Genomic DNA, 144,179 nt, shown 5'->3' with positions numbered 1-144,179 from the left:
CATTCCATATTTTGTAAAATAAAAAATAAAAATACATTTACGTGTCGGTTATTGACAGGCACAACGAGGTATAAAGAGTTTCCTCTTTCCAAATCGTTAGACTGGCCTAATGTATATTTAACACCGGTAATAGGTTTATTGCGCGGCGCGCGGCTGTGAGCTCGTATCCGGGAGATAGTGGGTTCGAATCCCACTGTCGGCAGCCCTGAAGATGGTTTTCCATGTTCACACCAGGCAAATGCTGGGGCTGTATCTTAATTAAGGCCACGGCCGATTCTTTCCAACTCCTATGCCTTTCCTATCCCATCGTCGCCATAAGACATATCTGTGTCGGTGCGACGTAAAGCCGCTAGCAAAAAAAGTTTTATTGCAGCTAATGTACATTTAGAGTGTATGTATTTCGTACTTTCAGTGATTTCTGTTCTATTATTTTCATTCTCCATGTGTTGTAATGCTTAATGACAGAGTAGGCCTAATCTGATTCCTCTTGTAATTATGGAACCGCACTGGAAATTCGTTGATTTCTCTTCTTATTTAATACGTAATTATGTATGCACTTGCAGAATACATTATGCTCCTTTGAGTACTTTCGCAATGAAGAAAATGTGACGATTATTTTTCGTGCACTTTGTGTTCTCAATCACGAACGAGTTGCAGCCCGATGGCGACGCCCACTTGATTTCATTGTTAATAGTACGGCGGACGCGGCGTTCAAGAAGATTCAAATACAGCGGTCGAATAGCCACTCTACAGTCCTCTTTGTAGCTCGTTGAAAGAAATGTAAGAACGAGTTTAGATTTTTGGTTATATTTATGTTTAGACAACTTCAGTTTATATAGAATGAATAGTTGATTTAATTGATATTACTGATTATATTGGATGCAAGCGATGGGTTATTCGGAGCAGTCCTAGATTATATATTCAAAAGTGATGGACCAGAACATTTGAAAAATAAGAAACTAGAATTTATTAAGTCTGGGGTGAGTATTTCGAACACATTAGGATTTGAGATTATGTAGACTTTTTATAAGATAGCTTTATTATTTATTAATTCTTAATTGATCTTTTCAGACTTTGGCCTAGATCTGACCCCTCATTTCTGCCATCTGTGAAGGAAATCAATCCCAGGAGAAGCCCAAAGAATAGGAAGAGAGAGGAGAAACTGGAGTCAGAAACAACAGTGGATGGTGAAAGTGATGTGTTGAGTAATGACACCTTCAGGTTTAGGAAGAGTGCACAAAGTGTTCACAAATTGCAAAAAAGTGCAGAGCATTGCAAAAAACAGTGTCCAGATATAAGAGATAGAATTGTGTGTTTAAAGCTTGGCTAAGTAGTTTGAATCATTCTAAATTGAGAAGTAAAACGACAGAAAAGGATATTATTAGTAATTGAGAAGGTAATTGTTGTAGTGTTTTAGCTGATAACTTTATAAAACTGCAGGCTATACTTAAGGACAGAAAGATTCAGGGGATGAGAAACTCAGATAAAGATTAAGAGTTTTGCTTTGGCCCTGAATTTCTGTTCTCCAAAATCATACAGGTTCTTGGAACATACTTTTCTATACCTACTACCAGGTCATTGAGAAGTTGGCTACAAAATTCAGAGGTAAAGCCTGGTATGAATGGCATGGTTCTTGATTTGTTACAAATTATGTGTGAAAATATGAAACCCCAAGAAAAAGTCGTACCTGTGGTAATTGACGAAATGTCTCTTAAGTGTCTGTTAACCTATAATGCTCAAAATGACTTGTTCAAAGGGTTTATAGACACAGGTTCAGAAATCTTGTCTGAATTAAATGTCACTGAAAGAAAGTTATGTAATCAGGCTATGGTCATAATGGTTAAATGTCTGTACCTCAATTTCAAGCAAATTATACGAGAGCTTTAAATATACCAGTATGATAAATAATACATTAGTAAAAATTCAGGACACTGGACTAATACCCAAGACTGTAGTTTGTGATCAAGGGGCAAACAATGTTAAAATGTGGAAAATTTTGGGGGTCAGTTCAGAAAAACACTACCGTATATTCAAATGAATGATGAAAAAGTATACTTTTTCTATGATGCCCCTCACTTGATTAAATCACTCAAAAACAATCTAGAGAAGTATGATTTCAATGTAAGGAGGAGAAATTTGTAGCAAGTCTCATGCTGAAGAATTTTATAACAAAGATTCAACCATTGTTACCAAACTAGCCGCAAAATTAACTAAACACTGTATTTCACTTGCCCCCATTTCATCAATGAGAGTGTGTTTAGCTCTTTGGACTGTGAGTCATTCTATTGCTTGTGGCATAAAGGTGCACCCTCTACAGCTATTACAGCTGATGTAATTGAAATATGTGACATACCATTTGAGATCTACAATTCCTCAAAATGTAGTATCCCTAGCCATAAGCAGAATAGAAAACATCTTTGCAGTAATTTTAATCATTTAGAAAATGTATTCAAGGTTGGGTGGATAATATTACTGGTCTTAAGATTTTGTGGTCAGAATTGATGGAGGGGTTTGATTTTCAATTTATCTTCACTAGAACACCGACACAAAATTGTCTGGAAAATGCATTTGTCACTGTCGGGGGTAAAGAGGGCAATAATGTAGCTCTAGGTGCATCTAATATTCACAGTGTTTTAAGAACTGTTAGATAAATAACTTACTATCTCCATCACAAGATAGAAATTGTGAGGCAGATGCTGCAGTATTCCTAAACAAAAACAATTATTTGAAAATGAGTTACACTATGAATGAAAGATTAAATATTAGTGATAAGAGACCTAATTGTAATTAAAAAATGAGATCATCGACAGTAATGTGCAAACTACACAGGCAAAGGCAGACAAGTATGTTATTGGTTGGGCAATCCCAAGACTGCCACACAACGAGTGTAAAAATGTTTTGATATCCCTTGAACTTAATTCCCATGACCCTGAATACTTCCTCATATTAGTGAAGAAATATGAAGCAAGTAACATGAATGTCCCCAATGAATGCTCTCTCATGTTGTGTTATAAAATGTACGGTGTTTTCCAGAATAATCTAAATTAATTCATATGTGAAAGCACTCAGGATGTCAAAGACACATTAGTGAAGATCTTAATGAATGAATATGTTAGTGTAGAAGCTATGTATGACAATTATTATTCCTTGTTGGCCCATACATACTTTGCAGATCTCAATAAAATTTTGTAAATAAAACAAATGTTTTCTTCACATGCGAGTAGAAAAAGAAAATGCCAAATTACAGAAAGTAACGCACATGGAATTTCATGTTCACGTACATTGGGATGTACATAATATAATACATATACGGTATATATATTTATGGTATGTGCATGGTCGTCAGTACATATGGTTGCCTGGCCTGTTATTGTATGCAAATTGTTACGGAAATCTGTCATGACTAAACTAAGCTGCCTAGCTTGGGCATTATTATTTTTCTCCTTAATAGATCAATAAGGCTTCAATGCTGTAGATCGGAGGAAAAAATAAAGACATCTATCTATCTAAAATGGATATTACTTTGCATGCATTATTTCGTGACTAATAAAATGCTATAACCACAGATCAAACATATTGTACTTGAAAAGCAATTCCATAATTCGTTTAAAACTTAGCACAATACATTTTTGTCTACAGGTGAAATTTCTAGATCACTGGTTGAGTTATTATGTCATAGCAGCCACAAGGAGCAGTCGACAGCGAGCCGCTAGATAGTGGTAGTGGCGCTGCCTCGTCGAAAAGCTATGCACCTTCGAGAGTGCTTCTGCTATCAGCTTCATATCCTAACTGATATGGCCATGCAATGCGTAGAGAAGCTTCGTCTATTGTACAGACGGCACTTCACATCACACCATCTGAAAACAGGCCGTGTGGTCGGTCCTAGAAACACTGGCTTGATCGCCTTCAAGAAGACATGAGGGATGTTCATCTTGTTTCAAATGATGCACTTATAGAACAAAGTGAAGACTGGCTTGCGAAAAACAGCAGAATCTGCTCCATTGCGGGACAAGCGCTAGGACGATGGTGATGGAATCCGTAGAACAGGTATCAATACAGTAAACTGTACACTGGTCCGACATCAGTACCGTTAACACGTAGTAATACGAGCTTGTGTCATGAGCACGAATATCTTACTTACAGAGTTGGCAAGTAATTGAATTACTTGTAACGACTACATTCTTAGTAACTTTTACTCGTAATTTACTGCTGAAAATAAAATTGTAATCCATACATTGTAATAATCGATATTCATCGCATCGAGAGCTTGGTAACTTTGGAGCCCCAGCACTGGTTCATTTACTCACAGCTTGTTGATATTTAGGTAATCGTGAGACGGTGGTGGTGATTATTGTTCTAAGAGGACGTATAACTGGGCAACCATCCTCCATTAACACTAATCAGAGGGAAAATGGAGGAGAAGTGAAGGTATCGGCGAAAGAGAGGGAGAACTCCCTAAGACTCGTGCACCTCAAACCGTGGAGGAGCCTAATACCAGACTCAGCTAGCGGAACCGTGGTCACCAAACGACACTCCCAAATTGACAGTTCTTGGTCCCCCTTAAGGTCGCCTCATTCTACAGGCAGGGAATACCGCCCCCACGTCGTGGAGAATAGAGCCGGAATAAAGACGTGACAGTGAACGAGTTAAGGCACTTCCACTCCCCTATTTGAATAAGTTACCCTGAAAACTCGAAGGTGACATTCTAATTTCGCTCGCGAGCTCTCGTTTTGAATGTCTGTTCACTCTAACGCAGCAATGATAGCCACTTAATGTCCTTATACTAAAAGGTACAAAACAGACTAATGCATTTCCCTCTGGCATACCCATGTGAAAAACTCAGTGGTTCTCTGAAGACTCACGTTCTACGATGATTGTAACTTTACTGATTACATTCAGAAAGTAATTTTTTCTGGGGTAACTAATTGAGCCCAATCACTTTTATTTTTCAGTTCTCCCATCACAGCTTAGTTACTGCATGACTAAAATGTTTCCACAGAGCGAGTGACCACATAACTGTCGGGAGAAAATGGGATCAAACCCCACCTCAGCAAACTTGAATATTGATTTCTGTGGTTTCCAAATTCCACACCAGGCAACCTAAAGGCCAGAGTGACTTCCTTCCCTGTCTCATTGTCACCGTAGGACCTGTCCATTTCGGCTTGAGAAAATACTGGGTGAACATCTAATAGTGAACCTGCCACCTGGTGAGTGCCCTAAATGCAGATCAGTGGTGACTGACTGAAGGTTGCACCCTCCTTTTCCCATACCATGGTTATTCCTAAATGCATCAAGGAATCAAATGAGGCATTTCTTGTTGGAAGATTCGCAAAGGATTTGTTGCAAGTAAGAGTTAAAATGTTTGGCTTGAACTACATAATATCGCATAGTGCATCTAGTGACCCACTCAAGTTTCGTATGGGATCAATAGTTTCTTTGTAGCGACAGGCCTCTTATGTCATTGGCCGTTATCCCCCTGTGCATAGCTCAGTGTGACAGCCGTCAGCTCAGTCCGTTCAACCTGTGTTGTGTTCAAACCAATTCTGCCATTTCAATGAAACCACGGCAGAATAATAATTAGCTCGGGTTCCATTCCAGGTATGCGGTTAAAAAGGTACCTATGTGGGCTCCATTGGGGGTGTGCCTGAAATTAGCTGCACTACTTCAGGGTGAGGACGCGAGTTTACTGAGCCAACGGCTTTCAAACCAAATATTCACTGCAAAATGTATTTTATCGTCATAAGTTAATTGACATCATTAATTATTATTTTGATAAATACTATGTAATTAATCTCAGAATATGGTTTCTAATTTCAAGCCTGATTTTATACTCTGGTAAAGTCGCATTTTAAGCACTGGGATAAGTGGAACATTAGTCTGTCTCACTCTTCGCTGACACAGCCACTTGCTTCAACCTTCACTTTCACCACTGTTTAAAAAATAATTCAAATACTTCTGCAGGGATCAATGCTGAAATCATAAATGTAGTGGTGAGGAGGGAAAACATGAAAATTATAAGATGACTGAAGTGCTTGTCATCTGTGTGATGGGAAAATTACGTACACTACTTCAAGTTTGCCATCTCTGCCTCATCTGAAGGCCACCTATCTTTGTGAGATCATGCTACATATTTCGTTGCCAGTGTCTTCAACGGAAACGTTTCTCGAGACCAACTACCTGGATGATCTATGGTGCTGACTACCCACACTGTCCTCAGCCTGTAGAGCGGCTTCAACAACTTAATTGGACGATACTGTGCAAGTATATTACTCTAGTCAACTCCCAATTAGGGAGAGTCATATGGTCTGCACCCCTCGCGAACAAAGGAGGAGGGAGATGCTAATTTAATCACAAGAAAGATGGGGCTGGGGCCAACACTAACTCACATTTAACAGTTGTATTACCTTGAAATAATTTATTTGCATTGGTACAAACCTTAGCACATAATACCATTCGTTTCCAGGCAACGACACAACACAGAATTCTTTGTTACCGGCAGGATCCCTCACTGTTGCAGCACCGAACCTCCTGAGAGAATGAAGGGCTCCTCCTCACCTCCAAGGCGCAGGTAAGGATCGTACTACGGATAGAGGGAGACACACTAGATTACTGTTGTGTGTCCAAATAACTTACCTGTTCAGTGAGCACTGCTCTCGGAAGCGTACCACCTCATGGTGCCTTCCCCCCTCCGCTTGGCAAGGGTCAGGCGTGCGCAACAATTAGTGTTAGCATTGAGACTAGAAGGGTCCAGTGTGGTGAGGTACTTCGCTACTTCAAAGTGACCTCCAAGTGCAGCCCAGTGTAATAGTGTGTAAACACTACTAGTCTTAACATTGAGACTAGTAGGGTCCAGTGTGGTGAGGTACTTCGCTACTTCAAAGTGACCTCCAAGTGCAGCCCAGTGTAATAGTGTGTAAACACTACTAGTCTTAACATTGAGACTAGTGGGGTCTAGTGCGGTGAGGTACTTCATTACTTCAAGGTGACCTCCAAGTGCAGCCCAGTGTAATGGTGTGTAAACATTACTAGTCTTAACATTGAGACTAGTGTGGTCTAGTGCGGTGAGGTACATCATTACTTCAAGGTGACCTTCACATGCAATCACATGTAGTGTAGTGTAACAACTACTAGACTTAACATTGAGACTAGTGGGGTCTAGTGCGGTGAGGTACTTCGTTTCTTCAAGGTTAAATCCCTGAGAAGCCAGGTGTAATGGAGTGCAACCATGAATAATCTTTGCAGCGAAACTAGTGAGGTCTTGTGTGGTGAGGTACTCCACTACTTCAAAGTGACCTTCACATGCAGCCAGGTGCAGTGCCGTGTAACCACCACTAGTGTTAACGCTGAGACTAGTGGGGTCTAGTGTGGTGAGGTACCTCACTATATCGAGGTGACCCCAGTGAGCAGCTTGTACAAGAGTAGTACCCAGCAACTCCCCAGTAACACCTCCCTCCTCCACCAGGTACATCACCACCTCCACTTGGCCCTCTATGGCTGACAAGGTCAGTGCAGGCACTCCTTGTCTGTGGGTACCAATGTCCACATCAATGTCACTCCTTCCAAAGGAGGGACAGTCCTCTAGACCTCGATTTTCTCCTTTCCTACCAGAGCATCCACAACCCGCAGCTGCCCCCTTCTGCAGCACGGTTCAAATCGGTGCGCTTCAAGTCCACACAGGGATTTCTTGCAAGAAGGAAATTCATCAATTCGCCCAATAAGGAATTTGCTGAAGGAATTCGTGATCTGGTTCGTACTTGACGAGCAGTTCCCGCCACCGTGGACCTTCCTCTCTGTTCCGCCAGCCCCTCTCTCTCTGGGGAGGAAGTTTCTCTCTCATCCCGCACGCAAGCTCTCTCTTCTCAACAACCGTCTCTCCGTCCTTAAATGCTCTTTCCATTTCCTCCTATCTCTTTTTACGTGCTCTCTCCACCTCCTCTTCTCTGACCTTACGTGATTTCTCCGCATCCATTGCTTTCTTCTCAAATGCCTTCTCCCTCTGTTCTATTCCCATCTCACTCTTTTTCAGCATTTCTTCCCATAAACTCGGGCTGTTGTCTGTCTCCTTAAGGGTTCTCTCCAATTCTTCCACCACTCTGGTGTCTTCTCTCAGCTGCAATTCCCTCATCCCCACATGTTCCGCCAGTAACCCATAGAGTGCCGCACACAGTCGCACCGAGTCTGGAACACACAATAACACCACAAATTAACAGAGTGTCCTCCTTAGAGCCGGTTTACATGAGATCAATCTTAATAAAACTGGCCACCATGAGAATTACCTGAAGGGAAATTGATTAAGTTACGAAGTGCTGCAGACATGGCAACCCTGTTATAATGTTCTAGAAACATACTTCGTCAGCTGAGTGGCACTGTAGCCAGGTTGCCAACAAAGAAAGAAAGAACAAATTGCACGATAAAAGGATGATTTAAACATTGAATGTATTTTGTAATGTAATGTAGCCCCTTCACCTGTCATTTTGAATGCCACTCGTATTGTATTAAACTACATGTATTTTTCAATTTTGACGGTTGAATGTTTACTTCCAGGGTTGTTACGACCTGTCGATTATCTATGATCTGAATTTTTGGGAATTTGTTTACTGTGAGAGTAATTGATATTCTTCACTCTTTAATTTTAGTTTTAAGTTAATAAATTTTTATTTAAAAATTGAATATGCTGTCTTAGGTTTTTTGACTAGGGAATAGTTCATCCTTTCAAATGTCCGACTCGTTGGCTGAATGGTCAGCGTACTGGCCTTCGGTTCAGAGGGTCCCGGGTTCGATTCCCGGCCGGGTCGGGGATTTTAACCTTAATTGGTTAATTCCAATGGCCCGGGGGCTGGGTGTTTGTGCTGTCCCCAACATCCCTGCAACTCCCACACCACACATAACACTATCCTCCACCACAATAACACGCAGTTACCTACAAATGGCAGATGCCGCCCACCCCCGTCGGAGGGTCTGCCTCACAAGGGCTGCACTCGGCTAGAAATAGCCACACGAAATTATTATTATTATTATTATTATTATTATTATTATTATTATTATTATTATTATTATCCTTTCAAATTAATAGCAACCCTCGATTCCCTATTCAAAGTAAGTTAAACAACTATAATTAATGCCAGACTCAGCTTGAGGTTCTGTAGCCGCTAATACAACACTCGGAAGCTAAGAGCTCAGAACACCCCTTTTTAGTCGTTTCAAACAGCAGTATTCCATCTCCCTCCTACGTATGTTACATCACTCGACCGAGAGTCGCAAGTTAGGAAGGGCATCCGGTTAGGAGAATTCAACCTCGAATTAGGGTAATACGTGAAAGAAGCCCTAGCACAGCCTCCGCCGGGTTAGTGCCATAAGAGCCCATGTATACGTGTGCTTCTACTTACTTGCGTTAGGCCACTCACTTTTATCTATCCTATTCGACCTTCCTCGGTTAACTCTTGTTCTTTTCCGAGCCCCCACGCTATTAGGTTTACGAGGGCTAACGAGTCTTTAATTTTCACGCCTTTCGTAGCGTTTGCCTTCCTTTGGCTGATACCTTGCGCAGATGGTCAACTCTCCAAGACATAAGGTCGCTTTTCAGCGTTACGCCTCAATATATAGAGCATATGTATTAAGTCTTACACCATCTCCCTGGTACCATGTCAAGTCCTGGGAGGTTAACGCGTGGTCAATGCAAGGTTAGGCCTTCAGGGGCATCGAACGTGAAGTGTAGGTAGGGATTTTATTCTGTATTCGGGATTTCTGACAATACGCGAAATCCTGCAGAGCTAAATTCCGTCACTATATTATTTCTTACGCATTATATCGGGTATTCAGTATGAGGATAGGTTGTACCTAAGTTACGAACTTGTAGAGAAAATGAACTTTGCATTCCATGTGTCAGCAAATACATCCAAAGCTAGTCAACTTGCACGTGCAGTTATTTTTTGCTGATATGTGCATGCTAGGCTCTCCGTTTCTAGAACTTCGAAGATGCTTCCCTATATTACACACCCTATGAATAAAGCATTTGTATTACGCTATATCCCTAGTCCTATGTGTAGCCATCAGCTTCCACCAATCTGAGCATCAAAGTCCCTGGATCATGTCTCATCTCGTCTATTGATCGTAGGATCGAATATCAAACTTGAGACTGTAACACCCTTGTAAAGTTAAGCCTGGTGTCAAATGTATGGGTTAACGTAGCACTTTTGACCATAATCACGTCAGCAGTTAGGTCTTGAGAGGTCAACGCGTGGACGAGGCGGGGTGAGGTTCCTGGTCACCCTCCTCAGTTGTATCCCCGACCCCCAGAGTCTGTAGCTCCAGGACACTGCGATTGAGGCGGTAGAGGTAGGATTCCTCGCTAAAGACGATGGAAAAGCCGATCCTGAAGGGTAAACATAAAGAAAAAGGAGAAGAAGGAATTAGGGAATGCTTCCATAAGGCTCTGTGTATGCCTATTTACCTCTGTGTCGTAGCACAGCTCTCCCCTGAGTTAGCCCTCACTTTCAGTCACCCTCACGACTGACAGTACACCATTGATGCAATTCTACTCCTCCCCCTCACCTCATAAAAAATGAGGATCTTAGTGGAATGACGTCATCATAGTAGCAAGAGTTGTACTGACGTCACAGCGAACAAGCTTTGACCTGTAGCTGAAGACTCCGTGTTCTTTCAAGTCAGATGTCTTGCGCCCTAACACACTGTCTCATTCCTTTACAACACCAGATCGGAAATATACAGCTTAGCTCGCAAAGTCATTTTTCTGCTGATATGTACACGTCTCCACATTTACTGAGAAAGTTCACCTTCACCGTACACATATTTCAGTCAGGGTGAGGATATTTGAATTGAACATATGCTCTTTAGTTTTTGAGTTTATGTCAACTCCACGTTCGAATCCTTAGGAGTGGCATTTACTCTGCTCACCTAGGGCTGAAGCGCCCCTTACAAGAGTTAGCCAAGGAGGTTAGATAGACTCAGCTAAATACCCCCGCAATTTCGCCAATGCAGACACAACAACAGCAAATGTTGCTCGGCTCGCACGCAAGGCAAGGGTGCCCCTGGAGGAGCTTTATTCTGCTCGATCTCCACCACACCAGAATAAAGTGTCCTACAAGAGTTGGCTAAGGGAGGTTAGATAGACAACAACTTAGAATACATAATGCCTAGACTCAGCTAAAGCCCCGTAGTTCGCTAACCCATGTTCTCTCAATCAGGTGCCCCCTTATAATAGCCTCCTTCGACAGTATTCCATAAAATAACGGCCTCCTATTGTCTGAAGTTGTCAGAGGACGTAACGCCTGGCTAGAGGTGGATTGCGCGTCGCGGACATCTTGCGCCGTAGCCCCTGGGCCAGCTCCCAGGAGTTAGTCCCATAAGAGCACATGTATAGCCACCATCTTGCGCAGTAGCCCCTGGGCCAGCTCCGCCTATTTTTCCCTACTCAGGGCATTTGTTATTTTATGAGCCCCAGCGGAAAAGGTTTTCATATTTATTTTCTCGCGTTTTTCATACCTTTTAATAATACTTTCCTCTCATCTTTAGACATGGCAGATATAGTTTACACTGTACCCGCGGATACACAACGTAAAATGCCCTCATGTAGGAAAAAGTCGTATTTATTGTTTCTATATCCTTGTTGGATAATTTTTATTTGGATATTCAGTAGTAAGTTTCCCTGCGCAACACGTTCTTTCTTGTTGTCCCCTGTAGGGACGTCTTAACGAAGTTCTTTCTGTCATATATATCATAAAAGCATATTTAAACTACACTATTCATAATTCATAAAATGAACACATCTGTAAGTTCAATAGTAAATTTTAGAAATAGTCCAACCTATTTGATGGCAAATTTTATCCAGTTTTTTAAAGAAATGTGTTATGTTCACTTTGACAGCTGTACTCAACAACAAAATTGAATTTTGCAACAGAACCAAGGATTCTGAATTAGAGGAAAGTAACACAAAGTAACTTATAAGTAACATAAAAGACGTATGTGCTAAAATATCAATTTCTCAAACAATAGATATAATAAGTGATAGGAATCCGTGTGATGACGAGTAGCAAGAGAAAGATGTGCCTCAAATTGTTCAACAGAGTTTGACTCTTGTGCAGGCAGCAAACATGGCACGTAGTCTTCAGGATTTTCTTCTGGCACGAAGTGATGTGCCAAAAATCTGTGTTAAATTCACGTGCAATCGTTGCTGACTGCCTTGAATATTCGTTTGTGTCTGGGAGTGTTCAGAAGAAATTCGCAGACTTTTTCATAATATAAAGCCCAGGAGATAATGTACCGATTCAGGGTAAAATTTGAGATGCTGAAAACTTTTAATTGCAACATTAACACATACTTATTCCTGACAGAAAGCTACACAAACACTGCTTCCTACCGAGAGAGACCGGAATAGATTTATGTTTATACTTCTTATCTGTAACATCCTCTATTGGTTTTTCAACTACATAACGGTTGGTTATGAAAATAATTCTCAGGCCCCTCTACAGATGACAGATGTGTACGTTAAGTGTCCACTGCAGCATCTGCCTCAGTACTGGTAAGTATCACTTCACTGTTCTCTTCTTCTCCTTATTATGCTGCAAACTCCTCCACACTTCTTTCCTCTGCAGTTATCACAGAATCCTCCCCACGAAAGAAGTCCTCAACAGTGCAGTTTGACTGCAGCATACTCTATACATCAGGAAGCAGGCCTCCTTCTTTCACTGGCAGGCAAGAGTTGAAATTGTAGTCTGCTTCACAACTTTCTAAGACTTATGAATAAAGTGAAGCGCACCCAAGATTGAAAATTAAAATGATAAGGAATTAAAGATGCTTCCCATGGTTCTCCCTATATAATTACTTAAATCCCGCTCACTCCCAGGCGGGGAGCGATTTACCCCATCGAAGAAAATATTTATTTACTTGCGTAGAAACAATCTTAGACTAAAGTGAACTATAGAAGTGCCCTAAGACAAATATCTATTTGAATATAGTGTATTTAATAGTTGAAAAATCCTATTTTAATTTTTCAATCCTTTACGCAAGAAGTTCCAAGAGCTTTCACACTGTGATACAGAGCTCGTTTCTCCCTAATAGTTGAGCTCAGGTTTTTGTTTAAACAGTAACTTATACGTAAATATTTTAGGCAGTTTACTAACAATCTACGCATGGAAATAAATTGTATGTACTTGTAAGTTGTAGATTTACAAGGTTTATATGTAGTTGAATTGAATAAATTATAATAGTCACGGCATTTTCTATGTTGGCTAGCGCTTTTGAGCGATCCAGCTTATATAGGCCTACCTACAATTCATAAGTGACATACACGGACTATATTACACTACAGGTAATACTTAAAGTATTCACAGTGTTATGTCTTTTACAGCTGTGCATTATGATACACACACACAAGCAGAACATGTTCATCCCGATATCGCATTATTTTTAAGATTCAGTTCCGAAACACGGTCGTTTGCTTGGTACGTGAACTTTCCACCCTGGCCACCATTACCATAACACGTGGTTCTCATCAACTGATACTCTGCCATCAAGAGTAAAAGCTTCCAAAGATTTTTCTACCAGGTGGTTAATATTAAGAAGGTCAAAGACATAAGGAAACTTATACGGTATACTGGTGATAAGATGTCAGTTTCTACCATGACACTGTCAACAACTGTCCAATTACTGAGCAGGAAGCTCTGCACGAAGAAGAATTCTGATCCTCTTACAGAGAAGCTACTTGCAGTTCTTATTTTCTATTCTTAACCTACGGTCAGGGACTATAATCCATTCATTACAATGTTTACAAGGTCAGTTCTTGATAAGAGAACATGAACCGTATTGAACAATATAATATCCTATAAGACGGAATGAACATGATTGGAGATTTTGTTTGTCAGAACTACAATATGTGCCTTGTTTGTAATCACCTCATAATTCTCTAGTTTCTAAATGTTGATTGAAAAGAGACATTGTAATGATAAAATCGAATTAAAAACAAAATTAAGGGACAGGTATGAAAATTTCCTTTTTCATTTTCTAAGAAAACTCAGTTCACTTGGAAAACTGTACGCATCCAGAAAAAAATGTGTTTCCTTACCTTCAGAGATGGAATCTGAAACCCGTATTATAGGAATAAATGGCCTTTTACTATTTATATGCAATTTCGATAATTTCAAACTTCAATCCATTTTGTGTCTCCCCTGTTAAATGTAATTTTGTGGACGTGTCCCCTTTTCCAGACGACCGACTCAGTTTGTGCCAATTGCTCAGCTTGACTTACGTCAGGAGACTTTGCTGTCCACCACAGAAGCTGACACCAGAGATGAGAGAACTCAGTTCGTTCTGATAACCACTAGCAGTAGAACGAGGAACTCTCAGTAACGTTATCAAGTCTAGCCGTTACTAGAAACGAACAACTTACGGAAGTTCCATGGAAATGTATACATCATCGCGCTAAGGAATGAACAATACCAATTACACTTCGCCAGTGTTGAGTCTCTGCATTTGGGTAATGCGTTGAATCAACTGGACGGTATATTAATTTCAGTCGATACAGTACCTAAGTTCTCTTTGAATGACAATCCAAGTGCTTTTAAAAGTTTCCTGTTCGTGGAGATATGGGTATAAATGTCCTCCATCAACAGTGAGAGAAATTTGGCTACAGGTGAACGAAACGCAGAGTGCATTCCTCAGTACAGCTACGAGGAAGAACGCAGTCACTTTGGCCTGACGAATTAACCGGGTGCTCATTTGTGGAGCTGGCTGAATGTACCTCTGGGCATGTGCCGCTCCAGAAGTTGAAATCTCTTTTCTCACATTTCTCGAACCCACGCCCTTCCAGGAGAATTGAGGGCTTGTTTGCCACCTCGGCTATGCAGCCCTTGTTAAATAGAGATCTCACAGTATTCGTAAGTCTGAGTCTCAATTGTGTGAAGTCATGACTGGCTGATATAAACTCAGGATATTTCTACCTCTCTCGGCCGACCAACGAGATATATTCAAGTGTTAGGCGCTTTAATACGCGTGACTATCGGGCAACACAGTTGTTCATAGACACTAAAACTGCATATTATTCCTTGTAATTTGACACTGAACGAATTTTTAACTTTACTCTGCACGTTTAGCAGTTAAAAGAGCAAACAGGTATTTTAGAGAATATGCTCAGGGTGGTCGTAAGAAAGGCGATGGCAATAAACAGTTCCACACCGCGGGTGTGATTGTACGTCTTAAAATCTCTGACATTACGGTACCAGTAATAACAAAGTACATAAGAAAAGTGTGTGGATCTGTTCTTACCGTGTGAGGAATAACAACTACCAAGTATCTCCAGATATATTCATCTAACAAACGTTGAAGAAACTGCAAATTCTGGTAATATTCCTTCTGTCTTTGATTTGTACATATTCTTCATGAAGCATTCCTCCGAAGATTCGATCTCCGAGGTACACAAAACTCTACAAATTGCACTAACTACGCCAGTTTCAACAACGAAAGCAGAGCGACGTTTCAGCACATTAAGAAGAGTCAATAATTATCTTTGAATATTATGGGTCAAAACGGACTGAATTCATTCACTGTTTATTCAGTTCGTAAGGACGAATCTGGTGAAATGCCCAACTTCAACAATAGAGTCATTGAAATGTTTGCCAGTCAGAAGAACAGGCGTGCTCAACTGTTGGATAAGTAACTTAATGTGACATTTGGTGAGTTCAATTCTATGTCTTCATTATTAACTACTAGCTACTGTAGCCGTGCTTCGATACGGGATTCTCCGAAAGGCTGTCTCTGTGGTTTTCCTTACTACAGTGAATTTAGACCATTAGAAAAACGTCGGTAGGAATGTAGGGATTAAAAACAATGTTATCATATAAAATATTCGCTCAAATGAACAAGCGCACATTTTCTCACTTTTATCAAACAGTACTACGATGCCGATCTAACAGTCCAAAGTTCCAGTACTGGAATGACCAGGCTGCAGACTGCCGTGAATACTCCTCTGCCCTTGTTCCGTTAAATATACACTCTGCTCATTCCAATCAGTGCCTCAGGGCAGGGATTGAACAGCTCGAATGCTATGATGAAACAGTTAGTTACGTACCAGTAGTATAAGAAAATGTATGAACCAGAGGAATTGCATGCTTAAGAAGAAAGTTATCTAACACCCCAGCTACTTCCCGCCAATGTTCAGGCTGGCTGTTATACTCGGTACGACCGGGCGAGATGGCCGTGCGGTTAGGGGCGCGCAGCTGTGAGTTTGCGTCCGGGAGGTAGTGGGTTCGAAAACCACTGTCGTCAGCCCTGAAGATGGATTTCCGTGGTCTCCCATTTTCACACCAGGCAAATGCTGGAACTGTACCGTAATTAACGCTAGGGCCGCTTCCTTTCCACTCCTAGCCATTTCCTATCCCATCGTCGCCATAATACCTGTGCGTGTCGGTGCGACATAAAGCAAATTTATAAAAAATACTCGGTATACAGCAGTAATCCCAACTATCGGACATGACTCGCAACAGACACAAAGCTCATCAAAACAAACAATGGTCAATGTAATGTTATTGTTGTTCAATGTTATGAGCTTTCGGTATTGTAGGCCTTCACATTGAGTTTTCTTTCGACTCTGTGATACTATGGCGCCTTACGAAATTATTTATAGCGTAGACTGTAGTTCCATATTCCCCGAATTTACATAACGATTTTCATTAAATTATATTTACCCATTTTCTCGTGACTTGGCACTGATATGGACTTTGCAACAAAAATCCAAATTCATGAATATCTCTGTTATCATAACCGGTACGGTAAAAATATATGATGTAAATGATCGGAAATGTATTACTATATAACTTCAGTAATGTAGTATTTGTCGATAGGCTCATTAATAACACAAATATTTGAGAATTAAATTTAGGTCTTCCCCTAAACTACCATTCCACTCAGAGTGAATAAGATTATTTACGGTCTAGACTGTAGCGACTCATTTCCTGACTGTGCATGCCAATTTTCATTAAGATAGGACACTAATAACATAAAAATTTGAGAATTTAAATTTAGGCCTTCCCCTAAACTACCATTTCTTTCTGCATGAATAAGATTATTTATGGCCGAGATTGTAGCAATTTCTTTCTCGACTTTGCATACCGATTTTCATTAAGATAAGACCACTAATAACATACATATTTGAGAATTAAATTTTTGGCCTTCCCCTAAACTACCTTTTTCAGCGTGAATAGGATTGTTTTGGCCTAGATTGTAGCGGCTTGTTCCCGGACACTACATAGCCATTTTGATCAAATTCTCTTCAGCCGTTTTCTCGTGAGGTGTGTACATACATACATAAAGACAGACAGACAGACAGACAGACAGACAGACAGACAGACAGACAGACAGACAGACAGACAGACAGGGAGGCAGACAGACAGACAGGGAGGCAGGCAGACAGACAGACAGGTAGACAGACAGACAGACAGACAGGGAGGCAGGTAGACAGACAGACAGAGAGAGAGACAGATAGAGAGAAATTACGGAAAATTAAAAAAGTGCATTTCCTTGCTACTATGGACACGACCGAAACAGAAATGCCATCCTTTTTAAATTCTGAGCAATGTACAGACAAAACTCTTATTTTATATATGTAGATTTAGTGTATATATTTAGGCTGATACTGCACCCTTCGCAATGTGTTGTCTGCGACGACTCGAACTTCCTGGGATCTGCCACAGCTGCTTCTTAAAAAAGAATATACTCACCGCAGATGACTCTCTTCTTCAGGGGCGGTCACGTTCTCTTGACTGTCTAGGTGCTTCGCTACAAAGGGGATACGCTAAGCTATACTACTGAAATAAATAAACGACTGAGGTTAAATATGTATATCATTTATTATAAAAGAAAACTGGTGATTATCATTCTTACGCGCGCGCGTGTCTGTGTGTGAGAGAGAGACCAGTGTAAATGGCGGTGAAATCAACCACGAACATAAACAAAGACGAGTGAATCGGTACTAGATAAATTCAAAGTGGAATAATCACGGCTAAAATGACTTTTCTCACTCAAAATACACTCAAAAGTAATTTAATCAAATACAAATATTTTCAATACAATCACGTCATTGGAAATGAATGACACTCACCAACTCAATGGCTACTCACTCATCTGAATCGTGTATGTAAATTGATCAGAACGCTTTGTTATTCTTCTTCACCTTTAAAATGTTAATAGTGTTGCACATAAGATCCTATAACTCAGAACATTGCATAATTGCCTGGATTCGACGCTCCCCTATAGTAATCTAACCAAACTCAGTTCACATATTTCATTATATAAATTCAAGTAAGCCTAATCTTTAATGGCTGGTTATCTCTATCGGACATTTAGAAGTTTTACTCAGGACATTACTAGCCAACATATTATCATAATACCTTTACAAATTTACTGCTAACATTACTGTCAAAATCAAATGGGAGGATGTCAATTACCTCAAGCTAAATTAATTCACCTAATCATCTGAACAGCTATTTCGTCTGACATCTTTATTGATAAGAAGTTGTTGATCATACTGGGTCCCTCAGGTACCCGTAAATTAGCGTACCTAAACATGACAAACTACCTCTCTTACTTTCACAATTACAGGATCAACACATCTTAATCTAACACAAATACAGTTTCCAATTTATAAGGTGCGCTGTTCAATGATGTTAAAATTTATTATGTTTGCTGTTTGCTATGATTTATCCATGAAGTGAATCTTACATGTAGCTTGGTTTAGTTAACGCGAGCTCTTGTTAACCTAACATTTAAATTTAAGGCTTCCGTCTTAAAGAAAACCTATTTACAATGCGCATCACAGTCGGCCACTGCGTACCCTAAGATAAAATCAAAATAGACAGAAAATATATCTGAAACACAAATACAATAAATATGCTAAAACCCTTTACTAATGTATTTACATCCGATTCACGCACATCGTTGTAAGCCACAAAATATCTATAATCAATTGATATAACTGAACACTGCACGTTGATTTCAATGTCCATGGGTATCTTCATTGAAATCAGCCGCGACCATGTCCAAGATCAAGTTATTCAAGGCTGTCTCCTGCTTCACATAACTCGAGTAACATCTCATGGTAAACCAAAGCCTATTAATCAATCATACTTCACGCAAGAAAGATCATCGGATGACGCTACTCCACATCAAATTATAGTGGATCACGGCGACATCATATACCCAACAAAGATCGCATTGGGAACCATTTGATATTATTTAAAATCAACTGAACTTAGCCATGCTGCACGGCCAGTGTGCTTCACTTACGCCTCACATAAGTAAACATCCGATAATTTCTTGTGTGGTTTGTATTATTCAAATTATGTCTTTATCTAGCACTTTCAACACTACCATATTTTAACATGGATCCTGGCTGTGAACTGGGTCATTTTGCTAATTTTTAACACGTTATTATGGATCAGCGAAACATATTACATGCCTAAATTTTGTACCGTATGAAGGTGTCAACCATCTAAAATGAATGTGTTAATCAACAAGTGAATATCTGAAGTAATTTAATTATACTAGTCATATGAAAAACATGAAAAAATAGTACGAAAAAATTTACATTGAGGTTATACCAATAAGTTTGCTCAAACAATAAAAAATAATCTTTTGATGCGACTACTTAGGCCACAAATAAACACAAATGCAGTGGAATATAATATTTTCCTATTTAGGAATAGTTTGTTTTCGTATGGTAGTCCTGAAAACATTGGACTATACACAGTCCTTGCACCACCATCTACTCTCTTTCCGATGCGCTTACCACTTTCCTTCTTGCCCCTATCTGAGCACACCTCGCAATAACGAGTAGCATTCACTTTATTGTTCGTTGAAGGAACCTTTTCTGGAAACTGGCGAGTAGGTTCCAGCATTGAGATGTCTCGTTCTCCTTTAGCTGCTAACCGCGAACTGATCACTCTCATGTAATCCACCAGTGGTATATTTGAGTTTGAGATTTCTTTATATAGAATAAAACCATTCACAACAGACATAAGGAACAAATGGAAGAAGAGATTTTTCCACCATTTCATTGTCTTCCGTGCAAATGGGTTATAAATGTTCAGTTGATCTGCTCTATCAACACCAGTTTTATTTATATTGTAATCAATGACTACGTCAGGCTTTAGTTTCTGTACTACACCACCCTTCGATCTACCAGAAACAAGTGTAGTGGAAGCCTTATGTTATGTTGAAAGGTATAAAACATCCCGCTTGCTCTTCCACTTCACAGCAAGAAGGTGCCCTTTTCTCAAAAATGTCATCTCGTCCTTCTTCAATTTCTTAGTCTTGAACGTTGGTGGTAAACCATTCCTGTTTATCATGACAGTTCCAACAGCCAGGGTTTTCTTTTGCCACAGCATATTCAGTGGGGAGGGGGCTAGTATAGTACCTGTCCATTTAAATACAGTGTCCCTTACCGAAAAACTGTGAGCATAATCTATCTACAAGAGCCTGAATGCTGTTGTCAACGTTCCCTGCGGATCCCGTATATATTTCACAATTCAGTATGTAGCCTGTTGTCGCATCGCAAAGTACATACATTTATCATACCGTACTTATTGGGCTTATTCTTCATTTAAACCCTAAACCCTACTCCAACACGGAAGGGACATATTGCCTCATCTATTGTTAGGTTCTCATAAGGCTGAAAACTGGCAATGCATTTGTGCACAAAAAAATCAAAGAAAGGCCTGAGTTTATGTAGTGGGTCATGATCAGGTTCCCCCTTCTTGATGAAGGTGGCATTGTCATTTAGGTGCAACATAAATAAAATTCCGGAAAATCTATCACGACTCAACAGTCGACTGGCAAATCCTGTATGATAAAAGGGATCAGTAGCAATAATCACTAAGTTTGGGTAGCTTCACCACACACATTTGTAAAATTGCTGCAAAAAACCAACAAATTTCGTGACGTTTTACTGCAGACCACCGTGCCACATGGAATTTTCCTTCAGTTTGCCCTGACGTTTCATTGCCGCAATTGTCCTACCTGCATATCTGTTAGTTTGTGGTTTTTATATTTTTGATCACATCGTCACTAAAAAGTTACTGAAACAATCCATTTCGTCACTCGCCACGCAAAACTGAGTAGAACCAGATGCCGATTGGAAGACAGGTAGCTGTGGTTGGTCATCTGTTCTGACCATTCATCATCAGGTTCAGATGATCTAGCAGATGTTCCCGGCACAGGTGAATCATCAGCCTGCGTCTCTTCGTCTAAACGAAAAAAATGAACACAAATTTCTGTAGGCGGAGTATTTCTATCGTTTGTATTCGGAGTAAAATAATACAGCTAAACACTTACGATCCAAACTGACGTAATAAATAATAATCTTACCTGAACTATCGCTTGATACGTTATACGGTTCGAAAGCAGGGTCGTCATCACTTTCATCCTTCTCTGAACCCGCTTCTCCCGATAAAACATCCAAAATATCACTAACATGGAGCCGGCGCGGCGTGAAGACATATTTACACAGTAACACAGCTGACAGCGTGACACGGCACTGTAACTGCTGCATTCTAGTGGTCACTAGATGGACTATTATCTCCAAACAAGGGACGGGAACCGTACGTGATACGTTCAGCTGGATATAAACACACGAGAAAATCACGTCCAGATGCAGGAAGGCAGCGCGCCCGTACCCCTTACGGGCACAGTGTTGAAAGTGCTAATTGTAGTGAGCAATCTATTTACTCGTTAACCCTCTGCATATTTTATTTATCCTCATTTATATCGTTATATACCTCAAATTATTCTCATGACCTCGAGTATACCATATTATTGCGCTATTCCGTCATACTCAGAGCTTTGCGCACTTTTTGATTATTTCCTTCTACATTCTCATTATTCATCATATACGTCTCTGCTAAACCCGCTGATATAACAATACCTCTATTCTTTTGCTCAGGATAAATTTTCCAATAAATGCCCGTAATTTTCCTTATGACGGACAAGTCGACGTTAAACCCATTCGCAACCAGTTTATCAGCTTCAATGTAGCAACAATGGCTTCATTACTCATTATTCTAATAAAACGCAATAAAACAATCTCAATGGTAACCATGCGGATATGAATAAAAAATGAAATCTCAACAGGCTGAGTATCATATCACCAAGGAATATTACAACAACAAAAACATCTCCCTGCGCACGACAAATTTTATTATCACCAACTACTCGGTGACTCCATGAGAATAAAAACTCCTACTGAGTGCGGTACACGAATATATTGTCAAATAATAACTTCATCAACGTGAATGTACGTTACTCTGCACATTAAAATCTGATCTAAATGCTGGCATAGAAAAATAAATATCACCAACACATCAAAGAAATAAACACAACCATTGTGCGCGAATGGTAAACAACTCTATTTACACTGGTGGCGACTGCGATGTACACGTTATACGCCTAAACTTGCAAGAAAATTAAACTTACACAGCTATAATTTCTGACAATTCGCGTCGAAAACAAATATATTACATAATTAAGAGAAACAACATGTGAGATTGGTATGATCACTTACATGTTGGAGTTTTGCCGGCTGTTCCTCTGTCGTCCCCTGGCCAGTGGAATTTAAGCCATGGCTCCAGTGATGTAGGACGTGGTTACTAACTTGCTGAATCCGGTCATGATTGATGAGCACCAGTTTTACACACGACACTTGATTCTTCTTATATACTAATTATATCTGAAATTAGCACTATAACTGGCAATATTGGGCTTGGCACACGACTTCATTAATACTCCAATAATGAACTCTACCGCAAACTCCTGCACAGCTGTAACGGTATCTCGACTGCACCATCCCTTAGCACGAGATTTCTGAATGTTTGTGGACATTTGAGGTCGACCACCTTGCCATTCCATGAACTGACTGGTAATTACACACGGGTGGCCCAGATCGGCTGCGCAGTAGATGTTAGTTTTCTCTCGTCCTGCGCGTGACGTCATCCAAGGAGCACCGTGACTGTGTAGCATACAACCGCACGTGTTTCTTATTTCGTTGTTTATCGCTGTCTGCCTTATAAAGAAATGATTTCCAAGTAATATCTATACTTAGTTTCTTTCCGTATATTGCTATTGGTTTATATAGTGGCCTACTGTATTTTCGTGCAGTTATTTTCTTTTCGTCAGTTGCGTGAAGAGTGTAATAGTAGCTGGAATGAAATTTCTGTGTTCATAGTATAATTGTAGTGTATATATTTGCGTGTGTATTTTCTGTGTGTTCATAGTATCATTGTAGTGTATATATTTGCGTGTCAGTTTACGAAATCTTGAGTGTGAATAAAATTTCTTAAATTTGTTAGGCCAAAGCACATGATATCTGTTCGAAATGCCTGGATGTGCAGTGACTGGCTGGCTGTCATACAGCAGAAAGACGAAAGGAACAGATATCGTTTATCATTCATTTCCCAAAGCTTCAGACCTGCAAAAAGTTTGGATACAAAAATGTAAAAGGAAGGATTTCTTCAATGTAGCTACTTCTACCGTGTGCTCGCAGCATTTTACTGACGCCAGTTATGTTTGCGATTTAAGAGCAGAATTACTGCATTTACCTCCCAGGAAGATTTTGAAAAAAAGATGCAGTACCTACAGAGAACCTTCCCGGTAGCATTTACAGTAGTAGCCCAGTAAGTGCACAATTATTCCTGAGAAATTCGTCAGTACCACAGTCTTCGGAGCAAAAAATGGAGAAGAACAGATCGGAGAGGCAGTTAGCCAGAGAAACTAAGAAGAGAGCTATAGAGACTCTTGAGAATGTATCTCCGAAGAAAAGAAAAATCGATCAGTCCACGGCTACTCATGGGCGAAAGGCACGGCAGTGGATTTTATCTTCAAAAGCAACCACTTCATGACATCTGATCTCCCAGGTAGGACTGTGTTCTAATTAAGTGTTTTTCCTGTTCTTTCTTATTCTTTAATTTTAAAAAGTAGGAATATCTATGCAAGGTTTCGAATATGAACTTACTTCTGCTGCTGTTATAATACGTGTTAAGATTTAAACTCGATACCTGCGGAAGTGAGTCATGTATCGTGTGTTAACATGCGGTAGTTCCATTACGGAAGTTCTGCTGTCAACATTTAATATTACAAACATTTCGTATCTCTAAATATTTATGTTGACAGATTTGAGAGCACGTAGCCTTCCTCAAACTAAATAGAGGAACTTGGATTTGTTAATAAATTTCGAGCGTTGGTCAGTGTGCCGTCACGTTACATTTACGTCTTATTCGTAACAGAAATAATGAAACTTACTATGCTGTACTCTCTTTCAATCTTATAACAGCAGTAATCTTTATGTCTGGTCTGCATTTAGTTCTGAGAAACTGTAATGTTTGCTGGTATTATGAGATTCCTACTGAACTGCGCGCTATGGGCTTGGCTGCTTTGCTCCTTCTGTGACGTCATTTCGTTAACCAATAGCAGCTCGTCTCGCGTTGGGCCCAACCTTTAGTAGTGTTTAAGAACCTTGGTAATTACACATTCCCTTCCTGGCCACTACCTAGGCTTAACCAAACAAGTAAGCAAAGTCTGTCCTTCAGTAAATCTCTGCTTTCCCGCCTACTTCGTAATGTATCTGTTTTGTAGTTATTTAAGAAAACTGGCAATGTGAAATGTTGCCGCGTCACACTTTATATGATAAGGCCTGAATTCTATAACATGTAAGTCAGATATAATGTTCATTATCCCACTGGAATTCCTAGCTCTGACTCTCACTGAGCACTGCGTTCTAATAATCTATGTGACTCTGAATGTTTGGAAGTTACTGTCTCCAAAACTGTCTATGCGTTAACACCGCGAAATCAAAGTTATTGTTTCCCATAACATCCAATTCAAAATTTGCAATTGCAAATGAACATTATATCTGACTTACATGTTATTGAATTCAGAATTTTTTTGATGATATGCGTATTTCGTCTGTTCGGAACGAACCATCTCTGTCTGAGGGAGGTCTGTCATCCCTCCAACTCTCTCGCACAAAACATGCCTTTTCCCCTCTATTTCTGTCACCTTTGTTCAGTTACTGGGTGCAGTCATGGTACCCGTGAGAAAGCGCTGACCCAAGCACTTAGCTGTCGGCTTCAAAGTTTTACTTGACGGTAGTTTTGAGTGCAATTATCTTCGCTGCACCCTGGAACGTGCCTTAAGCTTGGTGACAGGACTCGAATTTGTGTCACCAACTTTTATTAGACTTGCCGTGCCGCCTGCCTAAATATCTACCGCAGTGGTTGCCTCATGTGCACAAATGTTGCATAAAATAATTCATTATTTAATGCTAATTCGTCATATGGGTGCAGTACAGTATAGAAAACCAATTTTCAAAAATGCCTGCCTCAGTCCCACATTCATGGCCAAAAACTTGATATCAGGCCCCACTGGCGGAATTGATCACGAGCCGCAACTGTATGCATTCAGGTCTGATAATATTGTACTTGGTCTTGATTCACGCTCGGGGACTGGGTGTTTGTGTTTGTCCCAGCACTCTTCTCTTGATATTTACGCAACACTACCAACACGCAATAGTGATTACATCCCATCACGTAGGCTTGGCGTCGGGAAGAGCATCAGATCATAAAACAGAGTCAAATCCAGCTGTGAGAGATATCTCGCACCCACTGGTGTGGGAAAAGCGGTAGAATATAACAGATCCATGTCATGGTTACAACTGAGAGAATACACAATTACTGTTGGCCACGCGTCGCGCATGCTCCTTAGCAGGTTAACGACGAAGTGATGTGACTGCACGTATGGAACGTGGTCGGGAATTTGAGTACGTGAAATTAAATTGTTTAAATTCCCTTGCATTATATTCAATACCTTAGGCACTTAAATGTACACTGAGACATAACACAAAAATGGAATGAGAGATAACTTATCCTATTACAGGGTACACCTGCAGACAGAGCGACAACTCAAACAGCTTGGAACCGGCTTGTAACCTCCTCAGCCACTAAAAACAGATATTGTCGTACTTCACTCCTCTGAGACACACGTCAGGTTCCATATGTTCCCAGATGACATCTAAGGGGTTCGGATACGGTTTCCTGCCGACCACGCAAGGGGCCATGGACGCCCATTCCTCCTCTGCATATAGTTGTTATCCAGGTGTTGTGAGAAACTGCGGGAAGGACACACCAGTAATGTTCTCAGCATTCACCTCACAGTTTGGGAACTGTTCTTCTCTTACACATCCGCCTTATGGAGACCTCGTTTGTGAACAAGGTACAACCGTAGATGGAGCATAGTCTCTCTCAACAGGCTGCAGTGTCCTGGCATAGGATGTTCGTCGGCAAGTTCTGTTACACCTCCAGTCGGAGCAGATGTCATCCCTCCTCTGGGCCCATCGTGTAGGGCACTTGACACATGTTGTGAGGTGATGGATCTAATATTTCTGTACTTACCTACGAGTAAACACTTTGAATGACAGTAATGCGCCTCGGGATCCGAGCTATGAACAAAGTGGATATCTGCCAACACTTGAGAATAATTTGTACTCCTGCGTGATGTTACAAACTACAGGGATGTATCCACTCTGAATGTTCATAAGCGGAAACAACTCATTTATATATATCACACGAGGCGTCTGTGGATCACCTCACATTTATAACGAACAGTATGCTTCGAAACACAGAGCCGATGCAGTCAGTCGTGTCGTGTTAACAGGAACCCACACTCGTCAGGTACATCGATGCTTGGGAACAGCAAAGCTTTGAAACAGTGACGCAGCTTTGCTTATCCCCTCGCCTCACACAGCGTGAGACTGCCCTGAAGATGAGCCGATGTTCGTTAATAGACTCTTCATATTCCGAATCGTGAGTCAAATTATTAAAAGAACAATGTACTCTACAATGTAGGGCCTTTCATATGGAAAAAGGATTTATTGTTCTCAAACCAGGGTCATATAATAACAGAAAGTCGCTTCCGTTTGTCAAGTGCAAAAGTTTCTAAAATTACGTTTTAAAACTTCAATTTGAAGTAAATTTTTAAACTGGAATAGGTCAAGACTGTTACTGTATACATAATGCCGATCTTGGGCTGTTCTGAGATTTAATTAATCATTTTATAATTAATTATTGAAGTTAATCCACTCACTTAGACTAATAGATACCGCATGATTTTGCAACTGGATTAGGTAAGTTATACATAAAATACATATTTTTAAATGTTCTTAAATTTCGTTAATCATTTTATAATTATTCAAATTAGTTACTGTTTTAGTGTGCATTTAACGGCAAATTTGATTCCTTTTAATACCAATGTAAGCGCTTAGGGAAGAAGGAAACGCTGTTTATTACCGGAACTATATACTGGTACTATTATATTGTGCATCATACATTTATCATACTGTACGTTGTACATTTGCTCATTAAATATTTCACGAACCTCATATTTTATCTGTATCAGGACGTCGAACATTTTAGTCAGTGAATTGGAAGCGTGGTTCAAGTTTCGTCACGCCATCGCGAAGCACTGTTTCTCTTGCATTCCGAGACGGAAGTGCGCCGTGTGTCGACACACTGCTTCCAAAAATGCACTGCACCGTGTGGATGTTTCGAAACATTCAGCAGTGACAGTTAGGCCTTGTCTATTATTAAAACAGTATTTAAGCCACACGAGGCGGAATAATTCAGGCTTATCACATGCTACGTTGGACAGGATTTTTGCCTTGGCGTTGATGCATTGATACTTGCAAAGAGTGTCATTAGATACTCAAGTGTATCAATGTGTTCCAGTAAATTTCCCAATCACTTCACCTGCAACTTTAAAGATGCTCCTTTATTCCTCACGTGAAAAGCATGTGCCTGGGTGTTTGATGGATTTGGTTTGAAATTATTATTCTCTAAAGGTATAAACCACTTCAGTAGCTTATAATTTCGAATGACATGACCAAAGTACTCTACGTTATGATATTGTACATGAATACTGTAGCCCCACGGATATCCTGTTTCCCTTGCAGTGCTTCAGAAAAAAACACCCTTTCACAGCAATTATTGAAGAGGAGCGGAGTTATAGCACAGCCTTGCCTCATCTCCCACTTTATTTCAAAAGCACAGATGTTGGTGTTATCAACGTTAACAGACGCGGACAGATTCTAATATAGGTTGGCAACGGTTCGTTTGTCTTTTCCATCAAGACCAATATCATATAGTATAGTCAGTTTACCATGTAAACCAAAAAGTCTCTAGACAACCGGGAATAAAACAACACCAAGATGAATTAGTCTCTTCTGCAAGGAAACAACCTGCCTTTCATGAACAATGATAACTTGATCATGACCATTGGTTTCTAGTTTAATGTGGAATCCGAACCAAAGGCTGTTTTCTTCATCTCATAACTCACATATTCCGTGGCCGCAACTCCAACCGCAGCCAGCTCAGCGACAATGATTGTAGACTATCATGTCCCCTGATCTTTATCGTCAGATTAGGTCAGCAATACCCTTATGATAGAAACATCGGTCCTGGTCGGAACTGGCCTGTACTTTGTGTCGAACTTGGATGTCATCATCTAAGGCACCATTTGGATGGTCCACTGACAGAACACTAGAGAGGGAGATGTGGAGCTATAGGCAAGAGACCAAGAGAATTTAGAGTTTTGGTAAACGTGTTGTAAGGAAGACATTTTAAGATGTCCTTGTGACGCGGGTGGTCACTTCAGCACAGCCCGCTCCTTAGGCTCGAGAGCTTCCTGAGCTCTTTGAGATTGTCGTTTAGTCTTTCACGGCCGGTATCTTCGCTGTATGCCATGGTCGAATTGCGTTAGTAGCTGCCAATGTTTCGCCCGAAACTGAGCGAGGTATTCTCAGGAATCCACTCTGTATGAAGGTCTGTAGCGTACTGAAGGTGTGGCATCCAGTAAATGGAAGAGCAAGCCGAAGTGCAAGAAATTTCTCTGAAAGGAAACTTAAAACACTTTGTTGGTGTAGCTCTGACGATGTAGCAGAATGAAACTGCCGTGAAAGTGCGAATCTGGCAACGCTTGTGGCCGTCGAGTGGAATGGACGTGTTCCTACAAGCTGTGGCTCAGCTAACCTCGCCCGTCCGTTATATATAACAGAGGAAGGACTGTTCAGAACCGGCCATGTGTAGATATTTCAAACTGCACTCAACGTATAACAGCCACACCCAGAAATCTCCTGAGCTGTATAGTGATTACTTTTCCCATGACTGAACTACAACGTGTGTAACAATCAGCCAAGTTTACTCCAACCATTCGATGTAAAAAGATTTGAAAGTCCAAAAATTCATCCTCTGACCAGAATTCAAATCTTGATTGTGAATAATGAATGGATGAAACGAATGTAAGATAATCAGCGGATCGAAATCACAATATTCAAAATTTAAAAAATCCAAAATCAATCTTCAGACTAGAATTAACAAGCACGACGATGAACAACGATTATGAACATAAAACAATCAGCGGAACCGATACGCAATGGCCCACCTTCCCTGATGCCAACTTATAACAATGGTATGTACTAACCAAGGGGCTGCCTCCAAGGCACAGCCCTGAATCAATGATTCTTTTTGTCTAAAGAGGTAAAATCCAGGTCAACGGCCCCTCATAAATGTACGCATCGATAGTAAAGCAGAACCATGTTATTTCTCACGTAGCGGTACTAATTACAAGTAACGTAGATTCACGGTGTTTTATAAACATAAGGGCGCAAGCCAAAGGCAACGCAGACCAATGGCTTCCCCAGATACGGGTACGAATCTCAGGGACGCGTACTAAAGCGTGGTGTTCCTCACATTATGGGTACTCATCACAGGTACCAGTATCATCCCGCGGTGTTCCTCGCATAAGGGTACAAATCTCAGGGACCGGTAGAATCCCGTGGTGTTTCTCACATAGTGAGTACTAATCACAGTAACCTGTACTATCGAGTAGATGTTCATCACATAGCGGTACTAATCACAGTAACCCATACTATTCCGCGGTGTTCCTCACATTGTCAGTACTATCCACAGTAACCCGTACTATCCCGTGGTGTCCCTCGCATTGTGGGTAATAATCTGTCCCAGAGGGGACACGTTTTAAGCCTTTCCCTTCAACATTATAGACCTGGGCAATTCGCCATTGAAATGTGTATCACTTTGGGATCTTATTCCTACTCTGTTGTAATTTTTTTGGTGCAACTTAGGTCGCTAATTGTAACTGCCATCGTTTATATGCGATGTGTTTCCTTTTTTCTTCCCTGATTTTATGTCTTTTGTTTACTTGTCTGATCTCAGGCCGGGTAGAGAGCGAGTCTGCTCTGTTGGTGTACCTCGCCTTGTTGGCGTGGTTCAGTGCTGTTTGCAAGCTTTGTGCCGTCGCTCTTACAAGAGCATTTGCCTGGGTAACATGTAATGAAGTGCCTTATTCTTTTAATTTACTATTATCTTCTTCAAAGGAGTGGACGTGCATTATTTAACTTGTTTTGAGCTCTTCAAGAAGGTAAGTAAGCTGCTTTTCTATCTGACGTCATGCATTAGCTGGGCTTCAAAGACCAAATGTAAGTTATGTGACTCAAATATATTTTATTTAATTTTCTACTGGAGCTGGACTGAACCGTCTCGAAACCCAAACTTAATTCGTGGACATTACTAGGTTATACGATCCCCTATTCTGGTAATCCTTCGTTTCGAGCCTCTTGGCATAAAGAAACTTTCGGCTTACTGACTGCTCGGTTGAAACCGCATCTGTGTGGGAGCTACACCTTTCGGCTAAGTGTTTATCGGACTAAAAGACTTTTCTGTTTCAACGGTGTTAAATAAGTCTGGAGTTATGAAAATTTTATTTTAAAAAATTATGTAATGCTATCATTTATATAGTATGAGATTGCAAGATTATCTCTGTGGATCGGAATCTGTTTTTGCTTCAATTTTTTTGACCTTATTTTCTCTTGGTGTTAATTTTCCTTATTGCTGGGTAAACGCTCTAACTTGTTTACGTTCCTACGGTTATTGTCGCCCATAGGAACTATTGCTCGAGATAATTGAAAAATGTTTGATTATTATGGCCGTGCGCGTATTTGTGTTGAGAGCTGTGGGCTATTTATTCTTCTTCCTAAGTGATCTGTGATTTAATTACGGGAGCTTTTCCTGGTGGATTGAGCTGCCTGGCGTTTAATGCCAGTGGAATACTGTGTAGAAGGGATACTGACTGGAGGGTGATTGGGGATTTAAATGAGACTATGGAGTGGGTATGTGGGAAACTGGGAGTGAAATTTCTAGATCCTAATGGGTGGGTAGGAGATAGGGATCTGCGCTCAGATGGCCTTCATTTAAACCGCAGTGGTACATATAAGTTAGGAAATTTGTTTGGAAGGGTAATAGGGAGGTACATTCAGGGAAACGGGATGGCTTAGGGAGCGGTGATAAGGGAACAGGGAACTGGAAATCAAGTAGGGATGACATAAAATTGTTAGTGTTGAACTGTAGAAGTACTGTAAGGAATAGAATTAATTAATTTAATAGATATATATTTACCAGATATTGTAATAGGAGTTGAATCATGGCTAAGAAATGATATAATGGATGCAGAAATTATCTCACGGCACTGGAGTGTGTATCGTAGTGATATGATAGGAAGGGTGGGAGGGGGAGTGTTCATTCTGGTGAAAGAATAATTTGTAAGCTACGAAAAAGTTAAAGATGAGACACATGAAATTCTAGGTGTAAGGCTCATTTCTGAAGATAATAGGCAACTTGATATATTTGGAATGTACAGATCGGGAAAAGGTAGCACTGACGCGGATTCGGAATTATTTGATAGGATAGTCAGCTATGTGGGAAACGACATGGAAAGAAAAGTGATTGTAGCGGGAGATCTGAATTTGCCAGATGTCAATTGGGAAGGAAATGCGAACGACAGGAAGCATGACCAACAAATGAAAAATAAGTTAATATGGGAAGGACAGCTGATTCAGAAAGTGATGGAACCAACCAGAAGGAAAAATATCCTGGATGTCATGCTGATAAAAACCAGATGAGCTCTATAGGGAAACTGAAGTAATAGATGGTATTAGTGATCATGAAGCTGTTTTTGTGGTAGTTAAAAATAAATGTGATAGAAAGGAAGGTCTTAAAAGTAGGACTGTTAGGCAGTACCATATGGCTGAGAAGGCAGGCATGAGGCAGTTTCTAAAAAGTAACTATGATCGGTGGAAAACGGTAAATAAAAATGTAAACAGACTCTGGGATGGGTTTAAAGAAATTGTTGAGGAATGCGAAAACAGGTTTGTACCATTAAGGGTGGTAAGGAATGGTAAAGACCCACCTTATTATAATAGAGAAATAAAGAGACTAAGAAGGAGGTGCAGACTGGAAAGAAATAGAGTTAGAAATGGCTGTGGAATTAAGGAGAAATTGAAGGAACTTACTAGAAAATTGAATCTAGCAAAGAAGGCAGCTAAGGATAACATGATGGGAAGCATAATTGGCAGTCATACGAATTTTAGTGAAAAATGGAAGGGTATGTATAGGTATTTTAAGGCAGAAACAGGTTCCAAGAAGGACATTCCAGGAATAATTAATGAACAAGGGGAGTGTGTATGTGAGGATCATCAAAAGGCAGAAGTATTCAGGCAGCAGTATGTAAAGATTGTTGGTTACAAGGATAATGTCGAGATAGAGGAGGAGACTAAGGCCAAAGAAGTAATAAAATTTACATATGATAACAATGACATTTACAATAAGATACAAAAGTTGAAAACTAGAAAAGCGGCTGGAATTGATCAGATTTCTGGGGATATACTAAAGACAATGGGTTCGGATATAGTACCATATCTGAAGTACTTATTTGATTATTGTTTGGTCGGAGGAGCTATACCAGATGAATGGAGAGTTGCTATAGTAGCCCCTGTGTATAAAGGAAAGAGTGATAGACATAAAGCTGAAAATTACAGGCCACTAAGTTTGACATGCATTGTATGTAAGCTTTGGGAAGGCATTCTTTCTGATTATATTAGTCATGTTTGTGAAATAAATAACTGGTTCGATGGAAGGCAATTCGGTTTTAGGAAAGGTTATTCCACTGAAGTTCAACTTGTAGGATTCCAGCAAGATATAGCAGATATCTTGGATTCTGGAGGTCAAATGGACTGTATCGCGATTGACCTGTCTAAAGCATTTGATAGGGTGGATCATGGGAGACTACTGGCAAAAATGAGTGGAATTGGACTAGACAAAAGAGTGACTGAATGGGTTGATATATTTCTAGAAAATAGATCTCAGAAAATTAGAGTAGGTGAAGCTTTATCTGACCCTGTAATAATTAAGAGGGGAATTCCTCAAGGCAGTATTATCGGACCTTTATGTTTTCTTATATATATATATAAATGATATGAGTAAAGGAGTGGAATCGGAGGTAAGGCTTTTTGCGGATGATGTTATTCTCTATAGAGTGATAAATAAGTTACAAAATTCGAGCAACTGCAACGTGACCTCGAAAATGTTGTGAGATGGACAGCAGGCAATGGTATGTTGATAAACGGGGTTAAAATTCAGGTTGTGAGTTTCACAAATATGAAAAGTCCTCTCAGTTTTAATTACTGCGTTGATGGGGTGAAAGTTCCTTTGGGGATCATTGTAAGTATCTAGGTGTTAATATAAGGAAAGATCTTCATTGGGGTAATCACATAAATGGGATTGTAAATAAAAGGTACAGATCTCTGCACATAGTTATGAGGGTGTTTAGGGGTTGTAGTAAGGATGTAAAGTAGAGTGCAAGTCTCTGGTAAGACCCCAACTAGAGTATGGTTCCAGTGTATGGGACCCTCACCAGGATTACCTGATTCAAGAACTGGAAAAATCCAAAGAAAAGCAGCTCGATTTGTTCTGGGTGATTTCCGACAAAAGAGTAGCGTTACAAAAATGTTGCAATGTTTAGGTTGGGAAGAATTGAGAGAAAGAAGAAGAGTTGCTCGACTAAGTGGTATGTTCCGAGCTGTCAGCGGAGAGATGGCGTGGAATGACATTAGTAGACGAATAAGTTTGAATGGCGTTTATAAAAGTAGGAAAGATCACAATACGAAGATAAAGTTGGAATTCAAGAGGACAAACTGGGGCAAATATTCATTTATAGGAAGAGGAGTTAGGGATTGGAATAACTTACCAAGGGAGATGTTCAATAAATTTCCAATTTCTTTGAAATCATTTAGGAAAAGGCCAGGAAAGCAACAGATAGGGAATCTGCCACCTGGGCGACTGCCCTAAATGCAGATCAGTATTGATTGATTGATTGATGACCATTTGATTTAATGTGTGCTCACTCTGTTATGATTTGAGCTGCTCGCCCTGTGAACTGACGTTTGAACTCTGATTTGGTGGGCGCGTTATCCACCTGGGTGACATCTTCTCCTATTTTGAAGTGTGGTGGATTTTTAGAGGTCATTTGGTGCCCTGTTTCGTGGCTATTTGTTTTGAAGTGTGCCTTCCGATTTGGGTATGTCTTCTGGGCGTGTTAATTCTGTTTTCCACTTGTATCCGTTGTGAACCCGTTTAAGAGAAGTATCTCGCGGTCTCACCTTACCATATTTCATCTGATGTACACATAATGCCTGGAGAAAGAGTTTTTTAAAATTAATTTTCAAGTAAATCCTTGTAAGTGCAAGGTACCTTCTTGAGCACTTCTGACGATCAGTAATAGATGTGACCATGGACATTCTTGACTTTTTACTACCTTGTACTTGATTTTCTTTCAAGTTTACCTTTAATTCATTTTGAAATCTAAAGACGTCCCTCTACTGCAGGTACCTATTGATTTTTCAAATCTAATCTATTTTGTTAAAACAATTTATTGTTACATTAATTCAGTTCAAAGTTTATTTTATTAATCTATTGACCCTTAGGCAATTAATTCGATAGTGTTTTAGAGTTATTCAATGTAGGTTTGTTCTATTATCATGTGTTAATGTTTTTAAATCACAGCAATTACATAATCTATTTTTTAAAAGAAATTAAGCAGTGTTTTTCTTTCATTCTTCTATTATTTACCACCGCGAAAACCGCAAGGTTACGATCCGACTTGCCTCTGTTTTGCGGTCCCGTTGCTGCATTTTGGTGAGTATTGACGATTCCTGTTTAAATATTTTTCCTGATTGTGCTATTTCATGGCCTTGTTTACTTGTACCAGTGAGTGCCGGTACGAGCTGGTAAAAACCACATTCACCCGTACTATGCAGTGGTGTTCCTCTCATTGTGGGTATTAATCACAGTCACTCATACTACCCAGTGGTGTTCCTCACATAATGGGTACTAATCAAGGGACCAGTACTATCCCGAGGTGTTGCTCACATAGTGGGAACTAATGACAGGCACTCGGTCCCATGTTGCTCCTCACATACTGGTAATAATCACATGGAGCCGCACTATCCAGTGGTGTTCCTCAGAGAAGGGTACTAATCACAGGGACCTGGTGTTCCTCATAGTGGGTACTAATCACAGGGACCCGTACTATCCCGTGGTGTTCCATGGAACAAAAAACCATGGTGTACCTCACATAGATGCACAAATCTCAGGGATCCGTACTCTACCGTGGAGTTTCTAACATAGTGGGTACTAACGACTGATAATCCCCAGAATTCTTATGTTCCTCGGAACGAAAAACCATGTTGTTCCTCACATAGTGGTATTAATCACAGGGGCACATGCTATACCGTGGTGCTCATCACAGAAGGGTACTAATCAAAGGGGCGTGTACTATCCCGTGGTGTTCATCACATCGTGGTACTGACAGGTAAACCCCGACCCATGGTGTTGCTCGGAACGCAAACCCATGGTGTCCGTCACATAGTTATACACGTCTCAGGGACCCCTGCTATACCGTGGTTTTCTTCACATAGTGGTACTAATCATAGGGACCCGTAATATCCAGTGGTGTTCCTCGAAACGACAATACATGGTGTTCGTCACATAGCTGTACAAATCTCAAGGACTCATACTATCCCGTGGTGTTCCTCACATATGGGTACTAATGACAGGTAAAACGTAGACAAGTAAATTTCCTGGGAACGCAAACCCGTGGTGTTCCTCACATAGTAGTACTAATCACGGGGACCCGTACCCTGGTGTTCCTCATATAGTTGTACATGTCTCAGTGACCCGTTCTGTACCGTGGTGTTGCTCATATAGTGGTACTAATCACAGGGACCCGTACTATCCTGTGGTGTTTCTCACATCGATCTACAACTCGCGGTGACCCGTACTATCCCGTGGTGTTCCTCATATCGTTGTACACGTCTCAGGCACCCGTACTATACTGTAGTGTTCCTCACATAGTGGTACCTATCACAGGGAGCCGTACAATCCCGTGGTGTTCCTCACATAGTGTTACAAATCTCAGCGACGTGTACTATCCCGTTGTGTTCCTCGGAAGGCGGACCCATGGTGTTCCTCACGTAGTTGTAGAAAATTCAGGGACCCGTATTATCCCGTGGTGTTCCTCGGAACGGAGACCCATGACGTTCACAGACGATGCTGAAACACACGAGCGAGATTAGCCAACCTAATGCGGGCAAAGGGATAGCCTCCGTCATTATGGTGCGAACTATACACTGGCACATTAAACAAATAGTCATCCCCCAACAGACCAATGGTATTCGTCTCTTTGTGGTACTAATCACAAGGATGATGGATCAAAACACAGGTAATTCGGTTCAAAATTCAGCATGCCTTGGTGTCTTCTCCCACCCACAGGTGTTTGTGTGTTTGGTCCACGAGAGCTCATGTCGGCCGCAAAACCAGGTGGGACACCCTTCACGTCACCTGGGACGGAGCTCGTGGGAGTCACATCTCTCCCCCTGCTACGACACCCTAGCAGGTTCCCTCATTCTCGTCCTGCCTCGACCCCCCATCTTCTTTGAAACCTTGTACGATTGTACGGTATTAGGTATTTAAAATTTAGACCTGACTTGTAATGAACTTAACTATCGCTTGTTCATTCTCACTGTTGCTTCTTTTGAATTGTGTTACTCATTCAGTTAAATTTATATCACTTGTTAACGATTTGGCATAAGAGTTTCCACGTCTATGCATCTGTATTAACTATATAACGTTTTAAACCCAAACACGAACCATACATTCTCAATATTTGTCCCAGTATCCATCGAATTATATTTGTTATACATTGTACCCGCTGGTCGGTTGTGTACACACACGTATATCTATTCTAGTGAAAGGTTGTTGTTATGATTATTGAAATGATCTTTTCATTTAGTTGTATAGCTTATCACCATCCTGTATGCCCCGGTTCCCTCTAGGCTATATTCCACTGCGCACAAAAGTGTTTAATTATTATTAATATTATCAGCAATGATAAACCTGTACTCTGTCACTGAGCAATAGCTCCTGTATATCATACGGTCACCACATGGTGCCAGAATACCAATATAACCTAGTAACAAATGATAACGTACTAACAGTTTATAAGAACATGAAAAGGAACAACAACTACGAAATGTAACATGGTAGCATGGATTCACTAAATCAAAACTCATTTCTTTGCTTCGCTGTAATTTCCATCGTACTTAACCTCACATTACCTTACGAAATATTTTAAATGAATCACTTTTCCGACGACTTCGTCAATTGTTTGACATTAATAACACTCAACCCCGGCAATTACCTCAAGGTCAATCGTTACCTAACCTCATATTAATCGAACATAATTCCCCTCATGAGTTAAATACTCCCTCCACCTATGACAACGATCGCTAATCTAATTTGCTCTTTCTGATCGCCAGTCATTCGTTCCTATTCTGCGTCTTTTTCCCTCTTTCATATTTTCGACTGTTAAGAGTAAGCTCAACCTTGATAAACTAACACATTTCCTTATACATTTTCCACAGTTACTTACTTTCTATCTATTTGCGCCTCCTTATTTTGTGCTTGTTACCTTTGACTCGAGGTTCTGTGTTTTTTTAACTGGGCAGTGATTGCCGGTTTAGGTTAGGTTCTCGTATATTAAGAGTGATAATGTTGATAATACTGTGCTTTACAAGCGTTTAGTCGTAAGTTCAGTTTTAAGTCCCAACATCCTCAACTTCGAATCAAAGTTTTATAAAATTGTTTAACCCTTTGTTGGCACATAGTAATTTGTTATTTTTTCATCTTGAGCTTTCTCCAACTTCTCGATTTCTCTTTCCATCCACCCAATTTCATCTCCCCTTTCCACCTTTCCCCCGGGAGAACGTCGGCGCTTGTTATTGTCTCTGCTATTATATGTCCTTTTGATGACATGTTTTACTTGTTTCTTATGCCCTCTACTTGTACGGCTCTTCCGGATCCAACCCTCTTGTATGCAATGTTCATTTCCCTAATTTTTTCTCAGCATAGTTTATATTTGTAAAGAAAAAGATCCTCTATCTCCCACCTGTTTCCTTCATGTGTGTGCTCGTGCATCCACTCATCCATGGCCTTCTTTACATTATCACTCCTCTCGTTTTTCTTCAGGTATTTCATTCTCATGTCAAAAACATTTCTCTCTTCTATACTTAATTCTGATGTAACAAAATATCATCTTCTTAAAAGTTTAATTTTCAAGTAAAACACAAAAAAAAAAATTGTACAGTGCATTTCCATCTAACAAAAATGTTTCTTCTTCAAATTTACTCCTTATACCAAAAAATGTAAAATATGTAAGATCTTCTTCAAAGTCCATGCTCAATTCTTATGCCGAATGTAGCTAAAATGTTACATCATGTTTATTATATCCTCCTTCTTCCCACTTTTCTACCATTTGGAGCACTCCACATTCCCTGTCGTCCTTTTCCCCCAAAACACTCCTGACACCCTTGGACTCTTACTGCGTAAATTAATTCTGCTCCCAGTGCAAAATTTTCTTTCTCTACGGACATACGTGCTGCTGTCTCCTTGTTGGCACCACCATTGATTATGCACAATATCTCGTTCAGGAACACCATTCTTCGCCTACCTCTGCAAGCATTTACCATCTCCTACCTACTACGTTGCATCATCGCATAAATCAAGTATTTGGATCCCTGCTTCTGACGCTTGCACAAAGAAAGAGTTTCTGTGGCCTCAACTATTTTTCTACGAGCATGGGGATATCGTGCTGTACCTTGTGTAGCAGCCAAGCACATTACACTACCATCCACCGGACATGTTTTCCACAGAGTGACCGCCATTTTGAACAATCAGCTGACTGTCCTGCTCACCTGACGTCGCTCTAACGTCTCACACATTTTAGAATAAACTGTCGATCATTCCCTTCGACTTCAGGTGAGACGTAGAGATCAATTCATGTACAACATCGTGCATTCATATTTCAAAACAATGACGGACTTGGGAGAGTCATGCAATTGCACGGCACCAAAATTCATTTGTGTTTTTGGCTAGTGAGCCTTAAATTACACGCTTTATCGTATTTTTGAACTACTTCACTCTTAGAGGAAATGTTATCTCCATGTGCCTGCCATTACTCATATTGGAACTCTTTTCGCGTCAATCGTGTCTCTCGGTTCCCTCATTCCCGTCCTGCCTCGACCCCTCATCTTCTTTGAAACCTCGCACGATTGTACGGTATTAGGTATTTGAAATTTAGGCCTGACTTGTAATGAACTTAACTATCGCTTGATCATTTTCACTGTTGATTCTTTTGAATTGTGTTGCACATTCAGTTAAATTTGTATCACTTGTTAACGATTTGGCGTAAGAGTTTCCACATCTATGGATCTGCATTAACTATATAATGTATTTAAACCAAACACGTACAATACACTGTCAATATTTGTCTCAGTATACATCGAATTAGATGGTCGGTTGTGTACACACACGTCTATCTATTCTAGTAAAAGGTTGTTGTTATGATTATTGAAATTATCTTTTCATTCAGTTGTATACCTTGTTACCATCCCTCACGTCCCGGATTCCTCTGGCTATATTCCACTGCGAACAAAGTTTTTAGTTATAATAACAATTATTATTATTATTAAACCTGTACTATTTCACTGAGCAGTAGCTTCTGCCTAGTATATGGTCACCACATGGTGGCAGAACATCCCCGAATGTAATAATGTTGACCATTTTCCACGAGCCGGCGGGCAATCTGTTTAGCTGTTACATACGCCTGACCATCTCTAGCTGTTGGGTAACAACTCAGACGCTTAAGGGACCTGCAGGATTTCTGGATACTGTTCCTCAGATCAGTCTCCTCCATCGCTCCTGTTATTAGATATCGCTTTTAACCCTCCGTTACACGCGCCGCGGAGTGAGAGTCCGCACTTTATTATTCTTTGGTATCATAGGCCGAAAATGCAAGGCAGAACGGGCTACCTTCTTGTAGCTTCCTTCTGCAACAATACAAAGCCCGTGACGGTGTGAGAATGTCTGAGTAATCGCCGAGCTGTCGATTACAGAAGTTTATATTGTCATTGCAGACTTGCGGAGTCTGAGTCCGCAGGCGTGTATTGGTGAGTTGTTAATCTTACTCACTCTTTTGGTAAGTCATTCGTTCTTCCGTTACTATTTATTATAAAATTATATAATTTTACTACTACACATGTAGTAGTGGGCACATTTTGATATATTTCCTACTTGTGATTATTTACAGTGGGATAAACACAATATTACAAAATGAGCTATGAATAATTATTTTGCATCCTATTTCCAAGGAGTTGGTGCGATTTATTCCGAGAGTTACGGATCAAATCGAGCAGTGGTTGGACGACGAAAAGTTGGTGCAAGTGATGATAGTGATCGGGACGTCGTAAACAATAGTGATCGTAATTCTCAGAGCAAACAGTCCACGTGTGAAGAGGACGTGACTGAAAGTGAGCAGCATGAAATGTATGTTGGAAAGGACGGGACCCAGTGGAATCATCGGCCTGTAATGAACCGTAATGGAAGGGTCAGGAGACCTGAACGTAATCTTATAAAACACTTGCCTGAAGTAGTAGGAGTTGCCATAAATACTGAGACGCCAATTGAAGCTCTGCAATTGTTGTTTACTGACGAAATGCTACAAGAAATCGTAACATGCACAAATCGCTATATATACGCTGGTGTCATACAAGTCAAGAAAAGACAAAGTTGTATTGGTTCCATCTACTTTCCATGAAAACCATTCTATTGATGGCGATTAAGATGGATCAAAACCCTCAATGATTACCTTCTATAATGACATGAAGTCGGGCGTTGATAAGGTGGATGAAATGAAATGCACTTACTCCGTGGCAAGAACATCACGACGTCGTGACTTCTTCCGTGCGATAAACATCAATTAATAGGATGTAACGATTACAATTTTATTCCAAGAAGTAAATTAATAACCAATTATTGTTAATTTAAAATTAGTTTTGCTAAGTCCTGTGATTTGCAGTTGATAACTTCTAATTTATCCTAAAGGACTGAAATGTTCTTGTAAATGTAGGCTATATATAAATTTATCAATATAAATAAAATCGAAATAAAGTAATTATGATGTAAGACAGATTGACAGATGAGAGAAATCAGGAATTCTTGGAAAAAGAATTGAAATGAAAAGAATGGAAGCTTACAAACAATCGCGGACTGTCAGTCCGCGCGTGTGTATTGGTGTTACAACAGAGCGCGCGTTTAAAGGAGGGTTAAGAGATCTTCCCCAGCTTGGACGGAATCGGAGCTCAAAGGACCGTTGTCTATGATATCACGTTAGTTTCTCAATATTTCCCTAGTTTACGTATAGGTATATAGTGTGCAGCCTCAGGGAAATGAGATACGAGAACAATGCTTGATGATATTTACAAAATCATTATATGATTCAAGAAGAGACTCTATAATCAGAATTTTATCGTCCAGTGAAATGGTACATTTCTCCCAATCAGCCTTCTTAAAATGATATCTTCTTCGAAAAGGAACTCAGATTTTAATGATTTAGAGGTACGATGTATAGAAGACGATGCCACAGAACTAGCTGCAAATAGAGGATTGTGGTGGCGCTTTGTAAATTCACAGTGCGTCGCAGACTGATCGCTGAAAGGCATAACAGTCTGCAATGAAGATGTCTGTAAAGGAACTGTCTGTGGTCAGATTCCAGCATATATCTGGCATATAAGAGGACTATGCAGGATTGCTTGACCCACTGATATCGCTGATAACTGAGATATGTCCCATATACAGTAAGTTAATATTTGGATGATCTAAGCCTACATCTCGCAATGTTGAATGATGCTGGAAGTTTGTTATGCAGTAGAACTATATCACACGAATCTGCCCATTATGCCCCAGCATCTCCGCTTCTGTCGGTACGTGCGTAGCCCCATGTTGTATTATGACTGTTGAAGTCACCAACAACAAACTTCACATATTGATGCTGGAAGGCTACACAAATCTAAGTACAGTACCTGGTAGCTTATTAATTGAGCTCTACTGTGAGAGTTTCAATGTGATAATGGGAGAGGATTTGGATGTTGGATAGCACTGAGGGTGTTCAACCACTAAATGCATGCCCTTGATTTTTGGATGGCGAAGATTCTCGTTTCGGCGAGTTTCCTGTATGCATATTATTAGCGTGAGGAGAAAACTGCGAGGGTTGTTGAACGACAGATAACGAGTAGAAAGTGGACCAATTTATCCTGTTTTTACTACTTTATTCATTTTTAAACGGCCTGTTATATTGGGTAAATTTTTATCTACATACAAACTTTAAATATTGTATATCTCAACATCACAAATGTAAATAGTAACAACCTCACAAATATTAGTGTACATAAGTAATGTAAATTTTAATTGATGTTCACTAGATCAATGAAGTAATGAAGAGGTATACCTCTCACAACATGTAACTTTTAAAGTTAAAAGGAAAAGATCCATTTTATTCTCATCATTTTAACACTAACTTGTCTTTAATAAGTTGTCAAATTGGGTCAGTTTTTATGCATGTACAACGTTTGTAATGTGATGTTTATGCAAACTAGTTTGATATATGACAGCTGAGGATGACCCCATAGGGGTCGAAACCAGTACTGGATTTACTGTAATTAATAGTAAATAAACATTGTATTGATAAGGTGGAGGCTTCCATAGCATTTTTATGTTGAAATGTATGATATCGTGCATAGTCAGGCGCTTACACTGAAATGCTTGACGTGGCTTCCCAGCATGACTGCAAGTTGGATAAAGCGGCAATGACTTTGCAGAATGTCTGTAACAATAATAAACATGATTGCCAGATGGTGGTTTACATTACAGCTTTGACTCAAAATAGTACTAATGTAGAGTAGAAAATGTCATAGCTAAACATCTAAACATACATACCCTATCCTCTTTTCTCTCTCATGTTTCTGGTTGCTAGGATACGCTTTCCGCTTCCAACACCTCTCCTTGGATCACATGGAGTTATATAACAGAACAATCTTCCATGTTATTAACCACTTTGTTCATAGGGCACGTTCAATTAAATTCAGTGAAGGGTCACTTTGGTCATCAGCTTAAATTCAATGAGACTTCACTTTCATCATCAGGCACGTTTCCTTAACCTTAAACATTAATTTTACCGGGCGAGTTGATCGTGCGATTAGGAGCGCGCAGTTGTAAGCTCGCATCCGGGAGATAGTGGGTTCGAACCCTACTGTCGGCAGCCCTGAAGATGGATTTACATGGTTTCCTTTTTTCACAACAGGCAAATTCTGGGACTGTACCTTAATTAAGGCCACGGCTGCTTCCTTCCCATTCCTAGGCCTTTCCTGCCCCATCATCGCCATAACACCTATCTGTGTTGGTGGGACGTAAAGCAAAATAGCAACAAAATACATTAATTTTATTGGATGACCATGATAGCTGAATGATGTAAATTGGAGGTTACTCAGATTCAATTTTAGGGTCCAGGTAACTCATCCTATGCTGATGGTCAGCTAGTGGACAGCCTCAATCAAAAAGGTGTGGCGATCACTTCCTAATAATTAGATGATTGTGAAACAGGAAGCATACTGAGTAGTATAATAGGCGGATTCGGCGGCCACCACCACCACCACAGGCTCCCAGAGGCCTCCTCCACCACCACCACAGCCAGAGGCCTCCCAGAGGCCTCCTCCACCACCACCACAGCCAGAGGCCTCCCAGAGGTCTCCTCCACCACCCGCGCGAAATTTGAATTTGTAAACAAAGCCACGTGCTTTTTGACAGCTGTCATCGACAACAACGCATCGCTAACCTCACTGCTGCCATCTTGACGGGCCTAAACCTCAGTTGTACCAACTTAACCTAACTAGCGCGAGATTTGAATAGGTAAACAAAGCCACGTGCTTTCTGACAGCCACGTGCTTTTTTGACAGACAACAACGTATCGCTAACCTCAGTGCAGCCATTTTGACGGACCTAAACCTCAGTGGTACCAACTTAACCTAACTAGTGCGAGATTTGAATAGGTAAACAAAGCCACGTGTTTTTTGACAGCCACGTGCTTTTTGACAGACAACGCATCGCTAACCCCAGTACTGCCATCTTGACAGGCCTAAACCTCAGTAGTACCAACTTAACCTTACTAGCGCGAGATTTGAATTTGTAAACAAATCCACGTGTTTTTTGACAGACAACAACGCATCGCTAACCTCAGTACTGGCATCTTGACAGGCCTGAACCTCAGTGGTACCAACTTAACCTAACTAGCGCGAGATAAACAAATCCACGTGTTTTTTGACAGCCACCTGCTTTTTTGACAGCTGTCATCCGCCATCCTTAATCCAGAGAGCACCGTGCTGTCCCCTTTATCGTAGTAGCTGCAAATTCGTCACCTGTCATCGGCAGTGCTGCCATCTTGGCGGGCCTAAACCTTAGTGCTACCAACTTAACCTCACTAGCGCGAGATAAACAAATCGACGTGCTTTTTTGACAGCTGTCATCCGCCATCTTTAATCTATAGAACACAGTGCTGCCCTCTTTAGCTACTTACCTTTGAAATGTGGTGGCGGATAATTTGAAAAATGCTTTTTGACAGCAGCCATCTTTAATCCAGAGAGCACCGTCCTGCCCTCTTCAGCTAGTTACCTGTGGTGGCAGGCAATTCCACGTGACAGCAGCCATCTTTGACAACCGCGCTGCCCTCTTCGTGGCGGTGGCAAATTCCACGTGGTCTTGTTTGGAAACAAACTCACGTGTTTTTTCTGACAGCTGTCATCCGCCATCCTGCATCACAAACCTCAGTGCTGCACTCTTTAGCTAGATACCTTTGAAATGTGGTGGCGGCAATTTGAAAAATTATATGTGCTCTTGTTTGGAAACAATGCCACGTGCTTTTTGAAAGCTATCATCCGCCATCTTTAATCAATAGAGCACTGTGCTGCTATCATGCGGGCAATTTCGTCAGCTGTCATCCGCCATCTTTTATTCACAGAGCACCGTGCTGCTCTCTGTAGTAGCGGGCAATTTGAAAAGTTCTGTTAGCTGTCATCCGCCATCTTTAATCAAGAGAGCACAGTGCTGCACTCTTTAGCTAGATACCTTTGAAATGTGGTGGCGGCAATTTGAAAAATTCTATGTGCTCTTGTTTGGAAACAAAGCCACGTGCTTTTTTGAAAGCAGTCATCCGTCATCTTTAATCAATAGAGCACTGTGCTGCTATCATGCGGGCAATTTCGTCAAATGTCATCCGCCATCTTTAATCCACAGAGCACGGTGCTGCCCTCCTTATGACAAGTAGTAGCGGGCAATTTGAAAAGTTCTGTTAGCTGTCATCCGCAATTTTTAATCAAGAGAGCACAGTGCTGCACTCTTTAGCTAGATACCTTTGAAATGTGGTGGCGGCAATTTGAAAAATTCTATGTGCTCTTGTTTGGAAACAAAGCCACGTGCTTTTTTGACAGCTGTCATCCGCCATCTTTAATCAATAGAGCACTGTGCTGCTATCATGCAGGCAATTTCGTCAGCTGTCATCCGCCATCTTTAATCCACAGAGCATCGTGCTGCCCTCTTTATGACATGTAGTAGCGGGCAATTTGAAAAGTTCTGTTAGCTGTCATCCGCCATCTTTAATCAAGAGAGCACAGTGCTGCACTCTTTAGCTAGATACCTTTCAAATGTGATGGCGGCAATTTGAAAAATTCTATGTGCTCTTGTTTGGAAACAAAGCCACGTGCTTTTTTGACAGCAGTCATCCGTCATCTTTAATCAATAGAGCACTGTGCTGCTATCATGCGGGCAATTTCGTCAGCTGTCATCCGCCATCTTTAATCCACAGAGCACGGTGCTGCCCTCTTTATGACAAGTAGTAGCGGGCAATTTGAAAAGTTCTGTTAGCTGTCATCCGCAATTTTTAATCAAGAGAGCACAGTGCTGCACTCTTTAGCTAGATACCTTTGAAATGTGGTGGCGGCAATTTGAAAAATTCTATGTGCTCTTGTTTGGAAACAAAGCCACGTGCTTTTTTGACAGCTGTCATCCGCCATCTTTAATCAATAGAGTACTGTGCTGCTATCATACGGGCAATTTCGTCAGCTGTCATCCGCCATCTTTAATCCACATAGCATCGTGCTGCCCTCTTTATGACATGTAGTAGCGGGCAATTTGAAAAGTTCTGTTAGCTGTCATCCGCCATCTTTAATCAAGAGAGCACCGTGCTGCCATCTTTAGCTAGATACCTTTGAAATGTGGTGGCGGCAAATTGAAAAATTCTACGTGCTCTTGTTTAGTAAACAAACTCACGCGCTTTTTGTCAGCTGTCATCCACCATCTTACATCGCAAACAGTGCTACACTCTTTAGTTGAAATATGGTGGCGGATAATTTAAAAAGAAAAATTCTACAGCAGCCATCTCTCGACGCTAATTGCACAAGATGGTGGCTATACACGACTCTTTAAAGGTGCTTATGCAAGATGGCCGCAATTCATAGGTTCTTATGAGACTCCCTTGGGATGCTTGCGCAAGATGGCGGTTATACAAGGCTCCTTATGAGACGCCCTAGGAATGCTTGTGCAAGATGGCGGTTGCTCTTACGAGGTGGCTTAAGGGTCCTAGCACAAGATGACTAGAGACGCCCTAAGGATGCTTGCGCAAGATGGCGGACGCAAGATGGCGGCTATACACGACTCCTTATGAGACGCCTTAAGGGTGCTTGCGCAAGATGGCTACTGCTCTTAGCGTAGAGGCTAACGTGTCATGCTAGTTCGATTCATTAAATTTTGGGCTTAAATGCAAAATATCTCGAAAACGGTGCATCGTAGAGCAAAACGGACAAAACATTTTCTGCCCAATACCTCGGTCCGTAGTACGAGGAACATGATAGCATAAGAAAAACATAGTCTAATGATGAGATCAACGGTTCGGTTCCTACTTTGGCCCTTTGGCATTCGCTCTGTTTTAGCTTGTATTGAAGCAAGTCTTCGTAAAATAATCAGGTCTAGCTATGGTAGAGAGTATAACGTGCCGTGCAGGTTCGATTCATTAAATTTGGGGCTTAAATGAAAAATGTTAAATATCTCGAAAACGGATACAAATTTTCTACCTGATACCTAGGTTTGCAGTATCAGGAACAAGAAAAGCATAGTCTAATGATGAGATCGACGGTTCGATCCCTACTTAGACCCTTTGGCATTGGCAGCTATCTATTTCTACAAGACGGCGGCCATACATAGCTTAAGAGCGCTTGCACAAGATGGCTGCTGCTCTTATGAGACGCCCTAGGGGTGCTTGCGCAATGTAGCAGCGACAAGACGATGACTATACACAGCTGCTTATGATACGGCCTAGAGGTGCTCACACAAGATGGTGGCTGCTCTGATGAAGTAAGCTAGCTTTGCATCGTGCAGGTATTTTACAGCACTAAACCTCATACCTTTGAAATGTGGTGGCGGGTAATTTGAAAAATTCTACGTGCTTTTTCTTCATAGCAGCTATCTTTAGACAATAGCGGCTATACATAAGCTGTTAAGGCCTCTTCTTATGTCAAGGCATAGCTCTTTCGAACAAGTTTAAACCTGCATCGGAATAGCTAGAGTAAGCACGTGTTGCAGTGATGACGTCATTATGCATGTTTAGAGTTGCAAATCACTAAGGAAACATAACAAGACTAGAATCGAACACTGCACTCTATGCCGTGAACTTTATCATGTGATCGGAACATTGATTGAAGTGTTTAGAACACTAAATAAGTGATCAAGACTAAAATAGAACACTGTACTCGATACAACATGTGTTTAGAACATGTCAGGGGATACCTTTGTTCTAAGAAGATTAGATTACCGCACATTCCTTGTAGGGCTAATAGGCTAAAGGGCTAGGGTGCCTCTCCTCTCTTTCTCCGGGCTTGAGACCGGCTCTACAACTAGAGGCGTAGTTAACACCCTAAGGATGGGAGAATGTTGGAAAATAATCTATACGAATATAGCTACTCGATCGACTATATACTACAGATGGATGACTTAGGTGAGGGTAGGAGCTTACTTAATAATACACGACGTAATTCATGCCTCTGGGAAGGCCCCTCGGGAGGAGGAGGAGGAGGCCTCTGGGAGCCTGTGGTGGTGGTGGCCGCCGAATCCGCCTATTATACTACTATAGTGCACAGTTGTTTATGGAGCAAAGCAGATAAAATCACATGTTATTTTCTCGTCAATCACAAAGTGGTTTTCTATAAATAGCCCTTCAAGCTTTCTTTGTGTTGGATATTAATTACATCCTGAAATCGTCCAGCCGCAATGTTATATTAATGTCACTGACCGCATACCACTGTTTAGGCCATATTTGTAAATATGCCCGGCATCACATTTCATCGTTTTTGATTGAACATAGTCAGATAATGTAAGTACTTAATTTAAATAAGCAGGCCTTCCTTGGTACCCGACTGTAATGTCTGGAAGTGACGACGAGCCATTAACAATCCCCCATACACAAGAGTTGACAATTCATGCTGAAGGTCTTTAACAGGCAAATATCAGTTTGACATGATGGAAAGTGTTCAGTATTCACTATGTCCCTTCAACACATGCAACTCTGAGATATAAGAGATTTTTAGTGACTTATTTGAGGTTCCAGTAGAGAAAAGCGAGTGGCCAATTCTCCGCCACTCTTTAAAAATGAATAAACTTACGGACGGGTATACTGCAACTCTCACATACGAACCTTTGCTTACACACGCCTCCTCCAGAAGTACGTGATCTTGATTAACGGCTATGGTCACTAAAGTTGAACTTTCGATTTTCACTCAGAACAGGTTGACAAAGTATTGTTGTTCTAGAGTTGCGGGAACAGGTGCAGTTTTGAGCTACAGGTCTACTCATAATTTAAAGAACACACTAGTGACACGTAGGAAGGGGAGCAAAAGGAGTGCTTGATTTTCAGCAACAATTTCTTCAATTGCATACCCTATTATGACTTGACTTGGCACTTATTTATTCCCCTGAAATATTTATTCAAACCTTTGAATATTATTTCGTGCGCTTCTACTATTTTACTACCTGTCTTTGCCATATGATCCTTCCGTGTTCATACGGATTACTTCTTATTCTCGAACCTATACGGCTCTTCAATGAGTGTTAATGAGCACACTTCTACTGAAGTCCGAAAACAGAAAAAGCGTCGTCCATGGTGTCATATATCTGTGATTGATGAGGAGATAACTCATGAAATGTCCTTTGATCCTTCCGCACACGGACCTGGCATTGTCACCACAAGATTCCATCTCAGAGAAAATGGCACAAACGGACGAACCGCTGTCCGGCGTACACCAAGAGTGTGCCTAAAAAGTGCCGTTCTGGCCGAAGAACTTTTTTTCCTCCGCTGTGTGCGATCGCATGTTCCTGGCTGTATCTACAGAATTGGAGAATGTCGTACGGAACATCAAACTCTCTTGCAGTAGTTAGTGGGATGTAAAATAAAATACGAATAAAACTGTTCACATGTGCGGCTTCGGCCCGGCGGGCAGGTTTTAAATGAACGCAACGCCCATGCTCGAAACACTTCTTAGCTCTGCGACGAGAGACCCATGAAAATGATTGTTTCCCCTCTCACTCACCGTGGAGAGAACGATCAAAACAGGAAACAACATCCCTGAACAGTAGATCACTCGGCTCGTGAGTCGATGAAGAACGCAGAAAATTGCGCGTCGATATTTGAACTGAAGGATACATTAATATTGATATTTCGAACGCACATTGCTGTCCATGAATTCCGTTCCACGCCTGGCTGAGGGTCGGTTGCTAAAACTGAACGACCGGGTGAGTTGACCGTGCGCGCTGAGGCGCGCGGCTGTGAGCTTGCATCCGGGAGATAGTAGGTTCGAATCCCAATATCGGCAGCCCTGAAGATGGTTTTCCGTGGTTTCCCATTTTCACACCAGGCAAATGCTGGGGCTGTACCTTAATTAAGGCCACGGCCGCTTCCTTCCAACTCCTAGGCCTTTCCTATCCGATTGTCGCCATAAGACCTATCTGTGTCGGTGCAACATAAAGCCCCTAGCAAAAAAAAATGAACTCGGAGAGTTGCTGCACTGCTCCGTGTTTTGTGACATCGTTCGCACGCAGTTGGTGTACACCGCCGAGACGGCGCACCAGCATAACTTCACGCCGGAATGAAGCTGCACGAGATTAAATAATAATGTTACGAGTACACGATCCTTCGAATTTTTCAACGCAATACCGAACAGTCGTGTGCGAGCTCTATGATAGATTTTTCGGCTGAAAAATATGCCACGGACATTTCACGGTATGGCTTCTCGTCTGTGTGCGGCCACGTGTTGCGAGAGTGCAATTCACCCGGAGACATACTGCACCACTGTGGCTACAAGATCGTGTCAGTCTGCAAATTCCCTACTAGGTTTCCTTTCCGGATGGATTTGCCACAGACATTGCATCAGTCGACTTTACGTCCGTGTGTGTCCGTACATGTAGTGCTACGTAGGATTTACTGCTGAATGATTTGCCACAGATACTGCAACAGTATTGCTTCTCGTGTGTGTGAGTCCGCATATGATATGCCAGGTTGCCTTTCTGCGTGTAGGATTTGCCACAGACATTGCATGAGAACGGCTCGACGCTGGTATGCGTCCGCACATGTAGTGCTACGTAGGATTTACTGTTGAATGACTTGCCACAGATACTGCAGCAGGATGGATTCTCGTGTGTGTGAGTCCGTATATGATATGCTAGTTTGGCTTTCTGCGTGTAGGATTTGCCACAAACATTGCATGAGAATGGCTTGACGCCAGTGTGGGTTCGCACGTGTCGTGCTAGTTGAGGTTTACTGTTGAAAGACTTACCACAGACCTTACACCAATGTGACTTCTCTTCTGTGTGAGTTGCCATGTGATTCGATAATGTACTTTTATGGGTGAAGACTTTTCCGCAGATGCTACAGGAGTATGGCTTTTCGCCTGTATGAATCCGGATATGTCCAGTTAGGTTGCTTTTAGATATGAAGGATTTGCCACAAACATTGCATTTGTTTGGCTTCTCGCCTGTGTGAGTCCATTTATGATCTTTCAGAGTGGTTAAATGACTGAAGAATTTGCCACAGATATTGCACAAATAAGGCTTCACGCCTGCGTGAATCCGCATGTGAACTTCTAGACTGCTCTTCCTGGTGAAGGATTTGCGACAGATATTGCAACAATGTAGCACGTGAGAACGCATGTGGTTCGTCAAGTAACACCAATTCCTGAATCTTTTAAGACATACTGAGCACTCGTTTGCTATCCCACTTGTATGTAACCGCATGTGGTCTGTCAGCATGTTCCTCTCTGTAAAGCATTTATGGCAAAATCCGCACTCTAGGAGCGGGTGGATCCTCAAGTGTTCCGACAAGATGCTTCCGCTATCGAACAGCTTTCCGCAGTGACCGCACTTGAAGGGACGATCTTCATTGTGTCTCTTCAGATGTTGTAAGAGGCCTAAATTCCCGGCCAGGACATCACTGCACACATTACACCAAAAACAAGGTGCTCCACCATCCGGAGGTTGATGATCTGCATAGCTTACCTCAGGTCTCGATCTACAGTGAAAAATTAACACCATGTGACCAATAGTTCAATAGCCACCTATCACATAAAGGAACATTCCACTCACTGATACCCCATGCAGAGACCTTGTTACTCATGAACATCACATTCCTGAGGGTAAACATCATCTTAGGTTAAATTCAGAGTGTAGACATAAATTTCAAAAGCTCTCATTTGTTACGAGGTTGTGTTGCATCTTTTCTCTCGAATCACGATATCACGCGCAAGAAACTTCTGACCATTTTGGAATGAACGAGTTAACAGACCTCATTTAAAGAATGCATGAGAAGTGGTCCAGCCTCAAAGGAAAATTATAAGCCCTTTAATCCGACACACATTTAGCTATTGAAATCTGTATATTCTGTTCTACATAAATGATGGCACATGGTTTGGAGCTTTTATCTTCTTCTTCCACACAGTGCTTTGTGGCATGCAAGTAACATTTTTTGTAAAACCTCTGTTAAGGTTGTGAGATTCGCAGTGATGTAGATATTAGTAAAGTTGAGAAAATTGTTTGCCGACAGTCAGCTAGATCTGCTGAATCATGGCTAATGTTTTATGAATGTTATTTACTGTCATGCAAACACACATATTGTATTTGTACATTGATATCATATCAGTGTATAGCATTCTATTATGTCACAGTGCGGTTATTTCTAATTAGGTAGCTTTGATGTGCAATCAAACAGAGCCAACCTATATATAGGACAGTAGGTTCATACAAGGAAGTTCATACTTACTACCTTCTATTACATCAGCCTAACTCTTAATTGCTGTTTTAACAGAGGCCGCATGCAACATGGAAACCACTAATCCTGATGAAATCCTGGAAAGGCTGAAATAAAACAAGCAGATGACCGCTCGTACCCTAACACTGACACTTTTTTTCTCACCCAGATACTGCTGTCATAGACATTATGAATGCAACAAACAATATGGCTCTCATATTAGTGTTTTATTACAAAGGGCACTAGGAAAGCTTTGCAATGTGAGTGAACGCTTAAGACTTCTTCAAAATAATTTCCACCACACTCAATACACTTGTCGAAACTAGTCACTGAACCAACTCTGTCACGTTTTTCAGTTACATTTTCACACTCTTCATCCAGTGGTGCCAGAAGCTCCAGGTCGGATGCAAAACGCCGCCCTCTCAGCTTTATCTTCACTTCTGGGAAGAGTGTGAGGTCACATGGGCAAGATCAGGACTCTATGGAGGGTGATCAAGCACAGTCAACCCGGATATGGCAAGAAAATCCAGTTACATTAACATGATGTGCTGGAGCATTGTCGTGATGCAAGAGCCAAGTGTTGATGCGTCACCTTGGACAGAGCTGCTTGATAGCCTGGAGGACCTGAGGCAGACAAGTCTCACTGTACCACTTCGCAGTAACTTTCCTTTGTGTTTCTAGCACATCCCGAGTCAAGATGCCCCGTTTAGTGAAGAATACTGCAATCACCCTTTTCTTCACTAACCTTAACTTTCGCACAGTCGCACGAGTGCCCTCATCTTCACACAGCCACACCTTTTTCCGAGATTTTGTTGGGACATCGTAATAATAAAGCCAAGTTTCGTCACCTGTAACGATGCTACTGACGTTACGCGAAGTCCTATTTTCAATCTTTTAGCATTTTTCGGCACCGTTTCACTCGATGTGCCCTTTGTTCCTCTGAAGGTGAATGGGGCACCCAAAGGGAACAAACCCCTCTAACATGGAGATGGTCGTGTAGCATTGAATGAAATGCAGGTGCAGGGATGTGGAGGGACTCTTCTATCTGCCCATAGCAACCGCCTCTCTTGATGCAACATTTTCCTCCCAGCTTCAATGTTTTCCTCGGTCACTGATTCAGACGGTCGCCCAGAACGATGATCGTCTTCAACCCCAGAATTTCCCCTCTGGAACTGTTTGTACCAGCATGAAATTGTTGTCCGATGAGGGAAGTCTTTCCCCAGCACAGGAGTCACCTCCTCCAGGCACTGGTCAACAGTTAATCCATGAGCAAATCTGTAGCGGATAATTGCGTGATATTCACCTTTACAACACACTGACATCTTAACTTGCTTTTAATTCCATTGCTTGGTAATAACTGGTGTGAAGGTCGCACCATGCTCTCCTCTAGAGCGGATTTCACCCCTCTTTTCATCCCTCACCATAACAGGGGTGACCGGCCAACCGTTTTTGCGTATTGCAAAACTTTCCTAGTGCCCTTTGTACAATGTTCTCATATCCTAAATTGAACCCAAATGCAAGCTCTCATGTACTTGAACATTCACACAAGTTTCCCCCTAACACTACGGTAAGAAGGAGCACGAAAAACAAGACTTGAGCCAAATTTCGAGATGACAGAACGATGAGTTGCACCTTAGTGGATATTGTTCCTATGTAAAGGAACGAATGAGAAGCCTTTTATTTCAAAAGTTCACTGACAACCTAATTACTTTTAGTGGATTGATAACACAGTCAGACGGCATCCAAGTCTGTGCCTGTCTCCCCACCGCAAGTGGATCTACATATTCTACGAAAGAAGAGCAAGAAATAATAATTTCTTGCTTATGGGAAATAACAGTCACGCAGAGCAGGATACATCGTAACATGAACTGGTACTCTCTCATTCATATTGTATTCACTGAATTCACATGCCCGAGTCGAATGCATGACTTCTTCTCAAGCAAAGTAATGGGAGGCTCGACCACATGTTCTTACTGCACACTTAGGAGAAAATGAGTGGATAAATAAAAGGGGGACATTTATTCCAGATACGACAGGATAGACATCTTGATCATCACACAACATATTGATGTAGAGAACAGGGGCAGAAAATACGACACTTGATTGTACGTCATACGTTTTGTGGCATATCATGCCAAGCAAAAGGTGCAAAAGTCTGTGGCCATTCTTCTTTACCAGATTATGTGATTTTTGTGACGAGTGATTTATCAGGTTCGCAATTAGTTTTTCAGTAATATGGCATTTCATTTTTTATTGACAAATTTGATGCACGAACCAGCTACATTGCTGTAACACGTGACGCGTCCCAGGTGAAGGATACAGGTTCCGCCCTGGCCTGCCGGTAGAATTGAGCGAAATTGAATATCTCTCGCGGACCAAACACGCACAAGTTTGCAATGACAACTTTGGCAGAGATGGAGACGTTCCGTACGGAGCAGTTGACAGAAGAGGTACTCTATCTTTTGGGAAGTTAATTCAGAAAGGAGCGTAGCGTTTCATCTCCACAGGAGCAGCTGCAAAAAAGGCGTCTGTTCCCATATCCGGAGCGGCGTAACTCCCTGCTGTCATGAGCTCTGAAATGCCTCAAGACAAGCCAGCCATAAAATAACACCACACATATGATTACAGAAATATGTCTCATGGAATCGGAACCAATGCTAGGATGTCCTCTGAAAGGGACGCGCATTGGCAGGGCCCAGTCACCATGAAAAGTATGCAAGGGTTGCCGTCGCACGGGCTTGACGGCTAAGCAAGCGAGTACCCCCATTCTGTATCCCCTCACTGAACTACCTCTGAATGAACTGGCAAATTACCCACAGCACATCAGAGAAGGCATATAGGCATCTGTGAGGTGCAGGAATAAAGATGGAGTGGAGAAAAAACATGCGAAATGCGGAGCAGCTACTAACTTATGTTCAACGGAAGCCGAAGAACCACTAATGGTGTTGGCACTGTTTTATCAGCAAAATTTAACGGTCCAGTCTCCGAGGTGCAAAAGTATGACAATCACTTGATGTAACTCGTCCACATTGGAGAGGGAAGGAAATTCAAATTTTTCAGTGGAATGCTCCACACACTGGCCTGGGCACGGAGAACAAACATGCCTACCAGGCACTGCCTGACGAGAAGACCGCAGACAATCTCATCGTTGCTCGTGATCTGAAAGGAAGTGTCAAACGGAGGAAGAACACACAGTCCATGGCGTTCATGAATATGGACAGAGAAACGACAATGGCAACAAATTCCCGATTATGCAGAAACTGATTATCGCGAACACACGGTTCAAAAAGCGTGATATTCATCTAATCACATACTACAGTGGCTCACATCCAACTTACACTGACTACATCCTTGGTTTTTTTTGCTAGGGGCTTTACGTCGCACCGACACAGATAGGTCTTATGGCGACGATGACTACATCCTTGTGAGACGAAGGAATCTCAAAGATGTTCTAGAGACAACAGTTGTTCCTTACGAAACCGCTGCGATGCAACGTCGACCAGTCATCTGTAAGCTGCGGATAAAGTCATCAGGAGCCCAATACTTCACAGGAAATAGGTCAAAAGGGATCGAATCGTGGCACCTGAAGAAGGAGGCCAACTTTGTTGGAAATGTTACAGTGCCACAAATCACTATAGCTGAAGTGAGTCGGAAGGCGCACGCACTAATCCTGAAACAACTCAGTCAGGGCGACGACAACGAAGGGTTACCTATGACATGTGGCTTCGAAATGACCATGTTAAGTATGCAGTAAGGTTGAAGAAACAGCTGTACCACGAGTTTCATGCTCCTCGGAATGCCTACAAAGCAGCAACTAGTAAACTGAAGGAGGTCGTTGCACTATCACAGGCAAACCGGTAAAGAGGTCTATATGTGAAACATGACACGCGCGGAATATTTACCGGCTACTCAAATCGAAGCATTGCGAAACGGCAGAAGTCCAACGTTTTTACACCATCAATGAGGAAGCAGACGATTTGCTACTGGACTGACGGGAAGCGCGAGTACACTAGCGGAACTGTTTGTTAAGAGTGAAGAGATGTTTTCCAGTGTTGATTTAGTTAAATGTAACAAAGGCTTTTCAGTCTGTCAACAAACTGCAAATACAATGTAAATTATAACACTATGAACATACATGTAAAATACACACAAACATGGAAAGAATGACATGTTTCGTTCTACAAAAACATCCTCAGATTCTATCAAATCACTTAAAGCTTATATATATTATGACCTTCCAATGAAGTGTAATTACATGTCAGGGAGTCATTGAAGGTCATAAGGTCATAAGTATGATAGATGCATATGGACGGTATGGACGTAAGATAAATTGTTGATGCACGGTGAATTTAAATATATTCGTAATATATGAGCCGACACAACTCGCGAACTGATGGTAGATCTTATGGAAGAGAATCGGTAGATCAAGCTCAGAACCCCGTGGTATACATCGGACCGCATGAAAACAGTGTAGTCACAAGCGGGTATCAATAAATATTTGCAGTAACAGCTGAGGAGAAGAAAGGCCAGACATTACATCTAGTATTACAGACGTCAAGGAGGCCATGGATTGAGCCGGAATTATACACAGTTAATCATCTAACAGGCGTGTGGTATGACGTACTTCAAGTGGAGAAGAATAAACAATAGTAGCATGTGTTCCTTTGTGAATCTCCGTGATAACGTTTCCTCAAATGTCAAAATCATATGTAAAGAAGTCCGGATTGTAGTTATGTGGTTCATGGAAAGCAGCCTCATTATTATTATGGTAAATAATGAAGTTAGAATTTGTTTCAATGTTAATTCTTGAGTAGCAGAAAAAAGATCGAGAAGCAAATAGTGAGCACAGCTCTTGTATGCGAGTTAAAGTCTTTAAAATTTAAGAAGTTGAGGCCTAAATAACGTTTGATAAACTAAATATAGCATTGAGCGACACTAATTTATACAGGCCAGTATTAATCTATAACAGTGGACTTGTAAATATGTATGAATTCGCTCTAATTATTTTGTTCGTGTTTCAGATTGAACCCAAGATGTTGCCTATATTTGTGAATAAGAAAGTCCATATACAGGAGATGTCCGAGTAAACCAGTAGGATCCTGGTGGGTCCGCGCTCTGCCGAAATGCATGAGATGGCTGAAAAATAACCTGACTACCAATACCTATGGAGAAGCGAGGAAGTCAGATGAGTAGTCGAACCTTGCCTTTCTTGTTTACTTGTAGATGCTTATAGTATTAGTAGATCTTTTTAAATGTCACACAGGTGATGTAAAGTGAAATAACTTGAATGTTCTAACGTGCTAACGGTGTTGGTTTAACGTCATATAATGCTACTGCGTATATTAGAATATCGTTTCCGTCGGTGAATATTTGGGTTAGGCGATCTTTCCTGCGTTGTTTTCCGTGTTAGTGGAACAGCTATGAAGCGAGTGTGATCTTGAATGCCACAGGTAAGTTTTTAAGTACCGATGTGTGAGATATTTGATGTGGTGATCTTATAATATGAATAATTCCGCGGAGTGTTGTGATGTGTTTAGTGGATCGATTCAGTGATGGTTGTATGAATAATAGTGAAACTCTTCAAATATATTTTAGCTCATTTGTGTAGGGAATGATGATTGTTTTCATTATGTGGTGGACATTGTGTGGCGTAAAATATGTAGGGTCATGTAAAGGTATAGTTGACGGTATAATTAGAGAATGATTTATTGAGTGGTGAATTGCGGTAGTAATTTAATTCTTTGAGATGGCCAATGGTTAGGATAGTGTTATTGAGAGGTATTTCCGCCGCGTATATTTGAGTTTATTAGATGAGCGAGTTTCGTAGCGTTGATTGGATGCTTTTCGAAGAGATTGGTTAGGCATACGAGCTGACTTGAGTTTAATTTGATATCACATGGATAGCGGAATGTAATTTACGAACACGCGAGTAGGATCTTCGACAAGCTACTCGAACGATAATTAGATTGTGAGAGTATTGTCACCTGTACTGTAGATCAATCTGTGGCATTGCTAGATGTAGTAAGTTGGCGCTGTAGAAGTATTTTCCAGCAGGATGGAATGGAGCCGATGCAACGCAGATCGTCTAGCATTTGATCGTTCACTTATTTATGACAGTAGTTAGTACTTTATTTCAGGTCCAGCCATATGATGCCGTTCGTTGGATGGAGACATGCAGTTATTTAATTATGGAGCAATGATATTATTATTATGTATTTGAAGGATTTTCGGTGTTTATCATGCGCCGTTAGAAAATTCAAGTTATTATTAAGTTAGATAGGAGGTTATAATGAAGTAATAGGAAAAGTAGAGCAGGGAGGACAGGTTCGTCTAATAAATGCGTCAGCGAATGAACAAACAAGATGAATGAATAGAAACTGAAATTGCTGATTTTCCATTATATTAATTTATATTTATTTAAGTGAATCAATGTTGTTTAATGATGAGATTTTAATTTAATGACTGACAATTATTTTTCAAGATGGACTTGATTCTTTTAATACAGTGCGATAAGAGATGCACAAGGATAATTTATTTTTATGTTGCATATTCAGTTGTTCAATTGTAGTCAGTTAATTTCACTTTATTAAACTTATTACACTTCCAATTTTTCATTGCAATTTTCATTTATGCCTAATTTAAGTGAACTTATTATTCTGAGACTGATGTTAGATCATTACCAGGTTAATTATTGATAGGATGTGACCGCTTTCTTTCAGAAGGGCCATGCCCTGAGTGGAGGATCATGTAAACACCTGAATTCTAGTCGAGCGCATTATGAAATTAATTATCATCTTCGAACTAGGCGTCCCACGAACGGTCAAAATATATATATATATATTGTACCAGGAAAAGTTCTTGGGTAAAGGGCATGAGTAGGACCTCAAGGAGTGGAACTTGGTTTTGGAGCCGATACAGAGTAGGATAGACTCGCAGAGCGAATAATAGATGGTTATACATTTTTTAAAACAACTTATTGATTCATCACCCTGCAATATGATTATTCGACTCAAATCTGGCATTGAAATTAAAAGTTTAAACGTAATCTTCTCGAATTCTGTTCATGAAAATTAAATAAATATCACTGATTCCAAAGTCTTTCATATGTGAGAATTAGATTTCCACCTAAAGTCTTTCTAAATATGAGCACACACTTGTAACTGCAAATTGACATGAGAAATTAAATTTCTGTTAAAAATTTTCAGTTTTTCAGTTTGTAAACGTTGATGTATAGCACACTAGAAAAGCCTAAAGTCTTTCTATGAGATATGAAAATTAAATTTGAAAATTAAATTAATCACAAAAGAAGAACTTCTGAGAAATCATGACAACTCTGAAATATTTGTTCACATGCGGCACTGAAGTTCCCACTGTTCAAAATTAATGAGAAAATTTTAGTCAGTTTGTTACTACTCACTTAATGAAAGAAATGTTGCTACAAATGTTGAAGGATGGACATCTAGAATGTTCCGTGGAGAATCAGGATCAGCGATGTTCCCTTAACACACCATGTTGACGTCCCCCGATGAGGTGATGATAGCTGGAACTGGATCGTGTAGAATTGCAGCTCGTTAAGGTGATTTTGCGCACACGGAAAATTCACTTGGTGCGAGTAGTTATCACTGACACTGTCATTTACTGTTGAACACAGTTTATGGTGTAATTGAACTTTAAGACGTTAAATGAATAATCACAGTCCTTTCTGTATGAAATACTATTTAAAGTCGTTACTGAAAACGTCCATAATGACACAGTTCACACTTGAAAAAGCACAGTCTATAATCACAGTCTTTGAACACGGTCATTAAGTCACTAAGGATTATTTTCTGATTATCTTGTTATTATAACGTCATATTACCTCAGAAAAAGTTCTTAGTATTCACCCAGTTTACTACTGTAAGTTGTATACTAATATGGCATGAACACTATATGAATAAAGAAACACTGTTCGATGCTCGAAAAGAAATGAGTTCTGGTAATTCTACACATTAGTTACTGTTCATGGTAGAAGGTCAATATCATGTGAGGTAAACTAAGTCTACACGTAATGATATATTCTGTGAACGTCAAATATTTGGGATTTGCACTTCAATAAATTCACTCGTATTATATTCTCAAATGTCTCTAGAATTAGACCGTAGTCGCGACGTGATATACTAAATACAGTGCGACGTCTTTTATAATTTTGTCGGCAATATAACTTCGTATTCCGGAAACGCGACGGCAAGTACTTTCACCGTGGCTGCGCGGACATACTGTACGAGTGTCGGTCGCTCTTCTGTCTCACTCACACACATCTGTGTACTCGTCCTTGTACTGCTCTGCTCTGATTGTTAGCCTTGACATATATACTGGCGCTGGGAGGGGTGGTATCTCTTGGCCATGTGACCGTGAGTGCGTAATTTTCTTAGATTTTAAATTATTATAACTCAACAACCATGGGATGGATTAATTTGAAATTCACAGGGATTAACTTTTATGACGTCCGCTACAATTCAGCGTTTGTCCCGTTGAAATTGGTTCAGGCGTTGAAAAGCTTGCGGAAAGAAAATTATTTTCGAGAAATATCTGTAGGGGAGGTGAACTTCGAACGACAGGTGACGTCACTTGACTCCGCCTAGTGCACTCGTGGAGTCTGGCACATGATGGAACATTCCTTTACTTAGATGTTCGTACGTCGGACGGATATTTTATGCTGGAATGACGTTTCTTTCGATTGGTATGGACCAGGACCTAGGCTTTCCTGGTACATCTTCCCCTTGGTTGGACGAAAAGAAAATACGCAGGATTTTCTTTTCCAGGCTTTACTCTTCCTGTGGTACATATTGTTTTAAATTGGCTCTCTGGAATTGGATATAGCTTCTTCTGATAAGGAGACAAGTCATTTTCATCAAGATGATATTCGTAGCCAGCTATCTCTCCAGGCTTGTCATCGAACACACTTGCAAATTTTTGTAGAACATCATTTTTGGCCTCCTCCAATTTTAATTTAATTTCCGGGTCTTCAACCACGCTGGCTATTGACATTATATAATCCGGACCTATGATGGAGTTCTCATTGAATAGGGACTCTGCATCGTCCTCACTTTGGTCACCCTTTCTACATTCTGCTACGGCTGGCGCAACCTCGCTTACAGCGGGCTTAATTATGTCACCACCGGCTTCTTCAAAACGGGCTCCATTCTCTTGAACTTCCAGGTCGCTTGGTCCTACCAGCTGTAGTCCTACTGAATAATTCTTTAATCTTACGAGGTTGGCATCATAATCAATAGTTCCTTTGTATTTGATCATAAAATCTGATCCACGTATTAAATTGAAGTCAAGACGTGATACTACCAAAAATATGTGTTCGAATGACTGACTGTTAATTTCAAACTCTAAAAATGCCTGGGATTTACACTTAACAACTTTATCAGGAACTATCCCTCTTACTTTGATCTGAGCTGCAGGCAATAACAAAACATTGTTCTGATTTTTAAGTGAGTCTACAAGCCTATCAGAAATTAAAGAAGCTTGCGCTCCAGAATCGATGAGCGTAATCACCTGTAGGTTGCCTGTGCGTACTGTTATGACAGGTAACGAACGTGTAATGATTGCCTTGGTGTTTGTGCGTCGGAATCGTCAATGTGCCAGTAATCGATAACAGCAGTACAATCGTTTGTATTCTCGTCCTCATCGTGTTCTGTAGTCAATCTCCCTATTGTGAGATCGGCGTTTTTTATAGCACCTGTTGATTCAGGATCAGGTGATCTTTGTTCACTTGGTCCGAATTGACGTTGGTATTCCAGGGATGTGGCTCCAAGCTCATCAGGATTACGATTTCTCTCCCTGACGTATTCCCGTGTATCCTTCCATCTATTTTCGAGTTCTCGTCGTCTAGACTCACGATTTCCTTCAGGAGTGCTTTCACGCTGTCTCCATAAATTCCTAGGTTGGTAAGGGTGTCTATCCTGATTCCTCTGACGTCTAAAATTCCGGAATCTGGTTGGGTTGGTAGGGCTTAATCTGCCTTCTTCACGTGTCCTGGGTTCCTCTCTCTCTGGCGGTTTTATTTCCGCAGAGTTCGTATTTATTTCTCGACTCCTGTTAGTTATCGGACTAGATTGGATATTAGCCGTATCTAACCTGCGCAAAGTAGCGTCGAAATGTTCCAATGTTTTAATGTTGGCAGCGACTAGTATCTCTTGAACATGAGGCGGATATTGAAGTGTCAGGATCTGAATTAGTTCGATATCTGTCAAAGGTGGATCTAAAAATTGTAATTTCTTTAATTGCATTAAACAATAATCTGAATATCGGGAAGTATTGACTGAAGTACTGTATTTACTAGAGTAGAGTTGCATCTTGACGAGGTGTTGTATTTCAGAATCCCAAAAGCGTTTCAGAAGTGCCTTTTTAAAGTCGTCATAGTTTTTAAAGTTGCTCTTAAAAGCTATGAACCATGACAAGGCTCGTCCTTCTAGAAGCTTGGATACTACTCTAAGTTTTCTATCGTCATCTACCCTATTCTCTTCCAGGTAATCGTCGACATTTAACAAAAATTCTCGAGCAGTATACTCGTCACGTCCTGAAAATTTGACTGGTTTGTCATTTGGTACTTTAATGAGGGTTGTTATGTTGTGTACTTCCCTCGAAGAACCAGGGATTGTGACGTCAGTCGTATGTTCTTTGAGTTTAATTTGATTCAATTCTTCAGACAAGTTTTAAATTTTGGAATTAATTGAGGCGTCTAAACCTGTTATTTAATTTCTCAAGTCAGTTTTAATGACTTGTACGTCTTTACAGAAAGCAGCTATCTGGGTATTCGTGCTGTCTAGCTGTCCTGTCATACGCTTGTCGAGTTCTCCTTGCGTGCTCTTAATTAATCCTATCTCGTTTCGTAATTGGCCCACGTCGTTCTTTAATGCATCTCGCAAGTTTTCCTGCACCTGAGCTAGCTTTACTTGAGCTTGTGAGATGTTACCATGGGATTCTTGAAATTCAGTCCGTAAATCTTTGAGTTCGGTGGAAAATGCTTGAACGGAAGGAAGAACATTTCTAAGATCTTTGTCTAAAGACTTGACGACCTCTGTCTTTATTTCTTCCTTGATGGACTCTAAGTTTTCAACAAACTGATCCAGCATGTTTTTCAATGTGGCTTCGACTTGTGCACTAGAATCAGTAAGTTTCTTTTCGAGGCGAGTTCCAGCTTCACAGAATCGTTGCTCGATAAGGGCACTGGATTCAGTGAGCCTTTTATTAATGACTTTATCGGCCTCTGCAAACTTAGTGTTCAAGGTCCTGTGAATTTTAGAAGTTAAGTCTTCGACCTTGCTGCTTGACTCATTTAACTGCGTTTGCAGTTGTGTATTACAATTAATTATTTGAGCCTGCAATTGGGAATTAGAGTCAACTATCTATGACTGTAGTGCGGTTATTTGTGTATTCATTTGAGTCTTCAATTGGTTATTAGACTCTACCATTTGCGTATTAACTCGATCTATTTGCGTGTTCATTTTTTGCTATCTGGCTGTTAGACCTACCGATCTTAGCATTCTGATCATTAATGCTAAGCCAAAGAGCTTCGATTGCTGCAAGTAAGTTATCTATGTTTCCGGAATATTCGAATAAGTCAAGTACAACAAGTTCTTCGGGTTCGTAATAGTTGCAGTCGAATCCTGTACTCAAATTGCAATTTATTATGACTTGAATCGAACCCTGAATGTTGCGGTTATATCTATTATTACTGGCGCATCATCTATTATTATGGCACGGCTCCAAATCGAGCCCCACGTTGGGCTCAATCTATTATATATTCTATCCTCTCTGTACCAGGAAAAGGTCTTGGGTAAAGGGCATGAGTAGGACCTCAGGGAGTGGAACTTGGTTTTGGAGCCGATACAGAGCGGGATAGACTCGCAGAGCGAATAATAGATGGTTATACATTTTTTTAAACAATTTATTGATTCTTCACCCTGCAATATGATTATTGGACTCAAATCTGGCATTGGAATTAAAAGTTTAAACGTAATCTTCTCGAATTCTGTTCATGAAAATTAAATAAATATCACTGATTCCAAAGTCTTTCATATGTGAGAATTAGATTTCCACCTAAAGTCTTTCTAAATATGAGCACACACTTGTAACTGCAAATTGACATGAGAAATTAAATTTCTGTTAAAAGTTTTCAGTTTTTCAGTTTGTAAACGTTGATGTATAGCACACTAGAAAAGCCTAAAGTCTTTCTATGAGATATGAAAATTAAATTTGAAAATTAAATTAATCACAAAAGAAGAACTTCTGAGAAATTATGACAACTCTGAAATATTTGTTCACACGCGGCACTGAAGTTTCCACTGTTCAAAATTAATGAGAAAATTTTAGTCAGTTTGTTACTACTCACTTAATGAAAGAAATGTTGCTACAGATGTTGAAGGATGGACATCTAGAATGTTCCGTGGAGAATCAGGATCAGCGATGTTCCCTTAACATACCATGTTGACGTCCCCCGATGAGGTGATGATAGCTGGGACTGGATCGTGTAGAATTGCAGCTCGTTAAGGTAATTTTGAGCACACGGAAAATTCACTTGGTGCGAGTAGTTATCACTGACACTGTCATTTACTGTTGAACACAGTTTATGGTGTAATTGAACTTTAAGACGTTAAATGAATAATCACAGTCCTTTCTGTATGAAATGCTATTAAAAGTCGTTACTGAAAACGTCCATAATGACACAGTTCACACTTGAAAAAGCACAGTCTATAATCACAGTCTTTGAACACGGTCATTAAGTCACTAAGGATTATTTTCTGATTATCTTGTTATTATAACGTCATATTACCTCAGAAAAAGTTCTTAGTATTCACCCAGTTTACTACTGTAAGTTGTATACTAATATGGCATGAACACTATACGAATAAAAAAACACAGTTCGATGCTCGAAAAGAAATGAGTTCTGGTAATTCTACACATTAGTTACTGTTCATGGTAGAAGGTCAATATCATGTGAGGTAAACTAAGTCTACACGTAATGATATATTCTGTGAACGTCAAATATTTGGGATTTGCACTTCAATAAATTCACTCGTATTATATTCTCAAATGTCTCTAGAATTAGACCGTAGTCGCGACGTGATATACTAAATACAGTGCGACGTCTTTTATAATTTTGTCGGCAATATAACTTCGTATTCCGGAAACGCGACGGCAAGTACTTTCACCGTGACTGCGCGGACATACTGTACGAGTGTCGGTCGCTCCTCTGTCTCACTCACACACATCTGTGTACTCGTCCTTGTACTGCTCTGCTCTGATTGTTAGCCTTCACATATATACTGGCGCTGGGAGGGGTGGTATCTCTTGGCCATGTGACCGTGAGTGCGTAATTTTCTTAGACTTTATAAATTATTATAACTCAACAACCATGGGATGGATTAATTTGAAATTCACAGGGATTAACTTTTATGACGTCCGCTACAATTCAGCGTTTGTCCCGTTGAAATTGGTTCAGGCGTTGAAAAGCTTGCGAAAAGAAAATTATTTTCGAGAAATATCTGTAGGGGAGGTGAACTTCGAACGACAGGTGACGTCACTTGACTCCGCCTAGTGCACTCGTGGAGTCTGGCACATGCTGGAACATTCCTTTACTTAGATGTTCGTACGTCGGACGGATATTTTATGCTGGAATGACGTTTCTTTCGATTGATATGGACCAGGACCTAGGCTTTGCTGGTACAATATATATATATAAACAGCATTTTTTATGTAGCGTAAACTTGTCAGTGATAGAGAGTTTAGTGATAACATGAAACAGTAATGACAAAAATAAATATATATACAAGTATTAATATAGTGAAAACTTACGTACTTATCTAGACTGCCGATGTTAAGTCCGTTGTCACCAAACACTATTCCAGGACTGCGGTCATGGAAAGTTTTTGGTGAGCACGCTGCGCGTGGAGAGGGGAGGGCAAGAATGGGAGGGGCCTTGTAGAGCGATGTGGATCTCTCCTATTGGATGATTAAATCGAGTATACTGTACAGCGGAGAAGGGAGAGAGAAGTAGGGCGGAGCGGCTGGAGCGCTGTGGAACCTTCCATCAACATTGGAGAGGGGAGGGAGGTTATTGACCTACTTCATGTTAAATGTACATTTATGTACTATGGATGAATGCAAATTAATAACTTAGGTGAATAAAGTAAGGAACGGTATTCTTCTTCTTATTATTATAAACGCAATTTAATGAGTAGATGTTGCCAGATATTATGTGAGTAGAGCGAATAGGGGAGATTATTTAAATGTAAATGCTCATTCAGGTTATTAACATTAGCATTTTTTGCGACGTAAACATCTATTGCTTCTTTTATATTCAAAGATTTACTTTTATTTTCGAAGTGTAACATTTTTAGATCGGTTGTGATGTCTGTGAAATGGTGTGAACAGTCGTAGATGTGCTCCCCGAAGGCTGAATGCCGATTATATCTGATCGCGTATTTGTGTTCTTTGTATCTTGTACTGAAATTACATTTTGTTTGACCTATATATGTTGCGTTGCAGTTAGGTTCTTGGCACTTGAGTTCATATATTCCTGACTTTGAGAAAGGGTCCTTTTTGTTTAGGTTGCACCTGCTGATGTGTCTCTTTAGTGTGTTATTCGTTCGAAAGGCTACTTTACACCTTGTTTCTTGAAAATGTTAGCTACTTTATTATATATGCATATGACGTCATCCACGTATCTGCTCCAATGTAAGATTCCTTTCGAAAGCTGGCCCATTAAGAAGATGTTTTCGAAGTTATTCAGAAAAATGTTTGCTATTATACCTGATAACGGTGAGCCCATGGCTAACCCTTCTTTTTGGCAATATATTTTGTTGTTGAATGCAAAGCAATTTTGGTGTAGTGTTGTTCTAAGAAGGTTAATAACTTCTTTGGTTTCTTGTAGAGAGGTGTTTTCTTTAAGAAGTTTTTCGATAATTTTAATGGCATCTATTGGTATGTTGGTGTACATGTTAGTGATGTCAAAGGATATCATACGTGTGCTCTCTGTTATTTAAGTTTATTTAGGTCTTTAAGTAGTTCTAGGCTGTTTTTAATTGATCTGTCTCCTTTAAGTGAAATTTTCTCTTTTAGAATTAGGTTCAGTTGTTTGCTAAAATTGTAACTTGGCGCATCTCTAAAATTTACTAGTAGTCTAATGGGACACGGCTCTTTGTGTATTTTGGGCAGGGCTCTTAGTGTGGGGAGTTTAGGATTTTTGATGGTGAGGCTTTCTTTTCATTGGTTTGTGAAAACGAAGACCGTTTTCTTGATAGCTTGCTTTATTTGTAGGGTCGCGTTGCAGTTCTTGAATACCGCTGTTGTTGATAAATACTATCGTTTTTTCTATGTAATCGTCTTCCTTCATTATGTGTTACCTTTATCCGCTTTCGTGATGATAAGGTTGTCGTTTTTAATTTTGTTCTTAACTGTTTTCAATGCCAAGTATTGTGTGGCGTAATTCGGTTGTTTGGTGAAATTTTCAGGTGCAATTATTTTTATGGCTTCGTAGGTGGCTACGTTTTTTACTATTTCTCTTTGTGGAGAGGGTATTTTGTTGCAAGCAATTTCTAAGTTAGTGATGAGCTGTTTTATGTTGTTTTCGTTATGACGTTCCTGGCAGTTGAATTTGAGACCTTTCTCTAGCAGATTTATTTCATTCTTTGGAAAGGTAGTGTCTGATCTGTTAATTCATCTAGGGTGAAAATTCGCGAGTTTGTTGTGCTTAGCGTTTTCTGGATTTTTCTGTTTAATCATTAGGTTACGTATTTTATTGTCAATGACCTTCTGTTTCTGGATTGCTTCTTTTTTAATGTAATCGTGTAAAAAGTTGAAGTAGGACGTCCATTGTGTGTGGTGCCGGAAGTAGCTTAAGTTTAAACGGATGTGTAGAATTTGTTTATTGATTTCCTGTTTCTTTATGTACGCGAATTTGAGTTCGTTTCTGATCCATAGTAATTGTGACTGAGATGTTGATATTTTAGCCGAAGTTGTTGTGGGTTTAGCTTTTATGGGCATGTACTTAGGAACGAGCTTCAATTCTGGACATTTATTATTGAAAGTAATTGATTTGTCAATATTCATGATTTTGATTTTAAGTGATTTGAGGTTGTTGGCTTCGTAATTTGCCTGACTGGCCGAATTAAGTGATTTGATAGAATATGAGGATGATCTTGTAGAACGAAACATGTCATTCTTTGTATGTTAGTGTGTATTTTACAGGTATGTTCATAGTGTTATAATTTACATTGTATTTGCTGTGTGTTTGACAGACTGAAAAGCCTTTGTTACATTTAATTGGCGAAACTACTTCGTCAAATTATCTATCTAGGAATCTCCGTATCTCCCAATCCCAAACCCCGCCGCTGTTGAAGGACCAATGTAGAAATTTGACGTCACCGAAATCCAGGCTATGCTGACGGAAATGAAACCAGGGAAAGCCATCAGTCCCGCTTATCTTCCGGCAGAGTTTTGTTTCTCTCAATGGGGGGGATGTAGCAGTGTGGCTAAAGCAAGCTTTCCAATCATTAAATCAAAAAAAGGTCCAAACCAACAAATTGGTAATGGAGTATCCATTCAAAAATAAGGGATGCCCTGCGATTTCAAATTACCGCCAATCATGCTTTTGAACCACGTAATGACAGATTTCAAACAAATCTTCCACAAAAGGATTAGCGATTTAGCCCAACATACAACAGGCCAAACTGGATTTTTGTAAAACTGTGGCGCAACAGGAGCAACCCACGCTGCATGGCTATTATTTGAGAAACAGTGTGAAAACAATAACAGGCTTCATCACGACTTTCTGTACCCTGAGAAGAACTTCCATCGGGTACCTCATAAGCTTATCAGTCAGCGCTATAAGAACATGGCATTCCAGAGCATCTTACTGAGAGGGTATAATTGCTCTCCGAAGAACCAAGGAGTTATGTTCAAGCTGCCGCAGTAGCGTCTGATGACTTCCGCATAATTGCAGAATTCCACCAAGGCCATGCCTTATCACTACTGCTGTTCATTCTTGTGACTGACACCATTACATCAGACATGCACAGTCCAATACCATGGACATTTCTCTATGCAAATGATATAATTCTGGCTGCAGACAATAGGCGCCGAAAAGAAGAGTGGAACAATCGACTTAAGCAATATGTACCACGCTTCAACAAAAAGAAGACAGAATACCTGACATTACATCGTCGAGAAGTTGGAGCAATGCATGTTGACAGTGAATGTATAGCACGAGTATCTTGGTTCCACAATCTCTGATGAAGGCCGACTTTACTGAAGAGGTCAACTTACGGATAAACAAAGCCTGGCCGAATTTGAGAATGAAAACGTGCGCCCTTGCGATGCTCAGATGAAGGACCATCTGAAATCTAAGATCTACTGAACTGTTATTCATTGTGTGGTTTTCTACAGCAATGAATGCTGGCCAGCTAAAGAGGAGGTACAGTGCCAAATAAGCATCATGGATACAATGATGCTTAGGTGGAAGGCTGGCATAACTAGAGCTGGATCACATTTCAAATGATGTTTTAAGAAAATATTTAGGTATTGCACTGATCCAGAAGAAAATTGAGGAAAGGCCTGTGCACTGGTTTGGGCATGATTGCAGAGGACAATATATTGGGACAGTCAGAATATACACAGATAGTCGGTGAAAAGAGGTGCAAGGGACGAACAAGAGAGCATAAGACAGATAAAGTGCACAACGACCTGAAAGCTGTGAGACTACATACAAACATGGCCCGAGACTGAACTGACAGGAGACAATGAACCACAACAATGGACCAGGCAGGACTAACACTAAAGAAGCAGACTGATGAATATTCTGTTATGAAAATGGGATACAATGGATATTTTACATATCCTGTCCTTTAACTTCCTGTGTCTCAATTCTCTCTCCTAAAGCCTTTGTCCTATACCAATAAAGCATTATTTTTGCAAAACAGTATTTGAAGGACAGAACGCTTCTGAATTTCATGTTTAAGTAACTACTAAAAATGCATTATAAATAAAAATATATAACTCAACAAAATAAAAATTTCAGGATTATCTGTGTTAATCGGGAGTGACAGATTGAATATCCGGTAAAATTTTACTAGTATCCACGAGTGGGGAGTTCGTAAGTGAAATCTAGCCTGAATGGAATTTTGCAATTCATATTTCTGCTTACATCAGTCGCAGATGGCAGACGACCACAATAATTGTTATTTTCACCCCGATCATGTCTATAAATATGAAAACCATGGAGGAGTTGCACAAAGTGGTCAGCTCAGGGCCATATGACACTCTACAAGAGGAAGGAAACCGCATCACAAATTATTTAACACAGGGTGATGTGTCTCTCCACAAATGGCAGGTAATCTCATCACTAATTGGTAAGATCAGAAATATGTGTCTTTGCACAAGTCAGCAATTAGGAAATGTTATGAATCTTAAAACCTCTTCTTATGTAATTCAGTACCAAATTGACACGGCAATTCTCTTAGCCATTTTAAAAGAAGTCATTTAAGTTGCTGCATGATATTTGTAGACTGTTGAAATGAGAATCAGTATAACATAGTGCCTGAGGTAAGATCAAAGTGGGAAGCAGCAGATAAGATCTGGCCGACTGAATCCTACAGAAGCATCTAAAATCTATGATATACAATGGACTAAGCTACGTAGACAATGGACTACCCTATGCCATGGAAAAAAGAATACACACAAAAGGCCTTTGCTGGTTTGAGAGTGTCTCTGCACAAGACATGTTTAGGAAGAAGAAAGCTAATATAAACTCCATCCAAAAATAGAAACATGCGTTTAGTGTGTGAAAAGTATTTATAAGCAACATTTATATGGTGATCATGATACAAGATTGTACTGTAAAGTAGCCTATTGTGTCCTATTAGTCAAGAATTACAAACAGCAAAATTTGAACCTCAAAGAGTTAACGAATTTGAGCAATTCTCAGTTGTGTGCATGGTTCTACTCTGACTAATGAGAGAGTGTAACCAGGTACTGGGTAATTCCGAGGACTGAAATGAATATTTCTTGCCGTTAGTTGTGAATGTAGAGTAGGAACATTTCAATGCATCACATAACAGATGACATGACTCTAACCACCTACAAAATCAAATAAAACTTTCAGAATTCATAATTTCCATCACAAATCATGTTTGTGAGTCAAACCTTAGACTATGGCGAGCGATTGCAGGACCTGCCGATACAAGGGCTCGGTTAAGAGCACCAATCCAAGATTATACAATTATTTTCCAGGGATTATCAAAGATCGTTTCACATGGTAGCCAGTAAAGGTAACCTACAGTTCAAAAATCACTACTGCATTAAATGTTTGAAAACAGGATATGCACTTGTGCTACTTTGTAACATCAGTGATTAAGATAACAATTTTGAAATAATATCATTACCTAATTATTTATCTAACTTTACAAGATAATAAATTCACTTACTTGAAGAATTTTGAATTTTTTAGGGAACCTGCACAAATTTGAAACTTCACTTGTAGCTGCCCATTTTATTAGTTTATACTAATTGTGTAAAAGTGTTTGCAATCAATACACTACAAGCACTTGACTAAAATGAAAAGTGGGAATTGGTGACAATCAGCAAGTGTGAGCACAACAATGGAGCAAACATAAATTCCATACCGGGTACCAAAATTTTTAATGCTTACAACAATGTGGAAGTACTGCTTGATAACTATATCTAAGATGTAGCACTATTGATCTGAACATTTCATTACTACAAAGCATTATCTGCTTATGCATCCACAAATGGAGGAATCTGACTTAACACACAAGAGAACAGAAAAGGAATCTAACCAAATAAATAATTTAAAATGACATTTTTGATTTATCGCACTAATGAACTCAGCCAGCATTATATTGATTAACTAGCAAATGTACCCGTGCTTCGCTATGGTATTCTACAATGTATACGGATATCAAAGTAAATTGCTATACATGAAGTGAATAAAAAATTTTAATTGCATGTCCCTCGGCGTTATCCGACAGAAAGCATAGGGCGGTCCGCAGACGTTGTTTCCAATGTGAAGTGCGAGTTGCAGAGTTGTGATGATAACAACAGGTCGACTTGACTGCCGCAATTCACTATGCGTAACGTCAGTCACATTTTGATGGGTAAATTTGTTTATAATCGGGAGCACCTACACATAATGATAAAGAAAACCTGGTACAGGAGTTTTTAAAAAAAAATGCATGCTCCCTTGCCTTCTGCTAGTCACATCAAGAAGGGAATTATGCATTACAGTGGTACACAGGCAATGGAGAACTACCCCACTCCTATTGCTAGTTAAATCAATCGATACTGATCTGCATGTAGGTCAGATTCCCTATCTGTTGTTTTCCTAGCCTTTTCCTAAACGATTTGAAAGAAATTGGAAATTAATTGAACATCTCCCTTGGTAAGTTATTCCAATCCCTCACTCCCCTTCCTATAAATGAATATTTGCCCCAGGTTGTCCTCTTGAATTCCAAGTTTATCTTCATATTGTGATCTTTCCTACTTTTATAACACCACTCAAATTTATTCATCTAATAATGTCATTCCACACCATCTCTCCGCTCACAGCTTGGAACATACCACTTAGTCAAGCAGCTCTTCTTCTTTCCCTCAATTCTTCCCAGCCCAAACTTTGCAACATTTTTATAACGCTACTCTTTTGTCGGAAATCACCCAGAAAAAATCGAGCTGCTTTTCTGGAATGGATTTTTTCCAGTTCTTGAATCAGGTAATCCTGGTGAGGGTCCCATACACTGGAACCATACTCTAGTTGGGGTCGTACTAGAGACATATATGCCCTCTCCTTTACATCCTTACTATAACCCCTAAACATCCTCATAACCATGTACAGAGATCTGTACATTTATTTACAATCCCATGTATGTGATTACCCCAATGAAGATCTTTCCTATCGTCGCCATAAGACCTATCTGTGTCGGTGCGACGTAGAGCCCCTAGCAAAAACAAAAGAAGATCTTTCCTTATATTAACACCTAGATACTTACAATGATCCCCAAAAGGAACTTTCACCCCATCAACGCAGTAATTAAAACAGAGAGAACTTTCCCTATTTGTGAAACTCACAACCTGACTTTTAACCACGTTTACTAACATACCATTGCCTGCTGTCCATCTCACAACATTTTTGAGGTCACGTTGCAGTTGCTCACAATCTTGTAACTTATTTATTACTCTATACAGAATAACATCATCTGCAAAAAGCCTTACCTCTGATTCCACTGCTTTAATCGTATCATTTATATATATAAGAAAACATAAAGGTCCAATAATAATGACTTGAGGAAATCCCCTCTTAATTATTACAGGGTCACATAAAGCTTCACCTACTCTTAATTATATGAGATCTGTTTTCTAGAAATATAGCAACTCATTCAGTCACTCTTTTGTCTAGTCCAATTGCACTCATTTTTTCCAGTAGTCTACCATGATCCACCCTATCAAATGCTTTAGACAGGTCAATCGCGATACAGTCTATTTGACCTCCTGAATCCAAGATATCTGGAATACTACAAGTTGAGCTTCAGTGGAATAACCTTTCTTAAAACCGACCTGCCTTCTAATGAACCAGTTATTAATTTTACAAACATGTCTAATATAATCAGAAAGAATGCCTTCCCAAAGCTTACATACAATGCATGTCAAACTTACTGGCCTGTAATTTTCAGCTTTATGTCTATCACCCTCCTTTCCTTTACACACAGGCACTACTATAGCAACTCTCCACTCATCTGGTATAGCTCCTCCAACCAAACAATAATCAAATAAGTACTTCAGATATGGTACTATATCTCAACCCATTGTCTTTAGTATATCCCCAGAAATCTTATCAATTCCAGCTGCTTTTCTATTTTTTCAACTTTTGTATCTTATTGTAAATGTCATTGTTATCATATCTAAATTTTAATACTTCTTTAGCCTTAGTCTCCTTCTTTATTTGGACATTATCCTTGTAACCAACAATCTTTACATACTGCTGACTGAATACTTCTGCCTTTTGAAGATCCTCACTTACACACTCCCCTTGTTCATTAATTATTTCTGGAATGTCCTTCTTGGAACCTGTTTCTGCCTTAAAATACCTATACAAACCCTTCCATTTTTCACTAAAATTTGTATGACTGCCAATTATGTTTGCCATCATGTTATCCTTGGCTGCCTTCAATTTTCTAGTAAGTTCCTTCCATTTCTCCTTACTTCCACAGCCATTCCTAGCTCTATTTCATCGATATGGGGAGTACTGATTACAACAGCAAACGCCCTCCTGCTGAGAGTCACTACTGATTTATAAAGTATTAATTACAATGTAAGACACACCCCTTTCTAGATCACCACAAATCGACTTAAATTAATAAATGTAGATCGACATACAGAAGTATATGCACGTTCACCTTCAGTTACAGAATGACTGCTGCTAAACGGTGTATTCATATTGGAAAAACGGATTGTATTAAAAGATGATTCTGGATTCATTTAGCTATCTAAATGGCTGGCCCTATGATATTTCCTCGTATCTCATCTATTAAAGGCAAGATTATTTTAGAATCATTCAATAGGGCGAAATTTGTGTAAGGTTTTCACACAGTGAATTACTTTTCACATATGCGACAGGTTCAAACATAGAATTTGGCTGGGTGGGCCAATATTCATGTACAATTTGATGATCCCATCTTTCCTATAAGTGACTCAAATCATCAATTATACGTGTACAAAGAGCAAAATTTAGGTAAATCCAGAAATAGAGACAAATTTAACATAAGGGATAGAGATACAACAAAAAGTCATAGGACCAAAGTTGTAGATCACTCCAAATTGAACGGAGATTGTGCCATCCGTTTTGTGATACGACTTACCGTTTAGCCACCAAATACTTCAAAAGGAAGGTCTGCACCAACATAAAATTGCCTCCTTATTCCGATATTTTTGGGGGGTTAAAAAAATATTTTTTTTAAACATCTCGTAAAATTTCCATCGGTTACAGGCAAAGAGTTATAATTTTGCCAAATTTCTATTTTCTAACTCATCTGGGAGGTTGTGCTGCCATCTTGATATGGGGGAGCGGGTTAAACATTAGGACTTTCAGGAAACATTTAAGCTCATGAAACCTATAGTTTATCGTTCAGGATAAATATCACCGACTGTGTCCCTATGCAGATTTGAAAATCCCAACGTGTCCCTCTCAGAGAATTTTGAGAATTTTAGATTTTTCTAGGGATCCTGAAGTCATCAGTTTGTCTGCTACCAAGTTTTAAGTTTTTACGATGCCTAGAATGGTCTCATTAATTCACGTCTGTTTTCATTTTTATGCCTTAATTTATATATGTATAGTACAGTATATATAGATCGCGCCAAACTGACTTCAATTTATTAATATGGATTATATATTTCAGCCACTTCCGAAGTGGTTCTAGGGGCGTCTTACTCCCACAGTATGTTTTCCAGGTAGAAAGTCATACTTGAAAGTCATACTGGAACATACACACATCTATTATCTTGGGCATTCTTGACCATTTATTCTTTCACCCTTTCTCAGCCTCTATGCCAAAGGGGGGCATTTTTGAAACTGGACTTTAAAAATCTGGAATGTTACTATTCATCTCAGCGACCTGGAAATCTATGGAATAGGCAGTATATTCAATTATTATTATATCTCACTTCCCCCAAGAGGTGGTTAAACATTGAGTTTAAAAAATCGGGAGTGTTGCTATTCATCTCAGCGACCCCGAAAACTATGGCTTCGACACTATTTTCAATTATTTTAAAATCTGAATCCCCTCACCCCCACCAGAAAGGGGGATGAACTTGGACTTATAAAATATCCGGAGTCTCACCATTCATCTCAACGACACAGACAACTATGGAGTCAACATTATTTTCCTTTATTTTTATATATCACTCTCCAATTGCCACCCACCACGAAGGGGGCTGAACTTTAAAAAATTCCGGGGTGCCATTATTCTTCTCAGCGACCCCGAAAAGTATGGATTCGACACTAATTTCGATTATTTTATATCACAACCCCTTCGCGCCCCCCACTGCCCGTAAGGGTTCCTGGGGTGTCCTACCCCCACGTGGTTTGTCTCCTGATACTAACATTTTGAAGTGTACAATTCACCTCGGCAAAATCGAAAACTATGTATTCGACACTATTTTTGATTAATTTTATATATCACTCCCCCCTCGCTCCCGATCCCAAAGGGGGATGAACTTCGGCTTATAAATAACCGGAGTCTCACTATTCATCTCAGCGACCCTGACAACTATGGATTTGACACTTTCAATTATTTTTATATATCACTCTCCCATCTCCTGTCCGACTCGTTGGCTGAATGGTCAGCGTACTGGCCTTCGGTTCAGAGGGTCCCGGGTTCGATTCCCGGCCGGGTCGGGGATTTTAATCGGTTCTGATTAATTCTTCTGGCTCGGGGACTGGGTGTATATGTCCGTCCCAACACTCTCCTCATCATATTCAGACAACACATTACACTACCAACCACCACAGAAACACGCAATAGTGCTTACATCCCTCCATAGAGGGTTGGCGTCAGGAAGGGCATCCGGCCGTAAAAACAGGGCCAAATCCACATGTGCGACGCAGTTCGCACCCGCGACCCCACAGGTGTGGGAAAAAGCGGCAGGAAAAGAAGAAAAAGAAGAAGACTCTCCCATCTCCTCCACTATGATGGGGGCTCAAATTGGACTTTAAAAATTTCCGGAGTGTCACTATTCACCTCAGCAACCCCCAAAAATATGGATTTGACTCTACATTTGATGATTTGTGTATCTCAGAACCTCGCCCCCTGCCCCTAATGTTTCCTGGGGTGTATTACCCCCACGTGGTTTGTCTCCTGATACTAAAAATCCGAAGCATACAATTAACCTCGGCGAACCCGAAAACTATACATATTCGACACTATTTTCAATTTATTTTATATATCACTCCCCCATCGCCCCCACCCCAAAAGGGGAAGAACTTATAAAATATCTGGAGTCTCACTATTCATCTCAGCGACCCCGACAACTACGCATTCGACACTCTTTTCGATTATTTTCATATAACACTCTCCCATCGCCCCCTACTACTAAGGGGGCTGAAGTTGGACTAAAAAAATTCCGGAGTGTGACTATTCATCTCAGCGACCACGAAACGTATGGATTCGACACTATTTTCATTTATTTGTATATATGACCCCCTTGCCCACCATGCCCCTATGTTAACCTGGGCTGTCTTACCCCCAAGTGGTTCGTCTCCTGATACTAAAAATCCGGAGTGTTTAATTCACCTCGACGACCCCAAAAACTATGTATTCGTCACTATTATCAATTATTTTTTACCTGACCCACTAACCCCCCAACCCTAAGGGGGCTAGAGGTGGCTTACCCCCACAGTGTTCGTCTCCAGATAGCAAAGAATAAGTTTCAAAATTTGACTGAAATTGCGCCAGTGGTTTAGGAGGAGGTGTGTCATTTACACACATACATCCATCATCAGTCCCCCCCCCCATCCAAATGGGAGCAGAAATTTGACTTTTAAAAATCGGGAGTGCCACTATTCACCTCAGCGACACCAAAAGCTATGGATTCGACACTATTTTCGATTATGTTCTTACCTGAACCCCATAACCCCTCCCCTAAGAGGGCTAGTGGTGGCTTCCCCCACAGTGCTCTCTTCAGATAGCAAATAATATATGTTCAAAATTTGATTGAAATTGCTCCAGTGGTTTAGGAGGAGATGTGTCATTTACACACATACATCCATCATCAGGCCCCCTAGCCCCCCACCCAAATGGGAGCAGAAATTTGACTTTAAAAAAATCGGGAGTGTCACTATTCACCTCAGCGACCGCATGAACTACGGATTTGACACTATTTTCGATTAATTTTTTTAACTGACCCCCCTAACCCCCCACTGCTAAGGAGGCTAGAGGTGGCTTACCCCCACAGTGCTCATCTCCGGATAGCAAATAATAAGTGTTCAAAATTTGATTCAAATTGCTCCAGTGGTTTAGGAGGAGATGTGTCATTTACATACATAAATCCATTTTTATATATAGTAAGATGACATTAAAATTATTACATTAGTTTGAAAATATTATATTGTTTACAATGTTCATCAAACTTAACCATTTTGAATTTGTAGATTTAGTTGATAACCTACAAACATGATTGTTTCTGTGTGTCACTGTTGGTATGAAAGTACACAAATACTGAGAATATCTGGGGTTAATAGCTAAAGATGGCATTTCCGATGATTAGAATGTGATGAACAAATGATGCGGTAAAAGTGAAAGGAAGAACACATTTTTCATGGTTGCTTAACGGTATTGTAAACACATGTATTTCAATAATATCTAGGTTTAGCAGAGATTATTTTTGTAGATACATATTCAATAAAACTACAGGACAGAACATTAAATACGATCTTAAAATTTCAGAAGGTTTTAAACAATTTTAACCAATAGAATTTTAAGATACTAGTGTGTAAATGTAACCTTGTAAAGAAAGGATTAAACTGATGAAAATGGGCAGTTTTTGGAGATAAACCAACTGCTACTGGACACAACTGAGAATAGGTACAACATATTCCATATTGTATAGGATCTGGAGTGTACGTACTTTGTTTCTGCTTTGATGTATGGCAACAACTGATCATCAGTATGTTCTTCTATGAATATTTCCTCCTTAATATCATTGGACGTCTGTAAGTAACAAATAAGAAAAGTAAAGGAATAAAAATATATAAGCCTAAACAATAAACAGCTGAGAAAATAAATTTCATAGTGGCAAAAAAGAGTATAATTTATTTATTTCCCATTTAAAATATATAAGAATGGAAAGGAACAATCAAATCAAAATCACTTTAAATGCAAAAGAGGTGTCTACCTTGGTGGCAAATGGTACACAAAAATACATTGTCAAGCACTAAATTTTAAATGTACAGAGAAGAAGACAATTTCACACAATTCAGATTATACAATTTACACATTTTTTTTATTAAACACAAAGCTCATCCTTAATAAATTTATATTATTTACAAAATTCTACTTATAATATTGTCTGTATTTACAAACATAATCAACTCATATATAACATGTGGAATTACTTCAAATAATACTTTACAACAGTTATTGGATTAAAATTTACATTACATTAATTTTTTTACCCTCTTTGGAACGTAACTTGCATAATAACCTGCTGTGTCTTAACCTGAGTCCCTTTTGCCACTGCTTCTTGGACAACTGATAAGAGAGAAAAGAACATGAAAAGGAACACACTGGAGGATAGCAGTACACAAGGTAGCATAGAAAAGGAGGAACATTTGTAAATATGTAAATTTAAATTTGCCTACTTATTTGTGAAATTCAGCAGAGTATATGTACACATACATATGGGGATGGAAGCCGTGTATGTGTACATGTACAATTTAAGGAAAATAATAATAATAATATTAATAATAATAATAATAATAATAATAATAATAATAATAATAATAATAATTGTTACCGTGTTTTAGCGGTAGGTAGAGGTGAAAGAAGGTGCGGGTGTGAACGGGTCTCAAGCTACGAAAGTAAAATTAAGTTAAAATTTAACAAGGTTATATTTTCTTTTCAAAAACAAAGAAATAACAAGCATGGCAGGTACAAAGTAGCAAGTCAAAAGGGTAGTTACAATATTTACAGGATTTGGGCTTCGCGCCCTGACTTCACAATGCTTGGGCAATCAGCTCAGTTTTACCCCCAAACACAAGTTTCAACAGAGGGGCAGAAAACCCCATTCATGCCTAGGAGCCCTTGCTCCAAATTACACTGAAAAGCCTCCACGAGGCATACAACACTCAATTTTCAAAAAGGAGCCACTCGCTCTCAACTTTAAGCCTCTCAAAAGGCCACACCAAACTCCACCTTCAAGTTGTCCTCACTGGACATAGACACAGGGGTAAAATACCCAACCTACTGAGGTCTATTAAATGAAAAGGGGTAATTACATGACCTCTAAAATAACAATCTGAGAGGAGGCGATCTGCACTCCTAATACACTTGTTTTTAAAACCTAATCTGGCTCTAGGCCACTAATGCAAGGGCTAATCCCATACTACAGAGGTGACTTTAGAAAAGAGCAATTTGTTTTACGTTAACGAAGAATAGGTTGAGAAAATAAGTTCACCTCAAAACAATATGAGTGGGAGCTTGAGAGGGTTAGCACTCTCTATCCCAATATGCAGCTTTAAAAGAGAATAGATGAAAAGAGTAGTTACATTTTAGGAAAAGGTTACATAGTGGAAACGCTTCAAACCCGCCCCGAGAGTTAAACTGCCGACCTAGCAAGAAAAGAAGTTATTAAGAGGCCATTACCTGGTGTTGAACAGCTGGAGAAGAAAGAGGCGCTTCCCGCCCCCTGCTATGTACTTTACACACTGAAAGATGGAACAGAAGTGGCCCGGAGACCCAAAAATCAGCAGTTTATATCCTCTCGCGGAAGGTTCGAGGCATTAGGGGAATGAAAACACCCTCCCACAAGAACTTTATTGGGTAGGATACAGCAACATATTCAAGTTGGGGGAAGATAGATCCGATTGGTCGGAAATTAATAAAAGAAATTCGGGATTGGCTAAATACAAAACAAGGGGAAAGAGAGGGGTATACAGCCAACTTAAACAATAACAGAAAGAAATTTAACAAGAACCAAACTTTTGAAATAAAAATTTCTCCCAAAATAGTTCTTTCACTCCGCACTAGGGTGCACTATTGTTGATCTTCAGTAGTGTCCTCTAGAAGATAAAGTTCACACTTCTTACTACAAGCAAAACAAAAATACGTCGAAAATGACACAGTTCAAAAACTCCAAAATTTCCAGGTAGTGACATCTTCTGAGAAACTTGAAAATTAATACCGTCAATAAAGTTCAGACTTCCTCCAGCAGAGGAGTTTCAATTGGCGCACATTTTAAATTAGCGGCGTGGAGGTGCACCGCCCGGTACAATAATAATAATAATTGTTACGGGGATACCGTGGTATACAGAATTGAAATAAAGTGCGGGCATGAATGGGCGGATATATGAAAATCGATAGATTAATTTAAACTCTTAAAGTTGGCAACATTATTTTGGCCATTTAATTTCTTTTCCTGACCCCTCTCTTTTTCCAAATCTTAAATATTCACACTTTGCTGAGCAAATAACAATAGACTAGCAACGAGGCTAGCCCGTAATCTTGTGTGACAAAATTGGAAAAAAGAACAACTATTTACAACATGAGCTTGAAGCACAGCTGCTCCTTTTCAATCAACAGTCAAGGAGACAGCTCTCCCAATTGCTTTTACACCATCAGTAAGAGCATATTTGCTCAACAAATCTAGGTAGGAGACTACTATCCACACATTACACCATTACAGCCTAACTAGACACCATTCAACCTTTACATCAATAACTTTACTAGGAAGAGCACCCTTGCTCCATGAATTTACACCTAAGGATCCCTCTACGAAAATTCACACTTTCAAGGACTATCAAAGGCACACACTACATTTAACAAAGCCAACCGCTTCCACCGATACCAGAGTTTCAACAAGCAGCACACCGTCCGACACATTATCACTCAGTAGCAGTGCCTGCTGCGCTTCCAGTGCCCTATATGGACACCCCCCTTGGACATTTTGCGGAACAACTCATCGGGGAAGGCGCCCGCCTTCCACGACCCACAGCGGCTCCACCGGTCTTCGTACCCAGAAAGGCATCTCCTCTCATGGACCAGGTAATCAACGATATGCAGGCAACGGGACTCTTGGAACGACAGGAGATCACTAACGCTCACCCTTTATTTCTCGTCACTAAGCCTGACCGCTCCGCACGAGTCATACACGACTTGTCACGATGGACACAGTATTATAATATTCCAAAGTTCTCTCTTCACAGCCCTGCACGGGCACTTCAACGTATACCTCCCTTTTCACTCATGATAAAAGTGGATTTAAAATCCGGATTTTACCAAGTGCCTCTTCACTACCACCACCGAAGTTTCTACGGTGTATATTACCGAGGACAGTCATATGCCATGACGCGTCTCCCGATGGGGCACACGCTAGCCCCATCTATTATGCAAAGGTGGGCAATAGCGGTCTCCGAGATACTGAAGGCACAGTTTAACGTTGACACTATCTTCTATTTAGATGATTGGCTGATCTACGGCAACGAGATCCTTGTGGACGATATAATAATGTACTTGGAATGGGTATTAGGAATTACGCTCAACAAACAGAAATCACATCTCCAGCCAATGAATGAACTCACCTTCCTCGGCGTGGTTATCAACACCAATAGGCAGACTCTTCAACTGACGCAGGATGTGCAGAGAAGAGTGACTTCCTACTTGACAGTGCTCCCAAGAGTGCAAACGGATGACCTCGCACGCATTGCCGGGTATTTGGCTTGGCTATGCTATGTCATGTCATGGCCTCTATTTCCAGTGCGACATATTCTATCAAGAGAATGGTACTGGCCACAACAATTATTCAATCCAGTAACTCTTGCAAGTGTTCGTTCTGTGCGTGTGAATAACCATGTAATTAGTGTTTATGCGGACGCCACTCCGCACAGTATAGCTTACTTTTTGCCTCAATTGAACTTGGCTCGGGCCCAACATTTCCAAGTGCCAACCAGGATTAATGTAGCTGAAACAGCGGCGACCCTGTACGCCGCAAGCACAGTAGTAGACCATATCCTTGAAAGGAACTTGATTTGTGATGAACTTAAGGTTTTTGTAGACTCTACCGTTGCAATGTATACACTTAGAACAGGTAGAGGACCCCTTTTGTACATGTATACCTGTGTTTTACCTATGTATATCTTGCTCAACTGTCTGATAATTTTAATATGAAATAAATGGAGTTAAACAGGGGTAACAAGTACCCATTCTACAACGCCTATGGTTAAAAAAGGTTAATTTACTGGTCCATAAACCAAACAGGTAAGGAGGCGAACTCTCGATCTCCTAGAATTTTACATTACATGCATAAAACCATATTTGAGCTTACGGCCCGACGTTACAGAGGCTAAGCCTATATTACGGAGGTGACTAGGAGAAAAATGTTCAAGTTACAGAATTTACAAAACAGGAAAGGTCACAAAATCATAGTCACCTTACAATCACGTTGAGAGGGAACACAAGAGGGTACACCACGTTCTGTTCCCTGATTTCGGTTAAGTTGAAATTTCCATTTTTAGAAAATGAAGTTACATTACTAAATATATGAAACCTTCCCCTGGAGCTAGCTTTGGAAGACCACTTGATTTTAAGCAGGATCTTCCATCACCTTAAGCTGGTGGACCTCTTGAAGTGGTATAAAAGTTATAGTAGAGGGAAAGCTCCAGAAAACTCTGGGCTAAGACTAGACACACCCCCAATTCTTATAGGATAATCCAATAAACACCAGGAAATTTTGATTGGTAGAAAGTTATACACAATTTTTCATTGGCCAACATCCTAAGTTGGCAGGAAGAGATAGAAGTGTTAAAAAAATGTGAACATGAAAAAACAAAAGAGAACATTCTAGTTTAGGAAACCTTCACATACAAAACGTATCAAAAATTTTAATAGTTCATCTTCACATCAGAGGGCACATCGTAAAGTTTATAGTAGAGACATCTGTTGAGAAATGTTCAAACTTCTTGTAATAGTTGTTTCAAACTTTACTTTAACGAGGGCCTTAGCGAAGGCACCTAAATTAAATAAACCGGGCAGATGGACCTCCGGTACGGACCTCCCCACAAACGTCCTCCCTCAGGTGACACGTTTTAGAAAATTTTGCTTTTGGAAAAATTTGAAATTGGAGTTGGTATTCGGAAAATTTGTTGATGAAAGTTCATTTGTAAGTAATTATGTCGAATACAAGTCTTGAAGTCTTCCTGAAGCCATAAAAGTCCGAGATGCACAGTTCACGATTGACAACAAGAGCGGCTGCCAATGCCGATACCTGGGTAGGGTCCCCCGAATCGCCAAGTACCCTCAGATAAATCTCTCCCGCTACCTTGAGAAGGTTAGATGCACCCAAGGCCAGATATTGAGACACTGCTCTGAAATAATGTAGACAGTAGTGTTACCGCACCTCAGCCCTTTGCCGGCAAGGATGGTACTCAAGTATGCAGTCATGAAGGAGACTGGGCCAGAGCGGGGTGGGCCCTTACCCCATGCCAGCATCACTCGCCAGATGTAACTCGGACGCAGATTGCAGAGAGGGCATTGAAAGAGTAATTAACTTGGTGACAGAGATTGTTCTTATGGACAGTGAGAGTATGTTTATTTTTAAGCTGCAGGTTCAGATGAGGTGGGCGGCATCGATGATGAGTGTGTGGAATGCAAGCTAGGTTTTGGAGGCGGGGGGAAGGTAATCGCAGCTGAGCAACGGAGGAAAAAGAATTATTTTAGAGAGAAAGGTTTGTACACAGGTGGAACAAGAAAACGTAATACACAAGCGGCATATTAGTGGGGCAGAAGGTCTCCACTTTCCAACTTAAACTTTTAAGTCTCTGAGCTGTTAAGGAAAGGAATATAACTACTTCCTCACTGTCATAACTTAGTGGCCTATATTGCAAACAAAGAGATTTTACAGGTTTTATCTGAGAGAGGTGCACTCTAATAATCTTTCAGTGGCTGGGTTGCTCACCAAAAGAGTGACCAGTGTTAAGAAATCCAAAAGAATGCATGGCCCGAGAAATCTGGAGGCAAGCTTGCCTGCCGGCACAAAATTCTTAACCATTACCTGATCTCCAAACTTTAGATTGGTGGGTCTCCGTCCACGATCATGTCTCCCTTTAACCATCTCATTTTAAGCCTCGAGGTTACTGTTAGCCTTCTTCCACAGGTCCCTGATGCTATCGGGATCTATGCTCTCTGGCAATACCTCATTTGACAACGGCATGTTAGGTACAAACTTGAACACGAGAGAGGCAGGCGTAAAATTATGTGACTCGTGAACAGCTGAATTTAGTGAAAAGGCTAACCAATGCAAGGAAGTATCCTACATAAAATAATCTTCTTGGTGAAGGGCTATAAAAGCAGATCAAAGATTACGACTGACCCGCTCAACCAGAGGTGGCTGAGGGTAATAAGGAGAAGTAGTTACATGTGACATGGACAAATCAAAACAGAATTTTCGGAATAAGATAGATGTCAAAGTCCTTCCATTATCGTAAACTATATACTGACAAGGACCAAATGAATCAAAGATAATTTTCTCTCTGGTTTTAAAGATGCCTAAGAGCCCCCTAATGGGGTCTTTTGATAGTACTTGAATATCATGGGCACAATAACAGCTGGAACAACTACTTTCATCTTATGATCGGGCTTCGAACGGCAGCACAAAACCCCAATCCTCAGCACATTAGGGACAAGATGTTCACCAGAAGAAAGGGTTTCAATACTAGGAGCCAGCAATGGATCTTCCCGTTGATATTTCCGGATATCACAAAACAACATAGGGGTATCCATCAAAATAGCATTAACACAAGAAGGTATGGGCATGGGAGGAGATTAATTATCGTCCTGTTCACTGGACTCAATGTCACTAGAAAACATGCGACTTAGTCCATCTACGACCACTTTCTCTGATCCTGTAAAGTGTTGCACGTTGAATTGAAAAGCTGAATTTCTGATAGCGCAACAAGTGATACGCCCAGTCCGGCGAGGCCTAGCCAAAACCCAACTCAAAGCCTGATTGTCAGTTTCTCATTCATATTTACCATGCTCTAGATAAAGGCAGAAATTCTCTAAGGCAAACAGAACTGCCATACCTTTTAATTCATAGATGTAGTACTTGGCTTCTTAAACCGACAAGGTTGTAGACGCATACGCAATAGGCCGCCTTCCGAGTTCGGTTTCTTGACGGAGGACAGCAGCAACGGCAGATGAAGAGGCATCGGTTTGAACTATGAATTTCTTAGAGAAATACTGGCTAATACTAGGGCATTACAAAGAGCTAATATAAGATCTTCAAATGCATCTTGCTGCGAGGGTCCCCATTCGATCATGACACCTTTCCTACGAAGTAGATTTAGGGGCGCCGCCCTATTAGCGAAGTTGGAAGTAAATTTCCTGAAGAAATTCACCATGCCTATGAACCTAGCTATTCCTCTGAAGTCCTTAAGCCACTTGAAGTCGCGGTTAGCCTGCGTTCTGGAATGGTCGATAACAACACCATCGGACGACACAATATGAACTAAGAATGACACAAGGCTTAGAAAAATCTACCTTAGATAACTTAACTGTCAAACCATCCTTACGAAGGCGATTTAGAACCTCCTTAAGATGATCTAGGTGTTCTTCAAAGGTCTCAGAAAACACCACGGCATCGTCGAGGTAATGACAAAGATAAATTTGATGTCGGAGAAGACCCTATCCAGCAGTCTAGTAAGGACAGCCGCGCCCGTAGGGAGCCCAAAAGGCAAACGGTTGTATTCATACAATTTCCAATCAGTGGTAAAAGCCATCAAATGTTTGGATTTTTCCGCCATCGGAATCTGATTATATGCTTGGTTAAGATCCAATATGGAAAAGAATTTAGCCTTACGAAATCATTAAAAACAAGAATGAAAGTCAGGAAGGGGCACTGATTATAATACAACCTTACAGTTTAAAGTTCTGTAATCGATGACAGGCCTGAAACCACCTTGGGGTTTCGGTACAAGAAAAATGGGTGATGAATACGCCGACTCTGAAAGTCGAATAATACCATCCTTTAACATTAAACACTTTCACTGCTGTAATAGACTTTTGTCAACTTGGTAATTTCCTGCTATAGTTTAGCGTGCTTCTTTAAAAAAGGCACATTTAATAATACAAACACTGCTGCTAATACTGGACCTATGTTTATTTATTCTTCACCAGCCTGCCCGACAACATTCCTGTCAGCTGTCTGGCTGATAGCAGGCTTCACTCAGCATCTATGAGGGCACGGAACAACAGTGAAGAAATCTTCAATCTTTTTTTGTGGCAGATTCTGATTCAGACTGTTCAGTAAATTTGGACAATGGAACAGGTGATGATGCGCATAGTGACTGTTCGGAAGAAAGTGCCAACGAGGAAGATCTTCAAGTTGTATCGGTCAGGCGGAATATCAGTGATAAAAAAGAATGACAAAAATGAAATTATGTGACGGGGCTAATTTTGATATAACAGTGAAAAGCAAAGTTTCTAATTTGATGACCCATACAAGGCATTACTTCAATTTATGATGCGCTCAGTGTTTGAGCATACAGTAATGGAAACAAATAGATATGCTGAGCAGTGTTTAGATTAAAAAAATGATTTTCATCCACGTTCAAGGTATAATCGATGGACTGAATGCACAAAAGAAGGTAATCAGGCAATGGTGGCTATTGATATTGGGATAGTATTGTAACATAAAACAATATTACAGACTTACTTACCGAGCTCGATAGCTGCAGTCGCTAAAGTGCGGCCGGTATCCAGTATTCAGGAGATAGTAGGTTCGAACCCCACTGTCGGCAGCCCTGAAGATGGTTTTCCGTGGTTTCCCATTTTCACACCAGGCAAATGCCGGGGCTGTACCTTAATTAAGGCCATGGCCGCTTCCCTCCCACTCCTAGCTCTTCCCTGTCCCATCGTCGCCATAAGACCTATCTGTGTCGGTGCAACGTAAAGCAACTAGCAAAAAAAACAGGCTTACTTTTCCGAACAATATTGGCTCACTGCTAGGCCAAGTGATGTCATGAGACAAGTACTGCCTTCTTCAAAGCTCAATAATGTACCAGGAAAAAAATCTATCTGGCTAGCTTGAAGAGCATAGAATGTTTCTAAGGTGGTGGTACGTAAGCACTGAACTTGGAACAGAGAGGGATATTAGTTCATTGAATTTATATTCTTTTGAAAATGTGGTTTTATTGTTCATTGGAAACAAATTCATATCACCTTTTACACAAGCTGAGTTGATGTGTTGTTGCAGGCGGGAATCTCCAGACTTCGGGATGGTTACTAGGCACGGTCTGGACGGGGACCACGCCCATCCTTGATGCGAAGTTCTCGACGTTCTTGAATTTCTGGAATATCTGAAAGTTCTCGAATTTCTAAGTGCACAAGTTGCAGGGTCCGATCTCACACGGCAATACTGAGAGGTCAGGCGTGCCAAGCACACAAGTCCCCTGTATGGCATTCAACTCACTTGTAGCACAATCAAATAAATTAACATTGACCTTTGAATACTGCATTAATTCATTGCATGTGGATACGTCAAATGTTAATGAAAATGACACTTGAATCTATGACTAAAACACTTCGCTGAATCACAAAGATTCATGAAGTTAATACTTGAATGGAAGACAATTAAACTGAGTAACTGATCACACGTTGCATGCCAGACAAATTGACACTTGGGAATATTATGTACAAATTTACAATGTCAAATTTGCGATGTAAGTCCGCTGATAATGGCACGACAGTCTGAGTCTATTAGTTCACTAACTTTTATCATTACTGTTCCTAATTGACTGCCTTTGTCAATTTTATGATTGGAACACAATGTTGAACGTAATATTTACAGTTCGTGAAAGTTCAGGACATATAAGTATTAATTTAATTTAATGCCTCTCGAAGAATGTTCTATACTGTCTGTAATTAATTATCAAATTTACGTGCACTTGAAGACTGTTCAGCACTGTCTTTAAATCATTATAAAAGTTTACCTGCACTTGAAGAGTGTTTAACACTGTCCATGGATAATTATTACTAAGTAGAAATTATAAGTTTAAATGTGGCACCAAAAAATTCTATGTTCCCTCAGAACTTCACGAGAAGAAAACAGACGTTCAAATATGGCATTAATATTCTAGGTTCCCACAGTTTGTTACAAAAACACCAGTTTAAATGTGGCACTCAGAAATATTCTAAGTTCCCACAATTGATTACAAAACACAAGTTCAAACATGACACTTGGAAAAATTATAACACTCACAAGACAAATTCTATGTTCCTTTAGAACGCTACTGTTAATATAGAAAACATTAGTCCTAATATGGCACTTGAAGAAAAATACTACAGTATGTTCCGCTTCCACTGGAACCGAGCACCAGAGATGCAGAGTTCCGACTAGACATAGATTCGGTTTGCCGCACTTGCAGGGCTCCACCTATCTCCCGTATCGCAGAGACGGTGGAGCATTATTGATCCAGTAGCCTAGATCGCCATGCTTTTATACCTGGAGCCGACAAAGTATCTCGAAACGTGGATATTATCCACCCCTGTAACTCCTAAAGTACATGGTAGATTTGCTCAAGAACCTGGTAGTTTGCATCTGTTATTATGGCCTTAACGTTGGCAGTGCAAAAATAATTGTATCCTACAGTAACTCCAAATAGACTTTACAGATGGGTCAGAACATCATGCCTTGCAGCGTGAGGTCAGCCCGAGGCGGCCACGTCTACGTCAGCGAGATCAGCCGGATTGCCTACCATTTCCCTCGCGTGAAGTTTTACTCTCATACTCCGAACTTGCTTTCACGTAGCTGCGTTTCCGGTACAATACATATCAATAACAATGAAAACCACATTGCTAAGGAGTCGCCAGGTTATGGACCATTATTCAAGGTAAGACCTGTCATACCTATTGTAGAAAATACGTACCTAGAGCATGCTACACCTGAAAAATGCGTATCAGTTGATGAGTCTACAGTATGCTGAAGTTTATGGGAAGGCTGTGGTGTAAGCAACACATTTCTTCAAAGCCATCGACAAAATGGGGTGTAAAATTGTGGTCACTATGCGACAGTAAAAGTGGTTACATTTTCAAGTTTCAGACTTAGGTAAGAGAGGACAGCGATGAGTCAGTTTCCAGGGAAACTTTGGGAGAGAAAGTGGTAAGAAGCCTGAGAGAGGGTTTTGAGAATACTGGCAGAATTGTGAATGCGGACAATTATTTATCAAGCCCAGCTCTTTTCACCCAGCTGTCTGAGAAGAACATAGGTGCCTCCAGGACAGTGAGATGTAACCGCAAAGGACTAGCTCAAGAGATGAAAGTCCTGAAAATGACGAAAGGGCAAAAATCTAAGCTCTGGCATATTCCATCCAAAGAAATGCTAGCATGCGCATGGCAAGATACTGGCCGGGTAAACATGTTATCGATCGTTCACATCTGAGATCGTGAAGATACAGGATGTCAAAAAAGGTGAAAGTGGCTATGTGACTGTTGAAAAACTCAAGTTAGTTGTAAATTACAACCATGAAATGAACGGAGTTGATAAAAATTGATTAACTGAAAACTAACTATGCATTTGTACACAAGAAACTCAAGTGGTATCAGGTCTTGTGGTATTTTCTCATTGAAACTGCATTAAAAATGGAAGAATATTGTACAATAAGCTTCCAAAAAGAGTGCTCCTGACTTCAGAAATTCTGTCATAATGGGACTTCTACGAGAGTATCAGCGCAGTCCGACGGCGAAACGAGGAAGACCTTCTGATTACATACCTCAAGCGCGCTTGATGGATGGGAACTTCCTTGAGGAGCAGCAGGACAAGAGTCAAAAACCTACGTGTGTTGTTTGCTCCATATTACCAGCTAAATGTTGAAAGAAAAGACAGGGACCCTGCAAGAGAAAACAGACAATATTTTTTGTAAGACTTGCCCAGGACAGCCAGCAACGTGCCTAGTTCCATGTTTCGAATGTATCAGAGTAATGTGCGTTTCAAGGTCAAATGTCATTGCTAGTTTGCCAAAGTTGAGTTAAAAATGTTGCAATGGTGTTGAATGTCACTAACTTTAAAAAGATAAAGTTTCAGTTTATTTAGCAATACAAAAAGATTACATCTTTCTGTATGTGTTCTGTTTAAAAATAGCACAGCGAAAGAGTTAAGAGCCTTCATTTTATTCGGAAGATGGCCTACATGGAGGAAACCTTTCAGGAATGGATTCCGTTACCTCAGTCTTGTACTCGATCAGGTCAGTAACACCAAGGGTTTCTGGAAATACGTCAGGAAAGGTCTGACCCAATGTTCAAATAGTTTCAGCCTGGACCTCAGGTAGATGCCTAAGATCTAACGACATCTCACTCTGGCTAGGCGAAATAGATGAAAATGACAGAGGATTAGATTTCAAAAGGGGGATATTAACGTTACTATCAAATATGAATGTGCACGACTTGCTCTGAAGGTCGAGCAAATGTCCAGAATGAGACATGAAATCGGCACCCAATATTACAGGGCAAGACAACTGTTTAGCCCCAAACAACATAATTTTCCATGTCAATTTTGAGATACGAACTTTATTAAAAATAAAATCTAAAATTTCTAATGGTGAAGAATTTGCCGAAACGCATATAATAGAAGACAAACAATAGTCTGGAAATTTATAAAAGGCTGTCAATTTAGAGTAACACTCATCAGAAATCTAATAGTACACTGACAGGTTCCTTATTTACCTCAATTTTCAGAAATGGCACATACCCTGGGGTCTCAAAAAGCAATTGTAAGGCATTCTCTAGGGCCTTCAAATGATAAATTAGAAGGGGTTTCTTCCTTGAAGGATTCGTTGCCTGATTTAACAGGCGCTGAGCCTGGAGAAGATGAACCTTGTGACTGAGCCGACGACCCTAGTCGCTTCCTATTGCCTGAGTTATTGGAGGCAGCACCAGAAGAAGAACAGGAAGTTGTGCTGTTAAGTGAAGTGCAATTTTTTTGCTCGATGGGAAAACGACCTGCACTTAAAACAACCTTGGGACAGACCTACTCGTTTCCTAGTTCCACTAGATTCTAGCAAGGGACACTTATTCCTGAGGTGTTCAGTCAATCTGCACGCATAATACTTGCGTGTGGGAAAGGTTCGAAAACGGGGTGGCTGAGAACTGTTAGATGACGGAGGGGTCTCCCTGCCTACTCGTAAGGTGTCAGCGTACCTCACTCCCTCGGCTGACGATGCCATTCGGAGAAGGTTTGACGTCGAGAAGCAAAACATAAGTACGAACTATAAGCTGGTGACATTTCTTCGACAATGGTTTGCACAATTTTATCTTCGGGAAAATGGAGAGCGAATACCCGCGTAAAAAATTTTATATCGTGAATAAAATCGGCCAAATTCCCGTCCAACCTCTGTACTCAGAAGTAGTACTTCTGTATTACGGATGACATTGCTCTAGCTGGAATAAATTTAGGGAAAAGCGGAATTACAGTCAAATATGGAAAAATATTTAGCATTAGTATTGCTATTGCTTTTACAATTATGACCGATTAACTCTTTCTCCTGCCATATGTAGACAGCATTCGGTCTGTGGGGCAAAATCTGCCATCCGTCTCTCTGTTTTTCTTACCAACATGTCAGGCTCGATCTGCTTATATTCTTACTGTATTACACAATATTCACTCCCATGCCTTATTGGACTCCGGAGCTTCTATTTCACTTCTCAGTCCCACTTTCTTTCAGCAATTACTTCAATTTCATCCACACTTTCAATTACGTTTTTCGGACTTAGTGTGTTCTTCAGTGTCACATCACCCTTTAAATATTCTTGGTCAACTTACTCTTACTGAAAAGATTTCTAAATTTTCATGGTCTTTTCCCTTCTACATCGCTCAAGATCTTCCTATACCCCTGATACTCGGATATGATTTTTTCTCACATAACGGCTTAATTCTCCACACTCAAACCTCTTCTATTTCTTTTTGTTTTGATTCTGTGACTAGCATTCCTTTGATTAACCCTTCTGTTTACCCCAATTTATTACATCTTTCTAACTCACATGTTTATGTTACTGAGTCTCAGCAGGAAGTTTTAAGCTCGCTATTCAACCAATTTTCTGACATTGTTATTGGTACTGTCCGCAATTATGAAGCTTGTACTGATCTTTTCGATGTTTCTCCCGTCAGATCTCCACCTTATCATCTTAGACCACCTCATATGCAACTTCAAGAGCAGCACATATCTCAGATGTTTGCTGATGGTTTAATTATCCCTTCTACATCGAATTATGCTTCACCTGCCTATCTTGTCAATAAGCCTGATCATTCCATGCATTTTGTCATAGACTATCGTCATCTCAATAGCAAAATTAAATATGATGCTCATCCTCTTCCCAAGCTGAAAAACGCAATAAATTTTTTTACTAATGCTAAATATTTTTCCATATTTGACTGTAATTCCGCTTTTCACCAAATTCCCTTAGATTCTGCTAGTTCATCATGCCTAATGGTCTCTATCAATTTACCAAACTCCATACGTAGATGATTTATTGACTTTTTCTCCTGATTCTGACTCCCATATTATTCAACTTACCGAAGTACTTTCTCGTCTTCGTACGGCAGGTCTTACTACCAGCCCTTCCAAACATTCTCATCCTCAAACTTCTGTTAAATTCTTAGGCCATATCATTTCTTCCCAAGGTTTTTCTGTTAATCCTGATCATATTGCCTCTATTATGCAACTCTCCCCCACTAAAAATATTAAACAACTGCATACCTTTCTTAGAATGGTTTCTTTTTATAACTGCTTTATTCCAAATTTATCTCATATTGCTGAACCATTGCAATATCTCAAGCATAAAAATGTTAAATTTGTTTGGACCCCTACTCCACAGTATGCTTTCTCTACTCTTAAGACTCTTCTTATCAATGCCCCCATTCTGCAGTTCTCTGATTTTTCTTTACCCTTCGATATACACACTGACGCCTCTGATTATGCTATTTCTGGAGTTCTTAATCCAGTTGTTGAGGGTAACCCTTTGCCTATTGCTTATTCTAGTAAACTGCTTTCTCCCAATGAACGTAATTATTCCATCTATGAACGAGAAGCCCTTGCCTTAGTGACCACCCTTGAACATTTTTCTGAGTACCTCGATCACAAAAAATTTATTGTTAAAACCGATAACCAAGCCCTCTCCTGGCTTCCCTCTAATGCTCCTACGATTGGCAAAACTGACCGCTGGTTGCTCCGTCTTTCTCGGTTTAAATTTTCCACCAAATTCATTTCTAGTACCCAGAATTGCGTTGCGGATGTTCTATCTCGTTTATTTCATCCCTCTTCATCTGACGCTTCTCTTCCTCCCACCGTTTTCCAGGCGTTTACCACCTCTAATTCAGCCTCATTGGATAATTAAATTTGTACTTTAATTGATTTCCCATTATCTTTTCATTCTTTCCAAACTCATCAACTTCAGGATAATTTCTGCATTCAGACGAATACTTCAGTTTCTGACCCCTCCTATTGCGGTCCCTTTTTGTTTTCCAAAGGTCTTCTTATTTTTAAACCCACCCCTAAATCTTCTGCTAGAGTTGTTGTCCCTTCTATTCTTTAACCCATGATACTTTCTTATTATCATTCTTCTCCTGCGAGAGGGCTAAAGAAATCAAGGCCTTTCTGCAAAACAACCCTCAGAAAACCAACTCTTCACACAACTGCAGTCAAGGGACTCACATGACATTTCATCCCTCCTGCAACACCACACTTTGGTGGAATCTGGAAAGCAGCTGTCAAGAGTCTGATATATCACCTCAGAAGAGTGAAATAATCTTATCGCTTCCCCAACAATGAATGGACCACCCTTATACTCACATCCTGTCACCAAATATTTTTTAGACGTGTCTTAATTGTGTAAATTGTCGTTTGTGAACTTACAGAGTTTCCTCATTTTTATAACATACATTCCTCTACGTAACAAGTTGACCAGAGTAATCAGGATCCTGATTTTTACCCCTCAGGCATGAGATCACGGCTGATGATGCCCACACAATAGGCGAATCATGTCCCCTTAAATTAGTATTACGAGGTATAAATCTTAATTTTAAGAACCCAATGTGTATTCAATATGTGGATTTCAATAAACTTTTGTTACGTTGTTGAATTAATGTACATTTCAATATGGACCAGTCATGAGAATTGTAACATATAATTATCTAGAATTGTCGTAAACAACCCACTGAGTGAAATAGAGTCCACTGTTCGTATTGGAGTTGAACCCTGTATACAAATGTTAGATTAATGATGTGTAGGAAACTATTAACTCATATAAAGACTATAAATCCAATCATAGATCAAGAAGGCCATCTTCTTGTCAACGGAAGACTGCACAATACTCCAACACTAATGGAGTGGAAACATTAGAAATACCGTTTCATGTCACAAATATGATTATGATGGCGGAACACCTTCGTCTACTTCATCCTGACACTCAACTCTCTGAGAGACAAGATTAGGATCTCATCAGCAAGGGGGACCGATAGAAGCCACACTCATACACATCTCAAGTGTTCTAAGTTGAATGCAGACACCTCTGAACAATTAATGCGAAATATATCTATGTTGCCTGTAACCCACAATTACCCATTCCTTAAAACTGCTAGCCAAATTCTAATAAAAAATCATGTGAAATCGAACAAGACCAGACTGCCTACCTACCAAGGCTGTCTATATAGAAATGATACCTGATCTCACCACAGCAAATTTTCTCTCTGCACTTTATCAACTTAGGTATCATAGAGGTCAAACCCTCAACATTTACAGCAATTAAGGCACAAACTTCTTCGGATCAGGTACAGAAATTAAGGCCTTCCTGCAAAACAACCCACAGAAAATCAACTTTGCACACAACTGCAGGCATGGGACTGACATGGCATTTCATCCCTTGTGCAAAAACACACCTTGGTAGAATCTGGGAAGCAGCTGTCAAGAGTCTGTTATAACACCTCAAGATGAGTGATGGATTCTTATCGCTTCACCAACAAAGAATGGACCGTTCGTACAACATATATATTATTTCACCAAAGCTAAATGATGATCGTTTTGACAGTTCTTACCTAACTACATCCCATTTCCTTATAGGAGAGCCAATTACAGAACTCCTTGATCATGATTATAATTCCCCTCTCATCACAACCTTGCCCACATGGCTATATTCTCAGCAGATAACCAAGAACTCCTGGAAGAGATGGTGAAATGAGTATCTCAATAAACGGGCAATGAAAGACCCCATAGCAACATAGTCATAAAGAAGATGATACTCAAGCTATGAAGTGGACAATGACAGTGGTAATGACGAATTCATTCACGCAACGAATTTTCAGGTGAGTAACGGTGAACTTACAAGGCCTATCACAAACATTATCCCTTATGAAGTATGAAACGGAAAGGCAAGATAACTCTTGAATGGCTTATTTATTCCATTGCATGTTAAACCCATATGTGCCCACTGTCGACATTTGCCGACGTTAATATCTGAATACTGTTGAACTTATATCGGTAAACCGGAAGAATATTTTTGAGGTGCATTATTTACCGTTCATTGTTTGATACTTACTGCACTGCACGAAAACAAGAAACACTTGGTTTCGCCCCTTATCGCGTGGCTGCGTAAAAAATATCATATACACACAAGGGGATGAATCTTCTGTCACGGTGAGAAATATTTTCTTATAATATTGTTACAGTTGAAAATAAGATCAGACTGTTATGTTAAACGTAATAATGAAACATGCCTTTAACAGATTTTGAATTCATTCATGGCTGATATATAGTTGCTTTTGTCCAGCAGAGCACAAAAGTTTCACGTCGACATATGTCAACAGCGGGCACGAATGGGACTGCCTCAGTACAGATTTAGAATTTTCATTTATCCTTCTCAGATTGACCATCAAGCAGATCGTAAGCATCCTGGGGGACTCACAAGACATCCTAGATGCTAATACAAACATAGAACCACCCCAAAATGCTTTAGATAGTGACGGAGATAGGGATGATGATGAGTCATGTGCAGATATAAACAGACTCTCTGGTAATCAACTCCGGGCTTGTGCTGAACTGGTGTGCACAAAAGTAAGTGAAAATGGTACAATGGTAATGCTGAAAATAAATACATAACAGTAATTCATCTAGCATGCATAATTTTGTATAATATGCACATGGAGGGAATCGATCGTTTGGATCAAAATATATCCTGTTACTGCATCAGCATCAAAAACAAGAAATGGTACTGGCCTCTAATTGCATTCCTTCTGAACGTCTGCATGAACAATGCATGGCAACTTTACCGTTTGACCCCAAATTGCAAACAGGAAAATTTAGACCTTCTCGGCTTCACACGGTACATTGTGATGGCATATATCCGATCTTGTGCCGCTATGCGTTCTAATGCAGAAAGACCGAGTACGAAAGTATCTTCATGCGTGTTGCCAGAAGTGCGTTTCGATGCTGTATCCCACTAACACGAAACAAGAGAGAATCAAGTGCGGTGTGCTCAATGAGGTAAAACTGCCACGAAACAGTGCAAAAAATGTAATATTGGCTGCCAAGTCCTTTGTTTCGAGGCATTTCACTCACGCTAAACCAGACTGGATGATGAAAAGCAGTGATCATGTAATTAATTTATGAAATACATCACAATATTCCACAAAAAAATAATATGGGCATATATGGGTTAATTAATATTATCAGTCACAATGGGCAAGTATCACCACAGACCACATTAGGAAGAATAAGAATATTTTTCACTTGCCAAAAGATGGCTAAAATGTGTGTAGTATATAAGCGAACACTCAGAGTAAACAAGGATATCACCTGCAACTTGTATCAACAAATTACCGTATTATCCAGAAATCAATAACTAATATAAGGAATAAGATAAAAAAGGTGTTTCATTTGGAAGCAACTAGTAAAATATCCTGTAACAGTAAGAAAACAATGTACCTTATAATTACTTTGTGTTCAAAACTATTTACAAATTCAAAAGTATTAGTAGGATTGATACCAGCTCCCAAATGATATAGAGTAGAGGTCTTTGGAATAATCGTAACTGCTGCACAATTCACAATGCAAGATTGTGGAACAACTTGAAGGAAAAGTGAAAATAGCTAAGTAAACAGTCAATCTCATAAAAAAGTATATTTTCTGTAGGACTATCAATCATGTGCACTGAAATGAAGGATCAAACATTGATATCTGTTGAGCCATTTTCTAACCATTTCCATTACCTGACAATAGCTTATCAAGTTATGTACATTACCTCAAGAGAGTTTTCCTGCGTTGACTCTGGCTCTGTTAACTCTGATTTAACTTCTTCCTTCAGAGCTATCACTTCTGATACATGTTCAATATTTTCCTGTGGAAAATAAGATATATTAGGTATGCTCATAGCACACATCTACAAATATAGTCACCAACAAATGTGCATGTTAATTCATTAATTTCCAGTATTACAGTTCTACCAGCAGAGGATTGTTATAATATAACCAAAGGATGCTTTTTTTGCTATTTGTTTTACATCGCACCGACACAGATAGGTCTTATGGCGACGATGGGATAGGAAAGGTATAGGAATGGGAAGGAAGTGGCTGTGGCCTTATTTAAGGTACAGCCCCAGCATTTGCCTGGTGTGAAAATGGGAAACCACGGAAAACCATCTTCAGGGCTGCCGACAGGGGGGCTCGAACCCACTATCTCCCGATTACTGGATACTGCTTACATGTGATAAATATCATTCTTGATCCGTATTGATGATCTCTAGTCAACAAGTATTGATGGTCACATGACCATATTTCACTATTATCTTATGCTACATTTTTATTAAATACGACCATCTTTGTCATTTTCGTTGTAACCGCTGGTCGGCCAACATAATTTTTAGCAATCCTATCACTCGTTTATGACAGACTGTTGCTTTGTTCTTTCTTTTTAATTATAATAGAAACCTTCTAATGTCATATCACCATTACTTTCACCAATTGCAATTATTACTGACTCATTGTAATAACTTTATAACAAACTTAACTTTAATTCTTTTACTATATGTTAATTGTAATTTTAGTCTCTCCAAGGTTTTTTAATTTTATTTCATGTATATATAAATCAGATGCCTGTTTCTATTTTAAAGTTAAGATAATGGCTGATGATGCCTGAATTCAAGGCAAAACACGTACCATTTTACTTAATATGCCAAAGTAAACCAACTAAAGTATGACATTTTGTATTGATTAGGTGGTAAATTCAATAAATTAACTTATTGATGATATTCCATTCAAGTATCATCAATACGGATCAAGAATGATATTTATCACATGTAATATTAATGCCAACCAGGCAATGATAAAACCTAATAAGTATTTGAACCTAAGAGTTAAAATAGGCTAGATCTCTATGGATATTAAGTTTCTTAAAGATTGCTTGAAATTAGAGTTGGTTCCTAAGTTTCTCAAATCTTTGCAACGAAAAGGTCATCCCCATTCAAAATCTAATGTCACTCAAAAGAAAGTAAACAGCATATGGTTAAAAAATGAAATCAAGCTATTATACAGGAAGAAATCTCTATTGAATTTACAATTATATAAGACACATTTGACCATCTCTCAAAAACTATCTCCACTTGAATGGAATTCATTTTTAAGGCACACTGAACTGAAACTATCTTACATATTAGACAGGAAACAGAAAACCCTAAACCATAAATTATCTTGTTTACAAGAAAACAAACGCAAAACTTCTGACCATAACACAACTAACAAAGTGCCCCCTTCCCATTTGACTAACATTTCCACTACTGTCAATCTTTCTAATACTGCCTTCTCCAAACAAGAGATGAATCTATTGGATAAGGGTATTAAATATAATTTGTCTAATCACAAAAAAGCAGACGACATAATTACTACCATCGCTGAAACCGAAACTAATATTGATAAACAAATTCCGATTGAGAAGCAAAATGACGTACGTTATGAAGTATAAAAGAGACACCCAACATTGTTTAATGAGATAACATCTAACAACAACTACAACATCTCAAAACAAATCCTAAATCTGATATCTAAAATCCATAATAGTAATGTAGTAATAACCAAAGCAGATAAAGGCAACACCATAATAATAATAATGAATAAAGAAGATTACATAGATAAAACAGAAACCTTTCTATCAGACAGAACCTATATTATAATTAATAAAGATCCAACATACAAAATACAGCGCAACTTAAAGAACCTTCTCAAAAATTCTACTTTTATTTTAAATGATCAAGATTATCAGAAATTAACCATAATGAACCCAAAGTTACCTACAGTAAGATCATTACCCAAAATTCATAAAAAGCAAGTCCCCATTCAACCTATAATTAATAGTATGAATAGTCCTACCTATAAAACTTCTCAATTCCTACACAAATTCCTGAAAAATCATTTCAAATTCAACAACTCCAACCCCATAAAAAACTCGATCGAACTTTGCAATTCCCTAAATAAATTCAATCTACAACAAAACCACGTTTTATGCTCTTTCGATATCACCAACATGTATACAAATATCCCTATCAATAATACTATTAATATAATAAGGAACAATTTATCGAAACATAGCAAACTGAGTAAAATCGAAATTGATGAGTGGTTAAAATTACTTAGTTTCGTTCTAAACAATAATTACTTCACCTTCAATAAGAAAATTTACAAACAAGAAGGTTTGGCGAAGGGAGACCGGTTATCTGGAATATTAGCTGATATATACTTGGATAACCTCGAACACAGCAAGATTATCAATAACATCAACGGACTCTGTCTTTGGCATCGTTATGTCGATGATACCATAGCAATCATAAATAAACAAATCAATAACAGTGACAACATATTATCCTTCCTCAACAATTTGGACAATAACATTAAGTTCACTAAAGAAGATGAAATCAATAATTCTTTAAATTTCTTAGACATCAAAATCACACGATTATCAAACAAGTTCGACTTCCAAATATACAGAAAACCCACCTTTTCTCCAACAACCATAACAAATGATTCTTTACATCCCAACTCACATAAAAAAGCCACTTATCACAGTCTAATATATAGGGCATTAAAAATCCCTATGTCCCCCAGTAATTTAAAGAAAGAATCACAATTCATTAAAGGAATAGCTAAATTCAACGGATTTCATACAGATATAATTGATAAAATAATCAATAAAACCAAATTAAAATTAGCTACAAATTTAACCCCACTGAAACCCGTTAAACCAAAATACGCTATATTCACATTCAATAACTATGGTATTTATCCGATATCCAATTCACTAATGAAGCACGATGTAAAAATAGCCTATACAACAAAAAACACTAATTGTAATCTATTCTTTAATCATAACTCTATTAACATCATAGACAATAGTTACTCTGGATCAGGAATATAGAGACTAAAATGCTCCACATGAAATTTTTCCTATGTTGGCCGAACTGGCTGCAGCTTCTCCACTAGATACGACAAACATTATAATGCACAAAGACATAACAAATTTTCAGCAATGGCCAACCACATGAGGGACACAGGACACAAATTTACCACTATAGAACAAGACCTTCATATCCATAAAAGAGTCAACAAAATTAAACTTATGACTGAGTATGAAAATTTATTCATTTTCCTAGACCAACATTTCAACAAAGATAAGAACTTAAATGATTTCATTGATAAAAAAAGCCCCTTGTACGAACAGACTTTATGTCTATTACAAGATTCAATTCCCCTCACCAATATATTAGTAAAAGTTTTCAACCTCAAATCAATAAGCCCCCTTACCTCCTCTACAACTAACACAATCCCCCCCTTCCCCTCACCGCCATTACCTCTAATTCAAATGCAACCAATAGACCCTTAGCCACACCCACTGTATTTTCGCTCCCTCCAACGGCATCTCACCGTTACAACACGCGCAGAAGCACACTTCGCCCTCTCTCTTCCGCCAATAGCAACTCCCCTCCAAGCACTACAAACAAGCCCATAGCCACACCTTCGCAAACAGTTCCACCTCCAACTCAAACACACTGTTACAACACTCGCAATAAGAAGCAGACAGTCGACAATAACGCTCAGTTAATAACGTAATAACGTAACAAACTACCCTCTCTTAGTCTAATGGTAAGTGTACACAATCTTCACTTTAACATTCAATTAAGATTTTTCACTCAATTAACACCACGTTTTTTGTTCCTTTTACAGATTCAACTGTAACACTTCTGTTTCGACTTAAATGTCAATCATCCACACATTCTTAAGAACATTGCAGTATTTGCAACAAATTGAGATGGTCCATAAAGGCCCTAATTAAACTTCGTTATTCAACTTCGTATTTTTATTAAACTGAACCATATCACCATATGCCATTGACTTTCGATTTATCTCTAATCAACAAGTATTGACGGTCACATGAGCATATTTCGCTATTATCTTATGCTATATTTTATTAAATACGACCATCTTTGTCATTTTCGTTGTAACCGCTGGTCGGCCAACATAATTTTTAGCAATCCTATCACTTGTTTATGACAGACTGTTGCTTTGTTCTTTCTTTTTAATTATAATAGAAACCTTCTAATGTCATATCACCATTACTTTCACCAATTGTAATTATTACGGACTCATTGTAATATCTTTATAACAAACTTAACTTTAATTCCTTTACTATATGTTAATTGTAATTTTAGTCTCTCCAAGGTTTTTTAATTTTATTTCATGTATATATAAATCAGATGCCTGTTTCTATTTTAAAGTTAAGATAATAGCTGATGATGCCTGAATTCCAAGGCGAAACATGTACCATTTTAGTTAATATGCCAAAGTAAACCAACTAAAGTATGACATTTTGTATTGATTAGGTGGTAAATTCAATAAATTAACTTATTGATATTATTCCATACTGGATACTGGCCGCACTTAAGCGACTGCAGCTATCGAGCTCGGTACCAAAGGATGTACTGAGAATTGTGTTACAATTATTGCTCACTCCTTATGTCAGGGAAAGGATGAGACTGAGAACGAAATATAAAATACGAAACATTTTCTAGCCATATCAGAAGATATACTACCAGGGATGGAATTGAGGCCATCTCACACAAAATTTGGAAGGAAGAAGCTATAGCCATAAACACAAAATTGTATGACTGTTTTCATATGTACAATCATATCAGTCAAATATTAAAAGTTGTTTGAACAAATTAAAAATGTTACAACTCTTCTAAATAATTTTTTGTTCTCAGCATAGAGTTTCTTAAAGACAGATTAAAATAACTTGAAATAACGGAATCACATTCTCTACTCTGGTTTTGCCGAGATCACAGGCACTACATAAAGCACTAAGAAACTTCTGTTTCAAACAGCATATTTCAATGCTTCCAATTGTAAAATAAAAAATAAAAAATATGAAAGAAGCAGGCTTATCACAGCCTTATACCAGCAAATGATGTGACAAAGCCTGAAGTCAAAGCAACTAGAAATGAAATATTTCACTACTACAAGCATGTAATGTAGTGCTCTGTGAAGGTATGTGGGGATGAGGACACTGTCAGTGGAGGGTGAGCAGTGTTGATGTGTGCATCTACTGTTCAGAAGAACTTTTATGATCTACTACAAAATATTTAAATTTCTCACTTGGATTCATAAAACCTTTTCGGCACTAAATGGGAGGAGGGACTGTGATCAAAAGCTTATGTTCTAATATAAGTTAACTTACTAATAAAAGGGGATTTAAGTATCAAGTTCTAGAATATACTGACTTAACCCATTCAATATAGAAGAGAACAGTAGCTGGAACTATGGAATGGATGAAATGGATACACAAAAAGGAGAGGGAAGTAATGACAAAGAGGAAAGAAATTTTTTTGTTTAATGTGGCATGAGTCCTTAAAGTGTCAGAGCCCACTATAAAGGGGCATATTAAGCACATTTTTCTCAGAAATCATGCATTCTAGACCCCTTAGATAAGGTACTGTATGTAACATAGAATCTGACCTGCATTTAATTAGGAATAAAATAAGCTAATCACTATTCTGTCTTCTAAATGAGTTCAACGTCTGAGCAAAATACTTATTTTGAGAAAACATGCATTCAGATTTTGAGCTATTTTTATCCCTCGTATGCCATAGGCAAATCTGCTCTTTCCTTAACACACATATATTCCAGCACATTGAGAATGCGAGGTTAACCCAGAATAATCACACCTGTGTTGGCAGTTTATATAGCAGACTGGTGTATCCAGTCTCAAAAACACTAACGAAATATTTGTGATTTAACTTCTTCTACACTAATTACGATAGGAGTAATTATTTTTAACATGTGGTGCTAATGCTGGTGCAGTAATGTTCGAAGATATTAGTTAAAAAACACAATGGGCCAACCTTTCTCTATTATAATCAAGGGGGAAGAACAGAAGAGGTGCAACCCTTAAACCAAAGTAATTTGGACACTGACAGTAAAAAGTGCAGACTAATCCAGTGCCAACCTTAAGATCCTAAATATTGGCAGCTTTGTGTAAAGCTTTGTGGTGTATTCCCAGACAAAGAAACAAAACAGAGTCATATCACGCATTGATGCTCATGCAGCAAATGGTGGAAGCACACAGAAATTTATTCCGCTGCCAAACTTATTCAGCTATTAAGGGTTAATTTCTGACCTCTATAAAGTTATCTAGAATGAGCTTACAAGTGATGCAGTTGTTGTTCCTTCAAGCCAGGCTGGTTCCTCTTTGATCTTTACTTCAAGGCCCATTTTGCACTACAACTGAAGTAGTCAGAAGGTACTGGGATTGTTGATTACTTCCAATGAGCTTTACACTGAAACATAAGCCAGAAAAATATATTACCTTATTGCTGTCATTGCTACTTATGTGGTTTTCAACAGACTAAGCAACAAGCTTGTAATTTTATATGACCGTGAATATTATGATCACACTGAAAAACTTGAAATTTTACATGATTGTTGATATTGTGATCATACCTATAGGACCTCAAGGTTTTCTATGACTGATACTTTGGTCAAAGCTAAGGACCTCCAGTTTTACATGACTTCTGAAACAATGATCACTTCCATAGGAATATAAGTTAACATATCTGTCGATATGAAGATTAAAGCCAAAGGACCCTTAGTATTACATGACACATATCGCATTAATAGCTATATAACATACAGTTTTATATGGAACTGAAACCTCAACAAAATGACCTTTCTTGTTAAAAATTCAACGCACATCGCTTGTGATCAAAATGCACAAAACTTCTTGAAAATTCAGTCACTATTCTGTTTGCATATCACTCTGATCACCCGGGCCCATACCTTGGAATCTTCCTACCAATTTATATCCTTTGCAATCAGCTTCAAAACTAACTGAACGTGTTCACAGTTATTCAGGTTTGTTCTATGGGAAATTTTCCTTCCCAGGATCAAATTCTCTCAAACCCTTCTCCTCTCAACAAGCTGATACACTATCTCTGTATTTGAGACTTGTTCTATCAATATGATCTTCAATAACCTCTGATAACATGGTCTTTCAAAGGCTTCAACTCTTTTCTTTCTTGGCACAAGTTATTAACTATATTTCACTTTCATATGGAGTTGTACTCCTTACTCTGTGTAAACATAATTTTTAAATTTTTCAATCTGTTGAACCTAAAAAATGTGATGGAGAAGAGATGGGAATTTAGGTAGGTTTCAGTGATGATATTTATCGATATTGAGGAAGCATATGTCAGTGTACCAAGGCAAAGTGCTCTCAGATGCATTGGTAAAAAGGAAGGCAGGGAGAGGAGCAGAACCAGTTATAAAACCCATGAACGAAAAGTGAGTAAGTAGTATGAATACTATGATAGGACAAACAAACTGGTTCAAAGTAGAAACAGGACTTCAAAAAGGATGTGTTTCATCCCCTCCAATCTTCATTACAATCATGGATGAAATCCACAAAAGTATTCAACACAAAATGGGAAAAAAGGAGGCAAAGGCGTCACTCCTCGCAGATGACACAATAATATGTGGAGAAGATGAAAAGGAAGCACAGGAACAAGATACTGTATGGAATCAGGAGATAGAGGAACATAAAAATGAAAATAAGTATGGAAAAGTGTACGACAGTAGTGGTGACGAGAGGTAAAGGAGAAGGAAGTGAAAATATTGAAGAGTAAATGGAAGACCAAAAGCTTCAAATATTCATGGTGAATAATTGCAGAAGATGGGAAAATAAATTAAGTAATAGGAAAGAGTATTGAATAAGACAATGGGTTTTATCATTGTGTGAGATGTATAGTCTGTAACTGGGTCATCCCAAAGGAATGCAAGAAAATTTTGCACCCAATCTATTACACCCCAATTTTGACAAATGCATCAGGAACATGGATAACAACAGAACATGATGAAAGCAGAATGCAAGAGGCCAAGATGAAATTCCTCAGTGAAATAATAGGGAGGGCATGAAGGGATAAAGTCAGAAACATAGAAATTAGGAAGAGAATGGGATTCCCTGAGCTGAAAGGCAAGACAGAGACTAGTAATCTGAAATGGTATGGACACATGATGAGAATGGAAGAAGAGGGAGTTCCAAAGTAATTCAGAGATTCAATAGAAGTTTGTCAGGACTTGGAAACTGTAACAGAAGATAGAGACGGCAACACACATAGGTAAACAAGAAGCTTCTCATTCACAAATGAAGATATTTTCAGAGAAATCCAACTGCTTCAGCAAGGAAAAGCAGCAGGAACTGAACAAATTACTGGAGAGGTATTAAAGACAATGGGGTGGTACATAGTGCCTTATTTAAAATTTCTCATTGACTATGTTATAAATAATAGTGTAATACCAAAAGTATGGAAGGAATCTATAATAATACCAATTTATAAAGCAAAGGGTGATAAAAGGAAACCAGAGAACTACAGACCAATCTGCCTGACCAGTATAGTTTGTAAAATACTGGAGAGTTTAATAGCAAAGTACATCAGAGGGATATGTGATGATAAAAATTGGTTCATGAGGAGCCAGCACGGATTTAGAAAGAAATTTTCTTGTGAGGCACAACTGGTGGGATTTTAGCATGACATGTCAGATTAGTTGGATTCAGGAGGCCAGTTAGATTGCATAGGCATATATCTTTCCAAAGACTTTGATAGAGTGGAACATGGAATATTATTAAAGGAATTGGAGGGATGTAAGGGTTATACATTGGAAAAAACATTTCTGAATTCAAGGGTTCAGAAAGTCAAAGTAGGAAATAATATATCACAGAAAGGGAAAGTTTGGAAGGGAATTGCACAGGGTAGTATAATCAGTCTGTTACTTTTCTTAATATACGCAAATGATTTAGGGAATAATATAACATCAAAAATAAAATTGTATGCAGATGACATAATTGATTATAGGGAAATAAATAACATTGAGGATTATCCAGAATTACAAACGGACCTTGAGGGTATCCAACATTGCGTTGAAGAAAATAATATGAAGGTTAATGGAGGCAAATCAACTCTTACAACATTTACAAACATGAGCTTTAAAACTGAATTTGAATATCCTTTGGATGAGGTAGTTATCCCAAAAGATGGCAAGTGCAAATACTTAGGTGTGAGATTTGAAAGTAATTTGCACTGGAAGGAAAGCATACAGATTGTTACATGTCATAATGATGCTACTTAAAAGATGCAACAAAGAATTAAAAGGAAAAAGTCATATAAGTATGGTTTGTCCATTATTGGAATATGCAAACAGTGTTTGGGATCCTCACCAAGAATACCTAATAAAAGAAATAGATAGTGTGCAGAGGAAAGCAGCAAGACTTGTAACAGGGGATTTCGGGAGAAAAAGTGGTGTATCAGAAATGTTACAGGAACTTGGGAGGAAAACATTAAGTAAGAGAAGGGAGAAAACTAGACTTAGAGAATTATATAGAGCCCGTACAAGAGAAGAAGCATGGGGTGAAACCCGTGAGAGGCTTTGGTTGGAAAATAATTATAATGGCAGAACTGACCACAAGTATAAAATTAGAAGGAATTTTAGCAGAAGCAATTGGGGTAAATTTTCATTCAATGGGAAGGGCGTGAAGGAGTGGAACAGTGTACCACGGGTAGTGTTTGATCCTTTTCCAAAATCTGTACAGATATTCAAGAAGAGAATAAACAGCAACAGAGAAAATAAATGAAATGTTAGAGGGAATTTGACCAGTGCAGGTTATTTTAAATAAAAAATGTGTGTGAATAAATTAATTCCACCCCCGGGTCTGTGGAGTTTGGACAGCCGAAGTAGCGGATTGCCTGTAGGGGTGAAGTACAGTAGGGAATTCAAGGGCCCTGGGGCCGCTACGGTAGCTGTGAAGACCCTTCAGGAACACTGAAAAGTGGTGGCAAAAGGGGCTCTGGTTAAGACGCAGCAGTTCGTTATGCTACAAAGGTTCCAAAATAGGTAAAAAAAGAAATAAGTAAATAAATGCAATGAAAATTTTCATGTTATACAAGTTGTATAGTATCATTTGAAGTAATTCCACATACTGTATATGAGTTGACTTTGTTTGTAAGTACAAGAGATATTATAAGTAGAATTTTGTAAACAAAATAAATTTATTAAGGATGAACTGTGTGTTTAATAGAGAAAATTGTTACCATAAATTGTATAATATTGTATTCTAGGAAAATGTTCATCTTCTCCTGTTAATTTAAAATTTAGTGCTTGACAATTTTAGTGTACCATTTGCCACCGAGGTAGACACCTCATTTGCAAATAAAGATATTTTGATTTGATTTGAAGTAAGTATTTATAGAGAAAGTCATAGGAGAAAGACATTGGGGAATGCCCAGAATGGGGTGAATGGATACGGTGAGGAGAGTACAGAGAAGAGTGAAGTAAAAGTAGAAAAAATATTCGAGGAAGGAAGGGACTGGTGGAGGAAGGGAAAAGTAAGGAGGTTCTTGATTCACTTTTCAACCCAGAAGACTGGAAATGGAAAACAAAGAAAATTCTGTTGAAATGAAGACAAAAATTTATACAATACAGCTATCAGCACTTTTCATTGAACAATGTCACCAACTTTTACTTTAAGTGTCCTTTCGTTATTTTTCTGTGCATGAAATGTCTATTGACACAACCGAGTGGTGTTTATCGGAGCGCACCTTGTAGGGAGTTCTGTGTCAAACAATTGGTTTAAATGTTTAGCAGTTTTCATTGTTCCCCAGGTGGCATGAAACTTGTCTAGGTTGAATATCTCAAGTAGTGCCTCAGAGAATTCATTTCACACAATAGCAGTGTTCATTAGTCACTTTGTGATATTTTGATGATGATGATGCTTGTTTTTTAAGGGGCATAACATCGAAAGTCATCGGGCCCTGTGATATTTTACTGTAAATGTAAACATACTGCACTAACAAGGAATACTACAATTTCCCCTACAGGTAATACAAGCTTCGTTCCTGTGGTTAATTGAGTCGATTCTTACACATTGCCAGGGAACAGATTTCTATGTATACACATATCTCTTCAGGAAAATATGCTCAATTGTATTTTGTTTATTTCAATGTAGGGGTCAATACTGAAGTGTGCCGTGTTTACATGTTCTGGCCATCACAAGTTATTCTATTAATATATTATTGGTTTCACTTTTAAGTAACTACCTTCTACAGCTTCCACAGCCAGAATTTATTCCTGAAGATTGTTCTTCCATTTCTGCCAGCAGTTTAATGTTGCACTAACAACTCCAAGGGAAAGGGACAATATTAGATATGCAGCGGCAATAATTAAGTATAATTAATGATAAAATGGGGAAACCATGGAAACGCTTTTCAGGGCTGCCTATCCTAGGATTCGACCCCTTGTAAACTCACCGTCACTCGCGCCCAAAGATCTTTTCCACAAAAATAAATCAGAGGGGCAGCCTACATACTGTTATCTAAATCATCACGAATAAATACCGGATATAGCTGCCATGGGGTAATGAAGTGATACAAAAGAATCTCCATAACAACACTGATAATAACAAGATACAGATATCCTTAATCCAAACCTCTCAAGATTTCGAACCTACTACCATATGTCGCAGCCTACTGTGTAAAGAACAACTCATCATTCACAGCGTCACTATAAAATTGCACACAGATGTAAATAACACAGAAAAACAATAATTAAAATTACACACTATATGTTGCGATATCTTTCTGAAACTACCGTAGCTCTTCAGTAAGAAATCCTCATTCCACTAAATTTAGATATACGGTACCGTACAACATATTGCTACTACACAAAACTTGCCGGAACTTGCAACGCAAATGCTGAGCGTTTTCTGAAAAGCAATCTAGTTATATGCGTATTCATTTTTAATGCTTAATTAAAAATAAATTTTAAGAAAATTAATAACATTAAATATTAAAAATATGTACAAATCTGAAAGTGAGAAAGATAAGTATTACGGTACCTTCTAATATTCTCAATTGAGATCTATACATTTAGCAAAAGTAAATTATAGAAATTGAACATTACCGTCAATATATCAGAGGTTGTGGACACAGTGTAAAATGATAGAAATCACAATTCCTCAATGAAGAAAATCCGTAACTCACTTAACGGAATAAGCTGTAGAATTGGCTAATACGCTCCATACATACCATACCAGCCACTTCGAAACAAAACCTCACATTTACTAGTTGATGAAGATGTATGGGCTTTTTTGCCCATTAAGTTAGCTTAATTAACTCTATACACTGCGCGATATGCTCTATTATGACTCACGAAATAGCTAATCAGTAGGGGAGTAGTATCACACAATGAGATCACTAATACTGGTAGCACGTACTGTCCGCACACTTTATCTTGGTGCATTTACATTAGAGGTGGGGACGGAGCGAGTAATACCGATGAGTAATCCGGTTGTAGCGGTACAGCGCTCCACCGATCCCCTCCGCTTACAACTGCGAGTACTCGCGGAGGACCTGAGCGCAGTGTAGCGCACAAACACGTACGAAAGTACCTGTATTCAATCTGTGTGTTTCGAATGTACGTATATATTTCCTACGCTTGTTATGTTTTGTAGATAATGTAAAGTCTGTTAGATTATATTTGTAGTGTTAGTGTGATATTTAAACATATTCGTAGATAGTAGTTATATATTTAGAACATTTAAAGGAATTTAAAGAAATTTTTACAGAACGTTGTTCCACAAATGCCACGAAAACCGTTGGATGCCTGGCAGTTTTTTGACATCACTGATAATAGGAAACACGCAAAATGCAAATTTTGTGGCCGCACATACGCGACGGGTGGTGGCACATCAAATATAATATAATATAATATAATATAATATAATATAATATAATATAATATAATATAATATAATATAATATAATATAATATAATATAATATAATATAATATAATATAATATAATATAATATAATATAATATAATATAATATAATATAATATAATATAATATAATATAATATAATATAATAACTGTATTTATAGAAGCATTCTACTGATAGCTGTTTGGCATTGGGACGTGTAGTAGTATGTTGTCAGATATGTTTTGTAATCACATTTGCAAAGAAGGACATTCCAGTCAACGTCCATTTACGTAATTACTTTTGTCATCCTGTAGATGAAATTATGTCAGTGTTTTTCATTATATTCTGATAAGATCTTTATATTCAGGTTATTCTTCTCATTAACAGTGTACCGTATCACATGAACTTACGAAATAATTGTTAATACATTACTTTTCTGTTAACTTCCAATCCCCTTGTACCCTTTCGGTAGGTATGCGCCATACTTTGTCTCACTATTCGAATGAGTTAACTATACGAGTTACTGACATTTATTCCACATACTACCTCCTACTCCCTAGCAGTTACGTATATAACAATTATAGTGAATATATATGCAGTTATTTACAGTTGGTACGTTGTGAGAGAAGGGTATTAATAGGGGGATGCAATACCTTCGCAGTGCCATACCTATAACGTGTTTAAACGTCCCGCGTCAGGACATTCACTCGGTAGTTCACTCGGTACTACCGGGTGATGACGTCACAACAACTGCTCCGCTCCGCTCCGCTCCGCTCCGTCCCCAGCACTAATTTACATCCTAGTGCTGAATCGGTCGACCTCGGCGATCTTCGAGATTCATACTGGCAACCTTTGCAACACAAACTATGAATCGCTTAAGCATCATTGTGCGACATCTGGCGTAAACTTTACGTACTAGTACTGTTGTTGTTTACACATCAAAGTCAAAGTATAGAATTCATGCTAGGAACAAGATTCGCATCGAGAGATATGTTTTATAATGTTATATAATGTGTATGGGACATAGTTGTTGGCTTAAGATGATAACGGTTTAGAAATTTCATATCGATAGATCATATTCTCGATTCAATTCAGATTTCATTTTGATTCAGTTGGCAGCACCAGGCAGCACTATCGATACCAGGACAGCTCGCTCCTTACTCCTCACCCCGTACACAAATGCATCAAGATAAAGTGTGCGGACAGTACACTACCTCCTCTTCCTTTCTTTTTTTTTTTTTTTTTTTTTTTTTTGCTATGGGCTTTACGTCGCACCGACACATCAGTGGCGGTTCGCGCTTAAAGGGCTTTCGGGCGCCGCCCCGCCGCCTTTACCAGAACACGTAACATAATTTCACTCCGTAGCTGATTATATAAAGAGATGGACAATGTAGCAAAGTCTAACTTATGGTACTGTGTTATTCAGTTATTCAATGTTATCTTTATTGTTTTGGCTGTAAACGTTTCACTTTTTTTATTTTCAAAGACAAGGCAAAGGCTGTCTGACCGTGGCATCCGTTCAGCAAGCACGATGTTTTCTCTTTGGTCCAGCACAATGTTTTCTCTTTAGACATTAGGCGGTCGGGTGCTGGCAGGAGAGCCCTCAGTAAGCTCCTAGAGTTTAAGAAGAGTGAGGGGTGCGGGAGGAGCCTTGGAAGACGATTTGGGCTTGTCAGGGGGAAGGAAGAGTGCAGGCGAGGTGTATGCTTAGAGCATTTAATACTTGAAGGTTATATGGGCTGTCCGGCAGAGCCCATAGCAATGTCGCCAACCACTTTACAATGTACCTAGGCCTTTTCCCACACGTCTTACGTTAACTGTTGTTAGAGGTTAATTCCAAAACTGTTTACAAAACAATGGATTCCATTAGACTGACTATTTAAACAATTCAGTTCTAAAAATAAGCTAAAATAAATATTTCAAATCTAATCATAAGGTGACGGCACTATTTGTACGTTGGTCACATTTCTTTGAGATTTGAGGAAGCCGAAAGGAATTCTGGCGTGCATTGTTTATTTGTTCTCGTGAATGTCATTGTCGTTTGTGATCAGTGAAACAGGAGTAGCCGTGATTGCAGTAGCTGTTAGCCGGCTAATGTGTGTGTGTTTAAATGCCATTGTAGTGTAATGTTGCTGTGCAAGTGTCCAGTAGGTAAAACTACGGTACCATAATAGTTTAAATAACATTGTAAATTCTACCTTCAGTTTTAAGTGTCGTTTTAATATCTTCATTCGTGTGTTTAGGACTTACCTGCCCATTTGAAAACTAAATGTTACAGTCTTAATTTAGGAAGACAAGGAAGATGAATTCTGAAAATAGTATTTTAAGTAGTGACGGGAATGTAAGTTTTGAACATAGGATAGAATTGAAGAAATTAGGGTCTCCTCGGCCGAATTTAAATATTGCACAAGAACAAAAATGCATATACTAGGAAATTCAGTCCGTCACTTTATAAGCAGGCTGACTGGCTGTGCGGATGTGAGATAAAGAATGCGTTCTTCTGTTACTCTTGTTTAGCAATGAATGTCGTTGACGCTCCATGGACACCATTCGGGGTATCAGACATAAAACACCTAGGTGAAAAAGCATAAACTGAGCGCGAAGCATATAAACGCTGGTATTGAATTTGCTATGCTTGGTAGAGTAGATCCCGTGGTGTAGGGGTAGCGTGCTTGCCTCTCACCCGGAGGCCCCGGGTTCGATTCCCGGCCAGGTCAGGGATTTTTACCTGGACCTGAGGGCTGGTTCGAGGTCCACTCAGCCTACGTGATTAGAATTGAGGAGCTATCTGACGGTGAGATAGCGGCCCCGGTCTAGAAAGCCAAGAATAACGACCGAGAGGATTCGTCGTGCTGACCACACGACACCTCGTAATCTGCAGGCCTCCGGGCTGAACAGCGGTCGCTTGGTAGGCCAAGGCCCTTCAAGGGCTGTAGTGCCATGGGGTTTGGTTTGGTTTGGTTTGGTTTGGTAGAGTAGATATTCGATGCCAATTAGACAGCGCATACAGACTTAAAATTAAACAATCAAATGAACAGGTTTCGAAGAATCGATACATTCTTAGTAAATTAATTGATGCTATTAAGTTCTGTGGGAAGTATTAACCAGCGCTCAGGGACCACGTATGTCTGATAAACCAGGCATTTTTCGAGGTTTAGTCAATTTAATGTCAGAGCTGAAAGAACATATCGAAAGAGTAAATAACAGAGTATTTGTTGGATTATCTAATACCATACAGAACGAGCTTCTGAATTCAATCTATGCCGTGTGCCATCAAATGATTTCGGAAGAAATCTCTCTGACAAATGTTGTGGCAATTCAAGCTGATGAAACCACCGATTGTTCCACCTTATCTTAACTCGTTTTTGTTGTACGGTACGAGCTGGGTAGCAAAATAAATGAAAAATTCATGATAATCACTCAGCAGAAGTATTCTGCAGTATTCCAGGAGTTGGAAAAACTTCAGCTGGACCAAACTCCGGACAAAGTCATTGCGAAGACGTACGACGGCCTTTCAGTACTGAGTGAAAGGCAGACTGGCGTTCAAGCAAGGGTCAAGGTCGTTTACAAAAACGCTCATTTTGTGCGCTGCTACGCGCATCAATTAAATTTAATTGTTGAGCGATGCGCTACTCAGAATAAGCAGGTCAGGATCTTTTTTTTTTAGCAATTTAGAAGGGTTTTCATCATTTTTTTCAAAATCTGCGAAACGAACTGCTGTTTTGGACGAAGTGGTAAAAAGGCGCATCCCAAGAAATGCCACCAGTAGGTGGAACTTCAAGGCACGATGTGTAAGTACGGTTTTTATGTACAGAAATCTGATTTTCGCTACGTGATCGTTCTGCCTCGGAAGAAGATACGTACAGTATTTATTATTATTATTATTATTGCTAAGGGCTTTACGTCGCACCGACACAGATAGGTCTTATGGCGACGATGGGATAGGAAAGGGCTAGGAGTTGGAAGGAAGCGGCCGTGGCCTTAATTAAGGTACAGCCCCAGCATTTGCCTGGTGTGAAAATGGGAAACCACGGAAAACCATTTTCAGGGCTGCCGATAGTGGGATTCGAACCTACTATCTCCCGGATGCAAGCTCACAGCCGCGCGCCTCTACGCGCATGGCCAACTCGCCCGGTCGTACAGTATTTAGCCAGTGTCATCGGATTATTATTATTATTATTGTTATTATTATTATTATATTTCATCTACAATTATCGTGGTGCTGGACAGTGAAAACTGGGCCGTTGGAAGGGGGGGGGGGGAGGAGATGACGGCACAGCCCTGCCAGAGTAAAATGTCACGAACCGCCACTGCGACACAGATAGGTCTTATGGCGACGATGGGATAGGGAAGGCCTAGGAGTTGGAAGGAAGCGGCCGTGGCCTTAATTAAGGTACAGCCCCAGCATTTGCCTGGTGTGCAAATGGGAAACCGCGGAAAACCCTTTTCAGGGCTGCCGATAGTGGGATTCGAACCTACTATCTCCCGGATGCAAGCTCACAGCCGCGCGCCTCTACGCGCACGGCCAACTCGCCCGGTACCTCCTCTTCTGCTGCTTCCTCAATTTATATGCACAGATTACAGCAGCAAAAAGTCCCAGACATCGGTATAACCGTCTTATAGAAATGTAAAACTTGCTGTTTTGCTGATCAAACTACGAGACTAGATTATTAGGATAGAAAATATTAATATCCAGGGTATATACTAAAACATACTCGAAGGGTAAACCATATTTGTGGTTGTACCATTAAAATTAGGGCTGGAATTGCTGGTATACCTACAAAATTAAAGGGGGTGACACAAATTATACAAGGACACAGGGTACTAATCAACGAGCTCGAATAACATAGAGAGGCGGAAGCGCTACCTGGGTGAACCTAATAGAACGAACGTCCGCCATGTTTCCTGTTGTCACAGAAGCAAGGGGGCATGGCCTTTAAATGACGAAAAGTGTAGAAAATGCGCATTTTAGAATCGCTGGGGGAGAATTAAAGTCCGTTGCCAAAAGCTTGAAGCATGAAAGCGAATACCGCCACTTCATCATATTGCGGCACGAGGCCAACATCACGATCAGTTGATTGTAGGGTAGTTCGAAATCATCGCACACTGACATACGAATAGGCCTCGAAATCGGTACAAGAGCGTTACCCTGCTTGGCTGTTGTGGTTAAGCGTAAATTAGAATAAAAACGATGGACATAAATATTTATGACAGGAAACCTTAAAATCATAGGGACCTATAATAGGTTACAACCTCATTCTGTTAATATTCTTAAAATTATTGCATCCTCATGAGTACTGTGTTCCTTTCTTAATCTGTTTACCCTCCCGGGTTGGTTTTTCCCACGGACTCAGCGACGGATCCCACCTTTACCACCTCAAGGACAGTGTTCTGGAGCGTGAGACATTGGGTCGGGGGATACAACTGTGAGGGAGGGCTGCACCTGCTATGCTGAACAGGGGCCTTGTGGGGGGGAGGAAGCGGCCGTGGCCTTTAGTTAGGTACCGTCCCGGCATTTGCCTGGAGGAGAAGTGGGAAACTACGGAAAGTCACTTCGAGGATGGCTGAGGTGGGAGTCGAACCCACTTCTACTCAGTTGACCTCCCCAGGCTGATAGAATCCCGTTACAGCCCTCGTGCCCCTTTTCAAATTTCGTGGCGGAGCTGGGAATCGAACCCGAGCTTCCAGCGGTGGCAGCTGCTCACGCTAACCAGTGCACCACAGAGGCGGCCCATGAATACTTTACCACAATAATCGTTTAGTGTAATTATTGATTATAATATAGGGGGATATCATGTTTCTCCCATTACCATATCATACTGGGATTACTAGCTGAAAGGTAAGCTTGAAAGTTGTCCATTATGAAGTGTGGCGTAGTTTTAAAAACCAAGGCAACAGACATCTACAATAAAGGCTGTATACATTTCAAAAATTGCAGTAAAATGCTGTATTTATCATCCTTGGTGTACGTTTGAACGAAATAAGTGATTTTTTGTGGTTACGTTTTCTTGGTGGTGGGCGTTCCATTTCCTTTATTTGTAAATGTGAATGAAAATTAAATAGGGCTGGAAATGTACAGAGCATAAGCAACTGAATTGAGTGGGATACCATTTACCTCTTTTCGCCCTCACAGCGCATTGTTCAGTTAATTCCTTGTTCTTTAAACGAAATCTGAAACAAAATTCGACAAATAATTACCGTGGCTATCCGTACTTTCGCTAAGTAAACAATAAAATGGATTTAATTACAAGCAGAAATTACAAAAAGGAATCTCGGCTATAATGCAGTAATACTTATTTAAAGTAGGATATATCCTTGGTTTTATTACTCCGATTAGTACAACCATACGCTGAGCTTACGGCTGGCATTCTTGAAAGCGAGAATCTATCCTTTCACTTCTTAAAACTTAGGGAATTAAATTGGCATGCACAATCTCCCTGTCACCTCAGCATATGCTCTCGCGCCAATTCGCTTTGTTTTGACAACCGTTAACATGGCTGCCCCTTATCAACTTGCTTCAAGCAGGGAGCGCTGATGTCAGGTTTACAGCCCCTCTATGTTATTCTAGCTTGTTGGTACTAATCTTCACACCAGAGTGGCCGTTCTCGGCGCCTTTTCTACATACACAAACTGGACCGGGCCGACATATAAAGGATAACACAAAAACCTTGATATATGAATGTTGTTTAACCCACCGCCGTCTCAATCTCTACATACTGCCTGCTCTGTGCCGCGGGAATTGCGTTTACAGCGATATTGCAGATGGCAGCACTTACCGCACCCAGAGCACATGTTGGTTAAATGAGAGTTCGTACGTAAAACCAATATAAAATGAATAATAATAAATCTTAGCATGTTACTATTTGAGAAGATAATACACATACAGAAACTAACATCTCACATTTGAACTTGGCTTAAGATATAGAAACGTAAAATGTATGAAATCTTAACAGTTACAGCAATTATATTAGAATCGTCCCACTGCTGCATGGTACATACAAATTTCAGAATTTTCTCGACACGAATGACGGAGCACCTTTTTAGTCTTACTGTTGCTTACCAACAGTGGACGCAAAAAAAAACGTATATCAGTATTTCGCTGACCCTTTGTTCATGACCAGATTTCAGGATAAGTTTTACAGCACATAATGCGTGCGTTCGCCATGTCATTAAATCCACCACCCAATCTCCCTGAACGATATAGAGCTTCTATTGCGTCTCCAGAAAATCACCTAGTGAGAAAAAAATTACTTTTTTTGTAACAGATAAGACACTCATTCCACTATAGATTTCACAGTTAGCGACACAGCATCAGCCGTCTCATAAGTCAGGCACTTCAGTTTTCAACGTTTTGAATACAAACGAATTATTTTAACGTACTCGATGAAATCATCATTCAACCTTTGTAAGTATTTTATCTACTGGTCATTAGAAATGCACTCAATCTGGATTGTTTTGCCGAAAGGCATTACAGTAATCATTTCTGAACTAAAAGGGTAGATCGAAGACTTCTAAGCCTTTAACGAGGAAGTACGGAGCAGGACTAGAGAACTTCATTAAAAGTCGGATTACAAGAAAACACAACAGTTTATTTGCGAGAGCAGGAGATTTTACAATATTTGTGCCGCATACACCTTCAACATTGACCACGCAAACGAACTTGTCACTGGTTCGGTCATAGAGGAGCCGTACCTAATCAGCCATTTAATCGGCGATCACTGTTACACTCCTCTCTGTTGGTCTGGAAGTTTTACATTCAGCTCTAAGTATTTCCTTCACTAATTGGGAAATTCCGACAAACACTATCAACATTTTCCATTTAGGCTACCTGTCCAGAGTACTTTGTGACAGAGCCGACACTAGACCAGGGGTCCTGCCATATTCGTAACTGTTTGGGATACTATTCACCACGGCACATAGTACCGCATGATTTGTTCTGACTGCCCGGATTTTGTCTTGCGAAAATTATGAATTTCATTTTAAAAACCGGAAGATTTTCCTTTATATTTGGCTGCTTCCTTTACTTTATTCAGACGATCAATTTTATGGATGTCTTCGAATTGCCTCCGCAGTCTTTCAACTTCATTATAGATGGTAGTCATCGGCTGTTATCGCAGTCTTAGAATTCTTGATCGGAGCCTCTAATGTCTGATTTTCTAATCACTGCTGGCATTCTTACTCATTGGAATATTGACTTGGATTGATACATCGTTGTTCAAATGAATTTCGTACTCGTCATCCAATGCAGTTCCTTCAGTTGAAGAGCTTGTTTTATCACAGATTTCTTCCGAAGAAATATCTTGTCGCTGTCTGGTCTTTCGTCGAGCAATTTTTCTGGTTTGAAGGTAATGGGGATAATTCGAAGACCGACTAGGTACGCTGTCTGGCTTCAATATAGTTTTCTTTTAGTTTTACCTTTTATCTCCATCTCTAAAATTCAGGTTGCAAACACGAAAATAATCGAATGGAATCCATTGATTACCCTTGGTTGATCCTTGCACTGATATAGCGTTAAGCCAATTTTCCGAAAGTTCTTTACTTGGGGGGGGGGGTAAGAGAAATCCTCACACCTGAAGAATTTGGATATCCTGCTTTGATATACAGAGAGGAACGCAACAATTAATCATTTTATAACCAGAGACACACACACAAATGCTCGATACAAAAGCCCTAGAACACTACATCGTGGGTACGGAGATAAGTTGGGTGCGTTAGCTGGCGCCCCTAGCGGAGGTTCGTGACACTTAGAGCTCACACTGAGAAGCATGTTAACTGGATGGCATAGAGCAAGTAGTATATAGGTTTGAGACGGCGGTGGTTTAACCACTTGAAACATACTCTGGAAGAACAAATTTGATTTGTAGCAGTCAGTAGAACCGGTAGAATTTAGGAAAGGATGCATTACCAGTCACAACTACAGATTATGCGACACTTACTGAAAAGAGCACTGGCTGCACTGGGTGCAATGTCCCGCTATGTCTGGCTCAAATAGGATTTTTGAGAGGTGAAGATGCAAAACTCTCATTCTCCAATTTTTTAAGTTATTGAGTTATGCATATCACCATGATCATCTTGTAAAAGCGCATCGAACTGTGATGGTAGTTTGAACCAAAACGCACATTATAAGACTGAAAAATATACTGTAAATGGAGTTTTGAAACAAATGTCACATTATCCAACAGATGTTTTGCAGCAAAATTCACTCTCTCCATTCCAACCAAACTGAGAGCATGTGGTGCGCCCAGGGCATCTTGGGATTGTCTTCACTTTGTTGATGTTTTGATCACCTCATTCTTAGCATTAACCTCTCAGTTTACGCAGCAAGTTTTTAATTAATTAATATTTTATTATTACGGCTGGGGGCCTGCAGGAGGATTGTTCTGACAAGAACTAAAGCGAAGGACGTACTTGTTCGGGGAGAGTACACATACAAGTCAGACCCTGGAGCGTCCAAATCTCTAAACAAGCCAAGGAAACGGGTTTCTAACATGAGTCCTAACGTTATTCCTGCGTCAAACACAACAAAAGAAACCAAGAAGTTTGATGTCAACAACTTGTTAAGGAAACATCACGGGGACCACTGGAGAGATAACGAGGAGTTGCTACTTTTCAAAAACATTATTGATGGGGCTGATGACACTGAAGAAGAGGAACCAGTTTGTGAGCCGATTGAAGAAGTCATTGTCATTAATGTGTAAAACCTGTAGACTACTATAAAGTTTCTAACATTTTAGATATTAAAATTTGTTATTTTCTTAACGCTTTTTGTTTCCTTTTTGCTAACCCAACCTATAACAGCATACCAACCCACGATACTTTCCTTGGTCCGTTTTCAAAGTTAAACCGTTTTGCTTCATAACTAACATTATCCATGAAAGTTTGTTGCAAACTCACAGTTGACCACAGTTTTGTTCAAAACTCACATTGTCTGAACTTTTATTTAAAATTACAAAAGAGCCCTCTTTACACAAAGCTTTGCAGTGTGTGCAAACAGTTCATGTTGAAACAAACTTGTAACAAAAAAAAGTACGATACCATGGCCTTCAACATTAAACAGTTTTTCACCTTTTTCCGAAAGTTTGGGAAAGTGGAGAATATGAGTTTTGCATCTACACCCCTCATATATGAGGCGGTCCGTTCCAAAACTCGTCTTATCCATCATAAGTGATTTTTCAGGAGATGCGAAAAACCTGTCAGTTTTGTAATATAAGTCTCACTTATTGAAATGTATTACGACGCGTTCAAGTCCAATGTCATAGCGTCGTCTTACTGAAGAATTATAAATATAATTAATAGAACGTCCATAAATTACATTTGTATTTTGGATAAGACGAGTTTTGGAGCACCCAAAAAATTCAAAATATATTACCTCACATAACTTATTTTTAAACAAGAAAAATGAAAGGATTGATAACATAATGTTGTAATAAAACTCACTAGTACACTCATGCACCTTTTTGCTATCAGTATTATGATATTCACAAATAAATTAAACACAGCAGTGTGATTTATCATATTTACATCCTATCCATAGTATTTGGAGAGAATCCTTCCTTTATAGGCTACACTGTACTCACAATAGAAGTAACTTGAACAATAAAACATCACTTTGTTGTTAATCAAACTCTCAAATCTGTTCCCTCCTCTTGAGATCCATCACAAAGAACTTCTGTTTCTTCAACAAGATTGTTTTCGTCTACAGAAATTGTGGTGAACAGATTCTTATAAAAAGAAAGCAACTCATTCCTATCCCAATCCATTCCAAAATGCTTTTCAAGCAAACTTTTTACGTCCTTTACTTTGGCGGGATTCAAGTTTACTCCTGGCAATAATTCAGGTGGCTTTAGCATATCTCGTAGGCGTTTTCCCTTTTTCATTACGGATTTTCCTAAACCGATGTCTGAGTTGTAATGAGGTTCTCCCCATAAGGGTGACATTTCCCAGTGAGTCTTTGCTAATATCAAATCGTTTCACTGAAGAAAATTTAAAGTGCCAAGATGCAGACATTTTCATCATATTTTCAGAAACCACGTTCCAATTGTTCACCGAGCAGTCTCTGCCAAACTTGAAGACTTCAGCATGTTTGCTAAAGATGTCTTCATATTCTGCTGGATTACAGATTATAGGGCATTTCCGTATCTCTCTCTCTCTCGACTTGAGCAAATACCCTGCCAGAGGGCAGAAATGAGTGGCCTGTCATAGAAAAGACCAATTTAACACTTTCTATACTAGGCGGAGCTGTGTGTGCCAAGAAATATGAGCACATTGCAATCATTGTAGATTTGCGGTTCTGTCCTCCGTAGCCATCCGCACGAATTCGTATATTAGTTAAGTTTGACAAATCAGTTTGTGATAATCGATGGTAAACTGCAGATGACGTTTCACTAGACCCCTTGTTGAATTCATGATCCATCCATGTGTATGTAAAAACATTCTCCTTTGTCTACTTGGCATGTGAGATACCCCTCACAATGGTAAAATTATAGGTGTACAATTGGTGACTGTAATAGGCAATTTGATCTGGAACTTTTGGATTCACAAGATTCTTTTGGCAGTCAAATGAAAATATTGCCATGCTGTCCCTTTCTTCTTGGAGCTTTTTGAAAAAAGCTGCAGCCCTTAGTTTGTGTACTCTAAGTTCCAAGATTAAATAATTCTTCAGTGATACGTTCGAACTTTCAAGTTTAATTTTCTCCTTGAGCCCTATGCACTTTGAGCAAGCGTCAGTAACTGGTGTTCCGAATCCTATGTTGTAGCAACGCGTAAAAATTTCGCGGAAGAACCACCGCTTCACCCTGAGTTCTTCATGCGATTTCTTGTTATACATTTGGTAAAGCTTAGCGATGCTTAAATATCCGGGTAGATACTGTCTGACCGGTGACTTTCCGCGGCAATAGTGACTTTCACAACACTGCACACTTTCAATGAAACGTTTCACGGAGTGCCTCTTTTCAGTGTACTCTGGTTTGATCCTAGCTCCTCCCCTCTTTTCTGTTGGAAGTTTCCCTGTCGTGAAGTGATTTCTGGCAATCCTATGAACCCGATCTTTGCTGACATGCAATACATTCAAGAATGTCTTTTGGCAGAACTGAATGTGAAACTGTTCTGTATTAGCAAGTTTTATATACCTTCCACAACAAGAGCAATATTTTCGGTCATCTTAATACACTCTATTCACAGCACAAAACTGCATGAAAGACTAACACAGTTCAAGAGCAACTCAAAGAGTGGAAAGACTGGCATAAAACGCGGGTATATTGTAGCGTGAGTCACGTGCTGAAATTATCCATGCCTATTGGTTGATTGTATATGGCGTGTTTCGGAACGACAAGCGCCGTGGATAAGGCGAGTTATGGAACAAAAGCCTAAGTTTGGTGACAGATTTCTATGGGAAAAGGCGAGTTTTGGTGCTTAATTTTGTGTTAGAACTATCACAAACATCACCAAGAACTCATTTTTTTAAAATGGATAAGACGAGTTTTGGAACGGACCGCCTCATATAAGGGAGAAGGAACCTCTCCGGGTGGAAGAAATACATTTCATCCCTGCCTTCCCAATATACTTCAACATTTCAGGTCCATGTTCATCTATTTCTGCTGCTTTATAACAATGGATTTTATTAACCATCCTTTCCACTTCCTCAAGCGTAATTTCACCAATATCATTTCCTGCCTGCCCATTAACTTGGTTGTTCGCGAAACCACCAGGAAGATTTCCTTTTACATTGAGAAGATTTTCAAAATATTCCCTCCACCTCTCCAATGATTCCCAGGGATCTATTATGAGTTCACCTGAATTACCCAAAACACTGTTCATTTCGTTTTTTCCTTTACTTCCTAGGACTTTTTATTACTGCCCAGAGAGGTTTCGCTGCTGCTTGGCATAGCCTTTCCAGGTTATTACCGGTAAGACAATCTTCCCAAGATTAATTTTTGGATTCAACAACTATTTGTTTCGCTCTGTTTCATTCATCTACGTACAATTCCTTGTTTGCATCAGTCCTTCTTTGGAGCCATTTCTGATAGGCCTTCTTTTTACGTTTACAAGCTGCTGTCACTTCGACAGTCCACCAAGATGTTCGTTTTTCCCCACCTGTACACGTAGTCGTTCCTAGGAATTCCCTTCCTGTTTCTACTACAGCAGCCCTGTATATCACATATTCTCTTTCTATATCCTGAACCTGCTTACTGTCTACTGTTCAAAACTTCTCACTAATCATATCCATGTACTTCTGTCTAATTTCCTCGTCCTGGAGATTTTCTACTCTTATTCGTTTGCAGACAGATTTCACTTTCCATATCCTAGGCCTAGAGATACTTAGTTCACTACAGATCAGATAGTGGTCTGTACCACCGAAAAATCCCCGAAAACTCACACATTCCTAACAGACTTCCTGAATTTAAAGTCAGTTAAGATATAGTCTACTTTATGGATCTGGTAACCCTAGCCTCCCATATGTAGCGGTGTGAATAGCCTTATGCTTGAAGAATGCATTCGTAACGGCTAAACACAAACTAGCACAGAAGTCCAGAAAACGCTTCCGATTCCCATCAGCTTCCATAAATATTCCACACATTTACCAATCACCCTTTCGTATCCTTCAGTTCTATTCCAAACTCCCGCATTGAAATCGCCCATTAGCACTATTCTATCCTTATTGTTGACCCTGACTACGATGTCACACGATGTTTCATAAAATTTGTCAACTTGATTATCATCTGCACCCTCAAATGGTGAGTACACTGAGATAATTCTCGTCCTTATTCCTCCAACTGCCAAATGTACCCACATCGTTCGCTCATTTACGTGCCTGAAAGAAACTGTGCTGCGTACAGTAGTATTTCTCATAAACAGTCCTGCCACATACTCTGCCAGTCCCTTTTTAACACCCAACAAGTACCCTTTATAATCTCCTGTCTCTCCCTCGTTATCACTTCTTACCCGAATATCACTTACCCCTAGTACATCTGGGTGCGTCACCTCTAAGCTGACTCAGCCAGTTCTACATTATTTTTTTCCAAAAGCCCCATTAATACTGATAGCTCCCCATCAAATTCCATTTCTTTCGCCAAGTTGTTTCCAAAGATCCCCTTACCTGTCAAATGAGAGTGGGGCTCCATTACTCCCATAGGTCCGAGGATTGCTTAAAACGTTCTGAACTCCGCAAATTCATGAAGCAGGATGCTACCTTACTTACACATAGTCCAAGTGAGGATCTCTCCTGTATCGGGTTAGGGACCATCGGTGGATTGTGTAGTTCTAGCCGTCTGAGCACGCGAAGGGCTATTACACAGAACCATTCGCGTTCCGTAGCAACTGCTATCGCGACCCTCAGGACCACTTACTAGGCCTTTCAGCCATTGCTCATGGTTCACGAACTAGAACGTGACTACAGTAACCAACACCAGGGACCATCAGTTATTATTATTATTATTATTATTATTATTATTATTATTATTATTATTATTATTATTATTATTATTATTATTATTATTTTTTTTATTATTATTATTAGGTTCGTTACGACCCCTGAGGATCACGAGTGACTTGTTCGGTAAGTCTTCTTTCTTCCCAATACCTCTTCTTTCTCTCGGCTTCCGTGATCTGAATCTGTATCATAGTGTCTGTCCACCTGTGACCTTCCACGAGCTTTTTGTATTTGGACCTATCCTGTACTGTCATCAGTAGATATTTTTCCTTTATGCCAATAGTCTCCCAATCTCTCTGACATCCTACATCCACTTATTTCCGTTTAAGCAGGTTGCGTTCCATATCTTCTTCGTCAGCCTACTGTCATCCATCCTCATGAGATGTCCAACAAATCCTAACCTTCTCTTTCCTATCACACTCGAGATTGGTTCTATACTCGCATATAGTTCCTGCCTTGATCTGTGTACCCAGATTTCACCTTGCTTTTTGGTGCCCCATATATGTCTCAAGATTCTTCTTTCCTCCTTCTCCAATTGTATGCATGCTCTCTTGCCCAATGTCAGCGTGTCAGTTGCATATAATGCAGCATTTCTGATGGTTATCATGTAGTGTCACAGATCGGCGTTCCTCCATACGTAGTCATGGCTGCATACCGTAGTTTCAGCAGCAGTTGAGCTCTGTCTGTGGTACTTTTGTTGCTTTGTACTTTACCCGTGATGTTCTCACCCAGGTACCGGAAGCTGTCGACTCTCTCTACCACTTGGTCTTTTACATTCCAATCAGTCTTTGTATTCAGTATCTTCGTCTTGTTGTAGGCTATTTTTAGACCAACCTTTGCTGCAGTCTCAGCTAGATTTGCTAGTGCCAACTTCGCGTCTTCTTCCTTGTCATGTAACAACACCATATCATCTGCGAAGGCAAGGCAATCATCCTCTATGACATTGTTTTTGATCTTATATCCAATCTGTACACCTTCAATTCCCATGGTTCTATTCAACTGTCTCCACTGCTTCACCACTTCATCCAAAACTAGGTTAAATTATATTGGCGACAGACCATCCCCTTGTCGGACTCCTGTCTTAATTTCAAAGCTGTCTGACAACATACTCCGGTATTTAACTCTAGCGGTTGTAGCCTTCAGTGATTCCCCCACCAATGCGTGTGTCGTAGAATCCAATCGTCTGTCGCGTAGGATGTTCAGAAGTGTGTTTCTGTCTATCGAGTCGTAGGCTTTTGCGAAGTCTACAAATGTAACTATTGTGTCCTTTCCTTTCCTGTGTCTGTGTTCTATGATTCTCTTCAGTCCAAAGATCTGTTCTACGCAGTTCCTCCCTTTCCGGAAACCACCCTGGTATTCTCCTATGGTCGATTCAAGCTGTTCTTCCACTCTGTTCAGCAATAATCTCGAGAGTATCTTGTATCCACTGTTTAGCAGTGAGATACCTCTATAGTTATCCAGTATTCTTAAGTCTCCTTTCTTAAGTACCGGTATAATTATGGCTCCTTTCCAGTCGCTAGGTATATTCTTATTTATCCGGATGCCCATTATTATTCTGTACATGCTTTCTTCCATTGCAGGACCACACCATTTGATCTCCTCGGCGCATATACCATCATTACCTGCCGCTTTGTTGTTCTTGAGATCCTTGATTGCCTTCACAACTTCTGTTCTGGTGGGTGCTCGCCCTTGGTTGATGTATCTGCTGTACTGTAGAGCCATACTCCTTGTGGGTGCTTCTGTGTTCAGAAGATCTTTGAAATATCTTGCCATTTCCTCGCATACGTCTTTTTCACCTATTTTCAACTCCCCATCTTGTTCTTTCACAAAAGGTTCTCTCGCCTCATAACTCTTTATCCTGCTTTTCATCTCCTTAAAGAAGGATCGCGATTTGTTTTTCTTAAACGCATGATCAGCTTCTTCCAGCCTTTCATTAAACCTTTTCCTTCTGGCATTCGTGATCATCTTGGCAGCCATCTTTCTCGCTCTCTCCAATGTTGAGAGGTCTTCTTCCTTCTTGGTAGTCTGCCACCTTACCCACATCTTCCTCCTGTACTCTACCGCCTCTACACATTCTTCTGTCCACCACTCATGCTTCCTTCTCTTGTTATTAGTGGCCAATTGTTTGGATTCTTCTCTAACCTTGTCATTTAAGTTTTCCCATTAACTCTCCACTGTCAGGTTCTTCATGTACTGATCTCGGTTTTTGTTCAGCAGTTCTCTGTCGATCTGGTGTGTGTTTGTGTTTCTCCTAGTTCTGTTTGGTATCCATCTACATTTGATTTCAGTAAGATAGTGGTCAGACTCCATTCTGCTGTTTTTTCCTGACTTTGGTGTTCATGATCTCTGCATGGTTTTTGTCTCAGATCGCTACGTGGTCTGTCTGCCTTTCACCAATTCTATTGCCCGGACTTACCCAGGTTGTCTTTTTACTCGCCTTGGCTTTATAGTGTGTGGTCATGATTCTCATCTTGTGTCTTCTGCACAAGTTCGCAAGCCTTTCTCCATTCTTATTGGTTCTCTTGTGCGCAGGGTAATCCCCTACTGGGCCTTTGAATCTCCTTTCAGTGCCTAGCTGTGCATTGAAATTATTATTATTATTATTATTATTATTATTATTATTATTATTATTATTATTATTATTATTAGGGAGCGATAAGGTTCCTAATCCACCTCATCAGCACTTCTATTTCTGCGTCAGCGAGCGAGGTCATTGACCCCTAGTAGTGTACCGAGGCGGGTTCTGACTCCGAGGTCATTGACCCCTAGTACCCTAGCGCCCCCACGCTGCCTCATATGGAGCTGCGTATAGCCGTCATCTTGTGCAATTAGAGAGCCATCATCCCGCGCAAGCGTCCCTACGCCGTCTCATAAGAGCCTATGTATAGTAGCCATTTTGTGCAAGTGGCCCTAGGCCGTCCCATAAGGAGCTGTGTACAGCCGATATCTTGTGGAATTGGCGTCGGTAAAGACAATTGCCCCCAAACTAAGGATAGCCCCCTTCAAGGTTGCGGATGTGGGGTTAGGCTCGCTCTCTTAAGCGTCGGGAAGGGCAATTAGCCATTAAAGTGAGGTTACGCCCCTGAAAATTGCGAATGTGAGGTCACGCTCGCTCTCTTAAGTAAAATCAGCAAATCGGCCTAGTCCTTTTACTATTCTAGGGGTCAATGACCTCGGAGTCAGTACCCGCCTAGGTACACTACTAGGGGTCAATAACTTCCGGTGCTTACGCAACAAAGAAAGTGCTGACGAGGTGGAGTGGGAACCCTATTGCTCCTCTACTACTATTATTATTATTATTATTATTATTATTATTATTATTATTATTATTATTATTATTTCGAAAATATCGTGGATCACAGAGGTGTAAGAAGGTGCTGGGCTGAATGGATTGACAAGGAATTGAGAAGAGCATAAATTAATGAACTAAATTTTGAAATTTGGTTCCTTCCTTCTTGTTTTCCTTATTTAAAATTTGGTAAATATGAGATGTGAATAAACAATAGCAATATAATAATGAACTCGTTAGCTTCAACAACAAGGACTTAAAGTCCAAAATCAGATACAAAAGTAGAGAGAATTTTCAGCATGATAATATACGAGGGATGAGTATTTTAGCTCTGAAACAGGTACACTATAGTATAAGAGCAGGTTTGCTCCATTAACTTCCATAGCCTAAAAGTCTAAGCTCCAAACTCTAATAAAGTCCAGTTTCTAAGAGGCATAAATTTCTTACAGCACACAAGGTTATACAATTGCAACCTTCAAATGAGGTATTTACAGTCATTTCTGCGCAATTATTTTCTTATTATTTTCCGGAAACATGAAGAGGGGCAATGAGTGCCCATGCTAAATGGCCACAATGTAAGAATGATAATGATCGGCCAGAAAAAAATGCAGGGAGGCGAAAAACCAGCACTCCTTCTAGAAAACTCTTCAAACCATAAGTGGGCTCATAGCCCCAAGATACAGAGGCTAAGGCTATTGTGCGCCAGGGCGACTAAATAATAAAATTGTATACCAAAAACTTTAGTCACCCCATACCGAGTTGAATGGTAGTCAACAGAGGGTAATCACTCTTGTCCCCTAACATTACATATATCCCAGTTGGGAATAAAACAGAGCCCTTAGACTGGCGAAAATGTTATATTTAATCCAACAGGTTTAGAAATTTACTTCCCTCAAGCTATCTCCGGGAGCTATCACATGTTAAGAAAATTCTGTCATTACCTTGTATTGCTGGGCCTTCCGAACGCAATTCTGCCACCTCTGCCACTTTAGTATACGCCGCACACAAAAAAAGTGGAGCCATGACAATGACAACACGGTCTTAATCCGCCCAGCGTTTTTAGTATCTCGACCGGAAGTTAGTGAACTCTTTACAGATAGGCATTCGCAAATTCGAATTGTTTGATAGGTACGGGAGATTGAGGGAGAGGCTGATGTGATGACAACCTTGACACAAGAACAAAAAAACTTCAAAACTATGCTAAACCACTTCTGAAAATTAGCATCATTTTAAGAATTAATTGCCGTTAATCTCGCCAGAGAGGGTACTTACGCCGATGGTGGAGGCATCTAACAGTTGAAAATCCAAGTGTCTTGCATAACATTATTTCAAGTTCAATTACATAGATGCCCTTATAGAATGCACACAGTTCGACCGGACGGAGAAAGTGCACAGTCGGTACAGACCACCACCCCCTAAGGTCTTACCACGGTATGAACAGCTTTGAAATCTTGAATCTTGCCATGCATAATTTTTTAGAAAACTTATATAAGTTGGAGTATCACTTGATAGAGAGTCCCTTCTTGTATATTTTCTGAAGTAAAGTAGTTCAGATAGTGTTTGCGAAGTAGCAGAAATTCGGGCTGTTGCTCCCAGAGTCTGTAGCAAGAGTGGCTGCTGCTGACGATGACTGGATGGGGAACTCTGAGGTACCATCCACAAAGTACCAAATAGAATTGTTCGGGCCTAGGAAGGAGTGGGCGGTTGGAGTCCAGCTTCCAAGCCTATCCCAAGGTTGATAGTACCAAAGGCCGCAGTTTAGACAGATTCTCGGCCGGAAAGAGGCGGGCCCATACCCCGCGCCGGCATCTCTTGCAGGTGGACACGATGTGGTCTCAGGTGTAAGTAGGGCACTGTAACATTGAACTTTGGGGCAAGAGTATGTGACTCACAGACAGTGTTACATGTGGTGCAGGTAAGGTTGGCGACTTCGGAGGACGAGTGTACGATGTTTCTGACAAACGTTGGGAGGCAGGGTCCTTAATGGCAGAATGGTAATGAAATAATTGAAGGGAAGGTTTTCAAAAAAGTATTTAAACAAAGAATGGAAGTTAACTTAGGATATAACTTAAATACGTACAATATTTCACAACCCACAGGGACAGAAGGCCTCCTTCTTCTAACTTGCTCATATAAAACTTAAACTAATGACATACTAAGGAAAGAAATTTAATAAAATCAGCAATATCACACACGTTTCACTTGAAACAAGTGGACCCCTAAAATCCTCTCTTTTCTCGGGTTACTCACCAAAAGGGTGACAGGAGTAAGAAAATCAAGTATAATGCAAGGTCCATGAAATCTGGGGGCAAGCTTGCCTGCGGGAACGACCCTTTTCAACGCCCTGTGGCCAGAGGATACCCAGAGCCTCATTGAACAGTTTTCTTATAGTTTTGTTATCGCACTTTTCTAGAACATCACATTGTAAGAGAATCCGTTTACGATAATCTTCGCTTAACAAGCCATTGATTACGTTGCCAATTAGCCTGCCTTCTTTGTCTGTTGTCTCATCAATGGAAACCCAAATTGGACCGTCTTTAATCTCTTGCCTTATCTTCCGAACAGTTTCATCGTATACGTCTGAACAGTACGTTTTTCTGAGCATTGACTCATCCGGGATGGATCGTTTGGTATATTTCTCGAAGAATTCCCTGAAGCACTGATTATAAGAGAGGTACATCAGCGGATATGAGAGCACGGCAGAAATCGGTGTTGAACTCGAACGTTATACTGGAAGTTGCTGGTTGTGTCAGAAACAACTGTCTCTGTTTGGAAACTCGTTGTTTGTTAGCCTGGTGTTTACTGGTTGAAACGTGCTGTTGCACAAGGAACCTTTGAGTAGATGTCACTGTACAATGACACAAATTACAAAATAATATCTTACTGTCTGTTGATAAACCATCTTCTTTAAATTCTGATACGAAACTTTTCAATTTTAAACAGGTTGACTGAGCTACTTTAGGAATGTTGTAACAACGTTAATGTCTTCAATGAATATCAAAATACAACCGCACACACTGAGCGTACAAGAACACTATGATCCGCCTTACTGCTAATTCAGACTGTGAATGACTGGTAGCGAAGTAGATGGAGTTATGAAGCAATCAAAGGGAATGCCAGAAATACGAACTAATCCGGAAACCACTAGCACATCTTCGATGAATGAGATTTCCATAGTTACGAAATTATGGCACAGACACAGTCGATGTTATGTAATGTAGTTTATCAGTGCTGTAAGTGTGATTCAGGTAGTCACGGTACAGACCTCTCTCTTTCTTCGCACCACTTATGAACTTATTTTATAAGCCCGGACCTGGACAGGCGTGATAATGACCTGCACACCACTTAAAATATTAGTTTTTCGAATATAGATTTTTAATTTATATCTTCATTATTGAGAGGACTGCTAATTTAATATAATTTAATACTTTTTAGCCGAAATATGGACTATACTTTGTTTTTAATGACGAAGAATATGGAACATACGTACTAAACTCCAAAATACGGAAAAAAATGGAAAATGAATACTCCATGTTTCAACTCCACGCGTCATGATTCGTAAAGATAATGCAAATATAATTAATTTTATCTTCCTAAAGAGATATGCATTTACATATAAATCCGTTCCCTGCGTAATCAATGAGGTACCTCGATAGTTGTTGGAATCCTTCCTGTTCCATTGCTTATAGATATCTACAGTTACTGCTTTTGTCCAATCTGGAGGTACCTGACCAACACTCCATTCTAATCCTACTATTCTATAAAGCCATTTCATTCCTGACTTCCCAGTATACTTCACCATTTCGGGTCTAAATTCATCTATTCCTGCTGCCTTATGACAATGGAGTTTATTTACCATCCTTTCCACTTCATCGAGCGTAATTTCACCAACATCACTTTCTTCGTGCCCATTAGCTAGGTTGTTCGCGACACCACCAGGAAGATTTCCTTTTACGATGGGAAGAATTTCAAAATATTCCCTACACCTCTCCAGTGATTCCTTGGGATATGCTATGAGTTCACCGGAATTACCAAAAACACTGCTCATTTCCTTTTTCCTTTACTTCCTAAGATTCTTTATTACTGTCCAGAAAGGTTTCGCTGCTGCTTGACATAGCCTTCCCAGGTTATTACCAAATTCCTCCCACGGTTTCTTTTTGCATTCAACAACTATTTGTTTCGCTCGGTTTCATTCATTTACGTGCAATTCCCTGTCTGCATCAGCCCTTGTATGGAGCCATTCACTACAGATCCGATAGTGGTCTGTATCACCTAAAAATCCCCGTAAAAATCATACATTCCTACCAGACTTCCTGAATTTAAAGTCGGATAAGATATAGTCTATTTTGTGGATCTGACACCCATAGCTCCCCATCTGAATAGCCTTATGCTTGAAGAACATATTCGTATTAGCTAAACATAAACTAGCATAGAAGTTCAACAAACGCTTCCCGTTCCCATTAGCTTCCATGTATTCCCCACATTTACCAATTACCCTTTCGAATACTTCAGTTCTATTTCCAACTCTCGCATTGATATCGCCCATTAACACCCTCCTTATCCTTGTTGTTGACCCAGACTACGATGTCACTCGATGTTTCATTAAACTTGTCGACTGCATCCTCATCTGCACCCTCACATGGTGAATACACTGAGACAATTCTCGTCCTAATTCCTCCAACTGCCAAATATAACCATATCGTTCGCTCATTAACTAGCCTAAAAGAGATTATGCTGCGTGAAATAGTATTTCACATAAACAGTCCTTGCACGTACTCTGCCCTTCCCCTTTAAACACCCGTCGAGTACCCTTTATCATCTGCAGTCTCTTCCTCGTTATCTCTTCTGACCCGAATATCACTTACCCCTAGTACATCCGGATGCGTCTTCTTTGCTGAATCAGTCAGTACAACTTTCTTTCTTCCAGTAGCCCCCTTAATATTGGCAGCTTTCCATCGAATTCCATTTCGTTCGACAAGTTGTTTCAAAGGAGTCCCTCGCCTGTCAAATGAGAGTGGGAATCCATTACTCCCATAGGTCCGAGGTTTGCTTAAAACGTTCTGAACTCGGTAAATACATGAAGCATGATGCTATCCTACTTACATATATTACAAGTGAGGATCACTCCTCTAAAGGGTTAGGTACCACAGGTGGATTTTGTAGTCCTAGCCTCCTGAGCACAAGAAGGGCCATTGCACAGATTATGTCCCAGAACCCACTCCCGTTCAATAGAAACTGGTATTCCGACTCTCAGGACCACTTACTAGGCCATTCAGCCGTTTCCCACGGTTCACGAACTAGAATGTGACTACAGTAACCCACACCAAGAACCATCAGTTATTATTATTATTATTATTGTTATTATTATTCCAGAAATATCGTTGATCACAGAGGTGTAAGAACGTGCTGGGCTGAATGGATGGACAAGGATTTGACAAGAGCATAATTTAATACACTAAATTTTGAAATTGTATTCATTCCTTCTTGTTTCTCTTATTTAAAATTTGGTAAATAGAAGGTTTGAAAAATAATAACAATATAAAAATGAACTCGTTAGCTCCAAAAACAATGACATAAAGTCCAAACTCAGATACAAAGGAAGAGAGAATTATCAGCAGGATAATGTACGAGGGATGAGTATTATTAGCTCTGGAACAGGTACAGTATTATATAAGAGCAGGTTTGCTCCATTAACTTCCACAGCCTAAGAGTCTGAGCTCCAAACTCTAATACAGTCCAGTTTCTCAGAGGCATAAATTTCCTATAGCGCACAAGGTTATACAATTGAAAATTTCAAATGAGGCATTTACTGTCACTTCTTCTCAATTATTTTCATATTACATTCCGGAAACATAAAGAGGGGAAGTGAGTGGCCATGATGTAAAAAGGAAAAGTTTGATAATCATCGGCCAAAAAAAATGCGGGTAGGCGAAAATCTTGCACTCCTTCTAGAAAACTCTTAAAACATTAAGTGGGCTCATGGACTCAAGATACATAGGCTAAGGCTATTCTGCGCCAGGGCGACTATATAATAAACATTAAATACCAAAAACTGTTAGTAATTTTGGAGGATAAGTAACTTTAGTGACTCTATACCGAATTGAATGGTAGTCAACAGAGGGTAATCACTGTTGTCCCCTTACATTACATATATCCCAGTAGGGAATAAAACAGAGCCCTTGGTCTGGCGAAAATTTTACATTTAAACCACCGGATTTAGAAATGTACATGAAATAAAAGAGGGTTGAAATATTCCCCTCAAGATATACCCGGGAGCTATAACATGTTAAGGAAATTCTTTCATTGCCTTGTGTTGCAGGGCCTTCCGAACGCCGATCTGTGACCTCTGCCACTTTAGTAAACGCCGCACACATAAAACTGGAGCCATGACAATGACAATACGGCATTAACGCGCCAAGCGTTTATAGTATCTCGAGGGGAAGTTAGTGAACTCTTTACAGATAGGCTTGTACACACCCCAAGGTGTGAGAAGGCATATACAAAATTTTGAATTGTTTGATAGATAGAGGTTATTGTGGGGGGAGGCAGATGTGTTGACAAGCTTGGCAAAAGAACAAAATCATCTTCGAAACTGAAAATTAACTTTATTTTTAGAATTGCCCTTAATCCCACCAGTGGGGGCACTAAGCCCGATGGTAGAGGCATCTAACAGTTGAAAATCCGAGTGTCTTGCATAACATTATTCTAAGTCCAATTACATAGATGGCCTTATAGACCGGACGGGAAGGTGCACACTCGGTACAGACCGCCATCCCCTAAGCTCTTACCACGGTATGAACAGCTTTGAAATCTTGAATCTTGCCATGCATAATTTTAGAGAAAACATATATATAAGTTGGAGTATCACTTGATAGAGAGTCCTTTCTTGTTTATTTGTTGAAGTAAAGTAGTTTAGATAGTGTTTGCGAAGTAGTAGAACTTCGGGCTGTTGCGCGCAGAGTCGATGGCAAGAGCGGCTGCCGCTGACGATGAAAGGATGGGGTCGCCCGGACTCCCAAGGTACCTTGAGATACCATCCTCCCGTATATTGTGGGGAGCAACCAAGACATGGTCACAAAGTACCAAATAGCATTGTTCGGGCCAAGGATAGAGTGGGCGTTCGGAATCCAGCTTCCAGTCCTATCCCAAGGATGATAGTCCCAAAGGAGGCAGATTAGACGGAGTCTCGGCGGGAACGAGGTGGGCCCATACCCCGCGCCAGCATCTCTCGCAGGTTGACACGATGTGGCCTCGGGTTGAATGTAGGGCACTTTAACAATAAACTTTGGGGCAAGAGTAACTGACTCACAGACAGTGCTACATGTGATGCAGGTACGGAGGACGACTGCACGGAGTTTCTGACACACGTTTGGAGGCAGGGTTCTTAATGGAAGAATGGTAATTAAATAATCGAAGGGAAGGTTTTCAAGGAAGTACTTCAACAACAAATGAAAGTTAACTTAGGATATAACTTAAATACATAAAATATTTCACAGCCCACAGGGGCAGAAAGCCTCTTTATTCCAACTTGCTTATATAAAACTTAATCTAATGAGATACTAAGGAATGAAATGTAATTAAATCAGCAACTTCATCACTAGGTGGCATGTAATGAAAAAGCAAAGGCCTTCACAAAGATTTTACTTCAGGCAGGCGGACCCCTAAAATCCTTCTTTTTCTCGGGTTACTCACAAAAAGGGTGACAGGAGTAAGGAAAACAAGTATAATGTGAGTTCCATGAAATCTAGGGGAGGGCTTGCCCGCTGGAACAGATTTTTTTCTCTGTCATGAGAGTCTTTAATGTTATTTCTAGCTTTTCTCCATAAATCCCGGATACTCTCTGGATCTATTATCTCTGGCAACAGCTCATTGATCGACTACAAATTTGACAAAGGAACATTTGGGACAAACTTCAACATAAGAGAAAGTGGAAAAACCTTGTGGGACTCATTAACGGCCCAGAGTAAGGAAGTGTTCCAACGATAATGATATTCGTGGTGGAAAGCAATAAGTGCTGAGCTAGAGATGGCTGTGGGTGGTACGCAGACGTCGTGACATGTGAATAGAGAGATCGAAACAGAACTTACGAAATAAATCAGAGGGGAACTCATTAGCGTTATCAGAAACAACACATTGACAGTGTCCAAAAGATGGAAAAATACTACTGAGACAAGAAACAGTGGACTGATCAGTGTCAATCCTAGTCGGAAACAGCAATGAGAATCGTGTGAAACCATCCACACACTCAAGAGTGAATTTATTCCCATTCCCTTTATACTGAGGGAAGGGTCCGATATAATCGATGTACAATCGCTAATTAAACAAGACTTGCATGCTTAAACAAGTTCTTATATCCCGCCGTCCATATTCTTCAAGATAAACATTTCCCTTTTTTCTCTAGTTTTGAAGATGCCTAGATGTCCATCTAATGGGGCTTCATGGTAATACTTGAAAATCATAGGCGCTAGATCAGCTCGAAACGCAATTTTCATCTTCTGATCATGCCACGAAGGGCAACACAGAACCCCATTCATCAAAACGTAACAGACAACATGTTCCCCAGAAGAAAGGGTTTCCGTAATAGGAGCCAGCACTGATCTTCACGTTGGTATTTCGCTATATCATGAAATAACAAAGGGGCATCAGTTAGAATGGCACTTATAATAGGAGGTGCGGAAATAGAAAGCAAAGAGCTTTTCTTCGCGTCAACAACATCAGAATCGCCGGAAAACATTCGGCTTAATCCATCTGTGACCATATGTTCAGATCATCCAGTGTCTCGCACGTCAAACTGAAACGCTCATATCTGATCCGCCCGGTACGACGGGGCCTAGCAAGAGACAACTTCAGAGAATGATTGTCTGTCTCTAATTGAAATTTAACATGCTCAAGTTAAAAACGGAAAGTTTCTAAGGAGAACGGGACGACCAGTCCTTCTAACTCGTACGTAGAGTACTTGGCCTCTTGAGGTGGCAAGGTTCTAGACGCATGGGCGATTGGCCGCCATCCTAGTTCAGATTCCAGAAGAAGAAACGCAGAGACCGCGCATGGAGAGGCGTCTATGTGTACAATTAACTTCTTGGAGAAATCTGGCATAGCCAAGACCGGCGCGTTACACAGAGCCAATTTCAGATCCTCTAACGCTGCTTGCTGCAACGGCCCCCATTCAAACTTGGCAGCTTTCCTGCGGAGACGTTTTAGGGGTGCCGCCCTATTGCCGAAGTTGGGGATTAATTTCCTAAAGAAATCTAGCAACCCACTTAACAACCTTACAAGGCCTGAAGTTACGGATTGAATGCGTTCTGGAATGATCGACTGAAACTCCATCAGGTGACAAAATATGCCCCAAGTAGGACAAGGTGGTTAATCAAAAGATACCTTCTACAACTTGACCGTCAATCCACCTTTACGAAGGCGTTTTAGAGCTTCATCTAGATGACCTAAGGTTCTTCAAATGTCTCAATTAAAATAACATCATCTAGATAATGGTACAGATATTCAAATTTAATATCGCAGAAGACCCTATCTAGCAGAATAGTAAGAACCGCCGTGCCCGTGGGGAGCACGGAAGGTACGCGGTTGTATTCATACTGACTCCTGTCGGTAGGGAAGTCAGTCAAACGTTTTGATTCTTTCACCACACGTACCTCATTATAGGCTTGGTTGAGATCTAAGATGCTGAAGAACTTAGCCTCTCGAAACCAAGAGAAACATGAATGCAAGACAGGAAGGGGTACTGATTGTAGAACAATCCTACGATTTAACGCCCTGTAATCAATTACTGGCCTGAAGCCACCGTGATGTTTCGACGCCAGAAAAAAAGGTGAAGAATACGCCGACTTGGAGGGTCGAATGATACATCCCTCAGCCTTTGGTCGATGATTTCAATGAGGACCTTCATTTTCGGCGGAGATATGCTGTAGGGAGGAAATCTTACGGGGATCGAATCCGTAACCTGAATCTTATATTCAGTTAAGTCAGTCACACCTAGATTTTCAGAAAACACGTCGGGAAATGACTGACAAAATTTACGAATGCAACTAGCCTGATCTTCAGGCAGATGCCTGAGGTCAAACGACATCTCATTCTGGGCAAGCGAAATAAGAGAAGATGCTACAGTATTACATTTCAAAATGAAAATATGAAAATACACCTAAATTTATATGTGCAGGATTTACTTTGAAGATCGAAATCAATCAATCAATCAATCAATCAATCAATCAATCAATCAATCAATCAATCAATCAATCAATCAATCAATCAATCAATCAATCAATCAATCAATCAATCAATCAATCAATCAATCAATCAATCACTACTGATCTGCATTTAGAACAGTCGCCCAGGTGGCAAATGCTTTATCTGTTGTTCTCCTGGCCTTTTCTTAAATTATTATAAAGAAATTTGAAATGTATTGAACATCTACCTTGGTAAGTTATTCCCATCTCTAACTCCCCTTCCTATAAACGAACATTTGCCCTAATTTGTCCTCGTGAATTCCAGCTTTATCTCCATATTGTAGTCTTTCCTACTTTTAAAGACACTAGTCAAACTTATTCGTCTACTGATGTCATTCCACGCCATCTCTCCACTGACAGCTCGGAGCATACCACTTAGTCGAGCAGCTCGTCTCCTTTATCCCAAGTCTTCCCAGCCCAAGCTTTGCAACATTCTTGTAACGCTATTCTTATGTTGGATATCACCCAGAACAATTCAAGCTTCTTTTATTTCGATTTTTTCAATTTCTTTCTCTCTTAAATAACCAGTAAGAGAGATTTTTGGGCATATTTTCAGTTTTCAGGCTGGTTATATCTTCAAGCTTATCCAGGAAACATAGAGGAGGACCAACGTGCTCGGCTATGTGAACGGAGATTAGGGCAGCTTTCAGACTCATTGCTGAACTTAGAATAATAATGTTACTAGTTCTACTAACTATTTCTGTTTTCAATAAACGCCGAGGAGTCAGAATTTCGTCCCGCAAGAATTATTTTTCGTATCGGTAGGTCTGCAGACGCGAGACTGGCGTATTTGAGCACCCTCAAATACCGCCGGACTCGAACCCGCCAATCCGAGCTAGTCATACATTCTCTCCTTCACCATATTAAATTAAATTTAAATATTTCCTGCCTTCGTTTTGATGTACGCACTACAATAATCATATTCCCAAAGGGAGGGTAAGGGAGGGGGAGGGGAAGGGAGAGAGAGAGAGAGAGAGAGATCTAGATTGTACAATATATTGCAATTTCCGTAAGTTAAAGGACTTACCACGTAGGACCTATATGTCCTTCCTTTTGCTTGGATGTTGTTTTATTCTTCTTCTTTCTTCAATAAAATTTAGGGGCCGAGGAGGATCATCTTAAACATATTTTTAGCTTGCAAGTTGGTGTATCTCAAGCTTACCACATTAGGGAAGCCCAGAAAATCTACAGGGGCACTAATGAGTCAAACAAAATTACCTGAATATTATATATTGGTTTAAATCACACTGATTAAAGGCAGGTTGTAAGGCAAGAATGGGATAGGAAAGAGAGCTAGGACTTAAATGAAAAGAAGAGTAATACTTTACCTCACGCCTCTCCCCTTACATCAAACTCCCCTCAACCTCCCCTCGGTCCTCAATGACCTTCGAGGACGTCACTCAGTTAGCTTGAGGTGGAGTGAACGACGTAGGACGGGCAAGGACGTGAGTGACTGGATGGGCACTTAATTCACATTTTAATTGAATTTTATTCTTCAGTTCATTCATATGTCTTTCTTTTTAGGCCCCTATTGTCAACACACTATCAGAATCAACTTGCATCATCAGTATAACTCCACCTCCTAATCAAGAAAGCTATTTTAACGAGGCATCACCTCAACACTGTTTTATTTACAATATGCACATAATTTTATTCGCACAGCCACTTACAGTGTTTTATAATTGACAATTTGATGTTTTAAACAACAGTTTTAACATACGATTTTAATTGGACTTCATGCTTCATATCGTATCAACGCCGCACCATTTTAACATTGAAGATTGACAAGACGCCATTACGCCGCGTCACAGGATACTAAGACTTTTTATTTACTTATTTCAACGTGTCCTCGCCTTATTTTTAATGTTTTGTATTTGTAACTTAAGATGCCACATAAGAGGACGATACATGTCCAACGAGTGTAATTAATGTAGTCTTTTAATAAAAACAATTACAGTATTGTAAAGGTGGAATTATAAAATCCAAATTTTCACAAGATACTTTGACAATACGGGCTCTATTAAGAAGTTTATAACGTGCAGAGCCTTCATGACATGCAGCTGCACCCTCTCTGCAATATAGTTTAATGCAGTATATTTCCACTACACACACGGATTTCTAGCAAGAAGGAAATTCACCACATTGATGTACCACTGATCAGCTGCCTAATATAGTTTTCTGAAGGATTTCGTGAACTGATTAGTACTGGGAGAGCAGTTCCCGCCACCGTGGATCTTCCTTTCTGTTCCGCCACTCCCTCTCTCTCTCTGAGAGTTCCTCTCTCATTTCGAACGCTAACTCTCCTGGTCAATAAGCTTCTCTCTGTCCTTACAAGCTTTCTCCACCTCCTTTACTTTCTTCTCAAATGCCTCCTCCATTTGTTCTATCACAATCACCATTTTTTAAAGTACTTCTTCCCACAACCTCAAGTTGTTCTCTGTCTCCTTAAGTCTTCTCTCCAAATCTTCCACCAGTCTGGTGAATTCTCTCAGTTGCAACTCCATCATCTCCACATGTTCCGTCAATGAACCATAGAGTGCCGCGCACAGTTCGCTCAGAGTCTGGAACACACAATAACGCCACAAGTTAACAGAGTCCTTTTAAGAGCCGGATTACATGGGAACAATTTTTGGTTTACTGGCCACCATAACAATTACCCGAAGACATATTGATTTATTACGATGTCCTGCAGACATGGCAACCATATTATATTTTTTTTAGAAACACACTAAGTCAGCTGAGTAGCACTGTAGCCAGGTTGTGAGAGAACAAAGAATGAAGGAGAGAATGAAAGAAAGGAAGAGAGAAAGAAAGAAAGAAAGAAATAAGGAAAGAAGAAAATAAATAAATAAATAAATAAATAAAAAGCATTGTACTCTAACGTGACGAATTAAACATTGAGGTTATTTGTAGTGTAGAGGCCTCGCCTACCATTTAGAATGACACAGTGCCTACGTTCCACATTAAACTACCTGTGTTTCCCAATCTTACCCATTGAATGTTTACTTTTAGTATTTTCTCTACCTGTTACTGACGAATGATGATAATTTCTGTAGATATCTTTATTGTGACAGTGACGGAAATATTACAAATTGTTTTAAAAGTAATTGTTATCTGTTTAAGTTTTAGATTGTTCTCTTTCAGGTTTACTATACTTTGTCCTTGTGGCAGCTCATCAGTTTGTCTAGGAAATAGTTGATCCACACAATGGCAATAATGGTAAGTATTGTCATGTCGCACCATGGATATGTACACAATTCCAACTGTTACTGGGACTATCACTAATCGACCACAGAAACTGCACTCAAAAATAATGTCGGCCAGTTTGGACATTTTCCTTTTAACCCCAAGTTGGTGGGTGCTGGAACTGGACTTAACTGTGTATTCTACACTATTACGAATTTTTTACATGCTACTCTCTTCTCTACCGTCCCTAGGATTGTTACTGATATCATCTCTCCCCTCCCCAGCAGTCTTTGACAGATCTCACTGTTTCACTGAAATAGGACCTGCGATTTACGTGGAGATGTGTAACAACCTCCTCCCTCACATATGAATTATTTTTAAGACGTCAATTTAAGAAGAGGAACCAACACCAATAACAGAAGAATCACTGTGTCTGCCATATAAAAAATAAACTTAATTGGTCGCAAGGTATTGGGGCTTTCTGAGCTGTATGTTCTAACAGTACTCTTGAATTTCAGTGCTTCTTTTCCCTCTGTCAGTAATATCACAAACATTCCAATATATCCCCAGCGAGAAAGGGGATGATAACCGAACAGGCTACAACAGATAACGTAGCCTTTCTGGTCTAAAATTGGCCTTGTACCTAATTACAACATTTGTAACAACAATTTCAGACGAGAAACTACACAAATACAGATTTCTACCGAAATAGACCAGAATTGATTTGTCTACACTTCTTAGCTCTAATGTCCTCTACTTTGCTTTCCAAGCTCCTAAAAGTCATGACATTTTCTTTCAAGCCCCTCTATAGAGGACATATCTACGATAATGTGTCCACTGCTGCACGTGTCTCAGCATTTTAAGGCACCAATTCACTGTGCTCTTGTTCTTCTGCTTCTTCCACTGGCAGGCAAGAGTCGGGACTATTCTTGAAGAATCCTGCTTTCAAGAAACGATTTGAGATCGTAGTTAGCTTCACAGCTTTCCAAGACATTGCAATGAAGTGGAGTACACCGAAGATTGAAAATTTAAATGATGATGGAAAATTTCCAGCATCCCTAAGGAATGAAATAAGCTGTACCAGCTTCTCCCTATAGAATGACTTAAATGGGTGTATAATACCTACATCCATAGGGTGCAGCTTGCATGTGTAATTGGCAGGCAGAAATTCTAACTGCACATTCCTGAAATTAACATCCACAGGATGTGCAGGACAACAGTCGATGAAAGGAAGGATTTTCCAATTTTTCACACCCATTTTTGA

General features: G+C 39.8%; 1 protein-coding gene across 1 annotated transcript; it reads right to left on the bottom strand.

Annotated features, from left to right (window-relative positions):
• Window positions 1-48,772: 48,772 nt before the first annotated feature.
• LOC136886533 (zinc finger protein interacting with ribonucleoprotein K-like) lies at window positions 48,773-111,088 on the bottom strand. The gene is made up of 6 exons (XM_068230798.1): window positions 110,974-111,088; window positions 105,172-105,302; window positions 98,727-98,822; window positions 79,360-79,442; window positions 51,633-51,945; window positions 48,773-48,868 (listed from the first exon to the last, which is right to left on the bottom strand). The coding sequence occupies exons 2-6, from the start codon at window positions 105,235-105,237 to the stop codon at window positions 48,773-48,775; spliced, it is 654 nt and encodes a 217-aa protein (XP_068086899.1). The 5' UTR covers window positions 105,238-105,302; window positions 110,974-111,088.
• Between the last annotated feature and the right edge of the window lie 33,091 nt (window positions 111,089-144,179).

Source organism: Anabrus simplex, chromosome X (genome assembly GCF_040414725.1).
Source record: "Anabrus simplex isolate iqAnaSimp1 chromosome X, ASM4041472v1, whole genome shotgun sequence".
NCBI lineage: Eukaryota > Metazoa > Arthropoda > Insecta > Orthoptera > Tettigoniidae > Anabrus > Anabrus simplex.
This window is presented reverse-complemented; position numbering and strand designations above follow the sequence as displayed.

Excerpts from the sequence above, each read along its gene's own strand:
- LOC136886533 (XM_068230798.1), bottom strand. The coding sequence starts at position 105,237 with ATGGGCCTTGAAGTAAAGATCAAAGAGGAACCAGCCTGGCTTGAAGGA. Across the intron at positions 51,946-79,359 it reads TACATCAAAGCAGAAACAAA|ATCGAGACCTGAGGTAAGCT; the intron begins GTACGTACACTC and ends TTTTCACTGTAG. Across the intron at positions 48,869-51,632 it reads GGATAGCAAACGAGTGCTCA|CATGAATTGTCAACTCTTGT; the intron begins GTATGTCTTAAA and ends AAAGACCTTCAG.